The sequence below is a fragment of the Mobula birostris genome, chromosome 16, assembly GCF_030028105.1.
Source record: "Mobula birostris isolate sMobBir1 chromosome 16, sMobBir1.hap1, whole genome shotgun sequence".
Lineage (NCBI taxonomy): Eukaryota > Metazoa > Chordata > Chondrichthyes > Myliobatiformes > Myliobatidae > Mobula > Mobula birostris.
Genome location: NC_092385.1, coordinates 70650084 through 70794262, shown reverse-complemented (window position 1 = coordinate 70794262; position 144179 = coordinate 70650084). Strand labels below are relative to the sequence as shown.

General features: G+C 43.1%; 1 long non-coding RNA gene and 1 pseudogene across 2 annotated transcripts; one reads left to right on the top strand and one right to left on the bottom strand.

The window, feature by feature from the left end:
• Positions 1 to 32428: 32428 nt before the first annotated feature.
• On the bottom strand, positions 32429 to 119391 carry LOC140210883 (uncharacterized). Of its 2 annotated transcripts, XR_011889323.1 has the most exons (5): positions 119240 to 119391; positions 117820 to 117907; positions 90017 to 90164; positions 76537 to 76691; positions 32429 to 32938 (listed from the first exon to the last, which is right to left on the bottom strand). It is a non-coding gene; the product is annotated as an uncharacterized lncRNA (long non-coding RNA). The 2 variants fall into 2 exon arrangements; XR_011889322.1 differs by lacking the exons at positions 32429 to 32938; positions 76537 to 76691 and having other exon boundaries at positions 89689 to 90164.
• LOC140210882 (ubiquitin-conjugating enzyme E2 H pseudogene) lies at positions 52501 to 53096 on the top strand (annotated as a pseudogene).
• Positions 119392 to 144179: the final 24788 nt, after the last annotated feature.

The following is a 144179-nucleotide window of genomic DNA, read 5'->3' as shown; positions in this document are numbered from 1 at the left end:
AGCCTCGCCTCAAGTCTCTAGCCTCTAGCCTCAAGCTTGAAGACCCCAGCCTCCTGCCTCCTGCCAAACCTCGACTCTAGCCTCTAGCCTCTAGCCTCAAGCCTGAAGACTCCAGCCTCCAGCCTCCTGCCTCCTGCCAAGCCTCATCTCTAGCCTCTAGCCTCAAGCCTGAAGACTCCAGCCTCCTGCCTCCTGCCAAGCCTCGCCTCTAGCCTCAAGCCTGAAGACTCCAGCCTCATCCTGTCTGCCTGCCAAGCCTCGTTATTGCCTAGTTCTGGGGTCCGAGTCAGAGACAAGACCCAGGTACTGGGTCCTTGTCCAGTCTCTGGCTCGGAGTCCAAGCCCGGACTCCTAGCTCTCTTGTCCAGTCCTGTTCCGGATTCCCAGTTTTCGTGTCCATGTCCTTCCCTCACCCTGTATCCTAGTCCTGTCCCTAGTACTTCAGTGTCTGTGTCTTGCACTTGGATCCTTTCCTAGCCACCGCCCTATGACATTTTGCAAAGAAGAATGGGCAAAAATCCCCCAAACAAGAATAGAAAGACTCTTAGCTGGCTACAGAAGGTGTTTACAAGCTGTGATACTTGCCAAATGGGGTGTTACTAAGTACTGACCATGCAGGGTGCCCAATCTTTTGCTTGGGACCCCTTTCCTTTTTTTGTAATTTGAAACTGTAAAAGATGGAAATAAAAAAAGTGGGCGGACTTCCGGGTCATCAAGGGAATGGCGGTGTAAGGAAAAGGTCTCTCGACAAAAAAGAAGGTAAACTGCCCCATAATCGAATTTAGACAAATACTTAATATTGCATAACTATATTAATAAAAGGGGCAAGGATGATGACTAAGAACAAGATTAAAAAGTCCGCTCCGAAGGCTGATAAACATAAAGAGACGCAGCAAGGCGACGGGCCTAGCTCCCCCACGGCAAGCCAGGACGGAGATAATGAGGGGGAATCGGTGACTCTGTCCTTGATTCTCGGAGAGATTCGCGAGTTCTGACAAGATAACAGCAAACAGCTGGAAGATATTAAAGGAGAAATAGTAAAAACTAACTTGCGATAGATGAAGCCGAAGCGAGGATTGTTGGAATTGAAGAGAAGCTACAAAACACAAAGGAGGTGTTAACAGAAATGCTGAAGCTGCAAGACCAGCTCCAGTGGAAACTAATAGATCAAGAAGGCCACTCGAGAAGGGAAAATGTGAGGATTTACGGAGTTCACGAAGGAACTGAAGGTAAACCCGGATTGCTGATTCCCTTCGTGGAGAAGCTACTTAGAGAGAACCTTGATATACCAGCCGCAAAAGACCTACAGATAGAAAGAGCTCACCGCGCGTTGGCACCACAGCCCCCGGCAGGCGCCCAGCCCAGATCGATTCTGGTCAGATTTCTCAGTTACAGAACGAAGGAAGAGGTGCTTAAAAGGGCATGGCAAAAGAAAAGTTTCATGTGGAGCAACTGTAAAATCAGTTTAGACCACGATTACGCACCAGGGATTCTTGCCAGACGGAAGGAATATACGGAAACATGGAGAGTCCTGAAGGAAAACAACATCAGATTCCAGACCCTGTATCCAGCTCGGCTGAGAGTCTTTTATGACGAAGGGACAAAACCTTACGCTACGGTGGAGGAGGCAACATTGGACCTGGCGGACCGGGGACTACCTATTAAAGTTATCACCCAACCGGAGTCGTTACTGGAGAGGATTCGGCAGAAGTCGTGGCAGTTAGTGGGGCGAGGACGCTCCACACGAACCAGAGTGTCAAACTACAAGGAAAAGCTGCAAATATTCAGACGCGAATGTACAGAGAACACAGATTAATTAAGAGAAATGACTGAAAAGAGTAAATCGGACTTAAAGGTAAAATGAAAACTGGTAACTGAAGATAAACTAGACGGAATAACTTGAATGATAGCAATATGGTCGAGACATAAATAGGAGAAAATTCTCTATGATTATTCAAACTGCTGAGGGCCCTCTAACACAGGGTGAAGATAGAGGTTATCCCTCTGAACTGAGGCGGGTCGGTGCTCAGGCCTCACTGTGGGAAGTCGGGAAAAATTTTCAAATGTTGCACGTTCAAAAATGTCTAGGGTGTGGTTATATGTCTTGGTTTACTGTTGAGAAGGGATTGCTTACTGTTTGGTTAGAAAAGGAGAGTGTTTTTTTTTCTACTAGAGAAAAATGCAAACTGAATTGGTAAAAATAATTTCCTATAATGTTAATGGGGTTTTGAATCCAATTAAAAGAAATAAGATTATGTCTAAATTGAAAAAAGAGAGGGCACAAATAGCTTTCCTCCAGGAAACACATATGAGCCAATCTGAACATGGAAAATTAAAAAGAATGGGCTTTAAGCATGTATTTTATTCATCATATAAATTGAGTCACAAAAGAGGGGTAGCTACTTTAATATCAAGTACTCTTAATTATGAACATATTTCAGAGACTAGAGACAAAGAAGGACGGTTCGTAAAAATCACAGGAAGAATAGAAGGTACAGAAATACATTGCTGAATGTTTATGCTCCTCCAGGTTGTGAATGGTCATTTTATAGACACATTTTTGACCTAATGGTCAGTTCTCAAGGGGTAGTAATTTGTGGAGGGGATTTTAATATTAGATTAAATCCTATATTAGATTCTTCAAGAATAGTTACTCAGAATAAACCTCTGACTCGGAAAATGAATTCATTGATGGAGGAGTTGGGAATTATAGATGTCTGGAGGGAATTACACCCTACTAGTAAAGATTATACATATTACTCTTTCCCTCATTCAGCCTATTCAAGGATAGACTATTTCTTTATCTTTAATACAGATAGACTCAGGATAAAAAACTGTAATATTGCAACAATTGATCTGTCGGATCATAGCCCAGTCTCTATGTCTCTAATCCTGGAAAGGAAAATGAGGAAAACACTATGGAGGCTAAACTCACATATACTCAATAACCCGAAAGTAATGGAGAGATTAAGGGGAGAAATCAAAGAATATCTAGACCTTAATGACACAGGAGAAACATCACCAGTGATCTTATGGGATACATTGAAAGCTGTACTGAGAGGGAAAATTATTTCCATTACCACTCACATGAAAAAAATCAATGCACAAAAATTAGCAGACCTTCAAGGAAAATTAAAACAACTTCAAGTTGTAGATAGCAACAAAAGTAATTCAAATCGAAAACAGGAAATTAGGAAATTGCAAAGTGAAATTGACGATATTTATACGTTGGAAACTCAAAGAAATTTTCTTTACCTGAGACAAAGGAATTATGAAGTAGGAGGTAAGTCAGCTAGATTATTAGCATATAAATTACGAAAACAACAAGCAGACAATACAATTCATAAAATAAAGAATCCAAAGACAAAGCTTGTGGAGAGTACAATAGGGAAAATTCAAGAGAGTTTTGAAACATGTTATCGAGAGCTGTACTCCCAACCCCGGGACCCCAATGAGCCCTATATAGACAGTGTATTGAATTTTTTAGATCTACCTAAACTTACAGATTTACAAAATGAAAGTTTATTAGAACCAGTAACTGTCAAAGAACTGAACGTGGCCATCTCTAGGTTAAAGGCTGGAAAGTCCCCGGGTTCTGATGGGTTTACCTCAGAGTGGTACAAGTCCCTGAAGACACAGTTAGCCCCATTACTACTTAACACCTTTAATTGGATCTTGCAGAGAGGAGAAACTCCACCTTCCTGGAGAGAAGCGATTATTTCAGTTATTCCTAAAGAGGGTAAAGATAAACTAGAATGTGGCAATTATCGGCCAATTAGTGTTCTTAATTTAGATTACAAACTATTTACATCTGTATTAGCGAGCAGATTGGAAAAGCTTTTACCTGGCCTAATCCATTTAGACCAGACTGGATTTATTCAACAAAGACAAACACAGGACAACATAAGGAGAACTCTGCACATATTAGAACAGGTTAATAAGAACGAGACAGAGACAATGGTAGTAGGATTGGACGCTGAGAAAGCTTTTGATTCGGTTAGTTGGGCATTCCTATACAGAGTGTTAGGAAGATTCGGCTTTCAAGAAAAGTTTATTAAAGTAATTCAGACTCTATATGACAGCCCTACAGCCCGAATTAAGATAAATGGGGACCTCTCTGACTCCTTCATCTTAGAGAGAGGCACTAGACAGGGATGCCCAATTTCTCCTCTCCTTTTTGCGCTATATATTGAACCGCTTGCCCAACTAATAAGACAGAGCGAAATCGTAAAAGGTATCAAGGTGGCAGGGATTGAACAGAAAGTGGCGTTATTCGCAGATGATGTTTTGGTCTATCTGAGTGAACCAGAAAAATCATTTATAGGATTGATTACACTGTTGGATGACTTTGGGAAAGTATCAGGTTATAAAATAAATGTAAAGAAAACGCAGGTTATGTCCCTAAATTGTACACCATCCAAAAAATTGCAGGATACATATGATCTTAAGTGGGAAGCTAAATCATTAAAATATTTAGGAATAACCCTGCCGAAGGATCTTTCAACACTGTCACAGGTAAATTATGGGCCATTAATCTCAGAGATAAAAGCAGATATGCATAGATGGAATCTTATCCCCTTTTTAAGTTTAAATTCAAGGATAAGTACTATAAAAATGAATATTCTTCCTCAGTTATTGTATCTTTTCCGTACTTTACCGGTGGAGGTGGATGATAATCAATTCAGGGAATGGGACAAATGGATTTCCCGCTTCATTTGGCAAGGAAAGAAACCTAGAATTCGATATAACACCTTACAGTTAGGGAAGGAAGGAGGAGGTATGGTTCTTCCGTGCCTGAGAAATTATTTTTATGCCTCACAGATAACCCCTCTGTTATATTGGTGTAATAGGGAATATAAGGCTAGATGGAAGGAAATAGAATTTGGATTAGTTGACAGTTTTCCTCTTCAGGTCTCAATAGCTGACAAAGGATTGCTGGCCCAGTTGGAAAAATTTTAAAACGCTTGGATAAATCTTACATTGAAAGTATGGCAGAAGGTGGTTAATTCATGTGGAATTAATAACATGTTAAAACTCTTTAGATGGTGTGCATATGATACCGAAATCCTTCCCAACAGAGGAGATAAAAGATTTGAGCTATGGATAAAGAAAGGTCTTACAACCTACCTCTCATTTATAGATAAAAGAGTATTACAAAGTTTCCAAATCCTGCAGGACAAACATGGCCTAGAACATAATGACTTTTTTAGGTACCTTCAAGTACGAAACTATGTTAACCAGAGTTGTAGATATACAGACCTATCAACAGTAGAATTAGAATTTTTCAAGATTCTGAATTCGGCTTGCAGTTCAATACCTAGTAAATCAGTTTCTCGATTATATAATGCACTCTCCCATGCTAAAAATGTAAATACACTGTATATTAAAGAGAAGTGGGAGAAAGAAGCGGGGTTGGTACTTTCAGAGGAGGCTTGGGAGAAAATCTGCAGCTTTCAATGGTCTTCGACTAATTCTTTGACTTGGAGAGAACATTGTTGGAAAAACATTATAAGATACTTCAAGACCCCATATCAGGAAAAATATAAAGATACAAATGTGATGTGTTGGAGAAGGTGCGGCTCCAAGGAGGCAAATCATTTTCATATTTTTTGGGATTGCCCTAAATTAAGTCTATTTTGGGAAGGTATTCATAGAACATTAGTTAAGGTACTTAGGTCCCAGATACCTCTGAACTTTGAGACGCTCTATTTGGGGCATGTATTGTTTCTTGAACAGAAGGAAGATATAAAGTTGCTGCAGGCCCTCTTAGCGGCAAGTAAGAAATCAATCACTAGAAAATGGCTAAATCCAATACCACCTACATTAGAAGATTGGTACGAAATTATCTTGGAAATATTTAAAATGGAAAAGTTGACTTACTCCCTGAGAACTCAAAAAGAAAAATTTTATCAAATCTGGAATAAATGGATTGAATATATAACCCCAATGCGAGCAGACTTTAGATGACTCTCCTAATGATTTATACTGCTCTTCTCATCAACACAGTAATATTGCTAACGTAAGCACCCCTAGTCTAAATGTTTGTTTTCCTTTGGAAAATAGAGAATTTACACAAGGAAAGGGAAAGATTTGGGAAAGGGATAAAAAAATGAAAAAATTAAGTAAATAAGTACATAGGGATTGGATAATTATGTCTGCGGGCAGGAGCAAGCATGAACAAATTAGGATATAAACACCTACAATGGTTGATACATAGGCTTATATACAACATTTTGGACCAATGGAAATGGTCCAGAAGGGTTATATGGAAACTATTATTACTATTTTTCTTAACAACTAATTCCATTACTTAGCCTAATAGGTTAGATTTACCACAGTACATAATTATCTATTTAAATGTTTATTTTCCTTTTATATCATCTCAATGTGTACTTAAGAATGTATAAATAATTGTAGTTTTATACATGTAAAAAAATGGAAAAGGTTATATGTGTGAGAAAAGTACATGATATTTGTGAATTCCTTATCCAAATAAAAATAAAATTTTAAAAAAAAAGAAATAAAAAAAGTAATATTGCTTAAAATATTAAAGAAATGTGTCATCTTTAACTTTGCCTTTTGGAAATCAGGTCATCTTTTACTCGCTTAGCTATTCACAATAACAGAATTTTTGACTGGGGTGCCCAAACTTTTACATGCCACTGTAAATCCTATTTGTGACAGATGTCACTCTGAGGTGGCTTCTCTGTCTCATATGTTCTGGTCCTGCCCTCTCTTGGAAAAATTTTGGAAAGATATTTTTGATATTATTTCAACAGTTTTGCATTTTGATTTACAACCCTATCCTATTACGGCAATTTTTGGTTTGCCAATGACGGAACATAGATTTTTATCTTCTTCAGCCTGTCGGATGATTGCATTTGTTACATTAATGGCCAGAAGATCCATTTTATTGAATTGGAAAGAGACCAACCCCCTACTATATTTCAATGGTTTTCCCAAACTATATCATGTTTAAATTTAGCAAAAATCAGAAGTGTCATTTTTGATCCTTCAGTTAAATATGAGGAGACTTGGAAGCCATTTATTCAACATTTTCATATGATATAGTTTGACCTTTTCCGAATCCTTTTTATTAACTTAGAATATATGAATAGAGGAGCGGAAGTTGACGACATTAATGAATGCATTCGATCTAATATATCAGTTCAGCCTTGTTTTGTTTCTGTTTGCTTTTTTTTGGGTTCAGTCATTAGTTTTATTTTCTTTTGTTTTTTTTGTGCTTTTTTGGGGGAGTTTCTTTGTAATATCCTTTTCTTTTTATTTTTTATTCTATGATTAACCATATCAAGAGTTTGGAAATCTATTACACTTACACTCTCTGTAGTCTTTTTTGTATATGTTTAATAACAGTAAGGTAATTCCATTCTCTTTATATCGCTATTGTTATTATGTTTATGTACATGAAAATTAATAAAAAGATTAAAAAAGAAAGAAAGAGAATATTCTGCAACCCCTCCAATACATTATGGGTCCTATCACCAGTGAGGCAAGACACTATCCTGGTGTCTCTTTTGCAGCCACAGAATCTCCTTTCTGTCCCCCTAACTATTGAATCCCTATAACTACCACACCGCCCGTTTTTACCCTTTCCTGCTGAGCCTCCGAGCCACTAGCCTGGCTGCTGCTGATACGCCCTGGTGTGTCATTTCCAACTCACCCCCTCCACCCCAGCAATATCCAAAGATAGTTATTGCTGAGGGGAATAGCCACAGGAAAACCTTGCACTGACTGCTTAATATCCTAACCTCTCCTAGAGGTCACCCATCTACTGTCCAAAGCCTGTACTCTGGTGTGTTTACCTCTTCAAAAGGCTCATCTATAATTTCTTAAGCTCACAGATGATCGTGAGTCCATCCAGCCCCAGCTCCAAATCCATGACCTGGTCAGTCAGAAGCTGAAGTGGGTGAACATCCTGCAGGTATAGTCATCAGGGAAAACGTTGTATCCTGAATTCACACATCTGACAGGAGGAGCAGTCCATCCTGACCTCTCTGTACTAGAGAACAAAACTTTAGAAAATTAAAGTTTACCTCTTCTTATCTGTGACTTCACCTGTTGTCGCCGAAGCCTACTAAGCCAAATTCTTCCCACTTTAACATTGGTACAGTTCAACACTGGACACTCTGCTTGACCCTACCTTTCTTTTATTTGCTGCTGAGTTTAAACCTCTGACTCCGAACTTACCAAGACCAACCAGAAGCTGCTGCCTTTATATTCCCACTCCGATCTTTGGTAAATCTGCGGAATTTGTTGCCACGAGCGGCTGTGGAGGCCAAGTCATTGGGTGCATTTAAGGCAGAGATAGATAGGTTCCTGATTAGCCAGAGCATCAAAGATCAGCCATGTTTGAATGGCAGAGCAGACTCCATGGGCTGTATTGCCTACTTCTGCTCCTATACCTTATGGTCTTAGGTCTTCGGTCACTCACCGTAACTACACAGCCGAAAAAGACAGACCTTACCAAAGCTGCTCCTTTTTTTACTCTCTCTCCTAACCTTCAGTAGGGCTCTGAAACTGACACTTACTGTGCCTCAGCTGCTGAAAAATAAGCCTGAGATTTACTTTCTTGTAGGCATTCACAATAAATGCAAAGAAACACAATAATATCAATGTAAAACTGCATACAAAGATGGATCCCACCCCCCACCCCCATTATCCAAGCCATGCTATCTTCTCACTACTCCCATCAGGAAGTACAGGAGCCTTGGGTCCCACACCATCAGCTTATTACACTTCAAACATCAAGCTTCTGAACCATCTAAGTGACTTTAACTGAAGAATTATTGTTGGTGCCAGACAGGGTGGCTTCAGTATCTCAGAAACTGCTGATCTCCAGGAATTTTCATGCACAACACTCTTGAGAGTTTACAGAGAACGGTGTGAAAAAGAAAAAAAAAATCATCTGGTGAATACCACTTCCGTGGTCGAAAATATCTTGATAATGAGAGAGGTCAGAGGAGAATAGCCAGACTGGTTCAAATTGACAAAAAGGCAACAGTAACTCAAATAATTATGCATTACAATAATGGTGTGCAGAAGAGCATCTCTGAATGCACAACATGTCAAACGTTGAAGTGGATGAGCTAAAGCACTCAGTGAATATTTTATTAAGTACAGGAGGTTGCTAATAAAATGGGCACTGAGTGTGTGTCCAATCCTTTTGTCATTTCTAACATTGTGTATTGGAAACATACCTTCATACGTTAGTGTGTGTATCGATATAATTTCAGATTTAGTAGAAAACAATTACATTTATGGGATACATTGATGTGTTACCTGCTTAAAGCAACAGTGGACAACCTGATGACCCATGCCTGTGATGTGGCTCCAGTGCAACACGACATTGACTGGGACCTGCATGGGGTCACAACCTCATTGGATGGCTGCCCTTTATCATGAAAACAATGGGCCAGATCCTGGTATTCAACCTGGAATCCACACCCGGAATCTGGTCCAAAATATCTGTGGATAAGGGCTGAGTGGCAGTGAGGAAGCTCCACTCCCTGAAGGGCTCCTAAATCTTTTGACAGCTGTCAAAGCTCTGCCTGCCCACCCTGCACCACTTCTTGTTGAAGATCAAGTGTAATTTTACATTTAAAGCCTATGCACAGAGAAATAAATGATTTAAAAAGACACTGACTTAAAAATAAAATTAACAAGGAAAACATTGAGTTAACCCTTGTTTTTCGGAAGTGTTCTTTTTCCTCCTATGGAGGTGAATAAGCAATCAGGCCTATTCTCCTCTGTAGATGCTGCATAACTTGCTGAGTTCCTTCAGCATTTTGTGTGTCTTGCTCTCTTTAATCAGCTATTTTCTTGCATCTGCAGAATCTCGTGTGGTCATTCCTTTCCTGCAAGTCCACAGAGCTATGATAATTATTGAAATGAATAAGGTCTCAGATCCTCAATCACCATCACTGAAGCAGTTAATCTTTTCATTTTCTCATTGCAAGGGAATATCAGTGTTCCTACAGATGCGCTGAAGTCCCTAACCACCAGCACAATCCAGTCCAGTACATTCAATTTTGCAGAGTGCTCTGTGTTTTAATTATCCAAACTGTATCACTGTTTGGTATGGAAGCTGCACTGCGACAGACAGCAAGGCACTACATCTAAAAGTCAAAACTGCCCAACACATCTTCTAGCCTGCCCACCATCAGGAACATATATACGGAAGGGTGCTGGGAAAAGGCCAGTAAGATCATGAAGGATCCCACATACCCTGCACATGGACTGTTTGTCCCATTCTCATTTGGGAGGAGACTATGTAGCATCCACGTCGGGACCACCGGACTGAAAACGGTTACTTTCCCCAAGCAGTAAGGCTGATCAACACCTCCGCCACTAACTCAGCACTACTTCATTATTTCCCCATCGGTCACCTTATGAACAACCTGGCTGGAGTCATTTTATGGACATACAATCGATCTATGTATATAAGCTATCTTATGTATTTATATTTATTGTGTTTATTCTGTTCTTTATCTTTCGTTTTTTTTCATGCTGCATTGCAGCTCCAGTAACAATTATGTTGCTCTCCTTACACTTGTGTACTGGAAATGACATTAAACAAACTTGATCTTTATCTTAGGGCTTCTGTCCTCATTGTCCATTCACCAGCTGACCCTGTGATAACTGATTAAAGAGAGCAAAACACACAAAATGTTTTTCTTCTTCTATTCCCTCTTCAAATTCCCTCTTCACTCTAGCCTCTTACCCCTTCCCCATAACTGCCTATCATCTCCCCCAGTGACTCGCTTCCTTCCCTTTCTCCTATGGTCCATTCACTTTTCCTATCAGCTTCCTTCTTCTCCAACCTTTTACCTTACCCACCCTCCTGGCTTCATCTCTCACCTTCTAGCTCATCCTCCTTCTCCTCCCCCACTTTCTTATCCTGGCTTTTCCCCCTTCCTTTCCAGCCCTGATGAGGGGTCTCAGCCTGAAACATGAACTGTTCATTCGCTTTCATAGATGCTGTATGACCTGCTGAGTTCCTCCAGTACCTTGTGTGTGTTGCTCTGAATTTCCAGCATCTGCAGAATCTCTTATGTTTAAGGTAAAAGAGAGAACTACTGAGGTTTTTCAATTAACCTAGAAAATGTTCACTGATGAGCTTCTGTTCACTGATCCAAATGCTGACCTTCTTTTGTCAAATCTCACCCCTAGGATCAGAGTTTAAGACTCTGATGTTAAACACCCATTGCTCCTTCATCATTTCTCGTTACTTGCCCTTATCAAGGTCTGAGTGTTTAATCAATATATCATCACCAATGACAGAAATTAGTCCAAATCTAACTGCTGCTTGTTTCCACATCATGGAGTTTTATGTCACTGCATCAGGCTCATTGGCACATCATCTGTAATCTCAGTCATTCCACTACACTGTAAATACTTCAAACCATATTTTATAATACTGTATAAATTGTAAATATGTACAGATATACATGCCAACACACTGTTCTGAAACATTGGTTCTTTACTCCTCTCCAGAGGTGCTACCTGATCTGCATTCCTCCAGCATTTTGTGTGACAGACTGGATTTCCAGCATCTGCAGAATGTCTTGTGTATATGACATGCTGGTATTTTTATATTTATGCACATTTTATTCCATATCCATACCATAATCTCTCACTTTGTTTTTATATGATACTTTATTCTTTGTGACTGTTGAATGTTGTTTTCTGTTGCTTGTTGTGCCAATGCATCACAGCAAATTCCTAATACATGAAAATGTGTACGGTGAATAAAGTTGATAAAGTTGAAAGTTAAAATGCATACATCAAACACCCACATACACTATCCCATTTCATTCTAAACATGAGAGACTCTGCAGATGCTGAAAATCCAAAGCAACACACAAAATGCTGGAAGAACTCAACAGGTCAGGCAGCATCTATGGAAAGGAATAAACAGTCCGCATTTCAAACCACGACCCTTCATCAGGACTTTTATTCTCCTTATATTCCCTTCTGTAATCTGCAACTCTCCCACAGTTTCCCCAGATTCTCTTCCTTCCCCCGGGTTTTACAATGCACCTACACTAAACTTCAAGTTCAAAGTACATTTATTATCAAAGTATGTACACTATCTACATCTTCTTGCAGGCAGCCACAAAACAAAGAATCACAATAGAACCAACTAAAAAAAACCCGCACAATACAGACCGTCAAACACCCAATGAGCGAACAAAGGAACAAGTTGTGCAAACAATAAACAGTAAACAAATAACACAGAGAACGCAAACCACAGAATCCCCCAACATGAGTCCAAAGCCACGCAGCCGGTCTGGGAGCTCGATGGTCGCAGACTGCAGCCGCAGAGCCAGTTCAGTGCTGAGGAGAGTAAAACCTCACAGAGTAGTAAACATCGGTTTGTTTTTCACTCTTGGTCCTGGGTCCTGTCACTTCAAACTAGCCTGAAGTTTTAATCAGGCCCAAGTTCATTCCAGCAATGGCCACTGCAGCCGTTTTTTCATTCTCCTAAATCCAGTTTTACTGAATCCTTCAGGATCCTGCATAAATTCCAGGTCGTTCAGCCGATTCAATAGCACAACTTTTAAAGGGAAATTACAGGCTGTGGATTTTGGTGATCATAATAGAATAGTTAGTAGTTTTGTGTGCTGCTAGCAAAATGCCACCGTGTCTCACCAGCACCATCCTGGACACTAGCGGCCATTTCCATTAGGTGTGGGAGGAAAGCAGAGGACCTAGAGGAAACCATGTGGTAACAATGAGATTATCCAAATTCTACACTGATGGAATTAAACATGAGTTACTAAACCTGTGAAATAGCATCTCCTCCAGCTGTACCATTATGCTGCCTGTGGAAGTATGCTGTGCCTTCGTTTCTACATTGCAAGAATGGCTAATGCTCATGAAACCAAAGCCCAGGTTTCAAAATTATAGCCGTGAGCGGGAAGATGCTGGCTTCCTGCAGGCACACGCACAATATGCATGTTATTGCACTGTATGCACCGGCCTATGGTCAGGCCACACTTAGATCCCCTCCAGTTCGCCTACCGGCCCCGACTAGGAATTGAGAATGCCATCGTCTACCTGCTGAACCGTGTCTACGCCCACCTGGACAAGCACTGTGAGGGTCATGTTTTTTGACTTCCCCAGTGCGTTCAACACCGTCCGTCCTGCTCTGCTGGGGGAGAAGCTGACAGCGATGCAGGTGGATGCTTCCCTGGTGTCATGGATTCTTGATTACTTGACTGGCAGACCACAGTACGTGTGCTTGCAACACTGTGTGTCCGACAGAGTGATCAGCAGCACTGGGGCTCCACAGGGGACTGTCTTGTCTCCCTTTCTCTTCACCATTTACACCTTGGACTTCAACTATTGCACAGAGTCTTGTCATCTCCAGAAGTTTTCTGATGACTCTGCCATAGTTGGATGCATCAGCTGGTAGGAAACTTTGTCAGATGGTGTGAGCAGAATTATTTTCAGCTTAATGTGAAAAAGACTAAGGAGCTGGTGGTAGACGTGAGGAGAGCTAAGGTACCGGTGACCCCTGTTTCCATCCAGGGGGTCAGTGTGGACATGGTGGAGGATTACAAATACCTGGGGATACGAATTGACAATAAACTAGACTGGACAAAGAACACTGAGGCTGTCTACAAGAAGGGTCGAAGCCATCTCTATTTCCTTAGGAGACTGAGGTCCTTTAACATCTGCCGGACGATGCTGAGGATGTTCTACGAGTCTGTGGTGTCCAGTGCTATGATGTTTGCTGTTGTGTGCTGGCGCAGCAGGCTGAGGGTAACAGACACCAGCAGAATCAACAAACTCATCTGTAAGGCCTGTGATGTTGTGGGGATGGAACTGGACTCTCTCACGGTGGTGTCTGAAAAGAGGATGCTGTCCAAGTTGCATGCCATCTTGGTCAATGCCTCCCATCCACTACATAATGTACTGGGTGGGCACAGGAGTGCATTCAGCCAGAGACTCATTCCACCGAGATGCAGCACTGAGCGTCATAGGAAGTCATTCCTGCCTGTGGCCATCAAACCTTACAGCTCCTCCCTTGGAGTGTCAGACACCCTGAGCCAATAGGCTGGTCCTGGACTTATTTCATAATTTACATATTACTATTTAACTATTATGGTTCTATTACTATTTATTATTTATGGTGCAACTGTAACAAAAACCAATTTCCCGCAGGATCAATAAAGTATGACTGTGAATATGACTATAACTATTACTCCATGGAGTGGCACTGCAGAAGCCTCTCAAGTGTCAGTGGGTATCCTCCGGGTGCTCTCATTTCTTCCCACATTCCAAGTGCCTACAGATTAGGTTAGCAAGTTATGGGCATGTTATGTTGGTGCCAGAAGCACATTGGATGCCCCCAGCATATCTCGTACTGTGTTGATCATTGACACATTTCACTGCATGCTTTGATATGCATGCAGCAAAAGAAAAATTAATCTAATCTTTAACACAAGAGATTCCGCAGATGGTGCAAATCCAGATCAATACATACAAAATGCTGGAAGAACTCAGCAGGTCAGGCAGCATCTAACCTTTATCTTTAATTTGGGAAAGATCTAGTGACCCAACAGGCTTTTTTCCCTTTCTGACTCCAGATTAAAACTTTTGCAACTGACTCTAAGGCACAGCATGCATGTAACTGGGGTCTGATTCTGATGTGATTGTCATTTCTCATTGCTGTTCGCACCAGCAGTAACGATGTCATCCTTTTGTTGGTATTGAATAGTGCTTGTTGTCTGTGCCTGAGCTCATAACCAGGACAGGAAATTAAAGTGAGGAGTGCCATATTTTGAGCTGAGCTGAGCTGCCTGAGGCAAGTGCAATATATATATAAGACATTTATAGATGGAGCACCAAGAGATTTAACAAGCAATGTTGTTTGCTCCTGAAAGAAAATCCTTTGTATGTTTTTAGTGCTAGGTTTCATCTCTGTGTTTTAATTTCATTTCAAAGTTAAGAAGAGAATGAGTGTCTTCATCCGTGGGCCTATCTCCAGAAACTTGGCTTTCAGCCCGAATTGCTCTCTGGAGGCTCTGGGCCATTGGTCTTAACTGAAGGAAAAATAAGTATTTGCTTTTACATGCTCCTTTCACAGCTTTGGAATTTCCCAAAGGTACTTTACAGCCAATTAAGTACTTATAAAGTGCAGCAACTGTTAGAAAGTCAGAAAGGATACCGCCCAGTACATCACTTGTAAAGCAGTTCCCAAAACTGAGCACATCCACACAAAGTGTTGTTGCAGGAAAGCAGGACGTACTCTCTTTCCACTGCTGCCATCAGGAAGAAGGTACAGGAGCATTAGGTACCACATCACCAGGTCCAGGAACAGTTATTAACCTGCAACCATCAGGCTCCTAAACTCTGAACAGATTCCACAACCTATGGATTCACTCTTGAGGCTCTACAACTCATGTTCTCAGTATTATTTATTCATATCATTTTATTTGGACATTTTGTCTTCTTTTGCACATTGGTGGTTTGTCAGACTTTGAGGTAGTTTTTCATTGATTCTATTGCATTTGTTTGTTTTCCTGTGAATGCCAGCAAGAAAATAATTCTCAAGTATATGGTGACATATGAATAATTAGATACTAAATTTATTGTGAATTATGAACTTTGAACTTTGAAAATAGTGTAATTCGATCCTTTACATCCAGCTGGAAGAATATGCTGCACCTCCTTTGGATGTCTCATTGGAAAGATGACATTGCTAACAGTGTGGCACTCCTTCAGCACCTGCTGCAGGGGTAGCCTCAATTTTGTGCTGAAGTCTCTGGACTGGGTCGTTGCATTTGCAAATCTCTCACTCAGGGCCACAGAACATTCTTGTTTATGGTTTGAGGAGGCACAAACATTGGACCAATCTCAGCAGGCATTGTATAAATAAAGTTCAAAGTTCAAAGGAAACTTTATCATCAAAACACATACCTGTATATGACACCCTGAGATTCGTTTTCCTGTGGGCATACTCAGCAGTTCTATAGAATAGTAAAAATAGCAGGATAAATGAAAGATCAACCAGAGCACAAAAGACAACAAAATGTGCAAATGCAAATATAACTAAATAACAATAAATAGTGAGAAAATGAAATAACAAGATAACTAGTCCTTAAAGTGAGATCATTAGTTGTGGGAAGATCTCAATGGATGGGCAAGTGAGTGTAGTTGACACCTTTGTTCAACAGCCTGATGGTTGAAGGATAGTAACTGTTGTTGAACCTTGTGGTTTGAGTCCTGAGGCTCTTGTACCTTCTGCCTGATGACAGCAGTGAGAAAAGAGCATGGTCTGAGTGGTGAGGATCTCTGATGATGGATCCTGATTTCCTACGATAGTGTTTCATCTAGGTGTGACTTCAGTAGTACGAAGGGCTTTACCCGTGATGTACTGGGCTGAATCCACCACCGTTTGTAGGATTTTCCGTTCAAAGGAATGTTTCCATTCCAGGCTATGATACAAACAGTCAATACACTGTCCACTACACATCTATAGAAGTTAGTCGAAGTTTTAGATGTCATGTCGAACCTCTGTAGACTCCTAAGGAGGTAGAGGCACTGCCATGTTTTTTTTTGCAATTGCACATATGTGCTGGGTCCAGGACAGATCCTTTGAAATAGTAACACATAGGAATTTAAAGTTGCTAACTCTTGCCACCTTTGATCCTTGAATGACGACTAGGTCATAGACCTCTGGTTTTCCTTGCCTGAAGTCTACAATCGGTTCCTTGGTCTTGCTGACATTGAGTGAGAGGTTGTTGTTATGACACCACTCAGCCAGATTTTCAGTCTCCCTCCTGTGTGCTGATTCATTACCACCTTTGATATGGCCCACAACAGTGGTGTCATCAACAAATCTAAATATGGTATTGGATCTGCAATTAGCAACACAGTCATAGGTGTAAAGTGACTAGAGCAGGGGGCTAAGCACACAGCCCTGTGGGGCACCGGTGCTGATGTAGATGTTATTGCCAGCTGAACTCACTGGCATGTGCAAGTGAGGAAATCCAGGGTCCATTTTCACAGGGATGAATTGAGACCAAGGTCTTAATCTATTGATTAGCTTTGAGGGGATAATGGTATTGAATGCTGAGCTGTAATCAATAAAGAGCATCCTGATGTATGCATCTTTGCTGTCCAGATCTTCCAGGGTCGAGTGAAGAGCCAATGAGTTGGTATCTGCTGTGGATCTGTTCACAAGACAAGACAAAGGAGCAGAAGTAGGCCATTTAGCCCATCGAGTCTGCTCCGCAGCTCCCCCATGAGCTAAACTATTTCCAATTTCTGGCTTTTTCTCCATATCCCTTGATACCCTGACTAATTAGATACCTGTCAATCTCCTCCTTAAACACCCTCAATGATCAGGCCTCCACAGCCGTATGTGGTAACGAATTCCACAAATCCACAACCCTCTGGCTAAAGAAATTTCTCCTCATCTCTGTTTTAACTGGGTAGCCTCTAATTCTAAGACTATGGCCTCTTGTCCTGGACTCACACACCAAGGGAAACAACCTTTCCACATCTACTCTGTCCAACCCTTTCAACATTCGAAATGTTTCTATGAGATCCCCTCTCATTCTTCTATACTCTAATGAATACAATCCAAGAGCCAACAAAGGCTTCTCATATGTTAGCCCCTGCATTCCAGGAATCACCCTCGTAAATCTTCGCTGAACTCTCTCCAACATCAGTACATCCTTTCTAAGTCAGGAGGCCCAAAACTGCACACAGTATTCCAAATGAGGTCTCACTAATGCCCCATAGAGCCTCATCAACACCTCCTTACTCTTATACACTATTCCTCTTGAAATGAATGCCAACATAGCATTCGCTTTCCTTACTGCCGATCCAACTTAGTGGTTAACCTTTAGGGTATCCTGCACGAGGACTCCCAAGTCCCTTTGCACTTCTGTTGTTCTGGTAGCCAAATTAACCATAAGACCATAAAATATCAGAGCAATATTAGGCCATTTGGCCCATTGAGTCTGCTCCACCATTTCATCATGGCTGATCCAATTTTCCTCTCAGTCCCAATTTCCTACCTTCTTTCCATATCCCTTCTTGCCCTGACCAATCAAGAACTGGAGTGGATCCAAGCTGCCTCTCAGACAGGAGCTGATATTTTCATCAACAACCTCTCAAAATTCTTCATCCCTGTGGACAAAAGTGCCACTGGGTGATAGTAACTGAGGCAGGTCGCCTTGCTCTTCTTGGGCACCAGTATGATTGAAGCCTGCTTGAAGCAGGTGGGTGCCACGCATTGCCAAAGCAAAAGTCTAAAGATACCAATGAACACACCAGCCAGTTGGACAGCGCAGGTCTTTAGTAATATGGTCAGGTACCCCTACCAGTCCGGATGCTTTCCTTGTATTCACCCTCCTGAAGACAGTCAGATTCAGATACTGAAATCACAGCATCATCGGGAGATGTGAGGTTTTGTGTTGGTTCCTCAATGTTCTGATGGTCAAAGTGAGCATAGAAGGCATTGAGTTCATCTGGAAGTGAAGTTCTGCTGCTTCCATGATGCTTGATTTAACTCTGTAGGAGCTGATAGAACTCAAGCCCTGCCATAGCTGTCAAGCATCCCCAATTGATTCAAGTTTGGTCCGAATCTTGACCTCGCCTGTGAGGTGGCTTTCCAGAGATCATACCTCTAGAAGTTTTCTTAGTCTCCAGACTTGAATGCCACTGATCTGCCCCTCAGCAGATTTCAGATCTCTTGGCTTCTGTTTGGGGAAGACTCTGAATGGCTTATCTACAGCTCTTTTAATAAAGTCTGTTACAACACAGCCCAATACACTGACTCAAAGCAATCCATAATCATTCCTCTGTGACCACCTCTTAGTTGTCTTAATCTCTGGAGCCTTGTGTTTTAGGCTATATGCCTATATGCAGGTAGGAGGAGAACAGCCAAGTGATCTGATTTACCAAATTGAATGGTAGGCATATCTTACGTTAGTGTAGCAGTGGTCTAGTATGTTGGGGCCCCCGGTGCTACAGGTTATATGCTGGTGATAATTGGGCAGGGTTTTCTTCAAACAAGGCTCTGACCATAATATGAAACGCATCAGGTTGGGCTGTTTCTTATCTGCGGACAACATCATGCAGCGCTTGCTTATAGTCAGCCACTGGTGGTATATAAGCTGCCGTCAGAATCATAGATGATAACTCCTGAGGCAAATAGAATGGTCAGGTCAGGGGAACACAACTTTGACAGAACTGCCATGTTGGAGAACCAGCGAGAATTGACTAGAAAACAAATGCCTCCTTTCTTTGCCTTATCCAAGTCCACAGTTCGGTCCATTCTGTATATCGTAAATCCTTCTGGTCTGACAGCTGCATTTGACATGTCCACAGATCGCCAAGGTTTGATGCAGCAAACAATCAAGATGTTTCTCATCTGCCTCAATACCACAGTCTTGCCCTCAGATCCTCAGTTTTGTTCTCTAGTGACTGCACATTAGCTAAAAAGATGCTGGGTGGAGGAGGCCTCCTTCCAATATCTTTCAAGACATGGACAAGTCCAAAACATATGAATTAATGAAGCTTCTCCATTATTGCATCTGTCGCAGTAGGGAGATATATCCGAATAAAAATGAGATAGCTTATCTTTAGTTATATGGACTCTATATACCACCTTAAATTGTATGAAGGAATGGCGAGCACATAGCAATGACGTATTAACCAGTTTAAAAATTTCATTCCAAGTTTCCTCAGATACAGATGTCTGTAAATCTTGGTCCCAGAGATTCTTAATTTTGTCTAAAGGAACATTCCTCATCTCCAGTAACATACCATAAATATTAAATATTGAACCATTATAAAAAGGTGTCAAATTAAAAATTACATCTAGTAAGTTCTTATCTGAACTTATAGGAAATGTGCATAACTGAGATCTTAGAAAGTTTCTGATTTGTAGATATCTAAAAAAGTGAGTTTTAGGTAGGCTACGTTTAGCTGACAATTGTTCAATTGAAAAAAGATTTCCTCCAACAAACAGATCCCAAAAACATTTAATACCCAACCTGTCCCATTCTTTAAAGACTACATCAGTCATGGAGGGTTTAAAAAAAAATTAGAATAAATGGGACTAGAAAGAGAAAATCTCAATAAACCAAAATGTTTTCTAAATATGTTCCTCAGAGTATGTTTAACTATTAAATTATCAGTTAGTTTACCTACAAATAAAGGAAGTGAGGATCCAAGAAGAGAAATAATAGAAAATTTATTAACAGAATTAGCTTCTAAAAACACCCATACTGGACAGTCTACACGATTAATATAATATAGCCAAAATGTAAGATACCGTATATTAACTGACCAGTAATAAAACCTAAAATTAGGTAAGGCTAAACCTCCAGACTTTTTAGGTTTTTGAAGATGAACTTTATTTAAACGAGGACGTTTATTTTTCCATATATAGGAGGATAAAATAGATTCAAGAGAGTCAAAAAAGAATTTAGGAATAAAAACGGGTAAAGCCTGAAAAAGATGTATAAATCTAGGTAGAATATTCATTTTAACAGAATTAATTTGTCCAATCAATGGTACTGAAAGAGGTGACCAATTTAATAATATCTTTTTTACATGGTTCAATAAAGTAAGAAAGTTTTCTTTAAACAGGTGTTTGTAATTCTTAGTAATTGTTACACCCAAATAAGTGAATTGATTCCTTACAATTTAGAAGGAAGATTAGTATTAATTGATACCAAATTATTAAAAGGAAATAATTCACTCTTATGTAGGTTCAGTTTATATCCTGAAAACTGGCTAAAATGGGAGAGTAAAGAAAGTACACAAGGTAAATGAGGTCTCAACATTAGAGATAAAAAGCAATACATCATCAGCGTAAAGCGAGATTTTGTGGGTGATACCTCTCCTTAAAATAACACAGATATCATTAGATTCTCAAGAAGCAATGGCAAGGGGTTCTAAAGCTAAATCAAAAAGCAAAGAACTCAATGGACAGCCTTGTCTAGTTCTGCGGTGAAGTTTAAATGGTTTGGAATTTTGAAAATTCGTAAGGTATATGGAAGAATTTAAGGTGGGGGCTTATATGGGAGGCAGGGTTTGAGGGTCGGCACAACATTGTGGGCCGAAGGGCCTGTACTGTGCTGTACTATTCTACGTCTATGTCTATGTCTATGTCTATGTCTAACCCAAGCAGAAGGAGATAAATAAAGTAATTTAATCCATTGAATAAAATCTGGTCCAAAATTAAACTTTTAAATTTTTCTAATGTTTTAAGTAAATAATTCCATTCAACCTGATCAGCATCTAAGGATATCACACGTTCTGATATCTCCTGAGAAGGAGAGTAAGTAACATTTAATACATGGCGTATATTAAAATGGGAACGTCAGTTTTTAATAAATCCAGTCTGATCATCAGAAATAATAGAAGGTAAAATATTTTCAATCCTACGAGCCAGAACTTTAGAAAGAATTTTAGTATCAACATTGAGTAATGAAATTGGCCTATACGAAGAGCATTCAGTTGGATTCCTGTTCTCTTTTAGGATAAGCCAGATAGAAGCTTCATAAAAAGACTGAGGCAATTTGAAAGAATCAAAAAATATTAAGTGTAGCTGCGGTATAATTAATGAAGAAAAAGCCTCATAAAATTCTACAGAAAATCCATCTGGACCCAGAGCCTTCCCCGAGTGTAATGAACGTATAGCCTCGGCTATTTCCTCATAAGAAATGGGTTGATCCATCTGTTTGCAATTATCTGCAGAAAGTGCAGGGATATTTAATTGATCTAGAAAATTATTCATTACAGTATTATCTTTAGGGGAATCACAACTATAAAGTTTAGAATAGAATTCTCTAAAGGTATCATTTATTTCAGAGTAATCAGTTGTCCCACCACCATTAGTTTTGTGAATTTCTTTAATTTGTCGTTTAACTACAGAAGTTTTTAATTGGTTGGCCAATACTTTGCCTGATTTATCTCCATAAATGTAACATTGAGTTTTATCTTTAAGAAGTTGAGTTTCAATTGGATATGTTAACAGAAGATCATATTTAGTTTTAACTTCAACACATCCTTTATACAAAACAGGAACTAGAGCTATTGCATATTTTTTATCTAATTGTAATTGATTGGCTAATTCAATTCTTTCTTTATTAGCTTTATTCTTAACACTCGCAGTATAAGAAATAATTTGTCCTTTAATATAGGCCTTGAAAGTATCCCATACAATAAGATTAGAAGTCTCTTCCTTTTTATTCTCTTCAAAAAACAAAATAATCTGCTTCTCTAGAAATTTTTAAAATTCCTTATCAAATAACAAAGTTGTATTAAAATGCCAAAATCTGTTGGTTTGAGGAAGACCAGGGAGTTTTAAAGATAGAAATATAGGAGCATGATCTGAAACAGCAATCTCTTTATATTCACAGGAATGAACTGATGAAATCATTTGACTATCGATAAAAAAGAATCAATTCTGGAATATGTGTGATGAACATGGGAAAAAATGAATACTCCCTATCTAAAGGATGTAAAAAATGCCAAACATCAACTATACCACACTTCAATAAAAAGGATTTAATAAATAAAGCTGATTTATTGAGAGAAACTAGTTTGGAAGATGGTCAGTCTAAAATTGAGTCTAGCCAACAGTTAAAATCTCCTCCTATCACCAAAGAATAAAGATTCAGATCTGGAAAAAATGAAAAAAACGTTCAAAGAATCCTGGGTCATCTACATTTGCGGCATATACATTGGCAAATACTGTTAATTTATTATCTAGTTTTCCTGAACCTATAACAAAATGTCCATTAGTATCAGACACTAATTTATGTTGGACAAAGGAAAGTGTATTATCTATAAGAATCGAAACTCCTCTAGATTTGGCCTGAAAAGAAGAGTGAAAACAAAGTCCATTCCAACAGCTAAAAAAACATAGATTATCACATTTGTGTATGTAAGTTTCTTGTAAAAAAGTAATAGGGACTTTAAATTTCTTAATATAAGCAAAAATCTTATTACATTTAACAGGGTGATTTAACCCTTTCACGTTAAAACTAAGTAAATAATAGTTTGGTCCATTTTTAATATTATTTAAAGGAAGGGTTAAAATGTAAGTTAAAAGCCAAGCCATAAACTTTGAGAAATGGTAACCAAGCAACAAGATGGCTAAAAATTCAAAAACAGATTCTGGAAAAAAAAACCATAACCCCGTCCACCTCCCAAAAAAAGAAAACCGACCAATAGAAGGTCGGCATCTACAAACTACGGACAACCCCCCCAAAAAACCTGATGATCTCTCCAATTAGTTTCAAGGTTATTTATATTCCAACCTAGACTAAACAATACCCAAACAAGAGATTCAATTCTCGTATATCAAAAATACAGTATTAAAAAATACGAAAGGAAATTAGCTACAAAGGTTTACCAAAAGTAAAAGCTACAATTATTCATACAGGTAGACATTGAACAGGCTAAGCAATTAGCCTTCAAATTTAAAAAAAAAATCTTTGTGCTTCAGCATTCAAACGAAACTATTCAAAGGATCCATCTTTAATGAGATTCTCAGTCAAACTGGGTAGCCAAGGGACTGGTTAAAACCCTTGTTAAAAAAATTCCAACAGAGCTTGTTTAAACTTAGCACAATCCTGCATAACCTCAAGAGAATATTCTTTGGGAATCCTAATATTTCACCTATAACCAATCATGCCCCTTCGACGGGATTTGTGAATTAAAGGTTTCTCATTTAATCTTGTTTCTTCATGTAAGGAAAAACTAAACAGTTAGCCTTCGGATTTAACTTTCAGATTTTAAAAACTTTTGTGCTTCAACAGTCGAGCGGAACCATTTGAAAGAACTGTTTTTAAGTGTGATTCTGAGTTGGGCTGGGTAGCGAAGGGAAGGCTTGAAACCCATATTAAAGAGCTTGGACATAACTTCTTTGAATTTAACATGCTCTGGCATAACCTCAGGCGAATAATCTTCAACAATTCTAATCTTGCGACCATTATAGTCAATCATGCCTCTTCGACGAGATTCGCGAATTAAGAGTTCCTTTGTTTTAAATTCCTGAAAACAGATTATTACCGATCTTGGTCTCTGAGCGTTAGGAGGTCTAAACGGAGGAGATCTGTGAACTCGATTGATCATAGGCACAGACATCAAAATCTCCAGAAATAATTCTTGCAAAAAGTTGGCAAAAAACTCCATAGGATGGTTACCTTTGATTAATTCTTTGAGACCCAGAACCAATAGGTTGTTCCTTCTACTTCTATATTCTAGGTCGATAATCATCTGTCTTAACTTTTCGTTGACTTCGATTGCTTTTCACAAAGCTTCTGCAATTCATCCACTTCTGTTTCCAGAGCCAACAAATTTTCCTCATTATTTTTAAAACGTTTATCGTGTTCATTGAGTTTGTTGGATAGAGTCCAATTTACCATCTATTTGCTTAAATTCAGAGCTGAGTTGTTGAAACTTCTCAGAGGCTTCTCGTGTATGACTTTGCAGCAATTCCATAATAGAATCCAAAGAGGCAGGAAACTCATCCTTTTTAGTACCTCTGGGCACTCCTTCCAGCCATAATGAAAGAATATCACACTAAAAAAAGTTTCAAGACAGGTTGGAAATAGTAAGATAATTAGAGTTGGAGCAACGGCAGATTGCTGTTACTCCATCAGCCACCACCAGGAAATTTCAAAGGAGGCCTCAACACTCTGCATTTCAGTCTGGCTTGGACCCCCCCCCCCCCCCCCCCCACCTCCTGTGTCACTTTTGGACATGATGATGAGCCTTAAAGTCACCGTGTCTGACTGGTCTGGGTTCTTCAGTCAATCGTGGGATCTGAAGATTATTAAAGAGATTTCAAAGTCCGTTGTTGAGAGGAAATTTACAGGCTGAAGACAGCAGTGAAAGTAATTCAAAAGAACTATATTTAAGGAGAATTTTGGAACAATTTTCTGCAGCCCACAGAAAGTCATTGATGATCACTGGTACCATCTTATCATTACACTTGCACTCACAAGAGAAACAGTTTTCCATTGTCATAGAAACGTACAGCACAGAAACAGGCCCTTCAGCTCACCTAGTCCCTGCCAAACCTTTTACACTCCCTACTCTGATCGACCTGCACTGGGACCACAGCTCTCCATATCCCTACCATCCACGTACCTATCCAAACCTCTCTTAAACATTGAAATCGAGCTTGCAAGCACCACTTGTGCTGGCAGCTCATTCCACACTCTCATGACTCTCTGAGTGAACAAGTTTCCCCTAATCTTCCCCTTAAACTTTTCACATTTCACTCTTAACTGATGACCTCTAGTTGTAAACCTCAGTGGAAAAAGCCTGCTGTACCTCTATCTATACCCCATGTAATTCTGTATACCTCTATCAAAGCTCCCCTCAATCTTCGATGTTCCAAGGAATAAACTCCTAATGTATTCAATCTTTCCTTATAACTCAAGTCTTCCAGACCCATCAAAATCCTTGTAAATTTTCTTGGTACTTTTTCAACCTTATTTATATCTTTTCTGTAGGTAGGTGACCAAAACTGCACACAATACTCTATATGAGGCCTCAGCAATCTCTTATACAACTTCAATATAACACCCATCTCCTGTACTCAATACTTTGATTTATAAAGGTCAATGTGCCAAAAACTTTCTTTACGATTCTATATACCTGTGACCTCACTTTAAATGAATTATGAACCTGTATTTCCATGTCCTTTTGTTCCACCACACTCCTTAGTGCCTTACCATTCACTGTGTAAGACCTATAGCATGTTTATTTCGGCTTTTTTCTTAAAGCTGTGCTGTGTGTCTCCCAGCTACCTCTGAATTCTCCACGAATCAGTATCTGTCCGTGGCCTGGGGGTTGGGGTGGTGGGACACTGGGGTGTCATCTTGTCATCTGTTTCCATTAGAGCAGGCAGGTCATCTTCTATCTCTGCCCACCTCGATGTTGAAGGTCGAGGTTCGTCGTCTGCTTTGGCTGATGTGGAAGACTTGCTTGACTGCTGAGCCTCGCGCATTTTTCTATCACACAGTTCTTTGTAAGGACTCAAACCATCTTGCAAATATCCCCTAAACCTACGTACCCTTTCAAAATTAAGGTCGTACTTTATCATTACTCATTCGGTTTCGATTGTTATCCTTTCCTCTTCCAATTGCATCAGCTCTTCATCTATCAGATCTTGGTCATGGGATGCCAAAACCTATTCATCATCATCTTCGTCAGCTTCCACAAGCCAAACTCATGGTGTCCTTACTTTGTTCACCACAATCGAAACGCTTAATTATGCCTAGTTTTACTCTAAGTGTAACACCCTTACGAGCTCTTTCAGGCTTTTCCGATACCATAGAACGCATCTTGCAAACGGCTGCTCACAGGCACGTGTTTAAGCAATGCCGTTCCGAATCCGGGGGAGAGCGGCTGCTCGGGGTGCGTGCTGCTTTTTTCTCGTAACAGTGAAAACACCTTCTGAAAGCGAAAATAGGGTACTAATGTAGGTCCTTCGTAACAGTGACATTTCGTAAAGCAAACGTTCAAAAAGCAGGGGACACCTGTATATGAAAGTGCTGCTGCAGATGATAGCCTGACACCTGATCCTAGGTTAGGGGACAATGTTTAACTCACTACTCCACTCTTTGGTCTTGCTAGAAAATAATCTCTCTTCCTCCCCTTCTCATTCACCATTACAATGCAGGTGAGTCTGAAACTCCCCACACACAGGGACTGCAAGTGGAAACTTGCTTGCTTTTAATCACTGCCTTATGGTTTTAGTTTGCAGAGAGTTATATTTAATGAAGTGTGTGCACGCGCACACACACACACACACGGATATTTCAGTTCTTCACAGATATTTCAGGAGCCGAAGGCACACATTCATTGTTTCAGAAACAGTTCCTTCCCCCCAGCACAGATTTCTGAATGGACAATGAACTCATGAACATTACCTCATTAATTTTTCTCTCTTTTTGCAGTACCTATTTAACGTTTTATATGTACTCTACTTATATATACTTATTGTAATTTATAGTTTTTTAATTATTGTGTATTGCACTGTACTGCTGCCACAAAACAACAAATTTCATGGCATATGCCAGTGATATTAAATCTGATTCTGATTGGGATTCTATGGCTTCTGGGAGATCACATTTGTACACTGCATTGGAACGTTATGGTATTGGGGTATGGAGAGGGAAAGGGGAAAAAAGTGAGAGAGGTGCGGGAAATCTTGTGAAATACTGTTGAAACCTATTGCCAGGCTGGATGAGATAAGTGATACCCCTGGACTGAAATAAAGAAAACTCCTGGTTTTCATATGTCGACGATTGACACCTTGTTGAGCTCCATTGAATCAGTGACCTAACTTGTAATTCCTGTCAACCTGCCAGATTGTTGTGCCTGGGGGTGGCAGGGAGTGTTGTTACCTTTTTAACTTCCATATTCAGCTCTCATTAGATTTATACAGATAAACTGAGAGCATGCTTATGCCTGCAATTTGCAAATCATTGGCTGGGGCTTTGAAAGAAGGAGGCAACTTCCTGGAATGAAGTGAGCAGGATGGGTTGGGGCTCAGGCGAGTAGGAACAGAAAAGAAAAGATAAAGATTTGCTTTATTTGTCAAATGTACAATGAAACATACAGTGAAGTGAGTTATTTGCACCATCATTTACAATGATCTGGGGACAGCCTGCAGGTGTCTGGAACCAAAATACTGCAGCATGCTCACAATTCATTAACCCAAACTTGTATATCTTTAGAATGTGAGAGGAAACTGGAGCACCTGAGGAAAGCCATGAGATCACGGGGAGAACTTTGTGTTAAAAAAGATCCTCCGAAAATCAGATTAAATCTTCCTCCTCTACTTAAAACCTTAATTTCCTCAGACACAGGGAGAGGGACTGAGTGTATCACTGGGAGAAAAACTGAGTGCAAAAACTGGGAGAGAGATGAATGCAAACACTGGGAGAAGGAAAGAGTGGATCACTGTAGGAATGACAGAGTGCAAACACTGAGAGAAGGACTGAGTGAATCACTGGGAGAAGGACTGAGTGAATCACTGGGAGAAGGACAGAGTGTATCACTGGGAGAAGGACTGAGTGAATCACTGGGAGAAGGACAGAGTGCATCACTGGAAGAAGGACAGAGTGCAGTCACAGGGAGAAGGAAGGAGTGGATCACTGTAGGAATGACAGAGCGCAAACACTGAGAGAAGGACTGAGTGAATCACTGGGAGAAGGACAGAGTGCATCACTGGGATAAGGACTGAGTGAATCATTGGGAGAAGGACAGAGTGCAATCACTGTGAGAAGGACTGAGTGAATCACTGGGAGAAGGACAGAGTGCAATCACTGGGAGAAGGACAGAGTACATCACTGGGAGGACAGAGTACATCAGTGGGAGAAGGACTGAGTGCACTCAGTCTCTCTCCTAGTGTTTGCCCTCAGTCCTTCTCCCAGTGTTTGCTCTCAGTCCTTCTCCCAGTGTTTACACTAAACTTTCTAGTGCAATAGGCAGGGAAGAAAGGAGAGGATATAAATATCAAATGTTTCTTATTGGAATATCAATATATAATGTTAATTTGATATTTGTATATATAAATATTTGATACTTATATATATATTAATATTTCTTATTTATTAGAGATAATGCAATAGGCAGGGAGAAAAGGAGAGAGCATATAAATATTAAATATTTCTTATTTGCTTGGCAACATGAAACAAAAATCAACCATTAGAAATGGATTAGCAGCCAGCTTGTGGCCAATACATCATATTCTGCTGTACATAACTTGTCTAACTGAATAGTTATTCCTAAATGAATTGCCAAATATTTGCACATGTTGTGCAGCCAGAACCTGGAGAGGTTAAATGAAACCTATGCACTCAGATTGGATACTTTAGAATTAGTTCTCATCCATGTGGGGCTTCCAACAACAACACAAGACCTGTCAAATGCAATATTCCCTGACAAAACTTGCACTACAGGAGTAAGAATGTGGTGTTAGTCTATGAAAACGAGCTCTGCCATTTAAAAGTAAAGTTCTCTGAGTTTAGCAAAGTTTTAGAATCAGAGTAATAGAGCCCTACAGCACTGTAACAGCCTCTGCTGAACTATTATTCTGCCTGGAATAATTTTTATGATAATAAAAACTGTTGATAATTGCTGAAAGTGATACACATTAAATAAACTGAAAAAGGTTAAAGCAAATACTAACATCTACTGTTGGACTCCTGCCAAGGTTAATCTCAGCCTGCAGAATGTGTCCATTGGTTCTCAGGATCCTGTCCTAAAGATCTTAGTCGGGAGTAGAAGGGGGGAGGAGGTGAGGGTGGCAGAGTGATGGGGAAGTAGCTTAAAACCCGATCACTTCTTATAGTTCCCTTGCTGGATAAGAATGTGTGAATATTGGTGTAAGGATTCTCACTCCTACCTGGGTGAGTCCTTCAGTGTGATAATGTCCAACATTACTGTGCTCAGTTCTAGATGCCTCATTACAGGAAGGAGAAAGTTTACCAGGATGCAACCTGGATTAAACAGTGTGTCTTGCAAGGATAGGATCAGCGAGCTAGGGCTTTTCTCTTTGGAGTAAAGGAAGATAAGAGGCAACAACAGAGATGATAAGAGGTATGGATGGAATGGACCACCAGCAAAGGAAGCTTTACTTTAAAGTGATTGGAGGGATGCTTTTATCGCTTATTGTGTTCAGGTTTGTTGTGTTCTGTGTTGATCTACCAAGCATTGTGGGATTGCTGCTTTGGCACTGGAATGCGTTGGTTGTGAATATTGTGCTATGCGTTTGGGAGCAGATCCAAGAGCAGGACACAGACACGTAAGTAACATTAACAGAGTGTGTTTATTAATAGTTGCCAGGAAAGCTGGGGAGCAGGGACAGAATGCTTACGCGGACGAGAATGCGGGACAACAAACAGGAGGAGCTCGGACACAGAGCCTGGACTTGAACTCAGACTTGGACCCGGAGCCTGGACTTGGACTCGGACTTGGACACAGAGCCTGGACTTGGACTCGAACTTAGACCAGGAGCCTGGACTTGAACTTGGACTCAGACACGGGGAGACAGAATATCCAACTCGGAGTAATGGCAAACGACTGGACCTACCCAGCTGGAAACAAGGCGACCAAACCAAACAACGGCAGATAATCCATATCTTGACACGGAGTAGCTCATGAAGCGGCAAATGGCCGGCAATCCCTTAGCTGGACACGAAGAGACAGAATTCCCAATTTGGAGTAGCGGAAAGCGACCGAACCTACTCAGCTGGAAACGAGACGACTAACCCAACCAATGACTGACAATACAAATCTTGACATGGAGTAGCTCATGAAGCGGCAAACAGTCGGCAATCACTTAGCTGGACACGAAGAGACAGAATTCCCAACTTGGAGTAGCGGCAAATGGCCGGACCTACTCAGCTGGAAATGAGATGACAAAAACCAAACAATGAAAGTCCCTTTGTATCTTGGCTCGGAGTGGCAGCAATCAGCCAGCAAATCTCAGCCCGACATGAAAACAACAGAATTCGCATCTTGACTTGGAGTAGCAGCAAAACGGCCGGCAACTCAGCTGGACACAAAAGCGACTGAATTCACTAAGCAGCCACAGACACCGAAGCAACTTAGAGTCCACGATTCTCGGCTGCCCCGGGACGAGCATAGCTGCACTGGCTACGGTGACCAACCAGCAGCGAGTAGATGTAAGCTGCAGTTTTCATGCTGCTAGTTCGAATGAGGATCAGGTGCCCTAATCAAGCAGCCCAGTGGAACACAGGGAAAAGGAAATTAACTGAAATGAGGAGTCAACAGACCGGACCGTGACGGTGAATGCAAATGAGAAATATGAATCTGAATCTCACTCTGATGGTGAGTAGATTCAGAGGATTACAGGTTTAAGTTACATCTCCTAAACATGAGCGTGAAAGTTGACACTGGGAGTCTTGAGCTGATGCAGCACTCTCAGAAGGGATACGTGCTTTGAATAATTAAAGTTCTCAGGTGGGAGTGACAAATAATCCATGGCACTGTTTTGAAGAACATAGGTTATTTCTATTGATGTGGCCAATATTTTTCAGACCGTTGCTGGAATTTTTGGCATTACTGCAAAGACCAGAACCTTTAATTGGCCTGAGCAGAGGAACTTGCTAAACCATTTAGAGAATGTCAATGAATCAACTAGAAGTGGGTCTAGAGTGTCAACAACAGACACAATCTCAATGGCCCTTCACAGGGCCTTTGCTGATGATACAACCATTGTTGGTAGAATTTCAGATGGTGACAACAGGGCATACAGGAGTGAGATATGCCAACTAGTGGAGTGGTGCTGCAGCAACAACCTGGCACTCAACGTCAGTAAGATGAAAGAGTTGATTGTGGATTTCAGGAAGGGTAAGACGAAGGAACACATACCAATCCTCATAGAGGGATCAGAAGTGGAGAGAGTGAGCAGTTTCAAGTTCCTGGGTGTCAAGATCTCTGAGGATCCCAAAATATCGATGCAGTTATAAAGAAGGCAAGACAGCAGCTGCACTTCATTAGAAGTTTGAAGAGATTTGGTATGTCGACAGATACACTCAAAAACTTCTATAGATGTACCATGAGAGCATTCTGACAGGCTGCATCACTGTCTGGTATGGCGGTGGGGCAGGATGGCTCATGCAAAGGACTGAAAGAAGCTTCAGAGGGCTGTAAATTTAGTCAGCTCTATCTTGGGTGCTAGCCTACAAAGTACCCTGGATATCTTCAAGAAGTGGATTCTCAGAAAGGCAGCGTCCATTATTAAAGACCTCCAGCACCCAGGGCATGCCCTTTTCTCACTGTTACCATCAGGTAGGAGGTACAGAAGCCTGAAGACACACACTCAGCGATTCAGGGACAGCTTCTTCCCCTCTGCCATCTGATTCCTAAATGGACATTGATCCTGTGAACACTACTTCCCTTTGTATATATATTATTTCTGTTTTTGCGTGATTTTTAATCTATTCATTATACGTATACTGTAATTGATTTACTTTTTTATTTATTATTATTAATTTTTTTCTTCTTCTATTTTATGTATTGCATTGAACTGCTGCTGCTAAGTTAACAAATTTCACAACACATGCCAGTGATAATAAACCCGATTCTGATTCTGATTCTGCATGTTTCAATAGTTCAACCACATGTGACAAATAAAGCTAATATTTCCTTCTTTCTTTATCTGCTCACAATCACAGCTCTGCTTGTAGGATTTGGAGCAATATTTCTTATATTAGTATTGAGGCTACGTCATCAGTGGTAAATCTCTTTGTGAATTTCTGAAGGAATGATTCGTACTGGCTTTAGTTTATTATAGTCTCATGTACCAAAATACAGTGAAAAGATTTGTTTTCCATGCCATACACACAGTTCGTGCCATGCATAATTACAGTGAGGTAGTTAAAAAGAAAGCAGAATACAGATTATTATTTAGCGATACAGTGCAGAATAGGCCATGCCGCCAGCAACCCTAGATTTAACCCAAGCCTGATCATGGGACAATTTATAATGACCAATTAACCTACTAATCTTTGATCTGAGGGAGGAAACCAGGGCATCCAGAGGAGACCCACTCAATCTACAGGGAGGAGGTACAGACTCCTTACAGGTGACATTGAATCAGGACGCCCCGACCTGCAATAGCGTCATGCTAACTGCTGTGCCGCTGTTTAGTGTTCGATATAGTATTGCAGTTACAAAGAAAGTACATCATGCATAGGAACTGCAGTGAGGTAGTTTGGGAGATCAGGACTTCAAGAGTTCATCTTTTAGCATATAAGAGATCAGTTCAAAAGTCTGATTACAGTGGAACAGAAGCCGCTCTTGAATCTGGTACGATGTGTTCTCCATCTTCTGTATCTTCTGCCCAACAGAGGAGGGAGAAGAGCGAATGGCCAGCATGGGGGAGTCCCTGTAGGAAGAGATGAAAATCACACTATAAACTGGCTTTTTATTACGATGCTCCCTGAATAAATGTGCAGGTGATTTCTACAGTCTACCGACACATGAACTGCGGTTGTGAGTTGTATTGATAAATTGCTATCCCAAGAACTACAAATGTACTGACTTTATGTAAATGCTATCGAATGTTATTGCCAGTTTAAATTCACATTTGGGATGTCAATGACACTGGCGGTATTTAAAGGCCCCTAGAGGAATTAGAATCATAAACAGGAAGAGCAGCCATTCAATCCATGGAATTCATCATACCTTTTTGTAAAGCAATTGCAGGGTTGTATATGGTGACATATACCGAATGTACTTTGATAATAAATTTACTTTGAACTTTGAAGTTTGCTTTACGTCCTAATTTTAAAAGTTTTTGCTGGAAGCTAGAGAGGAAATTCAAAAGTGGCTTGAAAAGAAAATTCCCATCAGTTAACAGAGAGCAACTAAACACCAACCAAATGAAGATGGAGGTCCCAGCCAGCTCATTGTATCGATTCCCAAGATTTATCCCCTCGTTAAGGATTGCCAACATTGTTGGAGTGCAGTCGAACTCGTGTGTCACTCCACTGGGGAACAGTTACTTTAATGACTATCAGAGTCAGATTACCACTGCTATAATTATCGGCTGCAATTCCAAGACTACTCTACTGGAACTCTCACCACTGTTCGGAGAATATCCCTCTGCTGACTGCAGTGACAAATGTACACAGTCCTTGATGTATAATGTTCATGTGAACTGCTGACCTTAAGACAATTAAGTAGGAAAGAAATAGCACAATTTAATAGAAAGTAATATTGCTTAGCTCTCTGAAGACTAGAGCAATGTGGTATTAGAAGTTGCTTGTGTAACTCATGCTTCGGCTAGCGGCTTAACTTAGTGGGTGATAGCCCCAGGTTCAGCCAAACTTAAGAAATCTCATTTGGGTGGATGCTGCACGATGTGTCCCCTGTTGCAAATCAGTACCCCAAAATAACAAACTGTACACAATATGTGATTAAATGATTAAGCTTTATAATTTGACTATATGGTTAAAGAAAACGAAAAAAGCAAAAAGGGCCCGTTCTTAAAAAACAGTTTATTGCGCAAAGTTAGAGCTCACTGATAAACCGCTCGTCCAACATCAACCTCCTCTGATCATCGCTGCCCTTTGGACCCTCGCTCCATGTCTACTCCATCCGGTGGTCTGCTAAATCTCTCCATTCACATCTTCTCTCTGCATCTCTCCTCATCTCTCCCCAGCAAAAGACTGCAAAAAGACTCCTTCCAGATCTACAAGACAGAGCAACAATCTCCTGATTGGCTAACATGCATACAATAATCCTGTTATCTCCAGCCATAACCCAAACATTGCTGCTACAGAGAAACCATTACCTCAGCAGTGAACATTGCAGAGAAGCCATTTCGCTAGCCTTAGCGGTGAAACGTTACAGTGTGTTACACTTTCCCCCCACCAAACTTAGTCGTCTCCTCATGACGTTGAGATAATTCGCCAAACCTTCCTGCAAACCACAAAACTAAATCCAGGTGCAAAAGGCAGTGGCATAGCTCCCCAAAACAGTAGAGATCACGCCCTGTTCCCCAGGCGCTAAATAGGCCAACCTATCCGGTGGTCTCCTAATTCTCTGAGGCCTCCGTACCTCCTCACCTAACTCTTCAGGTTCAGACACTACTAGGGATACTTCGGGTCTACCTGGCGAGTCCTCCCTCAATCTATCACTCATGCCCCCCTGCAACTCAGAGCCCTCTGTCCTGTGTCCAGGCCCCGCTTCCTCTCCTTAAAGGTCCTGCTGTAACCCAGGCTGCCCACAGATAGCCCCCAGCCCCACTTCACCTGACCTAGCAAGAGAAGATCCAGCTGTCTCTTCCTCAATCAATAGGGGAGTTAGCGAAAGGCAGCATGTACCACACATCCAGATCATTATCCTTCGAATCAGTATCCCTCTCAGGGGTGGGCCCGGGCCCAGCCTCTCCCACTGTGGGCCTGCAGTCACCCCGCGTTTTCGCAGAGTCCTCTTACTAGGTGTAGGCTCCAAGTCAGGCTCTGGGTCTACCTGCACCTCTTGTCCCAGGGGCAGCAGGTGGTTCTGATGGAGAATCTTGACAGGCCCATTCCCATCCTCTGGTATCACCCGGAAAACTGGTAGGTTTGGCATCTGACTCTCCACCACATAGGGCATAGCTGCCCAGCAGTCAGCCAACTTATTCTTCCAGGTAGCCCCATATTCCTTATGAAGACTTGGTTTCCCGGCAGGAGTTGGGAGAACCTCACCATCTGATCATATCTCCTCTTATTTCCTTGATTCTGCTGGGCAGCCACGATCCCAGCCAATTCATAAGCCCTTTTCAGCTCTGTCCTATATCAGACACATACTTCAGATAAGGCTTCAGTGGTAAGTCCCCCTTGTCAGTCCCAAAACAAAGATCAATGGGCAACCTCACTTCGTGCCCAAACATCAGATAATATAGCAAGTACCCAGTAGCTTCATTTCGTGTACAATTATAACTGTGAACCAGAGGCCCAATACTCCACCTGCTCTTCTTGCTGATCTCCAGGGTCCCCAGCATGTCTAGCAAGGTCCGATTAAACCTCTCGGGCTGGGGATCACCCTGCGGGTGATAGGGCGTGGTCCTCGACTTCTCAAATCCAAGCATGCCCAGTAACTCATGGATGAGTCTGCTCTCGAAATCCCATCCTTGGTCACTATGTATCCGCCTGGGAAGGCCATAATAAACAAAATACTTCTCCCATAACACTTTTGCCACCATAGTCACCATCTGGTCCTTGGTAGGAAATGCCTGAGCATATCTGGTGTAGTGGTCCGTGATGACCAAGACATTGGCCGTGTTGCTGGCATCAGGTTCTATTGACAGGAAATCCATACACACCAGTTCCAGGGGCCCTGCACTCTGCAAGTGGGACAAAGGAGCTGCCCGCGTAGGCGGTGTCTTCCGCCGTATGCAGCGAATGCACAACTTGCAGTATTCTTCGACCTCCGACTTCATTCGGGGCCAGTAAAACCAGTCTCTGAACAATCCATAGGTCTTGTCCGCCCCCAAACGTCCAGGATCATCATGAAGTGACTTCAACGCAATTCTCCGATACTTCTTGGGCAGAACCAGCTGGCAACGCCAAGGTCGGTCCGGGGGTGATGTGACCCGGTATAAGCTCTGGTTCTTCAACTCCATCCAAGGCCATTCTTTCAGTAATGGAGGCACCGAAGCGTGTTTTGACCGTGGACCAAATAGTACCAATGCCCGGATCATCTCGCTGAGCAGCTGCCACTTCCCCAGAACTCAATTCTGGCAGCTGATTTGTCTTCAGAGCAGTCAGGTTACAGTAAACTTGGGGTATGGCGTCATCAGAAGTCCCCAGTTGATCCACTGCTCGATCCGGCCTCTCCTTTTCCTCTGCCTTCATGGCGATGGCAAACTGACACATGGCCCTTACCCCCGGGGCAGGAACGCTCTCCCCCTCCTCATCCCTGTCCAGTCCCTCTTGCACCCATCGGGACAAAGTATCTGCATCAATGTTCTGGCTTCCCGGCTGGTACTTCAGGCTGAAATCATAGGCAGACAATGCTGTCAACCACCAATGCACTGTGGCATCCAGTTTCACCGAGGTCAGGATATAAGTTAGGGGGTTGTTGTTCGTCCTCACCTCAAACGTGGCCCCATAGAGGTAGTCACTCAGCTTATCCACTACCGCCCATTTCAACGCCAGGAATTCTAACTTGTGCGTGGGATAGTTTGTCTTGAATGGCGACAGGCTTCTGCTGACAAATGCCACGGTCCTCAACCTGGAGCCCTGATCCTGATTCAGGATGCCCCCTAAGCCCTCTCAGCTGGCATCCGTGTACAGTACATACGGCGATCGGGGGTCTGCAAAAGCCAGCACCGGCGCCTGGGTCAGCAGCTCTTCAGCGACTGAAAGGCCTCTTCACACTTCGCATCCCACCTCAGTCCAAAGGGCTCCGACAGGCTAAGATACTCTCCACCCTCCTGTCCTTTTATCCCCCTCCCTTTCTTCCCCAAAGGAGGGTAACCACACAGAAGTTGATTCAATGGGTGACTTACTTTGACGTAGCTCTTCACAAATCTCCGATAATAACCACAGAACCCAAGGAAAGAGCACAGAGTGCTCACAGTCTGGGGCCTTGGCCACATGGTTACGGCCTCAATCTTAGCTGGGTCTATATCTACTCCATTCCATGAGATTATGTGTCCGACATAGCTAACAGAAGTTTTGCAGAACTGGCACTTGTCCAGGGAAAGTTTTAACCCTTCAGCTTTCAGTCGGCCGAGCACCTTCAGTAGCCTCACTTCATGTTCCTCCAAGCTGGATTCAAATACTATGAGGTAGTCTAAATACACCAACGCCTCAAGCAAGTTCATATCCCCCACCATTTCGTCATGACCTGCTGGAAGGCTGCAGGAGCTCCCAAGATGCCCTGGGGAACCCTTTCAAACTTGAAAAATCCCAGGGGACATATAAATGCCGTCCTCGCTTTGTCGGCCTCACTCCTAGGGATCTGGTAATATCCATTCCTCAAATCCAGCACACTGAACAACTTCGCACCACTCAGACAGGCCAGCGTGTCTTCGACCTCGGGACCGTATACTGGCCAGTTCAGAGTCCTATAGTCCACACACATGCGTACCTTCCTGTTCTTCTTCCGGGTCACCAGGACTGGGGACACACAGGGGCTTCAGGACTCAGTGATGATCCCAGCTTCCTTCAACTTACACAAATGCTGCCGCACGTCTTCCACGAGTGCAGGGGCCAGTCACCACGACCTCTCTCTAAATGGGGTGTCCTCAGTCACCCAGATAGTGTGACGAGTGCTCTTGGAACAACCCACATCAAACTCGCCAATGGAAAAGACACCTTCCAGCTTCAACATCTTCTCTACCAGCCTCCTTTTCCAACTTGGCGGCACCAGGGAGTCCCCAAAGTTGAATGACTCAGATGTCATTTTCCCCCTTTTGCCAATAGTTTCTCCCCGGCTTGTCTCACAGGGACACTAGACATTCCCGTCACTGGGAACAGGTGAACCAGGGGCATCCCCCGCTTGAAGGCGACGTCTCTCTTCGTAGTGTTCCTGATAATCACAGCCATCCTGCTCGCCTGTACAACCAAGGGCTTCTGTAGTTCGGGCCTCACCAGTAGCCTCCAGCAGGAAATCCCATCCCCGCCTCGTGGTCTTCCGGTGTGTCCACTAAGAGGACCTCTCCCTCAAGCACTCCGGGAAACTTAGGGGTCCCCATCACTCCGCCACTTCCCTGGGCTGTATCACCATTGGCTTCAACTGGGTGAACCACACAGTCCCTCGTTTAAGTTTGGTATCCGGCCCAATGCTGCCACGTGCTTCCTCAAAAGCAGCTCAAAACAGCAGGTTCACTTTCTGTTCCCAGAAAGCTCTCACCAGCTTTTTCCTTGCAGCCTCCTCACAAGAGGGGTGTTGGCCCCCACCGGAATTGAAACGCCACCCATCTCAACAGGGTCCGGACAAACCAGCACCACTGTATCAAGGACCTCAGACACTCCCACATCGGCCTCCAAGAACTCCAACTTCACTGACAAATAATTGTCATATGGATAATCACCGGCACTGAGACCCCAGATCTCCAGTGCCTTGAATGGGGTCAATGGTAAATGCTTCAGATACCGGTTGTAAAACGAATGGTACAACAATGTGACCTGTAACCCAGTGTCAAGTACGGCTTTAGCATATAAATACCCTCTATCCATAGTGACACACTGGAGCATGATCCCACTAAGCCTTCAGGAATTGGGTCTTTCACTTTTAGGGGTTCCTTGGTACATTGCTGGGAACATGTTCCCCCAGAGACACCAGGTCATTCCCTCACTGGGTCTCCTCTAGGTTTTCCCGACGACTCTCCCTGCTTAGGTACCCGGGGGCTCACTCTCCTTCTGGCATGACACCTGCTGCCAGCAGCCCTCCACATTGTTTGTCCCCTTGGGGGATCTGACCCCCTCCATCAGCTCCATCATATGGGGGGGGGGGTCACACCTGCTGATAACAGCCGACATATCTCTGTTCTCAACTCTGCCACAATCTCCTCTACTGCTCCCCAGGGTAGGCTATCTGTGGTCACTTCACTGCAGGGGACTACTACTGAGGCTCTTCCCGTACTTCTCTGATCAGCTCGACAAAAGATGGAGGGGGGCACGTCTTACGAGACTGTCAGAGACCCCCAAGCAATCAGGTCATTGGACTAGGCGCCCCTGGCTATCTGGTCCATTCTTAACTGATCCACCTCAGCCGCCTGAATGACTCCTCTGTGCTGCAAGCAATTTAGCTGCCTCTCCAGCCAAAAACTAAAAGCAGAAAGCTTCTTCCCCTTCTCCTGACACATGTTCTGAAACCCCACCATGAGCTCCATTGGGCTTCCTGTCAGGCCAAAAGCATTGTCCAGTGCTTGCACATAATTGACAGATGTCGCTACTGGATATTTCAACCTGACAGCCCTCATAACATCAGCCCATTCAAACTTTCAACCAATCTCTGTTGCTTTTCATCATCAGAGCACTGCCACTCATCTAACAACTGAGAGGTCTGCTCCGCCCAATCTCATACTCCTCCTCCCCTTTGGGGTGGGCGTTACTCCAGAGAATAGGCGGAGCCTGCCATAGTTGGGACTTTGAATCTGATTTTTCCATTTATTCACCAGAGAAGTAAGGACGAATACTAACTCAGAATTCTCACTCTTCACCGGGAGACGTGGACTAATTAGACATTCCAAATCCGACCACTCTTTCCCCTCACTCCTCAGAAACGAGAGAAGCCTGTCTTTGAAATCTCCGCCCTCACCACCCCCCGCAGCTACTGCTAGCTCAGCGCTGGTCTGCATTAAAACGAGAGTTGTGTCAGCCATTTTATCAAATCTCTGCCCACAATCACAACTTTAACAGTACTTAACAGGCAAATTAACAATTCATCCGGAGTACAAATATCTGCCCCACTGGTTCATTGTTCAGGGTAATCACACAGCATCCAATAAAATCAATCCTAGACGAGCCTCCACAATTGTAACTCTCGCTTCGGCTAACGGCTTAACTTAGGGGGTGATAGCCCCCAGCCCAGCCAAACTTAAGAAATTTTGTTTGGGTAGATGCTGCACGATGTGTCCCCAGTTACAAATCAGTACCCCGAAATAACAAACCGTACACAATATGTGATTAGACGATTAAGCTTTATAATTCTTACTTTGACTATATGGTTAGTAAAGAAAATGAAAAAAAGAAAAAAGGGCCCATTTTTATGAAACAGTTTATTGCGCAAAGTTAGAGCTCACTGATAAGCCGATCATCCACCATCAACCTCCTCTGATTGTCGCTGCCTTTCGGACACCCGCTCCAAGACCACTCCATCCAGTGGTCTACCAACTCTCTCCATTCATGTCTTCTCTCCTCATCTCTCCCCAGCAAAATGCCGCGAAAAGTCTGCTTCCAGATCCACAAGACAAAGCAACAATCTTCTGATTGGCTAACATGCATAACCATAGTCCTGTTATCTCTAGCCATAACCCAAACATTGCTGCTACAGAGAAATCACTACTTCAGCAGTGAACATTACAGAGAAGCCATTACATTAGCAGTGAATCCTTACAGGGCACTACACTTGTGAAGAATATGTTTTTGGCCCTTTATCTAAGAAAAGATGAGCTAGCATTGGAGAGGATTCAGAGGAGGTTCAAGAGAATGATTCCAGGAATAAAAAGTTTAACATATGAGGGATGACTTTGGGCCTGTATTTACTAAAATAAAGTTTATGTGAAGGGTTTAGGATCAAAGGGCACAGCTTCAGAATAGAAGGATGTCCATTTGGAACAGAAATGAGGAGGAATTTCTTTAGCCAGGAGGTGGTAAATCTGTGGAATTCATTGTCATTTACGGCTGTGGAGGCCAAGTCATTGAGTATATTTAAAGCAGAGGTTGATAGGTTCTTGATTAGTCAGGGTGTCAAAGGTTACAGAGAGAAAGCAGGAGAATGGGATTGAGGGGGATAATAAATCAGCCATGATGGATTGGAAGAACTGACTTGATGGGCCAAGTGGCCTAATGTTTCTGGTCTTATGAATGGAACCTGCTTTCTTTAAGTGCATCACGTGGAGAGTTCCACATCCACTCGCACCATATCCTGGGGAGAGCAGTCTCCAGCAGTAACTTTTAAATGACCCATCCAAAGGTTGCTAAAATATAAAATCAGGACCCAAGCTCTTTGAATTATAGGATTGCAAAAAGAAGCCATTTGGTCTATCGTACCTAAGACAGTAAGAATTATCCAATTAGTCCATAAGACCATAAGGCATAGAAGCAGAATTAGGCCACTCGACCCATCAAGTCTGCTCCACAATTTGATTATGGCTGATTTATTATCTGTCTTAACACCTTTCTCCTGCCTTCTCCCCGTAATCTTTGACACCATTACTAATCAAGAACCTATCAACATCTGTTTTAAATATACCCAATGAAATACAATGGAATCAATGAAAAATTACACACAAAGACAGACAGGCAAGCAATGTGCAAAAGGAACCAAGCTATGCAAATACAAAAGAAAACAAGTAATATAATAGTAATAAGTAATAAATAAATAGATAGATAGCACTGAGAACATGAGTTGTAGAGACATTGAAAGTGTATCTATAGGGTTGTGTTTAGTGATCAATTCAGTGGTGAAATGTGAGTTGAGTGAAGTTATCCATGCTAGTTCAAGAGCCTGATGGTTGGGGGGTAATAACTGTTCCTGAACCTGGTGGTGTGGGTCCTGAGGCTCCTGTATCTCCTTCTTGATGGCAACAGTAAGAAGAGAGCATGGCCTGGACGGTGAGGGTTCTTAGTAACGGATGCTGATTTCTTACGACAGTGCTCTGAATAGATGTGCTCAGTTTTGGGAAGGGCTTTACCCGTGATGGACTGGGCCATATCCACAACTTTTCATAGGTTTTTCTATTCAACAACATTGGTATTTCCATACTAGGTTGTGATGCAACCAGTCAATATACTCTCCACCAACATTTATTGAAGTTTGTCACTCTTTCAGATGACAAACGTCATTGGATAGGATTGGTGGTGGGGGCACCACTCCATTCTGGATCCTTTGGACCCTATCTATTGCTGTCATCACTTCCAGAAGTACTTCTACTTTCCTTTTACCTACTCCCAATTGTCTACTGAAAAAGTCAAACAAAGAACATGAATATTGATGGTTCTGTCTACAGTGTAAGTGAAGCACAACCGCCCTCCCTCCCCCACCTCCACTGCATCACTCGCGATACTGTGAAAATGATGGATGTCCCCTCTGAGACAGATAGTTTTTGCTGGTTTCTCCATTACCAATGGAGCCATTTGTAAAGATCGACTTGAGAATTGGGGGCAGTCTAGGCCAACATTCATTTTTCTTTTTGTAGGTCCCCAGTGCTTCGATATTGACTGAAATTCCAGCATCTTATGTGAAATCCCATTGTCATTAAGTGCTGCGTGATGGACAGATGGCGCTTTACAGTTTGGTCAGATGTTCATGGGTTCTGGGCCCATTCTATGATGTGAAGTCACAAAAGCAATTTAAATGGATGTTCCCTTTTCAAATGATTCTCTAAATATTGTACCATATTTTGTTATGACATAGAATCATAGGATTGTACAAGCTGAAGGGAGCAATGGCTTGGTCACAACCACAAAAGCCTTCAGTGGTCTGACAAAGGTGAATAAAATGCTTTTGTGGTAGGCAGCAAATAGCCACTTTTGGATTGGAGTGCAAAAAAGTTGTTTTTCTATTTTCCTATTTTTGCTTGTATTTGTATATAATCACCTACACTATGTGTGTGTAATTGTTCAGTGAATACTTCAGTAATTGCAGTATAGCTGATTCTGTAATTTTCTAAAAGTTTCTCTTCAGTAGGCGTCATGTCATTGAATTTGGCTTTTTCATCAGTTATCACTGAATGTCTTGTTTTTATCTAGTCAGAACAAGTTTTAATGTAATACCACCACAACTTCTTTGTTGTTTGTATTTTGCTTTGCTCATTCTTATAATGGCCATGAGCAATAAGTTTTATGCCTCATTCTTGATTTCTGAAGATCCTTTGGATTGCAAAATCACCAGGATCCAACTCCACCAACCCACCGCCCAATCCCTCCCCCACCCCCACAAAATGACGAGCATATACCAGGAAGTTTTCTTCTGATCGTAGGACCTGTTGGACATTGGTAATGTGGAATGCTGGTTCGTTGGCTTACTGGCGGGACCAACGGTGGGGACGCTGTATTGCCTCAGCTGTAGTACAGTCTGGGGCTCATGCCATAGTAACTATAGAATTCCGTGGACTTTCAGCCCCACTAACCTCTAACCATGTCCATGATGGACTAGTGTAGGTGGGAGCAGTTAACAGAGGAAAAGGAGAAAGGGTGTAGTTCAGGGGTTGGGCGGTCTGAGGATCAAAACGACTGAGGTGAGTGTGTTTGAAAGAAAAGCAAAGCAGGAGTGGAATTGGGAGCTTGAGTGATGGTCAACTGGAACTCATGGTTACTCTCGAAGAAAGTCGGCTAAACAAACCTGTTGTTTAACTGTGACATAATAAACTAGGAAATATTAGAGGCCAACACACACCTGATGAATGGACTCAGCCCAGAACATTCTTTTCTATAGATGCTGCCTCACTTGCTGTGTTCCTGAAGCAGTTTGTGTTGTTGCTCTGGATTTCCAGCTTTTGCAGTATCTCTTGTGTTAATATTAAAGGCACGTGCTTTCTCGTTGTGCAGAGGCACTTCACAAAAATTCATTAATTTCTATTGAGACCTCTTGGGAAAGGAGAGAAGTGGGTATGCTAATCTGGACCACACAAGCAGTGCCTAGACCTCCACAGTTCTTTCCTCACGTGCCTGAAAGGCTCTCTCAACCCCAATCCTGCTTCCTGACCCATTCTTTCTTCTTTGGTAATACTTCCTACTGTGCTTTTATTTTTATATACTTCTTTTTAAAAAACTTTTTATCCTTTGTATTTGTTGAATATTGTTTTTTGTTGCATGTTGTGCCCTGACTAATACACCCTACAAAATTCCTAATACATGTAAATGTATATTTGCATACACTTACACCATGGTGCAATGGCAGTGTAGCAGTTAGCGTGACACTATTTCAGCTCAGGGTGTCAGAGTTCAGAGTTCAATTCTGACACCATCTGTAAGGAGACTGTACATCCTCCCTGTGGACCGTGTGAGTTTTCTCCCACTGTCCAAAAATATTCCAGTTAGGTTAATTGGCCACTGTAAATTGTCTTATGATTAGGCTAGGGTTAAATCAGGGGTTGGTGCGTGGTGTGGGCCAAAGGGCCTATTTTGCACTGTATCTCAATAAAGAAATAAATGACAAATAAAATTGATTCTTGAGGTTCTCTATCAGGATGCTCTCTAGTAGCTAGTACCTTGCTCCATCAGGATAATGAATTGGGACCAGCAAGATATAACCATCAAATCAAGATACTGTAAATCTTTCCTTCCCCTCCTAAATGGCTGCTCCCACACCCCTATTAATTTGATCCCTATGTCTTAAGATTGATGCCAGTATTGGAGGACCATATAGAATTTATTTCTGCCATAACTGTGCAGCGTTAAATCTTTCCACACTCAGTAAATCTGCAAAATAAATATAGTACTAAGAGGTTAAACTCGTCACTGAAACATCCCACAGAATCATTCATCATTTCTGTAGGACAAGGTTATGGCACCTGGTGGAAACGCTATTAAATGATATTTTCTCTACAAGCTATTTCACTTCACATCAATCAAAGATCAATTGCCTCCACTTGGGAATGCCAGTTACTTCAAGCAGAAGCCCAGCAGCAGATACACTGAGTTCCAGTCCAGAAAGTTGGAATTTATTCTCTCCTCATTCATCCCTCTTCCATATTTACCAAAATAATCCAGAGAAAGCTGTTCAATGATTTAAATGACACCGCGCACAGTTGGTAGAACGGCTAACTAACAGCGCCAGAGACCTGGGTTCAATCCTAACCTTAGGTATTGTCTGTGTGGAGTACATGTGTTTGTCCTGTGACCATGTGTGTTCCCTCCAGGTGCTCCCATCTTCCACACATCCAAAGTTTAGGTCAGTAGATAAATTGACCACTGAAAATTGTCTCTAGTAAGTGGCAGAATCTAGATGGAGTTCATAAAATGCAGAGAGAGTGGGACAAATGCAGTCGACTAGTGTAAATGTGCAGTAGATTGTCAGCACAGACTCTATTGGCAGAACAGCATGTTTCTATGCTCTATCTCTCTATAACTTTATCCAGACAGTGGGCTTGGGTTAGAAAGTTATTTCTTAGTGGGTAGAGCAATGAAATGCTGAACAATCTCCTTCTGTTTCTGAAGTTTAACAAATCTATTCTTTAATTCGCTGAAGATAAATCATACTTTGTTTGTTGATTATTGACATTGGGACTAACATCAGGGAAAGTTACTGGGAGGGAATTCTAAGGCACAGGTTCTACAGTATCAGCATTTGGAAAGACAAGAACTGATCAGGGATAATCAGCATGCATTTGTGCATAGGAAATCATGTCTCACAAATTCATTAAGATTTTTGACAAGGTAACCAAAAGGATTGACAAGGAGAGGGTGGTAAATGTTATTTACATGGACTTTAACGAGTCCTTTGACAAGTGTCCCATATTGTAGACCAGTCCAAGTCTTTAGATCACATGGGATCCCAAGTGAGATAGCTATAGGATTCAAAATTGCCAAGGTGGAAGGAATCAGAGGCTGGGAGTGGAGGGTTGTAAATTGGAAAATCTTGAATTTATAACCTAGTGGGAGCAAAGGATGTTGAGAGCATGCAAGGGTGGCGAGGGTGAAGTGCCACAGGAGGGGTTTGGGACATGTGGCAGAGAAGGAAAGTCAAGGGCAAGAGGTGGCGTGGGTGAAGACACACCCAGCCCAAAGACACCAGGCAAGATTATTTGATGCCTTCTATTCTACCTCTCTGCGAGAGATTTCTGCGATCATTTTGGTAGTGATGTACATTCCACATCAGGCCAATGTCAAACAGGCATTCCCCTCTGTTACAAAAAGGCAACAATTGACTATATCTCAGCATTTAACACTATCATTCCCACAATCCTGGTTGACAAGTTACATAACTTGGGTCTCTGTACCTCCCTCTGTAATTGGATCCTCGACTTCCTAACCGGAGACTACAATTTGTGCAGATTGGTAATAATATCTTCTCTTCGCTGGTGATCAACACTGACGCACCTCAGGGATATGTGCTTAGCCCACTTCTCTACTTTCTCTATACCCATGCCTGTGCAGCTAGGTATAGCTCAAATTCCATCCATGAATTTGCTGATGATACAACAATTATTGGTAGAATCTCAGATAGAGATGAGAGGGCATACAGGAGCAAGATATACCAGCTAGTTGAGTGGTGCTACTGTAACAACCGTGCACTCAATGTCAGTAAGACAAAAGAGCTGATTGTGGACTTCAAGAAGAGTAAGAAGAGGGAACACAAACCAATTCTCATAGAGGGATCAGAAGTGGAGAGAATGAGCAATTTCAAGTCCTGAGTGTCAAGATCTCTGGGGACCTAATCTGGTCACAACATATCGATGCAGCTGTAAAGAAGACAGGGCCATGCCTATACCCCCTAAGGAGTTTGAAGAGATTTGGTTTTGTGAACTAAAACACACAAAAATTTCTGTAGATGTACCGTAGAGAGCATTCTGACGAGCTGCATCACTGTCTGGTATGGAGCAGGCTACTGCACGGGATCGAAAGAAGCTACAGAAAGCCATAAAATTAGTCACCTCCATCTTGACTACTTCCCCCCGTAGTACCCAAGACATCTTCAAGAAACGGTGCCTCAGAAGGGCAGCGTCCTCTGTTAAGGACCCCCATTATGCAGGGCATGCCCTATTCTCACTGTTACCATCAGGAAGGAGGTACAGAAGCCTGAAGATTTGGTGATTCAGTGATTTAGTAACAGCTTCTTCCCTTCTGCCATCTGATTCCTAAATGGACATTGAACCCACGAACATTGCCTCACTTTATATATATTTTTTTCTATTTTTGTACTATTTTAATCTATTCTATATGTATATACTGTAACTGACTTTCTTATTTGTTTCTTTTCTCTTTCCATACTATATTGTACTGCATTGTACTGCTGCTGCTAAATTAACAAATTTCACAACACATGCCGATGATAATAAACCTGATTCTGATTCTGATTTTGATTCTTGATTCCAAACAATTGGTCTATTGATCATTACAGAATGTCTCCCTGGTGCTTCCTGCTCCCTCGCCTCTCCCTTCCCCTTTTCCCCACCATGATTCCCTTCTCCCTGTCCCCTCTCACTCTCAGTCCACAATATCAGTATCAGGTTTATATCAGCCCCATATCAGAATCAGCTTTATCATCACTCACATATGTCATGAAATTTGTTTTTTTTTTTGCATAAAACTATTACAGTTCTGTGCAAAACTCTTAGGCACCCTAGCTACATATATGTTCCTAAGACTTTTGCATAGTACTGTCAGTGGTATGATTAGTAAATCTGTGGGTGTCACCAAAAGCTGATTGTGTCATAGACAGTGAAGAGGGTAATCGAGCGTTATAACTGTATCTAGATCCAACAGGGAAGTGGGCAAAAGAATGCAGATGGAATTTAACCCTGACAAGTAGAAGTCATGCATTTTGGAAAGTTAAACAGGACAGGGCATAAACAGTGAATCATAGAGTATTGTAGAACAGAGAGACCTAGGGGTACAAGTTCACCGACAGCAGCTACACAAATAGTGTAGTGAAGAAGAAATATAGCATGCTTCCCTTCATTAGACAAGGCACTGAGTACAAGAGTTCAGACATAATTCAGCATTGATGAAACTGCACGTGAACGATTGAGTGGAGTTATGGTCGCCTTTCTATAGGACGGAGGTGATAAATCTGGAGATGACACAAAAATGCACGAGGATATTGTTGGAACTAGAGGGCTTAAGCTGTAATGAGAGACTGTATAGGCTCTTTCCCCTGGAGTGGGATGTTAAACGGTGACCTGACTGAGATGAGCATAGATAAAATGGATGGTCACAGTCTTTCCTTCAGGGTAGGGAGTCTAAAACTAGAGAGCATGGGTTTAATGTGATTAACGAAATATCGAAAAGGGAGTTGAGGGGCAACTTCTTCAGTACAGAGTTTGGTGGGTCTGTAGAGCAAGTAGTCGAGCCCTGTTCAGCAGTTGAACGGGGCACAACCGTGCAAGCACGTGAAAGTCGGACAGTGAGGTAGCAGAGGAGTTTAAAAGCAAGCAGATTAACGGAGCGGGCGATGAAGTAATGGGAGACAGAATAGGAAGACTTTGGCGAGCAGAGTCTGAAGGACGAGCTTCACTCCAGGTAAGGTAAGGCTGGATAAGTTCCTTTAATTAATTTAATTACCTTAGGAGTAGGTAATGGAGGCAGCAGTTAGGGCAGTTGAGTGCTCCGTTCGCAGTATGTGGGAAGTCAGGGCGAGCACAATCGTCCCTGATGACTACACCTGTAAGAGGTGCATCTGGCAGCTCCTGACAAACCGAGTTAGGGAACTGGAGCTGTAGCTGGATGAACTTTGGATCATTCGGGAGGCAGGGGCAGAAGAAAACGGGAGCTACAGGGAGATAGTCACCTCTAAGAGTCAGGAGACAGGTAGATGGGTGACTGTCAGGAGAGGGACGGGGAATAGACAGAATTAGCAGAGCACCCATGTGGTGGTTCCCACTAATAATAAGTATATCACATTGGATACCGTTGATGGGGATGACCTACCAGGGACAAGTTGCAGTAGTTGTTTCTCTGGCACCGAGATGGGGCCCTCAGCTCAGAAGGGAAGGAGGGAAAAGAGGAGAGCAGTAGTGATAGGGGATTCAATAGTTAGGGGGACAGATAAGAGGTTCGGTGGAAGAGATCAAGAATCCCGGATGGTCGGTTGCCTCCTTGGTGCCAAGGTCCGCGATATCTCGGATCGAGTTCTCAGTATTCTCAAGAGGGAGGGTGAGCAGCCGGATGTGGTGGTCCATGTTGGGACCAATGACATGGGTAGGAAGAGTGAGGAGGTCCTGAAAGGTGAGTTTAGGGAGTTTGGCACCAAGTTAAAGGACAGGACCTTCAGGATTGCAATCTCAAGATTACTACCGGTGCCACGTGCAGGCGGGCTTAGAAATAGTAAGATAGCGCAGATCAACATGTGGCTGAAGACATTCTGCAGGAGGGAGGGCTTGAGATTTATAGATTATTGGGCAGTTTTCCAGGGAAGGTGGGACCTGTTCCGGCAGGGCGGTTTACATCTGAACTGGAGGGGGACAAATATTCTTGCAGGTAGGTTTGCTAGAGAGGCTCCAGTGGATTTAAATTAGATACAAGGGGGGAGGGGAACCAAAGTGTAGGAACAGATGTAGGGGAGAAGGAAGAAAAAGAAAATAGTAAAGTTGTTTACACTGTAAGTGATAAACAGAGAGTAAGAGGTGGAAAATTTCTTAAGTGCACTTATTTTAATGCTGGAAGCATTATAAGAAAGGTGGATGAGCTTAAAGCATGGATTGATACCTGGAAGTATGATGTGGTAGCTATTAGTAAAACATGGCTGCAGGAGGGGTGTGATGGGCAACTAAATATTCCTGGATTTCATTACTTCAGGTGTGATAGAATTGGAGGGACAAGAGGGGGAGGTGTTGCATTGCTTGTCAGAGAAAATATTACAGTGGTGCTCTGGCAGGATAGATTAGAGGGCTCATCTAGGGAGACTATTTGGGTGGAATTGAGGAATGGGAAAGGTGTAGTAACACTTATAGGGGTGTATTATAGACCACCTAATGAGAAGCGAGAATTGGAGGAGAAAATTTGTAAGGAGATAGCAGATATTTGTAGTAAGCCCAAGGTTGTGATTGTGGGAGATTTTAATTTTCCACACATAGACTGGGAAGCCCATACTGTAAAAGGGCTGGATGGTTTGGAGTTAGTAAAATGTGTGCAGGATAGTTTTTTGCAGCAATACGTAGAGGTACCAACTAGAGAAGGGGCAGTGTTGGATCTCCTGTTAGGGAATGAGATAGGTCAGGTGACGGAGGTATGTGTTGGGGAGCACTTCGGGTCCAGTGATCACAATGCCACTAGTTTCAATATAATTATGGAGAAGGATAGGATCTGGACCCAGGGTTGAGATTTTTGATTGGAGAAAGTCTAACCTTGAGGAGATGTGAAAGGATTTAGAAGGAGTGGATTGGGACAATTTGTTTTAGGGGAAGAATTTAATAGAGAAATGGAGGTCATTTAAAGGTGAAATTTTGAGAGTACAGAATCTTTATGTTCCTGTTAGGTTGAAAGGAAAGGTCAAAAGTTTGAGAGAGCCATGGTTTTCAAGGGATATTGGAAACTTTCTTCGGAAAAACAGAGATATCTACAATAAATATAGGCAGCATGGAGTAAATGAGGTGCTCGAGGAATATAAAGAATATAAAAAGAATCTTAAGAAAGAAATTAGAAAAGCTAAAAGAAGATATGAGGTTGCTTTGGCAAGTAAGGTGAAAATAAATCCAAAGGGTTTCGACGGTTATATTAATAGCAAAAGGATAGTGAGGGATAAAATTGGTCCCTTAGAGAATCAGTGTGGACAGCTATGTGTGGAACCAAAAGAGATGGGGGAGATTTTGAACAATTTCTTTTCTTCGGTATTCACTAAGGAGAAGGATACTGAATTGTGTAAGGTAAGGGAAACAGGTAGGGAAGTTATGGAAACTATGATGATTAAAGAAGAGGAGGTACTGGCGCTTTTAAGGAATATAAAAGTGGATAAGTCTCCGGGTCCTGACAGGATATTCCCTAGGACTTTGAGGGAAGTTACTGTAGAAATAGCAGGGGCTCTGACAGAAATATTTCAAATGTCATTAGAAAAGGGGATGGTGCCAGAGGATTGGCATATTGCTGATGTTGTTCCGTTGTTTAAAAAGGGTTCTAAGACTAAACCTAGCAATTATCGGCCTGTGAGTTTGACGTCAGTGGTGGGTAAATTGATGGAAAGTATTCTTAGAGATGGTATAGATAATTATCTGGATAGACAGGGTCTGACTAGAAACAGTCAACATGAATTTATGCGTGGAAGATCATGTTTGACAAATCTTATTGAATTTTTTTGAAGAGGTTACTAGGAAAGTTGACAAGGGTAAAGCAGCAGATGTTGTCTATATGGACTTCAGTAAGGCCTTTGAAAAGGTTCCACACGGAAGGTTAGTTAGGAAGGTTCAATCGTTAGGTATTAATATTGAAGTAGTAAAATGGATTCAGCAGTGGTTGGATGGGAGACGCCAGAGAGTTGTGGTGGATAAACTGTTTGTCAGATTGGAGGATGGTAACTAGTGGTGTGCCTCAGGGATCTGTACTGGGTCCAATGTAGTTTGTCATATACATTAATGATCTGGATGATGGGGTGGTAAATTGGATTAGTAAGTATGCAGATGATACTAAGATAGGTGGTGTTGTGGATAATGAAGTAGGTTTTCTTTTTTTTAAGGACACTTGTTATTTATTGCTATTTATTTATTTTGCAGTTTGTTTACAGATCCTGTTCTATGAATTTGCCAAGTATGTCCGCAGAAAAAGAATTTCAGGGTTGTATGTGGTGACACACATGTACTTTGATAAATTTTATTTTTACCCCAGTTCCTTTTTGAAATACCTTCTTACAGTTCTCCCTGTTGTCAATTTTCTATCCCAGCATCATTCTTCCCACTTCTAAAATCTTTATGCAACTCTCAACGTGCAGAGATCCTGGTGGTTGCCTTTTACCTTCACTGGAACACATTTGCCCCGAGTATTTACTGTTGGATGACTCCCAAATACGTCTTTACATTGTACTGCTCTTCATCACCTCGTGTCTCCACCTATTGACTGTAAGATTTACTTCCACCAGGTCCCGGTCTGTGATATTCAGGTTATGTTATCCCCGGTTCAAGACCACAATTTCAATTACCACCTTCTTCCCCCTCCCCCATACCTTAACCCTCTCAGTTAAGCTCACCATTCTCCAGAAATGCTCTCCCATGGACACTATCCATTCACCTGCAGAAGGAGGTGGAAATTCTTTCCTATCCAGAACATTCAGCCTCAGACACACCTTAGTACCTCCAGCAGCCGAAACACGGGCCGCTCCCACAGATGTGATCATCCAGACGACACAGAGTTCCCACGTGACACACTCTTAGATAGGGACATGGAAGTAGGTTTTCAAAGGAAGAGTGAGGAGGTCCTGAAAGGTGAGTTTAGGGAGTTTGGCACCAAGTTAAAGGACAGGACCTCCAGGATTGCAATCTCAAGATTGCTACCAGTGCCACGTGCAGGCGTGGAAAAATGTTTTTTTCTTTGCACCCCATCGAAAGGAATTTTGTGCTTCAATTACACCTGAAAGAGTTTGGTTGTTTTCTGTGTGCTGTGTTCTCAGGGGTTTGGAGGAAGACAGGCCCAGGGAAGGATTTAAAAGCCAACTCACCTGCCATCACCTCCTCAACAGCACGGACATGTCATCCCCAAGTCCGGGGAAAAGACGAATGGACACCGATGTGGTCAAACTTATTGAAAGCAAGCATGAAGTTACCATACTCAGTGGGCTGAATGAATTTGTAGTCAAGTTTAATGGACCACAAGGAACTCCCTATGAAGGTGGTGTATGGAAAGTTAGAGTAGACCTACCAGACAAATATTCTTTCAAATCTCCTTCTAAGGTTCGTGAATAAAATTTTCCATCCAAACATCGATGAAGCATCAGGAACCGTACGCCTAGATGTAATTAACCAGACATGGACAGCCCTTTATGATCTCACCAATATATTTGAGTCATTCCTCCCCCAGCTTCTGGCCTACTCAAATCCAATTGACCCTCTAAAGGGTGATGCTGCAGCTATGTACCTCCATCGACCAGAAGAGTAGAAACAGAAAATAAAAGAGTACATCCAGAAATACACAACAGAGGAGGCACTAAAGGAACAAGAGGAAGGAGCTGGTGTAAATTCATCAGAGAATTCCATGTCTGACTTCTCTGAAGATGAAGCCCAGGATATGGAATTGTAGTAGTGTCACCAACCTCTTTCAAAGAGACAGGTATTTAAAATTATGAGGGGGATAGATAGAGTTGACGTAGATGGCTTTTTCCATTAAGAATAGGGGAAATTCAAACAAGAGGACATGAGTTGAGAGTTGGGGGACAAAAGTTTATGGGTAATATGAGGGGGAAATTCTTTACTCAGAGAGCTTCCAGCAGAAGTGGTTGAGGCAAGTTTGATATTGTCATTTAAAGTAAAATTGGATAGCTATATGGACAGGAAAGGAATGGAGGGTTATGGGCTGAGTGCAGGTTGGTGGGACTAGGTGAGAGTAAGCGTTTGGCATGGACTAGAGGGGTCGAGATGGCCTGTTTCAGTGCTGTAATTGTTATAGGGTTATATTGTTATAAACGACGTAGGTACAAAAATGATACTTAACAGACATTTGGATAAGTGCATGGATTGGAAAGATATAGGAGAATACAGATCAAATGCAGGCTGGTGGGATGAGCTTAGGTGAGCACCTTGCAGGGCATGGATGTGTTGGACCAGGTTCTTTCCAAGCTTTATTGTTCTGTGAGGAATCAACCACTTGGTGGTCTGAAGTTACAAGAGAGCCAGAATGAATAAGGTTGCAGATTTCCTATTAACATTAGGGACGCTTAAGAAACTCTTAGATAGGGACATGGAAGGATAATGGAGCAAAGGGTTAGATTGATCTTAGAGTAGATTAAAAAATCAGTACAACATTGTAGGACAAAGGACCTGTACTATAAGTTAGTGTTTTATGTTCTATGCTCTAAGTTCAGCAGAAATGGATTCCCTATTCCGTGTAACTCTTGACCTCAATTTTATGGTGACCTGAACATTGCTGACAATATTTTATTAATCTTTGTGTCACTCTGATGTTACAGCTCCCAGAGACAATAATTTACCATTACATCCTTCATTCCACCTGACCTGAAGGGATGGGCTGACCTAAATGAGTTTGCACCACTGCAATTTCACTGACAGACACGGCTCCAGATGAGCTCACATATGTTTATCTGAAGTATATTTATTCAGAAGTCTGGCACTCTGCCTCGGGTTAGAGTGATTCATTACTATTTACATGTTGTGCAAGACCTGCCATTCCTGTTAACATCCTGGATGTATTTTATTAGGTAAAAAGGGAATATTGATATATAACTAAGCCCCCCACGCCTGCCCCTTGCTATTCAGCAAAACTTGTCCTATTTGTTCTAGATATAGGATTACCAGAAGACCCTTGTGATCTCGTTACTTTGTGTGTGTGTGTGGCTGTTAGTAAAGCAGACCTGTTGTTTATCCTGCACCATTTGAACTTCATGCTAGCAAGGTTTATAACTACACTCAGCTCTGTCCTAAGGGTAATTCCTAATGCCTGCAATTCCATGATATCTGCTTACACCAGTCCATTCTCCCACACCCCATCACCACTCAATACACAACACTTTGACAATACACTTCGAACAATTGAAGATGCAAGAGTTTTTACTGAAAAGAGACTGATGCACCCGATATGACCTCAGTAATTCATGACTCCAAACTCTGGGACACAGAGTACTCCTCCATGTCCACACTCTCCCAATCAGTTGGGACACCTTGTAGACTCAAGCCCCAGCTGACAGAAAATCTGAGCTGGTAAATTAGGGCAGTGCTGAGGAGGTGATAAAAAATCAGGGCTGCTGCTTTTCAAATGGGGCACTTAAAATGCAGCCCTGCCTTCATCATTAGGGATCATCATCTTTGATCTTCTAACACTCAACCCTTAAATAGAGCTTTACAATTACACAGGCCCTTCAAATCAACATATCCATGCCAATCAAACTGTCTACTTGAACTAACATTTGCCAACATTTGACGCATATCCCTGTAATCTTTACAAATTGCTGGAGAAACTCAGCAGGTCAAGCAGTGGCTATGGAAGGGAATAAACAATCAACTTTTCAGGCCAAGACCCAAGACTTCCCACCAACCCCAGATTTCTAAGGATCCACCATCACCTCTTCATTTCTCAGAACCTCTATCTTCCTCTTATCTTACATTTTCTAAACACCCCAACCCTTCCCCCCTCCTCTGACATCTCTAACTGCTTTCCCCACTGATCCCAAAAAAGAGGTCTTGGCCCAAAACATCAACTGTTTATTTCTTTCCATAGGTGCTGCCTGCACAGTCAATTTCGTCCAACATCAGCAGAACATCTTCTGTCCCTAAACCTTTCCCATCTATGTACCTGTCCAAATATCTTGGTACTGTCATAATTGTACCCATCTCTAACACCTCCTCTGGCAATTCATTCCATTTAACAACCAACTTCTGTGTGAAAAATGATCCCTTTAGACCACCTTACCTGGTGGAAATCAGCATTACCAACAGCTCATCAGATTTTTGTCACACTTAAGATACTGGGGGAACTCATCAGGTTAGGCAGCATTTGTGGAGTGAAATAAACAGCCAATGTTTCCCCGCCGAGTCCCTCCATCAAGACTGGAAAGAGGGGAAAATCACCAGAATAAGAAGATGGGGAGGTGGGGGTAGGAAGGATTACAAGCTAGAAGGTGATAGGTGAAGCCAGGTAAGGGGAAAGTTATGTGGGTGGAGGGGGGGTTGAAATGAGAAGCTGGGGGGTGATGGGTGGAAAAGGTAAAGAGCTGAAGAAGAAGGAATCTGATAGGAGAGGTTTTTGGACCATGGGAGAAAGGGAAGGAGGAGGGGCACCAGAGGGAGGTGATACGCAGGTGAGGAGAAGATAAGCAGTGAAAAGGGAGGCAGAATGGGAAATGGAAAAAGAGAAAAGAGGAGGGGGAGAAATTACTGGAAGTTCAAGAAACCAATTTTCATGCCACCAGGTTGGAGGCTACCCAGATGGATTATGTGTTGCTCCTCCACCTTGAGAGCAGCTTCATCTTAGCAATAGAAGAGCCCCTGGAATGACATGTTGGAATAGAAATGGAGACAGGAATTAAAATGGTAGGCCAATGGGAAACGCAAACACGAGGAAATCTGCAGATGCTGGAAATTCAAGTAACACACACAAAAAATGCTTTTGAATGCAGCAGGCCAGGCAGCATCTATAGGAAGAGATACAGTCCTGACGAAGGGTCTCAGCCCAAAACGTCGACTATACCACTTCCTACAGATGCTGGTCTGCTACGTTCACTAGCATTTTTTGTGTGTGAAGCCAATGAGAAATCCTGCTTGTTGAGAACAGAGCAAAAGTTCTCGAGAAAGCGGCCTCCCAATCTATAGTGGACCTCACCAATATAGAGGAAGTTGCACTGGGAGCACCGGATACGATAGATGACCCTGTTGGACCACAGGTGAAGTGTTGCTTCACCTGGAAAGTCCATTTGGGCCCTGAATGGAGGTGAGGGAAGAGGTGAATGATCACAAAATACTCTGCAGATGCTGGGGTCAAAGCAACACGCACAACATGCTGGAGGAACTCAGCAGATCGGGCAGCATCTATAGAAACAAACAGTCAATGTTTCAGGCCCGAACCCTTCGTCAGGACTGAAGAGGGAAGGGGCTGAGGCCCTATAAAGGAGGTGGGGGGAGGGTGGGAAGGAGAAAGCTGGTAGGTTCCAGGTGAAAAACCAGTAAGGGAAAAGATCAAAGGGTGGGGAAGGGGAAGCAGGGAGGGGATAGGCAGGAAAGGTGAAGAAGGAATAGGGGAAAGCACAATGGGTAGTAGGAGGAGGCAGAACCAAGAGGGAGGTGATAGGCAGCTGGAGGAGGCACAGAGTGAAACTGGGGTAGGGGAAGAGAGGGGGAGGGAATTACCGGAAGTTGAAGATGTCAATGTTTATACCAAGGGGCTAGAGACTACCCAGACTGGCAGAGGTCCAACCCTAACCCTGGCTGGAAGCCAACCCTAGCTCCGCCTCTTCTGCATCATTGCCACATCAGCAATTACACATTAACTCAGGTGGTGGTGGGGAAAGGGAGTTAGGACTCTCTATTGGCTAGACCAAAGTCCGTATACAATAATGTGACAAGATGACCACAGCCATTTTACAACTGACACCAGTAAGTAAGACGTGCTTCACTGCGCTCTTAATTTAACTAAAGCTAACTCTTCTACTCTTTTTCCCACAGCATGTGAGGACTCTGTAATAGTATCATCCCTATCACCAACTCCTGGATGAAATTCGCAGCCATTATGAGGTGTTGCTCCTCCAACCTGAGTTTAGCCTCATCATGGCAGTAGAGGAGGCCATGTATGGACATATCCAAACGGGAATGTGAAGCAGAGTTGAAGTGGGTGGCTACCGGGAGATCCTGTCTGTTGTGGCAGACAGAGTGGAGGTGCTCGACGAAGCAGTCCCCCAATCTGCGTCGGGTTTCACCAATGTAGAGTAGGCCACACCAGGAGCACCGGATGCAATAGATGACCCCAACAGACTCACAAGTGAAGTGTTGCCTCACCTGGAAAAACTGTTTGGGGCCCTGAATAGTGGTGAGAGAGGTAGTGTAGGGACAGGTGTAACACGTATGCTTGCAGGGATAAGTGCCAGCTGGGAGATCCAAGGGGAGGGACGTGTGGACCAGGGAGTCGCAGAGGGAATGATCCCTGTGGAAGGCGGAGAGGGGTGGAGAGGGAAAGATGTGCTTAGTGGTGGGGTCTTGTTGAAGGTGGCAGAAGTTGCGGAGGATAATGTGCTGGGTCCAGAGGCTGGTGGGATGGTAGGTGAGGACAAGGGGAACTCTGTCCCTGTTGTGGTGATGGGAGGATGGGGTGAGGGCCAAGGTGCAGGAAATGGAGGAGATGCGGGTGAGGGTGAGGTGAATGAGCAGATGTAGCCTGACATCAGTGGTTGTGAAGTTATTGGAATCGATTGTTAGGGATGAGGTTATGGACTCGAGGCTGATTAGCAAGATAAGAGCCCATGGAATTACTGGGGAGTTACTAGCATGGGTGGATCATTGGCTGATCAGCAGAAAACAGAGAGTGGGAATAAAGGGATCTTATGCTGGCTGGCTGCCAGTTACCAGTAGATTTCCACAAGGGGGCGGTGTTTGGACTGTTGCTTTTTATGATGTATGTCAATAATTTGGACTATGGGTTAATGGATTTGTGGCTAAATTTTCCAATGTACAAAGATAGGTGGAGGAGTGGGTAGTATTGAGGAAACAGAGAGCCTGCAGAGAGACTTAGACAGTTTTGTGGAATGGGCAAAGAAGTGGCAAATGAAATACAATTTTGGAAAGTGTATGATCATGCACTTTGGTAGAAGAAATAAATGGACAGACCATTATTTAGATGGGGAGAGAAATGCAGAGATGCAAAGGGACTTGAGAGTCCTTGTGCAGGATACCCTAAAGGTTAACCTCCAGGTTGAGTCGGTGGTGAAGAAGGCAAATGTATGTTTTCATTCCTTTCTAGAGGTATAAAATATAAGAGCAGGAATATGATGTTGAGGCTCTATAAGGCATTCATGAGACCATACCTGGAGTATTGTGTGCAGTTTTGGGCTCCTTATTTTAGAAACAATATACTGACGTTGGAGAGGGTTCAGAGAAAATTCACGAGAATGATTCCAGGAACAAAAGGGTTACAAGACAGCGGCTATACTTTATTAGGAGTTTGAAGTGATTTGGCATGTCAACAAATACACTCAAAAACTTTTATAGGTGTACCATAGAGAGCATTCTGACAGGCTGCATCACAGTCTGGAATAGAGGGGCTACTGCACAGGACAGAAAGAAGCTGCAGAAGGTTGTAAATGTAGTCAGCTCCATCTTGGGTACTAGCCTACAAAGTATCCAGGACATCTTTAGGGAGCGGTGTCTCAGAAAGGCAGTGTCGATTGTTAAGAACCTCCAGCACCCAGGGCATGCCCTTGTGCTTTCCAACAATGAAGTTCTTTTGAAGCTCAGTTATTGTTGCAATATTGCACAGAAGACAATCTGCACACAGCAAGTTCCAGTAAACGGCAAAGCAAAGCAAAACTACCACAACTACCTTTCTAACACAAGTAGTTAAAAGGTATTTGCCAAAAACTCACCTACTACTCTTCCAAACAGTTTTGAGGTGTTTCACTATCACTTGAAAGTTTAAAGTCCTATCTGAAAACTCTGACTATGCAACATTCCGACAGTAATTCACAGAATTCTCCGGGGTCATTTTGGTAGCAGTATGCATCCCATCTCAGCCCAATCTCAATCAGACTTTAGATGATCTGAACAATGGGATCAACATGCACGAAGCAGCGTACCCTAAAGCCTTCACCGTCATTTTGGGAGACTTTAACCGGACCAGTCCAAAAAAAATCACTAAGTAATTACCATCAACGGATCACTTGCAATACCAGAGGAACCAACACACTGGACCATTGCTACGCACCATCAAGAGTGCCTACTATGCTATCTCACGCCCTCACTTCGGGAAGTCTGATCACCTGGCTGTACTTCTACTCCCTGAGTAAAGGCAGAGACTGAAGACTGCAGCACCGGTAGTGAGGACCAAGAAGGTATGGACAAGGGAAGCACAGGGGTGTCTACAGGACTGCTTTGAATCGGTGGACTGGACTGTGTTCAGGGATTCACCTTCGAACCTGGATGAGTTGTTACTGACTTCATTAAAACCTGTGTGGATGAGTGTGTGCCTACAAAGACTTACTGTACATTCCCAAACCTAAAGCCGCGGATGAACCAGGAGGAGCATCATTTGCTGAAGGCTAGATCTGTGGCATTCAAGTCTGGCGAACCAGGCCCGTACCAGAAAATCAGGTGTGAATACGGAGGGTGAAGAGGCAATTTCGAACGAGGTTGGAGGTGCCATAGGATGCACGACAACTCTGGCAGGGTCTGCAAGACATTACTTCCTACAAGGCGAAACCCAATAGCATGAATGGCAGTGATGCTTCACTACCAGATGAACTCAACGCCTTCTATGCACGCTTTGAAAGGGAGAACATAACTACAGCTGGGAGGATCCCTGCCGCACTGGATGACCCACTGCTTTCTCACTGTTACCATCAGGTAGGAGATGCAGAAGCCTGAAGGCACACACTCAGCGATTCAGGAACAACCTCTTCCACTCTGCCATCCGATTCCCTGAATGGACTTTGAAGCTTTGGACACTGCCTCACTTTTTTAGTATACAGTATTTCGGTTTTTGCACATTTTTAATAATCTATTCAATATATGTAATTTATTTGTTTATTTATTATTATGTTTTATTCTTTTTTCCTCTCTCTCCCTCTCTGCTAGATTACGTATTGCATTGAACTACTGCTGCTAAGTTAACAAATTTCACGTCACGTGCCAGAGATAATAAACCCAATTCTGATTCTGTATAAGGAACATCTGGCAGCTCTTGGGCTGTATTTCTTGGAGTTCAGGAAAATGAGGGGGGATCTCATAGAAACATTCCGAATGTTAAAAGGCCTGAACAGATTAGATATGGCAAAGTTATTTCCCATGGTAGGGGAGTCTAGGACAAGAGGGCACGACTTCAGGATTAAAGGACATCCATTTAGAACAGAGATGCAGAGAAATTACTTTGGTCAGAGGGTGGTAAACCTGTGGAATTTGTTGCCACGAGCAGCTGTGGAGGCCGAGTCATTGGTGCATTTAAGGCAGAGATAGATAGGTTTTTAATTAGCCAGGGCAGCAAAGGGTATGGGGAGAAGGCAGGGGAGTGGGGATGACTGGATGAATTGGATCAGCCCATGATTGAATGGCGGAGGAGACTCGATGGGCCAAATAGCCTACTTCTGCTCCTATATCGTATCTTATCTTATGGTCTTCCACTTGCAGGGATAAGTGCATGGAGGGAGATCAGTGAGGAGGGATGAATGGACAAGGGAATCATGGAGAGAGTGATCCTTGTGGAAAGCAGAGAGCTGGGGGGGAGGGGTATGAGGAGGTAAGAATGTTGAGTTGCAAGGAGTCCTGGAAAACAAGTCTGCAGGTCATAGAATGAAGTTATCCATGCTGGTTCAGGATCCTGATACTTGTAGGGTAATAGCTGTTCCTGAACCTGGTGGTGGTGTGGGACCTGAGGTATCTGTACCCCCTTCCCAATGGTAGTAGTGAAAAGAGGGCATGGCCTAGATGATGGGGAACTATGATACTGGATGCTGCTTTCCTGTGACAAGGTTCCGCTACAGTAAGTACTTCAGAAGTGATTCATTGACTGCCCAACACACAAGGATGTCAAGAGTATTGTACAAATACCATTCCTTCCTTCTCTGACTTTCTCAGCTTCTTCATTCTGTTGCCAATATTGGAGTCTTATCATAAGACATAACATAAACCACTAGGCCCATCGAGTCTGCTCCACCATTTCATCATGGTTACTTGGACTGTGAGAGGAAACCAGAGCACGTCAGGAAAACCCATGCATTCCACAGGGAGAACATAGAAGCTCCTTACAGAATAGTGCCAGAATTGAACTCTGAACACCTGAATGTCCCAAGCTGTAATGGCATAGCGCATTACTCTGTCATTAAAGAAATTCCTCCTCATATCTGTTCTAAAGGGATGTCCCTCTATTCTGAGGCTGTGCCCTCTGGTTCTAGATTCACCCACTACAGGAAACATCCACTCTGTCCACATCTTTCAACGTTTGATAAGTTTCAATGAGATCCCCCTTCATTCTTCTAAAATCCAGTGATTATAGGCTCAGAATTATCAAATACTCCTCACATGTTAATCCTTTCATTTCCGAAATCATTCTGCTGAAGCTCCTCGGGACCCTCTCCAGTGTCCACACATCTTTTCTTGTAGCAAGTCCTCACAGAGGGCTCACAGAAAACTTGCTTCAAGAAAAGTTGTTTGAAACCACAAAATTGTTTGAAAGCATAAAATGTGGCATAACTTACACATTTCAAAACGCAAATTGACCTAAACCCTCTCCGTGAGTCATTGCTTTAGCTGTGGATTATCCCGCCAGCATTCATTCTTGCTCACTTGCCTCTGCTATGCAAGGAGAGTTCAAAGGCAAGTAGTCAGCTTTGTTCTCATTGGTGCAGGGAAGAGTCACTGAGGTAGGAGGCTGGTTGTGATCGTACGAGTGGTGGAGAAGGAACAAGTGAATAAAAGGCCTTCTTCCGTTTAAGGTGATGCCAGAAATCTCAAGTCAGACAACATAAACTAGTGGATCAGAACTGGAACACAGAATGTAGATCAGAGAGGCCCTTTTACCCATAATTTGTACTGTCTTTTTAAACCTACTTTAAGATCAACCCAACCTTCCCCTCCTGCATTGAACATACAACATAGAAAACTTACAGCACAATACAAGTGCCGAACATGTTCGGTACATAATACGTGCTGTGCCGAACATGTACTTACTTTAAAATTTACCTAGGATTAGCATAGCCCTCTATTTTTCTAAGCTCCTTGTATCTATCCAGCAGCCTCTTAAAAGACCCTATCCTATCCGCCTCCATCATAGTCACCGGCAGCCTATTCCACGCACTCAGCACTCTCTGTGTAAAAAGTTACCCCTGACATCCCCTCTGTACCTACTTCCAAACACCTTAATACTGTGCCCTCTCACGTTAGACATTTCAGCCCTGGGAAAAAGCCTGTGACTATCCACATGATCAATGCCTCTCATCATCTTATACACCTCTATCCTCCGTCGCTTCAAGAAGAAAAGGCCAAGATCACTCAACCTATTCTCATAAGGAATACTCCCCATTTCAGCCAACATCCTTGTAAGCCACCTCTTCACCATTTCTATAGTTTCCACATCTTTCCTGTAGTGAGGTGACCAGAACTGAGCACAGTACTCCAAGTGGGGTCTGACCAGGGTCCTATACAGCTGTAACATACCCCTCAGCTCTTGAACTCAATCCCACAGCTGATGAAGGCCAATACACCATATGCCTTCTTATCCACACAGTCAACCTGCACAGCAGCTTTGAGTGTTCTATGAACACAGAACTCAAGATGCTATTATATTTAACCTACCAAAATGAACCACCTCATACTTATCTGGGTTGAACTCCACTTGCCACTTCTCAGCCCAGTTTTCCATCCTATCGATGCCCGTTGTAACCTTTGACAGCCCTCCAGGCTATCCACAACACCCCCAACCTTTGTGTCATTAGCAAATTTACTAACCCATCCCTCCACTTCCTCATCCAGGTCATTTATACAAATCACAAAGAGAAGAGGGCCCAGAACTGGTCACCATCCTCCATGCAGAATATGACTCATCTACAACCATTCTTTGCCTTCTGTGGGCAAGCCAATTCCAGATCCACAAAGCAATGTCTCCTTGGATCCCATGCCTCCTTACGTTCTCAATAAGTTTTGCATGCGGTATCTTGTCAAACGCCTTGCTGAAATCCATATACACTATATCTACTGCTCTACCTTCATCACTGTGTGTAGTCACATCCTCAGAAAATTCAATCAGGCTCGTAAGGCACGACTGCCTTTGACAAAGCCATTCTAGCTATTCCTAATCGTATTATGCCTCTCCAAATGTTCATAAATCCTGCCTCTCAGGATCTTCTCCATCAACTTGCCAACCACTGAAGTAAGACTCACAGGTCTATAATTTCTTGAGCTATCTCTACTCCCTTTCTTGAATAAGGGAACAACATCCGCAACCCTCCAATCCTCCGGAACCTCTCCCGTCCCCATTGATGATGTACAGATCATCGCCAGAGGCTCAGCAATCTCCTCACTCGCCTCCCACAGTAGCCAGTGGTACATCTCATCCGGTCCCAGCGACTTATCCAACTTGACGCTTTCCAAAAGCTCCAGCGCATCCTCTTTCTTAATGTCTATATGCTCAATCTTTTCAGTCTGCTGAAAGTCATCCCTACAATCGCCGAGGTCCTTTGCCATAGTGAATACTGAAGCAAATTATTTATTAAGTACCTCTGCTATCTCCTCCGGTTCCTGTTAGAGGAGGAGATAGCAGAAGTACTTAATGAATACTCAGCTGAGAAGTCACAGATGGAGTTCAACACAGATATTGTAAGTGTGAGGTGGTTCATTTTGGTAGGTCAAATATGTTGGTAGAATATAGAACTAATGGTAAGACTCTTGGCAGTGTAGAGGATCAGAGGGATCTTGTTCATGTCACATCAGAGGGTCTGAGTCCGTAGGACACTCAAAGCTGCTGTACAGATTGACTGTGTGGTTAAGAAGTCATACGGTGCATTGGCCTTCATCAACTGTAGGATCAAGTTTAAGAGCTGAGAGGTAATGTTGCAGCTATATAGGACCCTGGTCAAATCCCACTTGAAGTGCTGTGCTCAGTTCTGGTCACCTCACTACAGGCCGGATGTGAAAACTATAGAAAGGGTGCAGAGGAGATTTACAAGGATGTTGCCTAGACTGAGGAGCATGCCTTATGAGAATAGGTTGAGTGAACTCGGCCTTTTCTCCTTGGAGCGACAGAGGATGAGAGGTGACCTGACAGAGATGTATAAGATGATGAGAGGCATTGATTGTGTGGATAGTCAGAGGCCTTTTCCCACAGCTGAAATGGCTAACACGAGACATTTTTAAGATGCTTGGAAGCAGGTACAGAGGAGATGTCTGGGGTAAGTTTTTTATGCAGAGAGTGGTGAGTACGTGGAATGGGCTGCCAGCGATGATGGCAGAGACAGATACAATAGAGTCTTTTAAGAGACTCCTCGATAGGTATGTGGAGCTTAGAAAAATAAAGGGCTATGGGCAACCCTAGGTCATTTCTAAAGTAAGTACATGTTCAGTGCAGCATTGTGGGCTGAAGGGCTGTATAGGTTTTCTATGTTTCTTTGCTTCTATCTGTCCCTCGAGGCGCTGGTGTGACTACTTGCCTGTAGCTCCTCTCTATCACCTCCTCACTTTCCCTGACCAGACAAAGGTTGTCAGGCTGCATCTCCAGTTCCCTAACTTGGTCCCTAAGGAACTGCAGTTCAACACACTTGGCGCAGATGTGGCAGAGAGGGAGGCTAGGAGTATAGAACACCAGCCTCACAGACATACTTCCTATTCCCATTCTTCACAAGTAAGTTACCACGCCTCGACCCGTTATCGCCGAAGCTCCATTGAGCCAAAGACCTCCTGTTTTGTTTCTCTCTACTCCAATGCCCGCCCTATAAAGCTGTCTTTTTTTTAATATTCTTCCTGCCGGTCTACCTCGCTGATGTCCATGCGCCTGAGCAGTCATTCCTTGATCTATTTTTCTATCGTCCATATGGCTATCCAAGAGTCTCTTAAAGGTCCTTAATGTACCTGCCTCTACCATCACATCTGGCAACGTGTTTCATGCACCTACCACTCACTGGTAAAAGAAAACCCTACCTCTGACCTCTCCTCTATATTTTTTTCCAATCATCTTAAAATTATATCCTCTCGTATTAGCCATTGCCACTTGGTAAAATACACTGGTGGTCCACTCTATGCATGACTCCTAGTGTCTTATACATCTCTAACAAGTCATCTCTCATCCTCCGTCATTCCCAAGCGAGAAGTCCTAGTTCACACAACTTTTCCTCATACAAAAATGCTCAATGATCCAGGCAGCATCCTGGTAAATTTCCTCTCCATCTCCTCGAAAGCTTCCACATCCTTCTTATAATGAGGTGACTAGAAATGAACACAACATTCCAAATGAAGTCTAACCAGGGTTTTACAGAGCTGCATCATTACCTTGAACTCATTTTCCCAATTAATGAAGCTCAACACACTGTATGACTTCTTAGCTACACTATCAACTTGCATGTTAACTTTTGAGAGGTCTATGGCCTTGGACCCAAGACAATCCAAGGATTCACTAACCTAAAGGATATTAGGTAATATTGTGTTTTTATAATAAATTAGTAGGGTTAGGGTCACCATAAGCAAGAACAGATTTTCACTAATTGGATTTAAATTCTGCAGCATTGCGGACATCTTCCAACATAATATGTAACCAGGTGACCACAGAATATGTTTTTTTTATTGTTAAAGTGCACTTGTATATTCACCTTGGTAATGCTAAAACAGCTGCCTGTGCCTTTAAGAGAAAACAGTGATGCCATTTTGCATGGGTGGAGTGGAATGAAGAGTTGCCGTGTTCTAGAAAGGACGACGCTCGAATGCTTTTCCCAGGTTTGGTGAGGAAAGGTGAATAACGCTTGATAATATCCATGTAAATTCATTTATACTTGTTTGTAAATCTAGAATATCAGTAATTTGACATGTTTTACATGTGGATGTTAGATTTTCACAAGTAAATTGATTAGCACTGGATAGTGTGATTGCAAAGTTCCTTAATTGGCCTACTAGGTTAGTTTTTTCAGTAATTCAATTACAAGGCAATATATTGTAAAAGTTTATTTGTCTTTCTTTCTTTATTGTCTCATGACTAAATGTGAATGTAACAGAGTAATGTGAATGTGTTAATCTCTGTTCACGTAGCGTGAGCAAGGAGAATTCGTTTCAAGGTCTAGCCTATGTGTGTTTGGAAGTTAGGCACGTGTTCCAAATGTAACTATATCTCTTAGCTGAGATGAGATGTATTTATTCATATTTTTGATGTTGTGTATAAATTATAGGGTTGGCGGGATTCTAACGTTGTTTGTGTTTTTTTTAGATTTGCCACTATCATATTGGTTTTGTATATTTTGTTTTAGCTATTTTCATACTGCATACTTAACAAGGGTTTGGTCTGAAGTTAAACTAGGATTGTAATAGTGGGAACAGATTTTTTATTTTGTCATTTTTATTTTGATACCCTCTTTCTGCAATAAAACATCTAAAACAGATAAAGGAATTTAAGACCAGAAAAAGTATTTGTTGTCCTGCATGTGTATTTTTCCCTAGGCTACAAAATATATCTCCTTATCTTTAGTCTGGGTTCTTAGAGCAACAATACAATAAAGGGTCTGAAGGATCATTGGGAACCCGAAACACCCCAACCACAATCTATTCCAGCTGCTACCATCCAGGGAATGGTATCGGAGCATAAAAGCCAGGACCAACAGGCTCTGGGACAGTTCCTTCCACCAGGCTATCAGACTGATTAACTCACGCTGATTTGAGCATATTTCTATGTTACATTGACTGTTCTACTTATTATAAATTACTATGATTACATATGGCACATTTAGACAGATGTAACAAAGATTTTTACTCATATATGAGAAACATGTAAGAAATAAAGTCAATTTAATACTGTACTATTGTATCAACTGCCAATAACATTCAAAGTCATATGTAAAGAAAAGTCAGTCAAATTTATTATCAAAGTATGTACATATGTGTCACCATATTCTACCTTGAGATTTGTGTTCTTGCAGGTATTTTCAGGAAAATAAAGAAATACAACAGAATTTTATGAAAAACTATACATACAAACAACCAATGCTCAAACCAAGACAAATTGTACAAATACAACTGGGAACGTGAGTTGTAAGAAGTCATTGAAAGTGAGTCTGTAGGTTGAGATGTGATGAGGGGAGTCGTCCATGCTGGCTCAAAAGCCTGATGGTTGAAGGATAATTGTTCTGACCTAACTCTTGACTTTGGTCCTGAGTGGTGTCGGACCTAAGGCTCCTGTACCCTCTTCCCCAATGGCAACAGCGAGAAGAGAGCATGGCCTGGATGACAATGACTCAGAAAGGTGGCATCCATCATTAAGGAACCCCATCACCCTCTTCTCATTGCTACCATCAAGGAGGAAATATTGGAGTCTGAAGACACACGCTCAGAGTTTTTAGGAACAGCTTCTTCCCCTCTCCAATCTGAATGGATCATGAACCCAGGAATACTAACTCAGTATTTTCCCTCTCTTTTTACGCTACATATTTATATAATCTATATACACTATTTATTGTAATTTACAGGTTTTATTATCATGTATTGCAATATACTGCTGCCACAAAACAAATTTCATGACATTGCCAGTGATAATAAACCTGATTTCTGAAACTGAATCTGGAGGATGCCTTTGATGATGGATGCAGCTTTCCTGGGGCAGTGCTCCACATAAATGTGTTCACTGCGGAGGAGAGCTACACTGTTAGAGGGAGAGTGGAACGATAAAGACACTCTTCTACAATACTTCTCATCCACTTTCCAACATCTAACTACACTTTACAAAAAGGATACACAACAGAGGAAAGGGGCCTTTGTTAACCCTCCTACCTCCTATTTTATGCTTAATGTGGGTGAATTAGTTGTGTCGGTCTCTGGGGTTCCTTTGGATTCTTCAGCTGCGTGGAGAGGGGGAGCCTGCTGCATGGGCGACAAATTGCTCTCCATATCGTATCGCCCTGGCTGTGTACCGACTTCGACAGCTAGGACACAACATCCTTGGTCGACCTTGACCAACGAAGGGTCTCTCTGTATGAATTAAACAAAATATTCTCCTTGGCTCCTGTTCAAAGGGCCTGTGAAACGATATAACATTTGATACAGAATGAAAGTTAACAAAGCAAAGTTGTATTGCATAGGGATGGAAGGGAATACAAAGTAAATTCTCATTACTTGCTGTGCTGAAAAATATCACCTTCAAGGATGGAGCAGTTAATCCAAACTGCATTTAGCCTGAGGTTGCATTCCTCCATAATCACATCCCCAAGGATATGAATCCTGCTTTCAGAGTCAGAATTGTGCTAATAACTAAAAGATCGAGTTCCAAACCAAGTGCAAATTCTGATACACTGCCGTGCTTCTCCTGGGGCTCTGCAGAAATCGGCAGTGTGCTCCATTGCCTTGCTCCAAAGCAATTACTAACGAGAAGGTGAAAGAAAGACCAAATGGATTACACCCCAGTGAAGAGATTGTGGAGGCATTATTAATGATCTTTCAAGAATTACTAAATTCTGGAACAGTTCCTAAGGACTGGAAATTTGCAAATGTCATTCCACTCTTCAAGAAGAGAGGGAGGCAGAAGAAAGGAAATGATAGGCCAATTAGCCAGACCTCAATGGTTGGGAAGATATTGGAGTCCTCTATTAATGATGGGTTACTTGGAGGTGTGTGATAAAATAGGCCAAAGTCAGTATGGTTTCCTTAAACGGAAATCTTGCCTGACAAACCTGTTGGAATTCTTGAGGAAATAACAGGTAGGATAGACAAAGGAAAGTCAGTAGATGGTATTTACTTTGATTTTCAGATGGCCGCACATGAGGCAGCCGCAAAGTGCTGCACATGAGGCAGCTTAACAATACAAGAGCCCATGATATTACAGGAAAGATACTAACATGATTGGCTGAGAGGATAGGAGGCACAAAATGAGAATAAGGTGGGTTTTTTTCTGGTTGGCTCCTGGTGACTAGTGGTGTTTTGCAGTGGTTGGAATTGGAACCGCTTTGTTTTACATTATATTTCAATAATTTGGATGACAGAATTAATGGCTTTGTGACCAAGTTTACAGACAATACAAAGACAGGTGGGCGGGCAGGCAGTGTTGAGGGTGCTGTGAGTCTGCAGAAGGACTTTGGTAGATTGAGAGAAGTGGCAGATGGAATGTAGTTTAGGGAAGTGAATGGTCATGCACTTTGGTAGAAAGAATAAAGGCGTGGTCTATTTTCTGAATGGGAAGCAAATTAAATTATCTGGGGTGCAAAGGAACTTGGGAGTCCTCATGCAGGATTCCCTAAAGGTTAACTTGTAGGTTGAGTCGGTGGTAAGGAAGGCAAATGTTAGCAGTCATTTTGAGAGGACTGAAATATAAGAGCAAGTATGTGATGCTAAAGCTTTATAAGGCATTGGTCAGACTGCACTTGAAAGCAGTTTTAGGCCCATTATTTAAGAAAAGATCTGCTGGCATTGAAAAAGGTCCAAAGATGGTTTACATAAATGATTCCATGAATAAAAGGGTTAACATATAAGAAACATTTTTTGGCTCAGGGCCTGTATTCACTGGAGTTCAGAAGAATGGGGGGGAATTTCACTGAAGCCTATTAAACATTGAAAGGCCTACATAGAATGAATGTGGAGAGGATGTTCTCTATAGTGAGGGTGTCTGGGACGAGAGGGCATAGCCTCAGCATAGAGGGATGCTAATTTAGAAAAGAGATGAGAAGGAATTTCTTTAGCCAGAGGGTGGTGAATCTGTGTAATTCATTATCACGGACAGTTGTGGAGGCCAAGTGATTGAGTATATGTAAAGCAGAGGTTGATAGGTTCTTGGTTAGTCAGGGACTCAAAGGTTATGGGAGAAGATAGGAGAGTGAGGTTGAGAGGGATAATAAGTCAGCCATGACAGACCGTACTCAATGGCTAAGTGGTGTAATTCTGTTTGAGTACAAAGTTCAGTACAAATAAGGTTCACCAGATTGATTCCTGGGATGGCAGGACTTTCATATGATGAAAGATTGGATCGGCTAGGCTTATACTTGTTGGAATTTAGAAGACTGAGGGGGGATCTTATTGAAATGTACAAAATCCTAAAGGGATTGGACAGGCTAGATGCAGGAAGATTGTTCCTGATGTTGGGGAAGTCCAGAATGAGAGGTCACAGTTTGAGGATAAAGGGGAAGCCTTTTAGGACTGAGATTAGGAAAAATTCTTCACACAGAGAGTGGTGAATCTGTGGAATTCTCTGCCACAGGAAACAGTTGAGGCCAATTCATTGGCTATATTTAAGAGGGAGTTAGATATGGCCCTTGTGGCTAAAGGGATTGGGGGTATGGAGAGAAGGCAGGTACAGGGTTCTGAGTTGGATGATCAGCCATGATCATACTGAATGGCGGTGCAGGCTCGAAGGGCCGAATGGCCTACTCCTTCACCTATTTTCTATGTTTCTATGGTCTATCATTTAGACAGGGTCAGAATCAGCAGGATCTCTTGGTCCGATGTGGATGTGCTGAGCATGTCAGGGAAGGGGAACAAGGTAAGTGAAGGGTGCTGCACCAGTACGAGTCTGGATTTATATGGTGACTGTAGAACATCCCATATGTTCGTGACGCAGGGCTTTGACCTAATACGCCAACGACCTCTTTCCTCCCGCAGATACTGCTCCATCTGGTAAGTTCCTCCCGCAGATTGTGTGTTGCTCCAGACTCCAGCATCTCAAAGCTCCTGTGTCTCCATTCAGATAAAAGTCTCCAAGCCAGAGAAGGTGATACTTAGGTGGGTGAGAGGGAACTAGTGTAAAGTGTAGCTTGCTGAGTGTGGAAGAGAGGTTTCAGGAAAGCTACCAACGATGGGAGAATGCCCAAGAAGCCAGAGATGAGTGAGCCTAGAGATCTCTGAGTTTCTTTGGGGGTTAGTTGGTAACTGGTAGTTAATTCATTATTATCACACTTCCAGTGAAAGACTTGTTTTGCATGGAATCCAGACACATCATTTCACCACACCTGTGTATCAATGGTGTACAAGGGAAAAGCAGCAACAAAATGCAGAGTAGAGTGTTACAGTTTCATGAGAAAGTGCCGTGCAGGCAGTCAATAAGGTGCAAGACCACAACCAGGTAGATTGTGATATCAAGCGTCTATCTTATACTGCAAGGGCCATTCAGTTGTCTTATAAATACTGCAAAGAAACTGTCCTTGAGTCTCTTTACATCAACAGTGCTGTGGTTAAAGCATTCGTCTAGTGATTTGAAGGTCGCTAGTTTGAGCCTTGGCTGAGGCAGCATGTTGTGTCCTTGAGCAAGGCACTTAACCACGCATTGCTCTGCGACGACACCAGTCCCAAGCTGTATGGGTCCTAGTGCCCTTGCCTTGGACAACATCGGTGGCGTGGAGAGGGGAGACTTGCAGCACGGGCAACTGCTGGTCTTCCATACAACCTTGCCCTGGCCTGTGCCCTGGAAACTTTCCAAGGTGCAACTCCATGGTCTCACGAGACTAACGGATGCCTATATAGTCTTACAGCACCAGTGACCTGGATTCAGTTCCAGCTGCTGCCTGTAAGGAGTTTGTACGTTCTCCCCATGACAGCATGGTTTTCGTCCGGGGCCCGTTTCTTCCTACATCCCACAGACTTATCAGTTACTAGGTTAATTAGTGGCATAGATGTACTGGAGCAGTGCAGGCTGATTGGGCCAGAAGGGTGTAATGGAGCAGTGTAGGCTGATTGGGCCAGAAGGGTGTAATGGTGTGGTGCAGACTGGTTGGGCTGGAAGGGTGTAATGGGGCAGTGCAGGCTGGTTGTGCCGGAAGGCTGTAATGGGGCAGTGCGGGCTGGTTGGGCCAGAGGGGTGTAATGGTGTGGTGCAGACTGGTTGGGCTGGCAGGGTGTAATGGGGCAGTGCAGGCTGGTTGTGCCGGAAGGCTGTAATGGGGCAGTGTGGGCTGGTTGGGCCAGAGGGGTGTAATGGGGCAGTACGGGCTGGTTAATCTGATAGCGTGCTGTATCTCTAAACAAAAATAAAAATAAACTGTTCTCAGGAAAGTGATACTGAGGCAGAAAGTCAGCCATGATCTTATTGAATGACAAAGGAGGCACAGGAATCAGAAAGCACACTCCTGCCTCCATTTCTTATAATACATGTCTACCATTCTAACCATGTAAAGATGTAATGAGATGCATAAAGAACTGAAAAGTAAAATTGGCTCCCAGGCCTAACATTCAAGGTATCATAACACAGCGATTATTTTGATTAACTTGTAATCAGATTGTTTGGTTATTGGCTCTAGTTCAAGTTCAGTTTATTGTCATTCAACTGTCATACCGCCAAAGAAAACAACATTCCTGCAGACCAAGGTGCACAACACAGTACATATAGCTCACTCACATAACACATAAGGTAATATTACGACAAATAAATTAACAACTATTAAGGTGCATATACAATACAAGTGAAAAAGTAAACAGTATAACACTACTGGCACTTCATGTGGTGGCAGAGAGTTCTTGATGTTTATACCGATGAACTTGAAAATAAGAACATAAACTAATAAGGTAACAGAATGACAGTGTGAAAACATGAATTCAGCCTCCTTACCCACTTTGACCTCCATAAGTGTCCAGACCACCCAATATTGTTGACTCTTATCTCTCTCCTCATTGCAGGGTCGATTATGGATGGACGATAAATGCTGGCATTTCCAATCTACACTCTCCATTTAAATGCAGAATAAAATCTATAAAATTTAAAGTAGGAAACACCTAGCAGGTCAGGCAGCATCTGTGGAAAGAGAAATCTATTAATATTTCAGGTTTGGGAACCTTCGCCAGATCTTTTGTCTGACAAAAGATCTTGGACCTGAGATGCTAAATGTTTCGTTTTCACAGCCTATGGAGTCACTTTCAAGGACTTTTCATCTCATGTTTTCAATATTCATTGCTGATTTATTTATTATTGTTTTGTTTGTTTTTTTCTTCAATTGACACGGTTTGTTGCCTTTGGTATATTGGTTATTTGCCTTTGTTGTATGCAGTTTTTCATTGATTCTATTGTATTTCTTTGTATTTGCTGTGAATGCCCACAAGAAAATAAATCTCAGGGTAGCATATGGTGACATATTTGTACTTTGGTAATAAATTTACTTTGAACTTTGCTAGCGGCCTTTTCTCTTCTTATTTCAAATTTCCAACATCTGCAGTTTTATGATTTTCCAAAAGCATTGTTACTCTCTGTTACTAGTCTGGTAACATCACAACTGTTCTACAATGTTTACAAAAACAAAGCAAGTAGTTTGGCCCAAAACACACACAGAATATAAGCAGCAAAAAAAAAGAAAAAATTCCACTGCTTAACAAAGAACATTTTTCAATGGTTGTGGTAATCCAAATAAGGTAATAGAGGCACTTGAATTACTCAAATTAAAATTAGAAATGTGAGGGAGATTATGATTGGGATGGGCTTCATTAACAAAATGATTTTTCATCAATTTGATTTCCTTTTATGTCTGTCCTCACTGGATTTGGCTTTCTCAGGAATCTATTATGAAGCAGAATGAGGGGAAATTTATTCTCTGCTAATTACACAGAACACTGACAGCAAAATATGCATGTTGACAACACTCTGCCTCTCCAATTGCAGGAGTAGAGCTGTTTGATAAAGCACTTCAGGGATTTTAGGTCAGTTCTGAGGCAATATACTAGAAGGGAAAGTCTGTACTCAATAAGAATAGCTTACCAGGTAGGATATTGAGTGAGAGAATAAACAGACCTACACCAACCGGTGACATATTGAGCTGACATGAAAACCTTACAGAAATACTGTCGTTTTTATTTCATTAACGTGTAGACAAAGGATTTAATGTCAGATGAGTTATCCTGCCACAATATTTATATAAGTTCTTAATCTATCACCTTTCAGCAGAAACCAGCATTAAACTAAAATGAATTGTTAGGTCTGGAGTAGAAACTGTTTCCATTACCTGGACCAAATCTGTCAGTTCTGAGGCACTTTTCCAACAGGGGCTGAAATGGAGTTCCGCTCTACCAGAAAGAGTCATAAAGAGCTCTTGCTTTGGCAAAGCTGGATGAAGTAAGATTACAAAAGTAACTGAATACCATTTTAATTTATTAATTTCCCTTCCTTTGCTCCACGGCCCCTTACAGGGGTCTCTTTCTGCAAAGTCCTTTCTAAGCTGTGAGACGTCTGAATACCCTCCCACCATCCAGTGAATATTATTTATAAAAGTGCCAGTAGCAATATACTTCATATATTTAACTACGTGTTGTAAATGTACTTTATGTGAACTTGTGTATCTGCAGAATTTTTTATCTGCTAATTTTATTGTGTTAATATGTGATATATGTACTGTGTTTTTCACCTTGGTCCCTGAAGAACATTGTTTCATTTAGCTGTATACATGTGGATGATTGAATGACAATGAACTTGAACACTTTATTGCACTGGAATGCTCAGACAGTTTCTCAAACTATACCCATATGAGGGGAGTTGATGTAATGGGGGAGAGGCCAAACAAGATTAGTATAAGCAGTGATTGATGGTTATTACAGTCTTGTAAGGCTTATTTTCCTTCTGTTTTACTCTTTGATTCTCTGTCACCCAGCCTGCTGTCTTTATTTGAGGTTTATAGCATTGGATTATCCAAGTTCCAAGAGGCCAAGTGACCATTCTTAGCTCGTGGTTCTCCCTTTTCCTTAACACAAGAGATTCTGCAGATACTGGAAACGCAGAGTGACACACACAAAATCCTGGAGGAAGTCAGCAAGTCAGGCAGCAGCTACAGAGAGGAATAAACAGTCAACATCTTGGGCTCAGATGCTTCATTGGGACTGAAAAGGAATGAGGAAAAAGTCAGAATGAATGATGGGGGAGGAGGGGCAGGAATACAAGCTAGAAGCTGACAGGCAGCAGAGGGGAAAAGGTGATGAAGTAAGAAGCTGAGAGGAGACGGGTGGAAAAGGTAAAGGGCTGAAGAAGAAGGAATCTGATAGGAAAGAAGTATGGATCATGGGAGAAAGGGAAGGAGGAGGGTTACCAGGGGTTGTGATAGGCAGGTGAGGAGAAGAGAAGAGGTAAGAGGGGAGCCAGAGTGGGAAGACAAGAGGGATGGAGGAGGGTTGTCCTGGTACATGTGTCGCTCTCTTTTCTTTGACCTTGTTACATCCTCCCCCTCTCTACTACATTTGAAACAAAGACCAAAAGAGTACATTGTGGGAGATGTCACAACTCCCCCGAAATATCGAATGAAATCTCATTTGAATTCACATGCAATTAGTTTTTATCACTAAAGCAGACAAGCCAATTGATTGCACTTAATTGCCTTCCATGCAGAAGACATTTGGAGGATGATAAGATAATTCTGATAACGGAAGGGCTTGCACGAAACATGCTAAGGAGATTTCTTGCATTTCTCGTTACTTAAGGGGAGGCCAGAGACGTTGTTCATTAACATTTGCATTTATCACCACTGTCATCTCTGCAAACCTCCCCCACTACTTCCCCTGCAATATTAAGAGTCAGTGCCACTACACTGAATGTATTTCAAAGGCTTCAGGGATCAGATTAATGTGCAGCTTCTTTACACTGCATGCATCAGTCGCCACTGAACATCACGCATATTAGTGATACCTCAGTATTGTGATCTTCTGATACCTCTTCTGTGAAAAATCTCAATCCTAAATTTAGGTTCTTGTTCAAACCACTTTCCCTTATTAGTGTTGTCTTGCCTTAACCAGAATCAGCCTTGGCTGAGTCCAGGCACTCACTCTTACTGGGTCCAGACACGCGCCAGAGAACTGAAGGGAAACCTATGTCTTTGGGCACAATGTTGAGTTGAAGTTCAGTCTGCTCTTTCAGTAAATGGTAAGTGATTTTGTGGTAAAACTTTGAAAAAGGGCAGGAAATTCTTCACTGTTTACAACACAACATTGATATCAAATTCTACAACTTCTGGTAACTTTCTTTACCTGCTGGTATCAAAACTAGACTTTACACAGTAAGTCACCCATCTGTGAGATTGGCTCAGTTTTCCTCTTTCCATTAGCACGGTCTGACTTATTGCGCATATTCAGCAGCATCGAAGTTTACTCTTTAACTACCACCATTAACCACTGCAGATCTCCACAGCAACCCTGGGCTCACCGTATTTATCCTTCCCCTTCATGGCAACTCAAAAATAACTTACTTTTCTCTCTTTCCTGGTCCTGATGGAAGGTCTTGGATCTGAAATGTTAACTGCTTCTATTTTCACAGGTGCTGCTTGATCAGCGAAGGGTTTCCAGCATCTCCTGTTTTTTTTTTGTTTCATTGCAGGAACTCCATCTGTCATCACATCACAGTCTGTGGAGTCGAAGCATACAAATATTCCAGAAACAGTACACAATTCCCACCCAAGTAAATATTTTAGTGAGCCAAAATAATTTGTAATCATATAGTGCTGATGGTTCCTCAAGGTTGTCATAGCCGAGAGGGGTGTGGTGGTTGTGATAAGCTCCTACTACCTATTAAATGCTCTCAATGGTGTGTGTCTCAAGTAGCCTCTGACAACCAAGCCATGCTCCTGGCTTTCACATTTGGTTTAGCTACTAAGCCTTGTGAAACCATTTCTACTGACTGGAGAAGCTGCAAAGGTGGGTTACTGGTGCCTTAGAACCAGTCAATCCAGGGAGATGGGGCTTGTCAGCCAGGGTTGACAACTCATGATGGAGAAGGGAAACTCTGATCTCAAACCTCTGCTGCCTTGCAGCTATACCCATTCATGGGGAAGGCTTCATAATTAAACCCCAAGGAAAAGTCCAGAGCTGGAGTCCGAGGCAGTCCTACATTTAGTTCAACACTGACTGGCAATTCCTGCGAAACGATCGTTGCCAAACTATATCGGTCTCTGCCATTCCTTTGGATTCATCCGATGCATGGAGAGGGGGACAGTTTGCTCTCTGTATCATACTACCATGGCTTGTATTCTGGTTTGTGTATCACGTGGTCAGCTGAGACGCAATATCCATTGCCAACCTGACCACGATGAGACTCATCGTGTCATTCACATGATTGAATCAATTGCTCATCAAGTGTGACTATTGTCCCGCAAGCAAGTAGTTACCATGCAACAATAAAAAGAGTTTAAAGCAAATTCAGATTTATTTATCACATGTACTTCGAAACATACAGTGAAATGTGTCGTTTCCGTTAACAACCAGCACACCCAAGGATATACTGGGAACAAACCGCCAGTGTTTCTACGCATCCTGGTGCCAACAAAGCATGACCATAATAGTCCAGAGAACAGCACAGGCAACAATAACAACAGCAGAACAAACTCCTTTCTCAGCCTTCCTGCCACAACATCAGAAGCAATTAAAATCTTTGAGATAGTCACTTAAAAAGGCAAAGCATAGAAACATACCATAAGACCAAAATACACAGGAGCAGAATTAACATTTTAATTCCACATCCCATTCCCATTCTGACATGTCTATCCACGGCCTCCTCTATTGTAAAGATGAAGCCACACTCAGGTTGGAGGAATAACACCTTATATTCCGTCTGGGTAGCCTCCAACCTGATGGCATGAACATCGACTTCTCTAACTTCCGCTAATGCCCCACCTCCCCCTCGTACCCCATCTGTTACTTATTTTTATACACACATTTTTTCTCTCACTCTCCTTTTTCTCCCTCTGTCCCTCTGAATATACCCCTTGCCCATCCTCTGGGTCCCCCCCCCCTTGTCTTTCTCCCCGGACCTCCTGTCCCATGATCCTCTCGTATCCCTTTTGCCTATCACCTGTCCAGCTCTTGGCTCCATCCCTCCCCCTCCTGTCTTCTCCTATCATTTCGGATCTCCCCCTCCCCCTCCAACTTTCAAATCCCTTACTCACTCTTCCTTCAGTTAGTCCTGACGAAGGGTCTCAGCCTGAAACGTCGACTGCACCTCTTCCTACAGATGCTGCCTGGCCTGCTGCATTCACCAGCAACTTTGATGTGTGCTGCTTGGATTTCCAGCATCTGCAGAATTCCTGTTGTTTGCAGGAACAGAATTAGGTCATTTGGCCCATCAATTCTGTTCTGAAATTCCATCATGACTAATTTATTATCCTTCTCAAATCTATCCTTCTCCCCGCAACTATTAACAGCCACAGTCCAGAGATATGTGGTAAAATCAAGGAAACTGTAGAGGTTACCTCATTAGATAGATTTAAGATGCATTTAGATGGATTTTTACACAGCAGGGCAATTAAGGGTTATGGAGAAATAGCAGGTAGGTGGAGCTAAGTCCACAACCAGGTCAGCCATCATCTTATTGAATAGCGGGTCAGTCTTGATCAGTCAAATGGTTGACTCCTAGTTCTTACGTTCTTATGTTCTGAACCTTCAGAAGAATCTGGTACCATTTGTGTCATGAATTTGATTTAAATCAAAGTGAAAAAGGATTTACATGTATATGTTTTCGAAACATTTCATATCTTCTAACTACTACATACTTACTGTTCATTACGTCACTGGCATTTAGGGCAGCAATGAAGGTCCTCCATCTCTGGCAGCATCTGAGCTTCCTTTATCATGGCAGTAGCTTTCTCAGTTCTCACTGCTGTCAGCCATGCAAGTCCCAGGTGGAGACTCAGGAATACTGCCACACTCAGATGTAGAAGGATTCTTCATTGCTGTTTCTGCAACAATTTTGTTTTATCTATCAGAGTTGTTAACCCTGAGCTGAACTCCAGAACCTGTAGAACACTCTTAGTCTGTCCTCTACTCTGACCTGTTTGGCATGGGTGACCCCACCAAGAGCCCAAGCATAAAGCCCTGACTCCAGCCTACATAACCCTCCGGGTCAATGATGCACACAAGCCTCCACACCATGACAAGCTTGTGGTCCTCTAAGTCATTAATAAATTGCTCTTCAACAGCAGCAACTGAGGTGAACTAACAAGATGCAAAGACTACAATAATTGGTTCTGGAGGGGATATCATCGGGCAAAATTCTGAATACTGTTATGTGCTCTTCAAACCTGGTAGAATATCATAATTAAGCTCTGGATAAATCAGGGGTTACTGGCAATGCAGCTCAAAAGGCCAGAAAGGCCTATACTGCGCTGTATCACTGAATAAAAATAAAGAAAGAAAAGAACAGTACAAGAGAGGAACAGGCCTTTGGTCCATGATGTCTGTGCCAAGCACAATGCTGAATTAAACTAAATCATTTTTGACCTGTACATAATCTATACCCCTCCATATTTAGGTGTATCTAACAGCATCTTAAATGTCACTATCATATCAGCTTCCATCACAACCTCTGGCAGCCTGTTCCAATCACCTATCTCTCTGTGTAAAAAAATTGCACCACACATCTCCTTTAAATTTCCCCTCTTCAGCTTAAATGCATATCCTCTAGTATTCAAAGGATTCTAATGTCAGGCCTGCACAAGTAGACACCTCCCAGTCTCCACCCAGATAACAGGAGTCACCTGCCACTCATTTCCTACTTGTCACCTGCAGCCTATTTAAACCCAGCTCTCATACACAGCCCTTGTTCCCTCATATGAACCAGCCAGCTGCAATTAGTTACTCCTAGCCTTTAGTTACCTTGTTGGCTTGTCATATTAAGTATGTATTCCCTCTTCTTTTATGACACATCATGGCTTGTTATTGTTTCCCATTAAATTGCCTGCATTGTTCTGCTTTTTGGGTCCAACCTCCTCTACAGGTCCTGATACCTAAGGGGGACTTTTGTCACTGATTAAGTTGTGAGTAACTCAAATACACTGCCTGAAAGAGCAGAGGAAACAGAGTTCTTGACAGCACTTGAATCTCAGGCATAGAAGGCTAAAGCCAAAGTGCTGGAAAATGGGACTAATAGAGATGAGAGCCCACTGGTCAGTATGGATGTGATGGAGCAAATGGCCTGTATCTATGCAGTATGATGCAATGATGCTATTTTGCCCACTAACATACCAGTTGGGATCATCTGATTCAGAGGTTACTGACAGAAGGCCAAAATTTGAGGGAGAAATAGCCCCTTCAGCACTGCAGCACCCATTCGGTGCTGCTCTGAAAGCCAGCCACAACACTAAAATACTGTAGATGCTGAAAACTAGATGTTTTGCGGTAAATCATACACACTGAATGGAGGAGGGGGTAGGAGAACTTCCTCGTGTGTTGGTCTCTTTTCCTTGTCCTTGTTAAGGAAGCCTACATCCTCCCCCTCTGCGCTACACTTGAACCCAAGACTAAATGAGCTCATTGCTAGAGCATCACAGATCCTCGAAACTATCAAATAAAATCTTCTTTCATTCGCATGCAACTAGTTTTTATCACTAAACCTTTATGATAACAATCTACCTTGACTATACCTCTTCCCACCCTGTTAATTGTAAAAATGCCATCCTCTTCTCTTAATTCCTCCATCTCCACCACATATGCTCTCAGGATAAGGCATTTCATTCCAGACCGAGGGAGATGTCCTCCTCCTTCAAAGAAAGGGGTTCCCCTTTCCTCCACCATCAATGTTGCCCTCAACCACATCTCCTCCATTTCACGCTCGTCTGCTCTCACCTCATCCTCCCAGCACCCTACCAGGGATAGAGTCCACCCCTCCTGTCTCCGTATCCAGCACGTAAATCTCCGCATCTTCCACCATCTCCAATGGGATCCCACCATCAAGCACAACTTTCCCTCCCCCCCCCCACTTTCTGCTTTCCATAAGGATCACTCCCTACTTGACTCCCTTGCCCATTTATCCCTCCCCACTGATCTCCCTCCTGGCACTCATCCTTGCAAGTGGAACAAGTGCTACACCTGTCCCTACACCTCCTCCCTCACTACTGGTCAGGGCTCCAACAGTCCTCCAGGTGGGGCAAAAATTCACCTGTGAGTCTGTTGGGGTCATGTCCTGTGACTGGTGCTCGCCTCGCCGAGCACCTATGCTCCATCCACCAGAAAAAGCGGGATGTCCATGTGGCGACCCATTTTATTTGCACTTCCCATTCCCATTCTGAAATATCTATCCATGGCCTCCTCTACTACCACGATGAGACTATACTCAGGTTGAAGGAACAACACTTCATATTCCGTTTTGGATAACCTCCAACCTGATAGCATGAACTTCTAGTAATGCCTACCCCTCACCATTCCCCATTCCCATTTCCCTCTCTCACCTTATCTCCTTGCTCGCCCGTCTCTGGTGCGCCTCCCCACTTTTCTTTCTTCCAGGGCCTTCTGTCCTCCACAATTAGATTCCCCCTTCTCCAGCCCTGTGTATCTTCCCCCAGTTGTGGAGAAATTACTTTAGTCAGAGGGTGGGAAATCTGTGGAATTTGTTGCTACAAGTGGCTGTGGAGGCCAACTTGTTGGGTGCATTTAAAGCAGAGATAGATAGGATCTTGATTAGCCAGGGCATCAAAGGTTATGGGGAGAAGGCAGGGGAGTGGGGATGACTGGAAGAATTGGATCAGCCCATGATTGAAGGCGGAGCAGACTCGATGGGCCAAATGGCCTACTTCTGCTCCTGTATCTTATGGTCTTATCAACTTCCCAGCTCTTTACTTCACCACTCCCACTCCCAGTTTCACCTATCACCTTGTGTTTCCCCCCACCTTTTAACTCTACTCCTCATCTATTTTCCTCCAGTCCTGCAGAAGGGTCTCGGCCCAAAACGCCGACTATACTCTTTTCCATAGATGCTGCCTGGCCTGCTGAGTTCCTCCAGAATTTTCTGCGCGTTGCTTAGAATTCCAGCATCTGCAGATTTCCTCTTGCTTGAGTAGGGCATGTGATTACTGAATTAATTAGGTTAGCACAACCTTTTGGGCTGAAGGGCCTGTTCCTGTGCTGTATGGTTGTATGATCACACACAAAATCAACACACTCTGTGAGTCCTTTTCATTCTACCCCACTCAGATACACAATCAGCCCCGCCCTGCACTGAATGAAAAACTCAGCATATCCAATACTTCTCCTGAGAATCCCCCTCCCTTGGAATAAACAATAATCCAAGCCTGATGCTGCTGACCCACTGTGAATTGATTTCCCTCTCCTGCATGTCTTCATGAGCGTCACCTCCTTTCCTAAACTGACCTAAAGCTGGTAAGACAGGATCAATTCTAGATCCCTTACGATAAAACATAGGAGCAGAATTAGGCCATTCAGCCCATTGAACCTGCTCTGCTATTCCATCATGACATTTATTTTCCCTCTCAACCCCATTCTCCCCATAACCTTTGACACTATCGCTAATCAAGGACCTATCAACCTTCACCTTAAATATACTCAGTGACTTGGCCTCTACAGCTATCAGTGACAATGAATTCCACAGATTCACCACCTTCTGGCTGAAGAAAAGACAACAGTTTTACGCTTTTCAGAATTCCAAATGAGTGTCAAATGGCACTCACATCGAGTCAGAGCAGCCAATAATTACTGCCTGCCACAGACTAAACACTTAAGCAAACTAGTTTCCTTATTGTGTTTGACATCGTGTGTGAGAGAGGAGTGTTCGTGTTAAATGACTGGAATTCAGCGTTTGTCAACTGACTTGCTGATCCCCTCTGACTAAATGGTGATTAAATAACCCCTGCAACTTCATTGTGCAATTGAAAGAATTAATCATTAAAGGAACAAAGAAGTGCTCGATACCTTAACAGTAAATGTGTGTACATGACGGCTGGTTATGAATAGCCCATTATGCTGGTTGGTTCTGGGAAAGGCAGTGTCTTCAGCTGGCTGCTTCACACAAACTGCTCTTCCCCACCCTAGGTTCTGGTCAGGCAATTCCTTCCCAGATCACCGGCCTCGAAAGTGCTTGGTGCATGGAAAATGATAAAGGGAGGGGCTGCTTGTTAGCAAAGGATAAAATGCTTCTGTGCTTATGAACAGATAAATTCATAAGAAAATCCATCATCCCTTATCTACTTCAGTTTATCTGAAACTCCAAATCCATATCACTGTAATTTGCTTCTGAATCCAACTGCCCTCTGAAATAGCCCAGAAGCCATTTCATTAGGAATGCAGACCTTGTAAGTAATGGCCATATCTAGTCAAAGAGTTAAAGAGAAATGATGGTGCAACATGGTTCATTCAGTCTAAACCCACCCACTGACTGATACCTTTAATTCTGTCCATCAGCTGTGTTACTAATTGCCAATTAGATTAGATTAGATTAGATTCAACCTTATTGTCATTGTGCCAAGTACAGATACAAAGCCAATGAAATGCAGCTAGCATCTGACCAGAAATGCAAAGAATAGTGTTATTTACAAAATAACTGTGAATAAAAAGTGCTACAGCACACAAATATGAAAGTACTGAGACAGTACAATATGGGTGTAATACTGCTTAGCGCTGTGATGTGAGGTTCAGCAGGGTCACAGTCTCAGGGAAGAAGCTCTTCCTGTGCCTGCTGGTGCAGGAGTGGAGGCTCCTGTAGCACCTACTGGATGGGAGGAGAGTAAAAAGTCCATGGTTAGGGTGAGATACACCCTTGATAATGCTTTTCACCCTGCCCAGGCAGCATTTATGGTAGATGTTCTCAATGGTGGGCAATTGGGTGCCGATAATCTGCTGGGCAGTTTTCACCACATGCTGGAGTGCTTTGCAGTCCGATACGGGCCAATTGCCATACCACAGTGAGATGCAGTTGGTGAGTATGCTCTCAATGGTACAGCAGTAAAAGTCCATCAGTATCCTGGGACAGAGGTGAGCTTTCTTGATGCTCCGCAGGACATAAGAAGGGTCTTGTCTAAAAACATTGACTGCACCCTTTTCCATAGATGCTGCCTGGCCTGCTGAGTTCCTCCAGCATGTTGTATGAGCTGTGTTTCCATCACCTTAGCCTCAATAGTTTAATCGAATAAGTCCTCGAGCTGAGGCTTCATCAGGCATTGGCAGACATCCCACCTCTCCTGAAAGTTCTGGGAGTCTCCCGCATATTAATAGTGGCTCCCTGATGCCCACAAATTATATACAATATCCCGGAAATCAATTTTTTTGAGAGCGAAAGAGCTCAAGAACAAGAGAGAGAAAGCAAGAGAGAGTGAGAGAGAGAGCAAGAGAGGAAGTGAGAGAGCGCGCAAGCGAGAGAGCAACCACGAGAGAGAGAGAGAGAGAGAGAGAGAGAGAGAGAGAGAGAGAGAGCGAGAGTGAGAGAGCGACCATGAGAGAGGGAGAGACCAAGAGCGTGCCAAGGCAGAGTGTTCCAAAAAAAGAAAATATAAAATGTATGTCACCCCAGACTACACTAAAGTGTACCCCTGCCTAATAGGGGTCAAAATAATGACAGTGTTGCTCGCTGCACTGTTTGCAACAGTGACTTTTCTATTGCCCATGGTGGGTTAAGACTGTAAAAGACATGTTGAGGTGAGTTTAACAGGTGTCATAGCTAACGTTATTTAAACTAGCTGGCTAGCTGCTCAGGAGCTACTCTATTGCAGACATCCCAGCTCTCCCGGAAGTTCCGGGAGCCTCCTGCAAATTGATGGTGCTACCTCCCTGAAATGAGTTTTTGCAGGGTGGGATGTCTGCATTGGTCAGACTGCATTTAGAATATTGTGAGTTTTTCTTCGGCCCCTTATCTAAAAAAGAGTACTGCGGGCATTGGAGAGGGTCCAAACAAGGTTCACAGGAATGATAAACAAGAGAAAGTCTGCACTTGCTAGAAATCCGAGCAACTCATACAAAATGCTGGAGCAACTCAACAGACCAGGCAGCATCTATGGAAAAGAGTACAGTCGAAATCTGGGTGCGAGGCCCATGAGAATGATTCCAGGAATGTAAGGGTTAATGTATGAGGATCTTTGATGACTCTGGGCCTGTACTCGTTGGAATTCAAAATACACGCTCAGGTTACAAACAAAACAGCCGTTGAATGAACATGCACAGATACCATCTAAAACATTCAGAAGGTCAGGTACTATCTACAGAAAGAGATCGGTGAAAGAAGTTAAGTTGGGGCAGCATAGTAGCATAATGGTTAGCATAACACTGTTACAGTAAAGCAACCTGGGTTCAATTCCACCGCTGTCTGTGAAGAGAAGAGTTTGTATGTTCTCCCCATTGGTAGAATTAGGCAGCGTGAGTTCATTGAGCTGGAAGACCCAATTCGTCACAGCCACAGAATCTGGGGCCCTTGCAGGCGGGCAGGGGAACAGGGTCGGCAATCACGCTCGTGAGAGTGCACATTCCAGCTATTTATTGTTTATTTGTGGTTGTATTTAACTCCCTTCCTTTTGTTTTAGTCTTGTCGAGGCTTGATCAAAGCATAAGGACGGCAATGCTCCCTGTTCCTGCTCCAGGAAAGGAAATTACAATTTAGACTGACGCTGCAACTTAACGGTATTTATTTAGTATTAAGTTACTGATTCTGAGCTGCAGTGACAGCAATAGATTTTAGTTTGAGAGTTTTAGTTAGTGGCCCTGTCATCCTGGTGTCTATTATTTTCCTTTTGCTTTGTACAGATCTTATGAACTGTTCATTCCACTTCGGTATCTCGCCCTCTGCACTTGGGCCATCACCGAACACAGTGTCAGCCAGCCACAACCTTGGACACAGTGAAGAGTGAACAGCCGGCCTCAGCCCTGAATTTCATTGGTCAGGTAGGAGATAAGTTAAAGTCAGTGTCGACTAGGTTGACAGAAGTGACAACTACTCGCACAGCGGCAAACCCAGTGCAAACTGACGCTCCGTTGTGTGGAGGAGAAGTTAAAGGCTTTGAAGGCTGAGTTGGCAGAAGTGGCCTGCACAGTGCGACAATTACTTTCAGACTGGAAAGCCCAGTCTAAGCAGGAAGAGCAGTTGTCAACACTCACAGTGACAGTTCAGCAACTCACCACAGTCAGCCAGAATCAGGTGGCAGCTATTACTGGTCTTGCTCTGCAGTTCAGCAGTCTTCAGCAAGGAGAGACCCACTCCGAGCATCAGAACCTCCCGCATCCTCCTCTATAACAGTTTCATCAGCCTCATCTAGTAATGCCCCGATTCCCTTGGCAGCTTCACAACCAGAACTGAGTACTCTGACACCAGACAGATACTCCAGTGACCCCGACAACTTCATTAACCAGCGTGAGCTGACTTCCCAAGCCCAGCCAGGTCATTTCGGTGTTGATGTGTGTAAACTGGCTCATATGGTGAATCTCTTAGACAGACCCCCACCCAGCCTGTTCGACGCTCTACGAGCACAAGGCATTCCAGCAATTTGGAGTTGAATTCAAGAGAGGGTTAAGTCTTCCAAGATGGGGTCAGGAGGCTGCTCACCAATGACTGGACCTGAGGCAAGGGAAAGGGACAGTGAGAGACTGCGCAGCCAAGTTCTGCAAGCCTGCGGTTGAGACTAGGTGGAAGTGCTTTCCGTCATGGGCTGAGTGCAGGTCTCCAGCAAGAGGTCGCAATACCTGATGAACAGAACCCCTTGGATGACCTGGCAAACCTGGCCATTGGAATTGCCATCCGGGCAACTGAATGTCTATGTAATGTCAGGTATGCTTTCAAGGAAGGAACACCTCCACTGGCCACTATAAGTATGGTGTGATGCCTTTTGGCCTGGCCAACCCCCTGCTGTTTTTCAGGCCCAGGTCAACGCCGAGCTCCAGGACGTGTTGAATCAGTTTGTTTGTGTGTATTTGAACAGCATTCTTCTCTATTTCTGCTCTCACCAGGAACACATCTAGAATACCCGGAGAGTTCTCAGATAGCTCCTCAAAAATAATCTTTACACCAACCCAGAGAAGTGTGAGTTCCACAAAGAGCAGGTGTCATTCTTGGGCTACATCCTCACCCGTTCCAGTCTTCTAATGGACCTGTATAAAGTTCAGGCAGTCACAGAGTGGCCCAAACCAATTACAGTCAAGCAGGTGAAGCGCTTCGTGGGATTTGCAAACTTTTATCGCTGTTTCATCAGAAACTTCGGTTCTGTCAGGACCCCCATAACTGCACTCGCCAAGAAGATCTCTGCAGGATTCCTATGGACAAGTGAAGCAGACCAAGTATTCTCAGAACTAAAGCGATGCTTCACCACTGCCCCGGTGCTGCAAACACCCAGACCCATCCCAGCCATTCATCAGCGAGGTTAATGCATCTGATGTCAGCATTGGAGGTGTACTCTCCCAGCACTCTTCTACAGATAGCCAGCCACACCACTGTGCTTTTTTTCCATCACCTGACTGCTACAAAGTGAAACTATGATGTCAGGAGCAGAGAACTTCTGACCATCAATGAGAATCTGGAAGCCTAGTGACATTGACTGGAGGGGACGGAGCTCCCTGTTCTAGTATGGACAGATCACAAGAGCCTCTCCTACATTCATGATGCTGAGAGACTCAACTCCCGTCAAGCCTATTGGGCTCTCTTCAGCCAGTTTAAATTCACCCTCAGCTACCATCATGGCAGCAAGGATACCAAGGCTGATGCTCTCTCCTGCCAGTTTAACATCTCTGAGAACAACGCCAATCCAGAGTCCATCCTTCCCTAGCCCAGCCAGGTCGGTAGCTGTTCCGGTTACTTGGGGAATAGAGATGGAGGCGAGGGCTGTCTGACAGTCAGGTCCAGGCTCAGGTGGGGAACATCCCAACTGGTTTTTGTCCCTGTTAATGTGCAACCCAGAGTGTTGGAGTGGGGTCACTGGTTGGCCATCCAAGTATTCAACAGACCCTGGAATTCATAAAGAGGCTATTGTGGCTGCTGTCCATGTCCCAAGATGTGCATGATTTCATCTGCCTGTCCTACATGCCCAGAACAAGACATCACGTCAGTGCCATGTTGGTCTACTCTTTCCACTGCCTGTGTTTCACTGACCCCTGGTCCCACCCCTCGGCGGATTTCATCACTGGCCTGCCTCCGACGGATGGGAACATTGCCAATTTGGTAGTTGTGGACCAGTTCTCTAAAGCAGCCCACTTCGTTGCTCTTCTCAAACTCCCATCAGCTTGTGAGACTGCCACCTTCATGGTTCAGACATGTTCAGGCTGGATGGTGTCCCTCAGGACATAGTCTGATTGAGGACCACAGCTTATATCCTATTTTTGGAGGGTTTTCTGTTCTCTTGCAGGAGCCACAGCCAGTCTTTCATCTGGTTTTCATCCCCAATCTAATGAGAAAGTGAATCAGGATCTGGAGACAACCCTAAGCTGGCTTGTCTCTCCCAACCCCACAACCTGGAGTTCCCAAATGGTCTGGGCAAAGATTGCCCATAATAACTTCCAACTGTTCTCCACTGTCATGTCCCCTTTGAATGCCAGAAGCGATTCCATCCACCACTCTTCCCTGACCAAGAAGTTGACATGGGAGTTCCTGCTGCTGAACAGTTGGTCCAACACTACAAGCACATGTGGAGATGGGCCAGAGCTTCTCCGCTGTGCACGCAGAAACAATTCGCCTGGCAAGCTGTTCAACATGAGACCACTCAATCCAGGGGAGAAAGTCTGGTTGCCATCAGAGATCTTCCTTTGAGAGTAGAGAGCTGGAAATTGGCCCTGTGCTACGTGAGACCATTTATAGTGGGGAAAGCTATCAGCAGACCCGTCTATAGAATGTGCCTACTGTCATCTATGAAAATTCACCCAGCTTAAGCTGCTGATTTTCTAACCACCACCCCACCTTGCTCCAGTCACCCACCCATCCCTGTCCTCCTCACTTGCTGAATGGGTCCTTGGTCTACTTTGTGCAGCACCTCCTGGCACCTTGCCAAGTGTGGGGCAGCATCCAGTACCTTGTGGATTGGGAGGGGTATGGCTCAGAGGAACATTCATAACATCCCGGACAAGTGTCTCAGGTTGAATGTTGACAGATGCTGCTCGACCCACTGAGTTTCCTCCAGCAGATGCTACCCTCTGTTTTCTCCATTCCTCTCTGCAACTTATAAAAACACTCCAGCTTGGATCGGGGGGAGGGGGGATGTGGGCAGGGCAGGGATTGGTTTGAGGGGCTTGTTCTAATGCCCCAGTGCACCCTTGGGTGAGTTGATTGTTAAAGCAAATGATCAAATTCATGAATGTTTCAATGTATATGAGTCAAGATTCAAGAACTAAAGCAATATCTCTTGTTTCCTTCCCCACAGATGCTGCCCGACCTGTTGAGTATTGTGGAGGATATTGTTTTGGTGGGTTCAGTAAATTAAGCAGTACAGTAACAAAAAAACAATTGCCAGTCAGTTCTGTTGAAGGCTCTTAGCCTGTCAGGTTTGTTGTCCTCCATAGATTCTGCCTGATTTGCTGTGTTCCACCAGGATTTTCTGTGTGTTGCTCCATATTTCTAGCATCTTTATATAAGATGCTGGTGAGGCCTGACTTAGATAGATAGATAGATATACTTTATTAATCCCAAGGGAAATTTGGTTTTGTTACAGCCGCACCAACCAAGAGTAGAGTGTAAATATAGCAATACAAAAAACCCCAACAATCCAACAACAAAATGCAAACTATGCCAGATGGAGAATAAGTCCAGGACCAGTCTGTTGGCTCAGGGTGTCTGACCCTCCACGGGAGGAGCTGCACGTTCGATGGCCACCAGCAGGAACGACCTCCCGTGCCGCCAAGTGTTGTATCACGGTGGAATGTGGCCAAAGTCCAACAGTAAAAAATTCAATATCCAGTCTGCAAACACGTTCCTTGATCGTAATATACCCCGGATTACACCATCCGTTGTTAGCCGGATCAGTAAGCACCCCAATCCTTCACGCTTACCGCTCTCGGTGCACTTCCAGTCAGCCGGAACGGTATTACCCACCGAACTCCTCTTCTCCAAAAGTCTCTGTTGTCTCGACCCGGTCCTCTTTCCTCAGCTTTGTGATCCCCCTCTGTGACTTAGAGTGTTGTGTGCAGTCCTGATCACCTACCAACAGGAGAGATGTCAATTAAGATTGAAAGAGTGCGTCGAAAATCTAGAAGGATGTTGCCAACACTTGAGGACCTGAGTGATTGGAAAGGTTGAACAGGCTCGGACTTTATCCCCTAGAGCGTAGGAAAATGAGGGGAGATTTGATAGAGGTGTACAGAATTATGAGGGGTATAGATAGGGTAAATACAAACAGACCTTTTCCATTGAGATTGGGTGAGACAAGAACTGGAGGTCATAGGTTAAGAGTGAAAGTTTATGGCTCAGAGGGTGGTAAGAGTGTGGAATGAGCTGTCAGCAGAAATGGTGGATGCTGGTCTGATTTCAACATTTAAGAGAAATTGGATAGGTTCATGGATGGGAGGGCTATGATCTGGGTGCAGGTCAATGCAGTAGGCAGAAGAATAGTTCAGCATGGACTAGATTGGCTGAAGGGTCTGTTTTTTTTGTTGTAATGCTCTATGACTCTATGAGTCTATCTGTAGTTAGAAGTGTCGTACCTAGGCAAATGTTACCTGACTCATGAACCTCCAACATGCAGAGTGCTACACTCAATATTGCATGTAGGTGGGTTTAGGGTAGTGAATGGAAACCTTGCCTACCCCAGTGAAAGGAGCAGATAATCTGCTGGGCGTATCCTTGTCAACTCTTTCCTTCAGACTTCAACTACCTTAAGGTGATCCTTCCCATGTGTCCAACAATCTCCTTGACCCCCTCCCATTATGCAAGAGGTACTGTAGCATTAGGATAAGAAGTTTGGATTGGAAACTGCTTCTTCTCCCCAGGCCATGAGACAGCTGATCTCCCTGCTACCACCTAGGTCTCGTCATGTGTGAGGTGCCAGTCGTGTTGTACCATTTACTTTTTAACTTGAATCGTACATGCACAATATTATTCGTAAAGTTATCTGTGGTACTATTATTTTGTGGTGTATGTGTGTGTGAGTTATATGTACTGTGTCGTGCACCGTGGTTAGGAGGAAAGTTGTTTTGTTTGGTTGTACACGTGTGTACAGTTGAATGACAATAAACTTGAACTTGAACTGCTAACACAACACCACACTGACTGTACTCTCTGGTTTCAAGTCCTGGGGAAAAAGATATAAAGGCAATCTTGACTACCTGAATATGGAAGGTAAGGGGGCGTGGTTTGCAGTAAATTGGATTAAAGTTTGCCTCACTGTACTGATATGAATACAAGGGGCTCTGTCAGAGAGGATAACTAGAAACTACTTCCCTTAGCAGGGAGGTCTGTAACCAAAGGGAAAATGAGGATGGTGAGGATGGGGTGGAAAATGCAGAGGCAAACCAGGGGAGAACGTAGACAGTGAACGGTAAGTCAGTAAGGAGTTCGGTTCAACAGAGGATCTGGGAATACCTTGAGAGTGACATCTGAGGGAGACAGGACTTTAAGAAAGCTTTTGGCACTTTGGCCTTCATAAATCTACTTTGATTTAGGTACAGGAAACAACAGGAATTCTGCAGATGCTGGAAATTCAAGCAACACACATCAAAGTTGCTGGTGAACGCAGCAGGCCAGGCAGCATCTCTAGGAAGAGGTACAGTCGACGTTTCAGACCGAGACCAGTCCTGATGAAGGGTCTCGGCCCGAAACGTCAACTGTACCTCTTCCTAGAGATGCTGCCTGGCCTGCTGCGTTCACCAGCGACCAAGTACAGGAGTTGGGGTGTTATGTTGAAGTTGTATAAGATGTTAATGAGGCCTAATTTGGAGTATTCTGTCCAGTCCTGGTCATCCTGGGGACCTGAATTACAGTTTATTATAGTTTAGAACTCTATTCACTAAGTGTAGCAGAATGAGGAGAGATTTGATTGAGATATATAAAATTAGAGGGATATAGATAGGGTAAATGCAAACAGGCTTTTTCCACTAAGATTGGCTGAGGCTAGAACTAGATGTCATGGGTTAAGGTTGAAAGGCAAAATATTTAAGGGAAACATGAGGGGAAGCTTCTTCACTCAGAAGCTAGGTAGTGGGAGTGTGGAATGAATGGCTGATGTGGGAATACTTTTGACATTTAAGGGAAATTTGGATAGGTACATGGATGGGAGGGGTATGCAGGGCTATGGTCTGGGTTTAAGTCGATGGGTCTAAATAGAATAATAGTTTGGCATGGATTAGATGGGTTGAAGGGCCTTTTTCTGTGTTGTAGTGTTCTGTGACTCAATACAGTACAGAATCAGGCATTGCCATCAGCAGCAAGGGCCCACTTACATCATTCCTATTTTATTCTTGCATATCAATCAAATCTCCCCGATTCCACCACTCAACTACACATTAGAGGCAATGTACAGTGTCCAGTTAACCTTCCAGCTCACATGTCTTTGGGACTGAACTGGAGCACAGGGTGGGGGTGTAATAAGTTGGTGGCTGGGAACGAACCCAAGTGCAGGACACAGACACTGAAGTACGAGGGACAGGACTAGGATACAGGGTGAGGGCAAGGACATGGACAAGAAAAACCGGGAACCCAGAACAGGACTGGACAAGAGAGCTAGGGGCCAGGGCTTGGACTCCGAGCCAGAGACTGGACATGGACCCAGAACCTGGGCTTTGCCTCTGGCTCGGACCCCAGAACTAGGCAAGGACATGACTTGGCTGGCAGGCAGGACGAGGCTAGAGACTTGAGGCCAGGCTGGAGACCAGAAACTTGAGCGAGGCGGGAGACCAGAGACTTGAGACTAGAGGCTTGAGGCTTGGGGTCTTGAAGTTTGGCTTGGGGCGAAGCTTGGCTAGAGACTTGAGGCGAGGCTTGGCTAGAGGCTTGGGGTCTTGAAGCTCCTCCTGGGCAGGGCGCAGATCACCTGGGCAAGGCGCGGATCTCCACCCGACAGAGGCAAGGGACAGGAAGGGAGCTAGGTACAGGGCGGCTCCAAGACAAGACTTCAGGTGAGACGAGGTGAGAGTTACCAGCAAGACAAGGCAAGGCTCCAGGCAATGCAAGGCAAGACAAGAACTTCAGGCGAGGCGAGAGTTACCAGCAAGACAAGGCTAGGCTCCAGGCAAGGAAACAGAAGGCAAGGGAAAGGATACAAGGAGTAAGGACAAGAACAATCCAGCAGCCATGCCCTGGTCTCTGGAGATATTTATACAGCCAGCCCCAACGAGAATCAGCTGCCTCAATTAGTGCTCAACAGGAACAGAAACAGGGTAGACAGGAAAACCTGGAGCAAGGGTCGATGGACTGGACCATGAACCGGAATGCGGACTTCACAGACCGGACCATGACAAGAGGGTGTGGGGGGGAGCCCAGTGATTACCTGGGGAACGTGCAAACTCCACACCCACAGCACTTGGGGACAGGATTGAACCCAGGTCAAAGGAGCTACTAACTGCACCACGTACTGCCCCAGGATGTGCAGCGTGGTACTTTTGTTAGCCAGTATAGATTGCCCCTTGTGTGTAAGCTAGGTGGTAGAGGCTGGGAATGCAAGGAAAATAGATAACATTGCTCCTTTATTTAAGAAGAGCAGCAGGGATAAGCCTGATGACTACAGCCTGGTGGGACCCTAATGTCAGTCACAGGGAAATTATTAGAGAAAATTCTATTAGTTTATTTTAGGATTTTATTCCTTGGAATGTAGAAGACTAAGGGGAAATTTGACAGAGGTATACAAAACTATGAAGAGTATAAAGAGAGTAAATGCAAGCAGGCTTTTTCCACTGAGGTTGGGTGAGATTAGAACTAGAGGACATGGGTAAGGGTGAAAGGTGATCACCAGGGGGAACATCTTCACTCGGAGGATGTTGAGAGTGTTGTACAAGCTGTCAGCAGAAGCAATGGATAGAGGACCATTTCAAAGTTCAAAGTAAATTTATTAACAAAGTCTGAATACCACATTCAACTTTGAGATTCATCTTCTTGCAGGCACCCACAAAACAAAGAAATGCAATGGAATCCACAAAAAAGCGCACACAACAAAGACCAACACACACCTAATGTACAAAAGAGGACAAATTGTGCATATAATAAAAAATAAACAAATTTTGAAATGTTCTTTGTTGGAGAGAAGTTTGATGGGAGGTGTATGAAGGTTTATGATCTGTGTGCAGGTCAATTGGACTAGGCAGAAGAATAGTTCAGCACAAACAAGATGGGCCAAAGGGTCTGTTTCTGTGCTCTGGTGTTTTGCAACTAGTTATGCCACTGTGCTGGAGCAAGAGCTAGAAGGGGCAATAGTCCTTTACCAAGTTAAAATGCATTAGATACAAATTTGAAAAGAATTAAGAGCTGGAAAGTAGAATAGGTTGGGTAAGTCTTTACAGCTCTATACATTCCTACAACTCTACAATTCTAATAATATAAAGCACCATTGTTGCTGATTCTCATGAGAATAGGGCAGTATGGACACCATACATCACCTATTAAATCAATTATGATTGCTCCTGTAGTAATAGTGAGGGATTTGCAATTGAGGTTGTTATGCTTAGAGCCACGAAGATTAAGTGGTTTTGTTTTGCTGAAATTATGAGGTACTTTGAAAGGTTGCTGTTTCCATTGGAAGACAGATTTCAAAACTAGCACAAGAATCAAGAGGGATATGTGAGCATTTGTAAAACAAAAATGCACATGGCTGATTGTTTTGATTTGATACATTTCCTGTAAGAATAATGGAGAGGGATTCAATCATGAACCTCAAAGTGAATTGCAGAGGTATTTGTAGGGGGGAAGTTTGGCAGCTTTAATTGAATCTTTCTAACATGTAACATTAACTCCATTTCTCTCACACCGGTCTGCTGCACCATTCTTGGGCTTTTTGTTTCTGTTTGAGATTTGTAACATCTGTAACATTCTTGTAATGCAAGGGTATGACACTATTTGTCCTGACAAAGATGGAGGACCTCGTGGCACAATTCTGTAACAGCTGGAAGATCTCAGGAGGTCATACAGATTCCGTGGAGGGAAACGGACAATTGGCGTTTTAGGTTGAGACTCTCTATCTCGGCTAAAGGACAGAGGGGAGGCAAGAGCTGGCAATAGACAGATGGAGGAAAGGAAGAGTGGAAATAGTGACAGAGACTAGGAGTTGATAGGTAGTAGTGACAAAGGGCTGCTGGTCATAGAATCTGATAGGAAAGGAAGATTGTGATGGTCAATAAATATAGTCAAAGAGTCAAAAGAGAGATAAAGCAGGAAAACAGGCCTTTTGGCTCTTTGATCCGCACAATCAACCTCCCATTTTACACTAACCCAGCTTCTCCCAGATTCTACCAAACACAATAGGACTTGTTGCAAACAGTGTTATTTTATGTATTTCATGGTGCTGATTTGTTTGGTAACATTTATTAGATTGCACAAATTAAGCCTGAGAAGTTAGACCCAATGGTATAGCAAACCTTCCACAATGGCTAAATTAGTGTTTCCAGAACAAAATCAAGTTGAAGTTTAATCATCATTCAACCATCCATGAATACACATGAATACAGCCAAATGAAACAGCGTTTCTCCAGGTCCAAACTGCAAAACACACAACCAGCAGTCATATCAGAATCAGAATCAGGTTTATTATCACTGGCATCTGTCGCAAAATTTGTTAACTTAGCAGCAGCAGTATAGAACTTAACTAATATAGAAGAAGAAAAAGAAAAAAATAATAATAGTAACAAATAAATTACAGTATACATATATTGAATAGATCAAAAATCATACAAAAACAGAAATAAAGTGAAGTAGTGTTCATGGGCTCAACGTCCATTTAAGAATCAGATTGCAGAGGGGATCACTGAGTGTGTGCCTTCAGGCTTCTGTACCTCCTACCTGATGATAACAGTGAGAAAAGGGCATGCCCTGGGTGCTGGAGGTCCTTAATAATGGACGCTGCATTTCTGAGACACTGCTCCTTGAAGATGTCCTAAGTACTTTGTAGGCTAGTACCCAAGATGATGGAGCTGACTAAATTTACCCCCACCCACCGCCCACACCAGACAGTGATGCAGCCTGTCAGAATGCTTTCCACAGTTCATCTATACAAGTTTTTGAGCATATTTGTTGACATACCAAATCTCTTCAAGCTCCTAATGAAGTATAGTCACTGTTTTGCCTCCTTTATAGCTGCATCGATATGTTGGGACCAGGTCAGGTCCACAGAGATCTTGACACCCAGGAACTTGAAACTGCTCACTCTCTCCACTTCTGATCCCTCTGTGAGGATTGGTATGTGTTCCTTCGACTTACCCTTCCTGAAATCCACAATCAGTTCTTTTGTCTTACTGATGTTGAGTGCCAGGTTGTTGCTGCGACACCACTCCACTAGTTGGTATATCTCGCTCCTGTACACCCACTTGTCTCCATCTAAGATTCTACCAACAATGGTTGTATCATCAGCAAATTTATAGATGGTATTTGAATTGGACTAAGCACACACCCCAGAGGTGCACCAATATTGATCGTCAGCGAGGAGGAGATATTATCACCAATCTGCATAGGTTGTAGTCTTCTGGTTAGGAAGTCAAAGCTCCAAATGCAGAGGGAGGTATAGAGGCCCAGGTTCTGTAACTTCTCAATCAGGATCATGGGAATGATGGTGTTGAATGCTGAGCTACAATCAATGAACCGCATCCTGACATCGGTGGTTGTATTGACCAGGTGATCTAAGGCCGTGTGAGAGCCATTCAGATTGCATCTGCAGTTGACCTTGTGTGGTGATAGGAAAATTGCAATGGGTCCATTTCCTTGCTGAGGCAGGAGTTCAGTCTAGTCATGACCAACCTCTCAAAGCATTTCATCACTGTAGATGTGAGTGCTACTGGGTGATAGTCATGAAGGCAGCTCACATTATTCTTCTTAGGCACTGGTATAATTGTTGCATTTTTGAAGCAAGTGGGAACTTCAGGCCATAGCAGTGAGAGGTTGAAAATGTCCTTGAATACTCCCGCCAGTTGGTTGGCACAGGTTTTCAGAGCCATATCAGGGACCTTCCACCTTGTGAGGGTTCACCATCTTTAAAAACAACCTAACATTGACCTGTGAAACAGAGGTCACTGGGTCACCAGGTGCAGCAAGATCTTCACAGCTGTAGTTATATTCTGCCTTTCAAAGCAGGCATAGAAGACGTTGAGTTCATCTGGTGGTGAAGCATCGCTGCCATTCATGCGATTGGGTTTCGCTTCGTAGGAAGTAATGTCTTGCAGACCCTGCCAAAGTTGTCGTACAACTGATGTTGCCTCCAACCTTGTTTGAAATCGTCTCTTCACCCTTGAAATAGCCCTCCACAAACAGAACTGGGTCACCAGACTTAAACGCCACAGATCTAGCCTTCAGCAGACAACATACCTCCTGGTTTAGCCACAGCTTTTGGTTTGGGAATGTATAGTAAGTCTTTGTAGGCACACACTAATCCACACAGGTTTTAATGAAGTCGGTAACAACTGCAGCATACTCATCCAGATTCAAAGATGAATCCCTGAATACAGTCCAGTCTACTGATTAAAAACCGTCCTGTAGGCTCTCCTGTACTTCCCATCTCCATACCTTCTTGGTCCTCACTACTGATGCTGCAGTCTTCAGTCTCTGCCTGTACTCAGGGAGTAGATGTACAGCCAGGTGATCAGATTTCTCGAAGCGAGGGCAGGCCTGGAATAGCATGGTAGGCATTCTTAATGGTAGTGTAACAATGGCCCAGTGTGTTGTTTCCTCTGGTATTACAAGTGATCTGTTGATGGTAATTGCTTAGTGATTTTTTTCAGACTGGCCTGGTTAAAATCCCCCAAAAGATGGTGAAGGTCTTAGGGTGGATTGTTTCGTGCAAGTTGATCCCATTGCTCAGATCATCTAAAGCCTGATTGATGTTGCCCTGAGGTGGAATGTATACCGCTACCAAAATGATCCCAGAAATCTTGCTGGGCAGGTAAAATGGATGGCACTTAGCTGCTAGTTAAGCAGTATACAGCACAAGGCACATATAGCAATGTAAGATAGCAAGCACATACAAGTTATCTGTCAGATGCAGTCACACAAAAAATAATAATCCAAGCCCCTGAGCCCATGAATGTAGTCGAACACAATATGGCTTGCTTCTGCTGAGTGAGCACTGGGGGCAGCATGGACACCGTGTCACACCACCTCCGGCACTCTGGTGGAGCATACCAACCCTGTTGCCTCCCGCCCTCCTGTGCAGCTGTACACAGGCAACACCACAGCTTGCAGCCTGGCTCTCGCTACAACTGAGGCCATCTAGTTACCCCCCGCCATCCTCCAATAAACCAGTGAATCAAACTTGCAACATTCCACAGTAACAATGTCCAACAGGGTCCTGTGATCACAAAAAAAGTGACTAAGGCTATCACTCTCTGTTAGACTGCACACTGCTTTTGTGCAACAACTCCTCTGACACTGGCAGTGACACAATCGGCACCAAGTCCAGCCTCTCCAGTTTCTCTGCCAATGAGCAACTCACAGATTTGGTAGACCTGCAGTCCTTAATAACTGGTCAAAGAACACTGAGGCTGTCTACAAGAAGGGTCAGAGCCGTCTCTATTTCCTGAGGAGACTGAGGTCCTTTAACATCTGCCGGACGATGCTAAGGATGTTCTACGAGTCTGTGGTGGCCAGTGCTATCATGTTTGCTGTTGTGTGCTGGGGCAGCAGGCTGAGGGTAGCAGACACCAACAGAATCAACAAACTCATTCGTAAGGCCAGTGATGTGGTGCGGATGGAACTGGACTCTCTCACGGTGGTGTCTGAAAAGAGGATGCTGTCTAAGTTGCATGCCATCTTGGTCAATGCCTCCCATCCACTACATAATGTACTGGGTGGGCACAGGAGTACATTCAACCAGAGACTCATTCCACCAAGATGCAGCACTGAGCGTCATAGGGAGTCATTCCTGCCTGTGGCCATCAAACTTTACAACTCCTCCCTTGGAGGGTCAGACACCCTGAGCCAATAGGCTGGTCCTGGACTTATTTCCTGGCATAATTTACATATTACTATTTAACTATTTATGGTTTTATTACTATTTAATTATTTGTGGTGCAACTGTAACGAAAACCAATTTACCCCGGAATCAATAAAGTATGACTATGACTATGACTAATTGCATACAATTGCCACTTTCTACAATATAGCTAGGCTGTAGTGCATCACCAGCACTTCAATACTCATATGGTCCAGACAAAAACATGTCTGCCTTCAGATATGAGAACAAATATGAGCTAATAAGCATGGTAACACATTCTAGCCATGACATCAGCAGGCAATAATCAACCTGATGTGATTTCATAATTCTTTGGTATTGGTAGGGTTAACAGAGACAGAGAATGCTTTGATAAGTTTATGTAAGGAACTACCATTTTTTTTATCAGTACAGCCATAGTCTTTTGTTAGTTCACTCTTGGAATTCTTGCAATGCAGGGAAGGGTTTCCCCTGGGTACTCTGGTTTCCCCCCACATTCCAGAGATGTATGTTCTGGGATCATTGGGATCTCTTCTGGGGGAGGTATGACCTGTCCAAAAGTGACAGGTTGCACCTGAACTAGAGGGGGGCCAATATTCTCATGGGCAGGTTTGTTAGAGCTGTTGGGGAGGGTTTAAACTAATTTGGCAAGTGGTTGGGAACCAGAATGAAGGGACTCAGGTTAGGACAGATGGTAAAAAAGCAAAGATAGCAGGCAGTCAGACTGTTGGGAAGGACAGGCAAATGATAGGACAAAAGTGCAGCCAGCAGGGTGAGTATCAGATCTTTAGGGATGCAGAATCAAAAAGGGTAGCAAATACAGTACTCAAAGTGTTATATCTCAATGCATTGAGTGTAAGAAATACAGAGGATGATCTTTTGCATTATTACAGACTGTTAGGTATGTTGTTGTGGCTGAATGTCCACGGTTGCTCATTGTATCGGACGGATAGGAAGATAGGCAGCAGGGGTGGTGTGATGTGGCTCTGCTGGTGAAGAATCGCATCAAATCAGTAGAAAGATGTGACATTGGATCAGAAGATGTTGAAGCCTTGTGGGTTGAGTTAGGAAACTGCAAGGGTAAAAGGACCCTGATGGCAGTTACATATAGACCTCCCAACAATTGGGATGTGGACCACAGATCACAGTGGGAAATAGAAAAGGCAATGTTATGATAGTCATGGGAGACTTTAATATACAGGTCAACTGGGAAAATTAGGTTGGTAATGGATCTAAGAGAGTAAGTTTGCTGAATGTCTATGAGATGGTTTTCAGAGCATTTTCACGCTGAGCCTATTAAAGGATCAGCTATATTATATTGGGTGTTATGTAATTAGGGAGCTTAAGGTAAAAGAACCCTTAGAAAGCAGTGATCACAATATGATTGGATTTAACTTGAAATTTGATAGGGAGAAAGTAAAGTCTGATGTAGCAGTATTTCAGTGGTAGGAGAGAGGAGTTGGCCAAAGTAAGTTGGACGGAGATGCTGGCAGGGATGACAGCAGAGCAGTAATGGTGTGAGTTTCTGGGAAAAATGTGGAAGGTATGGGATATAACGTAAAAACAAAAGAGAGAGCATACAACAAAGCAAAAATTAGCAGGAAGATAGAGGATTGGGAAGCTTGCAAAAACCTACAGAGAGCAACTAAAAGAATTATTATAAGGGAAAAGATGAAATATGAAAGCAAGCTAGCAAACAATATTAAAGTGGATAGTAAAAACTTTTTCAAGTATGTAACAAGATGTGAGTAGATATAGGACAGCTAGAAAATGAGGGCAGAGAAATCATAACGGGGAGCACAGAGATAGCAGATGAACTAAATGAGTATTTTGCATCAGCCTTCATTGTGGAAGGCACGAGCAGTGTGCCAGATGTTGAAGGGTGTGAGGGAATAGAAGTGGGTGCAGCTACTATTACAAGGGAGAAGGTGCTCAAAAATCAGAAAGACCTGAGGGTACATAAGTCACCCAGACCAGAGGAACTGCACCCTAGAGTTCTGAAAGAGGTAGCCGTAGAGATTATGGAGGCATTAGAAATGATCTTTCAAAAATCATTAGACTCTGGTGCCAGAGGACCGGAAAATGATAAATGCCACTCCACTCTATAAGAAAGGAGTAAGGCAGCAGAAAGGAAATTATAGACCAGTTAACCTGACTTCAGTGGGTGGAATATTTTGGAAGCAATTGTTAAGGATGAGGTTATGGAGTATTTGGTGACACAGGATAAGATAGGACAAAGTCAGCATGGTTTCCTTAAGGGAAAATCTTGCCTGACAAACCAGTTGGAATTCTTTGAGGAGATTACAAGTAGAATAGATAACAGTGGATGTGACCTTTCAGAAGGCCTTTGACAAGGTGCCACACATGAGGCTGCTTACCAAGTTAAGAGCCCATGGTATTACAGGAAAGTTACTGGCATGGTTAGACCATTGGCTGATTGGTAGGAGGCAGTGAGTGGGAATAAAAGGATCCTTTTGTGGTTGGCTGCCAGTGACTAGTGGTGTTCCCCAGGGGCTGGTGTTGGAACAGATTAAGAGAATGGGCAAGAAAGTGGCAAGTGTAATACAATGTTGGAAAACACATTGTCATGCACTTTAATAGAAGAAATAAATGTGTAGACTATTTTCTAAACGAGGAGAAAATCCAAAAATATGAGATGCAAAGAGACTTGGGAGTCTTTGTGCAGATTGCCCTAAAGGTTAACTTGCAGGTAGAGAAGCTGTCTGCCTATATCTTTTGGCTAGAGAGGCAGCTAAATTGCTTGCGGTGCAGAGGGGCCATTCAGACCGTTGAGGTGGAGCGTTAAGGATGGACCAAATAGTGAAAGGTGTCCAGTCCAGAACCTGATCACCTGGGGTCTCTAACTGTCTTGTAAGACATGCCCTCCTCCTTCATTTGTTGAGCTGATCAGGGAGTTAGGAGAGGAGGAGACTGCATTGGAGGTACGGTAGGCCTTTGTCAGCAGGGTACAGTTTTCAGTAGTGGTCCCCTGTGGTGAGGAGATCACCAGATAGGCTGGCCTATGTAGCACTTGGGAAAGAGAAAGTGGCCCCTACCACTTTGGGGAGCTATGTCACTGCCTTTTACACCTGGGTTGGACTTTGTGCTTTGCATGATGGTTGGAAAATTATCTCAAAGTCATGAGGACATGACTAAAGTTAGTGGGGGGAGAGTGCAACGCCCTGGGAAGGGTTTCACTGCTAATGTAATGGTCTTTCTGTAGAAGCACTGCTAATGTAATGGTTTTTCTGCAGCAGCAACGTTTGGGTTACGGCTAAAGATAACGGGGGCTTTGGAATGTGTGCCATCCAGTGAAGGGAGTGTTTTTTCTTGTTGTGTACCTGAGATCGAGGTGATCTGGGTCTTTTGTTCAGTGGAAGATGAACAGATGAGATGCCAGAAAGGAGAGGTCATAGACACCAGAAAGGAGTGGACTTGGAGTGGAGCAGGGAGTTGATGAAATCCAGGGAAATCGATGGAGGACCGGCAGAAGGGAAACTGTGAGCTCCAACTTGTGCACGTTAGACTGTTTCATTAAAATGGGCCCTTTTCTTTTTGTTTTACTTTACTAACCCTTTAGTCAAATTAAGAATTATAAAGCCAAATCGCTCAATTGCACATGGAGTACTGTCTGTTATTTCGTAGTACTGATTTGTAACAGGGTGACACATCATGCAGCATCCACACAAACAGGAGGTTTTGCACCTCAATCTCATACATTTGGTGGGGCCACAGATTGTCTTCACTAGAATTAAGCAGCTGACAGAACTGGAGAGTTACATAACACTGGACAACAAAGATTTTGCTTCCTGAATACCTTTAGGTGTATCTCATGAATTTTGGGCTACTGATCATGAAAATCAACATGAAATTTCCCTATCACACATCATTTTTTAATAATCTTATGTTTTCAAGGTTTTCATGGTTTTCAGGGGATATTGGAAACTTGGTTCGGAAAAAGAGAGATATCTACAAATAAATATAGGCAGCATGGAGTAAATGAGGTGCTTGAGGAATATAAAGAATGAAAACAGAATCTTAAGAAAGAAATTAGAAAAGCTAAAAGAAGATATGAGGCTGCTTTGGCAAGTAAGGTGAAAATAAATCCCAAGGGTTTCTACCGTTATATTCATAGCAAAAGGATAGTGAGGGATAAAATTGGTCCCTTAGAGAATCAGAGTGGACGGCTATGTGCAGAGCCAAAAGAGATGGGGGAAATTCTGAACAATTTCTTCGGTATTCACTAAGGAGAAGAATATTGAATTGTGTAAGATAAGGGAAACAGGTAGGGAAGTCATGGAAACTATGATGATTAAAGAGGAGGAAGTACTGAAACTTTTAAGGAATATAAAAGTGGATAAGTCTCCAGGTCCGGACAAGATATTCCCTAGGACCTTCAGGGAAGTTAGTGCGGAAATAGCAGGGGCTCTGACAGAAATATTTCAAATGTCATTAGAAACGGGGATGGTGCCGGAGGATTGGCGTATTGCTCATGTTGTTCCATTGTTTAAAAAGGGTTCTAAGAGTAAACCTAGCAACTATCGGCCTGTGAGTTTGACGTCAGTGGTGGATAAATTGATGAAAAGTATTCTTAGAGATGGTATATATAATTTTCTAGATAGACAAGGTCTAATTAGGAGCAGTCAACATGGATCTGTGCATGGAAGGTCATGTTTGACAAACCTTACTGAATTTTTTGAAGAGGTTACTAGGAAAGTTGACAAGGGTAAAGCGGTGGATGTTGTCTATATGGATTTCAGTAAGGCCTTTGACAAGGTCCCACACGGAAGGTTGGTTAGGAAGGTTCAATCATTAGGTATTAATATTGAAGTAGTAAAATGGATTCAGTGGTGGCTGGATGGGAGATGCCAGAGAGTAGTGGTGGATAACTGTTTGTCAGATTGGAGGCCGGTGACGAGTTGTGTGCCTCAGGGATCTGTACTGGGTCCAATGTTATTTGTCATATACACTAATGATCTGGATGATGGGGTGGTAAATTGGATGAGTAAGTATGCAGATGATACTAAGATAGGTGGAGTTGTGGATAATGAAGTGGGTTTTCAAAGCTTGCAGAGCGATTTAGGCCAGTTAGAAGAGTGGTCTAAAAGATGGCAGATGGAGTTTGATGCTGATAAATGTGAGGTGCTACATTTTGGTAGGACTAATCAAAATAGGACATACATGGTAAATGGTAGGGCATTGAAGGATGCAGTAGAACAGAGGAATCTAGGAATAATGGTGCATAGTTCCCTGAAGGTGGAATCTCGTGTGGATAGGGTGGTGAAGAAAACTTTTGGTATGCTGGCCTTTATAAATCAGAGCATTGAGTATAGGAGTTGGGATGTAATGTTGAAATTGTACAAGGCATTAGTGAGGCCAAATTTGGAGTATTGTGTACAGTTTTGGTCACCAAATTATAGGAAAGATGTCAACAAAATAGAGAGAGTACAGAGAAGATTTACTAGAATGTTACCTGGGTTTCGGCACCTAAGTTACAGAGAAAGGTTGAACAAGTTGGGTCTTTATTCTTTGGAACGTAGAAGGTTGAGGGGGGACTTGATAGAGGTATTTAAAATTATGAGGAGGATAGATAGAGTTGACGTGGATAGGCTTTTTCCATTGAGAGTGGGGGAGATTCAAACAAGAGGACATGAGTTGAGAGTTAAAGGGCAAAAGTTTAGGGGTAACATGAGGGGGCACTTCTTTACTCAGAGAGTGGTGGCTGTGTGGAACGAGCTTCCAGCAGAACTGGTTGGGGCAGGTTCAATGTTGTCGTTTAAAGTTAAATTGGACAGCTATATGGACAGGAAAAGAATGGAGGGTTATAGGCTGAGTGCAGATCGGTGGGATTAGGTGAGAGTAAGAGTTCAGCACGGACTAGAAGGGCCAAGATGGCCTATTTCCTTGTTGTAATTGTTATATGGTTATATGGTTATTATTTCAATTCATAATTCAAGTCAAATAAAATGTTGTACAATGTAAGCTGGAAAGTTTCCTATCTGTTGCAAGGATGTGGCTGGGGACGAACCCAAGTGCAGGACATAGATGCTGTGGCAGAGTCATCATGAGTAGCCCCTCCACGAACGGGGAACCGATATCCAGGAGATGATGCAAAGCTTAGAACTAACAGTTCTCAGGAATAGGAAACAAGGTTTACTCTCACAAGAGTCGACCAACGAACTGGCGGCTTCTTGCTGTGGTCACAGGGTTTTTATCCTGCCGTTTAATGGGAAGCAGGTGCGTGTAGTTAGTGGTACTTGGGAATGATTGGAATCTAAATGAGGTGATCAAGGCCCAAATCTTGAGGCAAATGGCAAGGTGGGGGATTGCCAGAAGGGACCATGACACTATCTTGTCCAGACATGCTTGGCCATGCTTAGGCAGTGCAGATGCTGCATGGCAGGACAGGTTTTAGTAATAATTATTGGGTTCGGGACTGAAAGGATGGAATTTGCTATCATCAGGCACAAAAATTTCTATGAAGGATTTTGATATTTGAGACAGATGCTTCCCAGAATAACTGATACCAAGATTAAGGAAAGCATTTTTGTTGGTCCACAAATAACAGGTCATCAGTGACAGGCAATTTGAAGAATTTCTAGTGGGACCGGAGAAAATCACATGGAAGGCATTCAAAGAAGTTGTTGAAATTTTTCTCAGCATCTGCAGAGCACCAAACTACATGCAGCTGATTGAAAGCATGCTTCAAGCATATAAAACCATGAAATGCAACATGTCACTAAAGATTCATTTCCTGCATTCCCATTTAGACTTCCTCCCAGCAAATCTTGGTGCTGTTAGTGACGAGCATGGTGAAAGGTTTCACCAGGACATTGCAGTCATGGAGAAAAGATACCAGGACAACTGGAATCCATCAATGCTGGTGAATTATTGTTGGACACTTAAGCGAGAAGCCTCAGACACTGAGTACAAATGAAAATCATTAACAAAATATTTTAACTTAGTTGAACTATTGCAAAGCATCAGCACCATTATGCAATTAAACACATTCTATTCAATAAAAGTTAATTTGTTGTTTCTCCAAATTCCTATGTGATACAAGTAGTCTGAAATTATATTTGTGTTCATCTTCAAGCAGTCTATCATAAACCAAAAAAAAACTGAGGAAGCAACACTTCTGAAAAAATTTGTTGTCCCGTGTAATAAGACCATGAGACATAGGAAAGATGCATAAACCTTAACAAAACACATTGCTTTGATTAGGGGTCTGACAGAGGCCAAACAAGGAAAGGAAGGCAGATGTCTTTCTTTGATAGACATTACTGAGCCAAATGGCATCTTTAAGGCAATCCAGTAATTCTGTGGTTGCCATTACAGTAAAGTCCATACTTATTTAACTTAGTTAAATTGTACATATCCTACCAACCAAAGTTGGATTGGAACAACGACACTGTTCCAATCCAAAGATTCTGGATGACTTGCAGAAGAAAACATGCTAAAGGAGCAGTATGGTAACATAGGAATAGCATGAAGCTATTACAGCGCCAGCATCCTGGGTTCAATCCCCGCTGCTGTCTGTGAGCAGTCTGCATTTTTCCTGTGACCCGGGTGCTCTCGTTTCCTTCCACATTCCAAAGACGTACCAGTTAGTAAGATATTTGGTCTCATGCGTGTAATTAGGCCGTGTGAGCTCATTGGGCCAGAAGGGCTAGTTACTGTGCTTTAGTTCTAAATAAATAATAAAATAATAATAAGTTCTGTATGTCCACAAAATATCATCCTTATTAAAAGAAAAACTATTAGAACCTGACAGTATTTTTACCAGATCTCAACGTGAGTTCTAATGCAGAGATGTGAACAAAAATTCAAACACCTTTCTAAAAATTAATGACACTGTATGAATTCTGGGTTATTAATATCACCACTCACTATTCATATATTATACTTCTACGTGCCTATAAAATAAAAACTCGAATTGCATTACAAGGATGTGATCACCATGGCAACATCTTGTGCAAGGCACATCAACAAATTGACTCACTGAGATTGTGATGATAACAACTCAGCAATGATAGAAAAGGGAGATTTACTCTGTCTGATTTGTAACTAACACAAAGCACAATCTTTTATCAGGATATGTTTGTAGTGCACAGAAGACTTCTACCCCATTTGTCCAGAGAAATAATGTATGTTTTTTTTCTACCATTACAAAACTAAGTCTTGAGATGCAAAGCCCACAGTAGTGTAGCGGTTAGTGTACACTATTACAGACTGGGTGGCAGATTTCGGAGTTCGATTCTGATGTCATCTATAAGGAGTCTATATGTCCTCCCCATGGAATGTGTAGGTATTCTCCAGGTGCTCCAGTTTTCTCAGACATACGAGTTACTAGGTTAATTGGTCATTGCACATTATCCCATGATTGGGCAAGGATTAAATTGGGGTTGCTGGGACAGTGCAGCTCAAAAGGCCAGAAGGTCCTATCCTGTACTGCATTTCTAAATAACTAACTAAATTTTAAATATCTACTCTTCTTCCATGATGAGGCCACTCTCAGGGTGGAGGAGCAACGCCTCATATTCCGTCTGGCTAGCTTCTGACCTGATGGCATGAACATTGATTTTCCCCTCCCACTTCCCTCTTCTGGACTTTACCTCTTCTCCTCACCTGTATATCACCTCTCCTGGTAAATCAACAGCTACCCACCTTCAGCAGCCCCCAATATCACTAGCAGAAACGGCAGGAAATGGGTCAGTTGTGACTTACTTGGTTGTATTAGCAGTCTTTCAGAGGACTATGGTTCAAGTTGCACTCCAGAAACTTGAACAAAATATCTCAATACCAGATCAGCACACATAAAATGCTGGAGGAACTCAGTAGGGCAGACAGTTGTTGTTTTAGGCTGAGACCCTTCTTCGGGACAGGCAAGGAAAGTGGAAGATACCAGAATAAAAAGATGAGGAGAGGGGAAGGAGGATAGCAAGAAGGTGATAGGTGAAGCCAGGTAAGTGGAAAAGATGAAGGGCTGAAGAAGGAATCTGACAGGAGAGGAGAGTGGACCATGGGTGAAAGGAAAGAAGAGGGGCACTAGGGGAGGTTGGGGGTTTTGGGGATAGTGTAGAGGGCTGTCAGAGCTTACAGCGGGACATTGATAGGATGCAAAACTGGGCTGAGAAGTGGCAGATGGCGTTCAACCCAGATAAATGTGAGGTGGTTCATTTTGTTAGGTCAAATATGATGGCAGAATATAGTATTAATCTTAAGAATCTTGGCAGTGTGAGGATCAGAGGGATCTTGGGGTCCAAGTCCATAGGACACTTAAAGATGCTGCGCAGGTTGGGTCTGTGCTTAAGAAGGCATATGGTGTATTGGCCTTCATCAATCGTGGGATTGAGTTTAAGAACCGGAAGGTAACATCAGACATCCCACCTCTCCCGGAAGTTCCGGGAGTCTCCCGCATATTAATAGTGGCTCCCTGATGCCCACAAATTATATACAATATACTGGAAATCAATTTTTTTGAGAGCGAGAGAGAGAAAGCAAGAGAGAGCGAGAGAGAGAAAGTGAGAGAGCACACGTGTGAGAGAGCGACCACGAGAGAGAGAGAGAGTGAGAGTGAGAGAGAGAGAGCGAGAGAGCAACCACGAGAGAGAGGGAGCAGGTGAGAGAGAGAGCGAGCGCGAGAGCGACCACGGGAGAGAGAGAGAGAGAGAGCGAGAGCGCACCAAGGCAGAGTGTACCAAAAAAAGAAAATATAAAATGTACGTCACCCCAGACTACCCTAAAGTGTACCCCTGCCTAATAGGGGTCAAAAATAATGACAGTGTTGCTCACTGCACTGTTTGCAACAGTGACTTTTCTATTGCCCATGGTGGGTTAAGACTGTAAAAGACATGCTGAGGTGAGTTTAACAGGTGTCATTCGTTCATTAGCATAGCTAACGTTATTTAAACTAGCTGGCTGGCTGCTAAGGAGCTACACTATTGATGTCCTACATGATGAGGCCAAACTCCCTGTCGACGAGCTTAAAGTTGTAATAAAATTTAAAAAACAACTCCATGATAATATATAAGTACATACTGTATTTTAATGTCACATTTTCTGCATATACCCAGTTTACAGATTACAGATTGGTTTACAGATTAGACAAAATCACTAAACAAAGTATCACATAAGACTATAATAAGGATACACCTTATGCTTTTATTTCTTTTAGGGACCGCAACATATTAGGGAGGCTAATCGCAGGGAAGGCTGCTCAAGTATTTCACAAACAATAGGAATTCTGCAGATGCTGGAAATTCAAGCAACACACATCAAAGTTGCTGGTGAACGCAGCTGGCCAGGCAGCATCTGTAGGAAGGGGTGCAGTCGACGTTTCAATCCTGACGTAGGGTCTCAGCCTGAAACGTCGACTGCACCTCTTCCTACAGATGCTGCCTGGCCAGCTGCGTTCACCAGCAACTTTGATGTGTGTTGGTCAAGTATTTCACAGTTCTTTTCAGCAAAGCCACATCACAGTACAAGGAAAGTTTGCCAAAGAGATAGAAAAGCTATTTGCATTAGCATTGAGATTGCCAACAGAATACTCAACAAGGAATATATATATATATATAAACTCACCTCAGCATGTCTTTTACAGTCTTAATATATATATGTGTGTGTGTGCATGTGTGTGTGTGTGTGTGTGTGTGTGTGTGTGTGTGTGTGTGTGTGTGTGTGTGTGTGTGTGTGTGTGAAATAAATTGTTGTGTTCTTTCATAATTAAATGTCCCGTATACATGCGCCCTTGGAGGTCAGCCAGGGCAGGGTGATATGGGGTTGCGGGGGGCGGGGGGTGCTACCTCCTTGAAATGATGGTGCTATCTCCCTGAAATGAGTTTTTGCAGGGTGGGATTTCTGTAATATTACAGCTATTTGGGCCCTGGTCGGACCCCACTTGGAGTACTGTGCTCAGTTCTGGTCGCCTCACTACGTGGATGTGGAAAACGTAGAAAGGGTGCAGAGGAGATTAACAAGGATGTTGCCTGGATTGGGGAGAATGACTTATGAGAATAAGTTGAGTGAACTCGGCCTTTTCTCCTTGGAGCGACTGAGGGTGAGAGGTGACCTGATAGAGGTGTATAAGATGATGAGAGGCATTGATCATATGGATAGTCAGAAGCTTTTTGCTAGGGCTGAAATGACTAGCACAGGAGGACACAGTTTTAAAGTGCTTGGGAGTAGGTTCAGAGGAGATGTTGGGGTAAGTTTTTTCACTCAGAGAGTGGTGAGTGCATGGAATGGGCTGCTGGCAACAGTGGTGGAGGCGGATACGATAGGGTCTTTTAAGAGACTCCTGGATAGGTACATAGAGCTCAGAAAAATAGAGGGCTATGGGTAACCCTAGGTAATATCCCAGGTAAGGACATGTTCAGCACAGCTTTGTGGGCCGAGGGGCCTGTATTGTGCTGTAGGTTTTCTATGTAATAAACTGGTCACTGAGTGAAGGTTACATGGTTTCTAGGTGCCACTCCAAGCTGCTCCAACACATTCCTAGCAATGTAGCAGAAACTCTGGCCATTACAAGTCAATTTGTCTAATCAGATAGCAGGGGAGAAGATTGATTGCAGCAGCTCTGTCACGTGGACCCATCCTACAAATATCTTACTGTATGCTGATCCCAGCTATGGTACAAATATCCTACTGTATGCTGATCCCACTGACGTCTATTCCCTGAATGTAAACAGAACATCACTAAATGTAAAGGGATTCAACAATAATCAGTCCTCCCCGCAGATATATTCAGACCATCTTCCAAATGAGTCAAGAAAATCAGTTAGTTACAGCAGGGTATCAAAGCTGTGAATCACAGAAAGGAATTTTTTTCCTTTAAATATTTGGGTAATTAACAAGAAAATAACTCAAAGGAGAGACCCACTGCACTGCACTCTCTCTCTCTCACTCTCTCTCTCTGAAAGGCCCCCTCAGAACTGATCCTTCATGAGCAACTTTTGTTGAGGCATCTGTACAAATAATTGGGCCCCAAGCGCAGTCACAAGTGATCCCTTCAAAAGCTACGTCTCCTGATATGTTCTGAAGTGAAAGCAGGCACGCCAAGTTGTTTGGACCAGTGAACACTAGGCTGTACTCTCCTATTCAAAGAGTATACAATTTAAAAGAAGCACATACACACATATGAAAAATGACTCAGAATAATATCCCTTTTCACCTCAAGAAATTAAATTCAAGAATTAAAAATCAAGCATAGAGACAAACACAGGTTATAACAATAATAAACAGTCTAGCTTGGTGAGATCAGGTGGAAAGAGTGGGCCTTAAACAAAACACATTTTTCAGCGTCACTGGCAGATTTTAATTTCTTTCCTGATGAAGGGTATTGGCCTGAAACATCGACTCTTCATTCATTTCCATTGATGCTGCCTGACCTGCTCAGTTCCTCCAGCATTTTGTGTATGTTGCTCTGGATTTCCAGCATCTGCAGAATATCCTGTGTTTATTAATTTCTGTGTTTTAAAAAAAATCAGAGGAGCTCCCTGTGAATGCATTAATGAAATGCCTGGTCCAGCCAGAATCCTGTAACTAATCCATTCATAATCAGTTTTGAATCTCACATTCTCAAAACAGGTTCTGAAAGGACACTCTGGTGCCATTATCCACTGAAGGAATTTGCCTAAGAAAGATGTTAGAAGGGATGTATTTTTGCCAAGAGCCTCCCCTTTGCTTCAGAGGGAAAATATAATAGGCGTATTATCAGCCCCTTACTTTTAAAAGGCATTGACTATTTGGAGCTATTCACTGTGATATCACCAAATGACATCTTTATATGAAATTTAATCCTCTATTTTAACAAGGGGCGTTGATCCATTGGGGTTAGGCCTTTACAAAGGCAGTTGAGAAAGAATTTCGTATGACAGATTAACACATTTGTTATTATTATCACACAGTCTTGAAACACCCTCTGGTTTAAAACTCAGGTATTGTTTTTCTTTGCTCTGTGACATACCTCCCAAAACTAAACATCCTCATCCCTGAAACCTTGCTCGGATTGGCCAACGAACCAACTGTTTGGCAATTGTGCGTGGATACAGGGAAGACTGATTAGGTCAGTGGGTGGGCGGGGGGGGGCAGCTGCTGAGTGAAAACAGGATGAGAGCGCTTACTTGTTAAGTATGGGTGGGCAGCTGGGCACTGCAAACAATTCCAGCTCTCAGTGTGCCATCCTGCCAGTGTGTTCAATGTCAAGTTAAACACACTTGACCCGCTCCACATCAACCCCTCAGTTGTAAACACCCATCTGATGGATGTAGATGCAGTTGGAAGTGAATGCTTCAAAAAACAAGTCTCCTGATAGGTTCTAAAATCAAAGCAGATATGTCAAATTTTTTGGACCTGTAAACATTGGGCTATAAGTTATAAACACAAGAGATTCTGCAGATGCTGGAAATCCAGAGCAACACACAAAATGCTGGAAGAACTCAGCAAGTCAAGCAGCAGCAATGGGGGTGGGGGTGGGAGGGGTGGAAATAAACAGTCACTGCTTTTGGGTCAAGGCCCTGATGAAGGGTGTTAGGCCAAAAATGTCGACTGTTTATTTCCCTCCATAGATGATGAGCTCCTCCTGTATTTTGTGTATGTAACCTTGGATGTGTTTTCCTATTCAAACAGTGCTAGTGGTAACACGGTGAGGTAGATATTAAAAAAATTCATACTCGCCCATGGACCCTGTCTATACTTCTCACTGTCTCTATAAAGCAGCCAAAATAATCAAAGACTCCACCCACTCTGGACTAACCTCCAAAATACAAAAAATTCTTTAGAAACTGAAAATCAAAAGCAACTCACAAAATATTGGAAGTCCCAATGAAGGCCCAAAACATTGACTGTTTAATCTCTTCCACAGATACTGACTGACCTGTTGGACATACTCTCTTCACCCCTCTCCCATCAGGCAGAATATCAGGGAAAGTGAGGAGGTGATAGAGAGGAGCTACAGCCAAGTAGTCACACCAGGGCCTGAGGAGACAGACAAGTGGGTAACAGTCAGGAGAGAGAAGGGCAGGAGTCAGAGATTGGAGAGTACCCCTGTGGCTGTACTCCTTAACAATAAGTACTCCTGTTTGAGTACTGTTGGGGGGGATGGCCTATCTGGGGAAGCAACAGTGGCCATGCCTCTGGCACAGAGTCCAGCCCTGTGGCTCAGAAGGGTAGCGAAAGGAAGAAGGCAGCAGTAACAGGGGACTCTATAGTTAGTGGGGGGGGTCGGACAGGCAATTCTGTGGATGCAGGAAAGAAACACAGGTGGTAGTTTGCCTCTCAGGTGCCAGGGTCCAGGATGTTTCTGATCGCGTCCACAATATCCTGAAGTGGGAAGATGAACAGCCAGAGGTCATGATACATATTGGTACCAATGACATAGATAGGAAAAGGGAGGAGGTCCTGAAAACAGACTATAGGGAGTTAGGAAGGAAGTTGAGAAGCAGGACCTAAAGGTAGTAATCTTGGGATTACTGTCTCTGACACACAACAGTGAGTATAGGAATAGAGTGAGGTGGAGGATGCATGCATGGCTGAGGGATTGGAGCAAGGAGCAGGGATTCAGATCTCTGGATCATTGGGACCTCTTTTGGGGCAGATGTGACCTGTACAAAAAGGATAGGTTGCACTCGAATCCATGGAGGACCAATATCTTGGCCGGGACGTTTGCTAAGGGTATTGAGGGAGAGTTTAAACTAGAATTTCTAGGTGGGGGGGGGGGAACTGAACTAAAGAGATGGAGGACGGGGTTATTGGCTCACAAATAGAGAAAGCTTGGAGACACTGCGAGAGAGAGGATAGGCAGGTGATAGAGAAGGGATGCGCTCTGACCGATGGTTTGACATGCGTCTATTTTAATGCAAGAAGCATCATGAACAAAGCAGATGAGCTTAGAGCGTGGATCAGTACTTGGAGCTATGATGTTGTGGTCATTGCACAAACTTGGATGATTCAGGGGCAGGAACGGTTACTTAGAGTGCCAGGCTTTAGATTTTTCAGAAAGGACAGGGAGGGAGGCAAAAGAGGTGGGGGTGTGGCATTGCTGATCACAGATAGTGTCACGGCTGCAGAAAAGGAGGAAGTCATGGAGGGTTTGTATATTGACTCTCTGTGGGTGGAAGTTAGAAACAGGAAGGGATCAATAACTCTACTGGGTGTTTTTTATAGACCACCCAATAGTAACAGGGGCGTCGAGGAACAGATAGGAAGACAGATTCTGGAAAGGTGTAATAATAACAGGGTTGTCGTGGTGGGAGATTTTATTTTTCTGAATATTGATTGGTATCTCCCTAGAGCAAAGAGTTTTAGATGGAGTGGAGTTTGTTAGGTGTGTTCAGGTAGGTTTCATAGAACATAGAACATAGAATAGTACAGCACATTACAGGCCCTTCAGCCCACAATGTTGTACTGACCCTCAAACCCTGCCTCCCATATAACCCCCCCACCTTAAGTTCCTCCATATACCTGTCTAGTAGTCTCTTAAACTTCACGAGTGTATCTGCCTCAGGCACTGACTCAGGCAGTGCATTCCATGCACCAACCACTCTCTGAGTAAAAAACCTTCCTCTAATATCCCCCTTGAACTTCCCACCCCTTACCTTAAAGCCATGTCCTCTTGTATTGAGCAGTGGTGCCCTGGGGAACCCTGGTTTCCTGATACAATATGTAGATAAGCCTACAAGAGGAGAGGCTGTACTTGATCTGGTATTGGGAAATGAACCTGGTCAGGTGTCAGATCTCTCAGCGAGAGAGCATATTGGAGATACTGATCACAATTCTATCACCTTTACCATAGCATTGGAGAGGGATAGGAACAGGCAAGTTAGGAAAGTGTTTAATTGGATTAAGGGGAAATATGAAGCTATCAGGCAGGAACTTGGAAGCAAAAATTGGGAACAGATGTTCTCAGGGAAATGTACAGCTGAAAAGTTGCAAATATTCAGATGGAGTTCTGCATAGGTACGTTCCAATGAGACAGGGAAAGGTAGGGTACAGGAACCGGCTGTTGAAAATCCAGTCAAGAAGAAAGGAAAAGCTTATAAAAGGTTCAAAAAACTAGGTAATGATAGAGATCTAGAAGATTATAAGGCTAGCAGGAAAAAGCTTAAGAATGAAATTAGGAGAGACAGAAGTGGCCATGAGAAGGCCTTGGCAAGTAGGATTAAGGAAAACCCCAATGCATTCTACAAGTATATGAAGAGCAAGAGGATAGGAGAGACTAGGACCAATCAAGTGTAACAGTGGAAAAGTATGTATGGAATCAGAGGAGGTAGCAGAGGCAGTTAATGAATACTTTGCTTCAGTATTCATGACGGAAAACGATCTTGGCGAATGAAGGGATGACTACAGCTGATTGAAAAGCTTGAGCATATAGACATTAAGAAAGAAGAAGTGTGGGAGCTTTTGGAAAGCATCAAGTTGGATAGGTCTCTGGGACTGGATGAGTTGTAACCCAGGCTACTGTGGGAGGCAAGGGAGAAGATTGCTGAGCCTCTGGCAATGATCTTTGCATCATCAATAGGACGGGAGATGTTCTGGAGCATTGGAGGATTGCAGATGTTGTTCCTTTTCTTCAAGAAAGAGAGTAGAGAAGACCCAGGAAATTATAGACCTGTGAGTCTTACTTCAGTGGTTGGTAAGTTGTTGAAAAACATCCTGAGAGGCAGGATTTATGAACATTTGGAGAGGCATAATATGATTAGGAATAATCAGCATGGCTTTGTCAAAGGCAGGTCATGCCTTACAAGCCTGATTGAATTTTTTGAGGATGTGACTAAACACATTGTTGGAGGGAGAGCAGTAGATGTAATGTATATGGATTTCAGCAAGGCATTTGATAAGGTACCCCATGCAAGGCTTATTGAGAAAGATAAGGAAGTATGGGATCCAAGGGGACCTTACTTTGTGGACCCAGAACTGGCTTACTCAGAGAAAGTAAAGAGTGGTTGTAGACGGGTCATATTCTACATGGAGGCTGGTGACCAGTAGTGTGCCTCAGGGATCTGTTCTGGGAACACCACTCTTCGTGATTTTTATAAATGACCTGGATGAGGAAGTGGAGGGATGGGTTAGTAAGTATGCTGATGACACAAACGTTGGGGGTGTTATGGATAGTGTGGAGGGCCATCAGAGTTTACAGCGATAGGATGCAAAACTGGGCTGAGAAGTGGCAAATGGAGTTCAACCCAGATAAGTGTGAGGTGGTTCAATTTGGTAGGTCAAATATGATAGCAGAATATAGTATTAATGGTAAGATTCTTGGCAGTGTGGGTGATCCGAGGAATCTTGAAGTCCGAGTCCATAGGACACTCAAAGCTGCTGCACAGGTTGACTCTGTGGTTAAGAAGGTATACGGTCCATTGGCCCTCATCAACTGTGGGATTGAGTTTAAGAGCCACGAAGTAATGTTACAGCTTTACAGGACCCTGGTCAGACCCCACTTGGAGTACTGTGCTCAGTTCTGGTTACCTCACTACGGGAAGGATGTGCAAACTATAGAAGGGGTGCAGAGGAGATTTACAAGAATGCTGCCTGGATTGGGGAACGTGCCTTATGAGAATAGTTTAAGTGAACTTGGCCTTTTCTCTTTGGAGCAGCGGAGGATGAGAGTTGACCTGATAGAGGTGTATAAGATGATGAGAGGCATTGATGATGTGGATAGTCAGAGGCTTTTTCCAGGGCTGAAATGGCTAACACGAGAGGGCACAGTTTTAAGGTGCTTGGAAGTGGGTACAGAGGAGATGTCAGGGGTAAGTCTTTTACGCAGAGAGTGGTGAGTGCGTGGAATGGGCTGCCAGCAACGATGGTGAAGGTGGATACGATAGGGTCTTTTAAGAGACTTTTGGAAAGGGAAATGAAGCTTAGAAAAATAGGGGGCTATGGGTAACCCTGGGTAATTTCTAAAGTAAGTACATGTTTGGCACAGCATTGTGGGCTGAAGGGCCTGTATTTTGTTGCAGGTTTTCTGTTTCCATGTTTCTAATATACAAAAGCCTGAAACCATGTACTATCAGCTTCTGCCCCACAGTGGTAAGACTATGGAATGGTTTCCTTGTACATCAGATAGGCTCTTGACCTCACAATCTACCTCTTTATGATCTTGCGCCTTATTGTACTTTATTCTGCTTTGTTATTGGTTTAACTTGTTCTACCTCAGTGCTCTGTGTAGTAATTTGATCTATATGAAGAGCATGCAAGACAAACTTTGCACTGTATTTCCATACTAGTGACAATAATAAACCAATTCCGATTCCTACTGCTCAGCTGCATGTAACATGTGCAGCTGGTCATTTTTTTCCGAAGGAAGTGTTTTTTTCTTACTAATTCCCCCAAAAATGACCTTCAAATAAAAAAGTTGCCAGTGTCTAACTTAACTCTGCCTCATCCATGTTCAGGACACAAGTACATCTCAGGCATCGAGGTGAAGACACAAGATTGGGTGTATTTAAGGCAGAGATTGATAGGTATCTGAGTAGCCAGGGCATCAAAGGTTATGGTGAGAAGGTGGGGGAGCGGGACTAAATGGGAGAATGGATCAGCTCATGATAAGATGGCGGAGCAGACTCGATGGTCCCAATGGCCGAATTCTGCTCCGTTGTCTTATGGATTTGTCTTATGGTCTAAGATTTTATCCCTCCAAAACATTAATTCCCTGCTCCAGAAACAATTATTATATCATCCTCTGAGATTCGGTTGTACAAAAGAAGTCAAAGTAAAAAATTGTTGTGTCAGATTACTTACCCTAATGTTGACAGCTAATGTGAAACCACGGCATCTTCATACCTCTTGTGTCTGAATGGCAAGACTTGTCTTTCATTGAGTTTTATTTCTGAGAGAGTACATCAAGTAGTGAATATTGCCTCCAATACCATCATCTTGTCAGTAAACTTCTTAATAATGAACACACTACAGTCACTCATTCACCTTTATTTATTCTGCTTATCATATCCTCAAATAAATTTGTCAAACATGATTTTCCTATTTGTCCAAATATTCTGACATTTCTTGTTTTATTATCAGTTCCAACCCCCCTCTCCATTTGATGGATAATTGGGTCCAAAGAGGAGCTAGAATTGATTCCTAAAAGACAAATTGCCTGATAAAGTTCTACAGTCCATGTAGACATGCCAAATTATTCAGACCAGTATTCAGACCAGTGAACACCAGGCTGTATTCTCCTAGTCAAGTAGGCATGCCAAGTTATTCAGACCAGTGAACACCAGGCTGTATTCTCCTAGTCAAGTAGGCATGCCAAGTTATTCAGACCAGTGAACACTGGGTTGTACTTTCCTACTCAAGTAGTATTATTGGCAACTTGGTGAGATAGACGGTAAAGAAATACTTACTCACCATGGACTCTACACTTCTTGCTACCTCAGTAAATCAGCCAGCATAATTAAAGACACCGCTCTCACTTGACATTCTCTCTTCTCCCCTCGCCCACTGGGCAGAAGGTACAAAAACCTGAAAGCATGTATCATGAGTCTGAAGGGCAACTTCTACCCTGCAGTTATAAGACTATTAAATGGGTCCCTTCTACTCTGCTGTAATGTTATTGGTCCAAAATATGATATACCACACCTTGGACTTCACAGAGTACATAGCCTTGCACCTTATTATTTACCTGCACTGCACTTTGTAGCAGGTATAATTTATTCTACATTGTTAGTTTTCTTTCAATCTTGTTTTACTCCAATACACTGTGTAATAAATTGATCTGTATGATTGTATCTCACTGTATCTCAGTACATGTGACAACAATAAACCAGTTCTAATAGCAGAGTGAGGCAGAAGACAATGTGGGTAAGACCCTTCATGATTATTTTGCAGCTCTTTCACAAAGGGTGGTGCTGCGGTTACTTTAAAGCAAACTAAAACCGCTCAGAGACTAAGCATGGGGCGGGGGGGGGGGGTTGAAACTGTACGACGCACTCCAAAAATCTTGTAACGTTAAAAAAAACAATGAAACTAAAACTAACAATATAATAAAATAAGCAGTCTAAATGTATTCAAACATAGTTAAGTGTTAGCAGTCTTAGCATGTTTAAAAGTTAGCAGTTAGAAGTAACTAAACAAAGCGGTCAACAGAAAAACCTTTTTCCCCCAACCTACCCCCTGCTCTATCCAGACTTAAAACTGACTAAAGACAAAATGTAAGTACCTGTGTTTAACGATACTCTTCATTTCTGCCGCACTTCAGCCCACATGACAAATGACCCTTAATAATTATGCAACACAAAATACAATAAAGACAGACAGAAAATAGACATATTGCTCCTACAGAGGAGATTACGGCGATGTTGTGTTTAAGCAGGAAGAGTGCAGTGTATTGGACGGGATATACCCAGCAGGAAAGAAAATATCAAGTCATTTAGCATCTCTGAAAGAAAATAATCCCCAGGTCTAATGAAACATGTCACAGGCTTTTCAAGAGAGGAAATTGCCAAGACACTGATCAAAATGATTCCATCCTCCATGTCTACAGGAATAGTGCCAGAAGATCAAGGGAACTGCTAATGTGTCGTTGTGCAAAGGGGGAGGAAGGGATAAACTGAATAATTACAGGCAGTTTACCATCTGTGATAAGCAAATTACTGGAACCAATTCCGGAGGACAGTCTAAACCTTCATTTAGAAAGGAATAGATTATCCAAGGACAAACAACAAAGGGGAAGCCCAGGACAGGCTAACTTGATAGACGTTTTAAGGAGTTAAAAATATACTGACGTTTTAAGTATAGTGTGCCTGATGTGGTCTACATGCATTTTAGCAAGGGCCTTTGACAAGGCCCCAAGTGACAAGCTGACCAATAAAAAAGCTTGGGATTTAAGGAAAAATTGGATCTAAAAATATAGTGACAGGCATCAAAGTAGGGAGGTCATGCTAGAACTCTATCCAAAGCTAATTTAAGCCATAGCTTTAGGTTATTATAGTTCTAGTCACTACAATACAAGAAAGATTGTGATGGTGAACGCTCAGTAAAACACACTCTCTACACACACGCGCACACACACACACACACACAGCAACATTGCCTTGTCATTCTGCTGTCGTTGCACTGAGCGTTCACACTTTAATATCTTCCCCAGTATATTCTCATAATGGATTGTCATTATGGTGCCTTTCCTGTCATACACAGAGAAATATTCCATTTCTTTAATAATAGGGGATGTGTATATATTGGTTGTATACTGTACTTAAGGTAGATACATCTGTTCATTTTGTAATGTGATTGTAACTACATAGTGGGGTGCATCATATTCTGATTCATATGTAGTATAAAGTTAATTTTGTGAGTAATTAAGGATGGTATGTCCTAGTGCCGAGTAAATGGGGTTTATCGTTCTCCGTGGCAGAGCGAGTCGCCAGGGGTTCTCACTGGACATAATAACTGTGTTTTCTGCCAGATACCTTTTTGTAAATATTGGCAGTTTTCTTTTCCCTATTTTTGCTCATTTGATTTTTTAAATGTAAATTTAAAATGTAAAGTTTGATTTTTTAACACACCAAATGAACACCCTTGCATAGGAGTGCTAAACAAATCTAAGCATTCGTTTCTTTGACCAAAACCCACGTACGTAACATATGGTAGCAGTGGTGAGATGGGCAGTCACAAAGGATGTTTAACACAAAGAAGACCACAGTCCCAAGTCAGGAACCTCCCTGAGGTGAAGAATGAATTGGAAACGGTGGAGACCTGAGAGGAGGAAGAATTCAACCCCGAGCCAAATTCTCCAAGCCTTCACTGGAAAAGCTGTTCAGAGACATTTTGTTTGCCCAGCGGAGGAGAGTTAATGCTTTTAGGAAGGAACTCCAAAGCTTGCAGAAGGGTTATAACCCAAGATACGGGTTATCAACAAGTTGATGATATTGCAAGCTATCTCCTCAGGTTTGAGAGGATGGCCTGGATCTGGCAATAGCCAGGGGAGGAGTGGGCCTGCCAACTCGTACCACTACTGACGGGTAAAGCTCTCAAAGCCTGCACAGCAATGGATGAAGAGAGGTCCAACAACTATCCTGGCTAAATTTGATACCTGGGCCGAAACCTATCGCCGAAGTGTTTGTTCCAGTACTCAACCGCCAGGGGAGTTAACCACTGAGATGCATCATCAACAGAAGAGTCTCTACCAGTGATGGATTCGACCAGAGCAGAAGTCCAAGGAAGAGATTGGTGAGGCCATTGTTTTAGAGCTGCCACTGTGGGTACTATTTCCAGACACCAGAACATAGGGTCAAGAGCATAAGCCGGCATATGCACTCAATGTGACCCAACTTGCTCTGCAATAGCTCGATGCCCACGGAGTGGCGGGGGGGTGGGGGGTGACATCACAGTTGTCATTCCAAAGCAACAAAGACTCTAACACACCAAAGATCTCTCAGGGTAACTCTGAGAAATTAGGGAATGGGAGAAATAAGGGCAAAGAACCTTTGGTAGGTTATTCTAAAACTTTTATTTGCTACCATTGTCAACAGTCAGGTTATAAGTTCTCTTTGTGTCCTCTCAAGAAGCCCAAATTGTCAATTGTCAATTGGTACAAAATGTGCTATGTACCAAGAGAGGGAGAATGTGATGATGATGATGATAATGACTGTAATGATCGTGAGTATGGTAACGGAAATCAAGCAGAATGTGAGGAGAAAGAGCCCATGTTTATATTAGTCAGAGTTTATGGAAAACCTGTTAAATTTCTTTTCGATTCTGGTAGCTCACTGTCATTTGTTAAGAAAAGTCATGCTCCTGCCTTTGGTGTTGACTTCGGGCACCAACCACCATCCAATATGGCGAGTGGAAGTCTAAGCTGTTGCTGCATGAATGAAGTCACCTGAGAAAAGGACTGGTGGTTATGAAGCAGCTTCTTTATTCAACAAAATGAGATACAGCAGGTGTCTGGTGGAGAACCCTTTGGTGGAAAGAGGTCTGCCTGGCCCAGCACGACACAACATTTTATGTGCTAAAGATCAAAGAAGAATTCAGGACAATTCAAACAAATTCATACTTACAATGCTTCCTTTGAACTACAACCCCTTTCACATCTCCCTCTTCACACCCATACTACAGATACCCAAATATGCACAAATAATTAATTTAAATCAGCATTGTCTACCCATTGTTCAGATTCTTATTTTAGATTTAATCTTCAGTGCATATTCAAATCTGAAGGTTGGTCACTGAAGGCAAATTTTATTTTATGTTCTAACCTCAAAAACACCCTAACATGGATCATTGGCAGAACTCACTATTGAGCTAGATAAACATAAGGCTTAATGAAAGTGGGGGTGCTAGAGAAATTACCAGTTGACATGATTCTGGAGAGAGATTTGCCTGTGTTACATGATTACTGAGGATGGGAAATAGCCAATCAAATCCATCAGTTAATCTAGGAATGGATAGTGTTGTTTCTTATTTTGTCATGACTCATTCTAAAACCAATGCAATAACCAGGTTAAGATCTCTGCCTGACTTGAATGCTAGTCTGTGCAAGGGAGGAACCAAAAGGCCTAGAAAGTTGTGCCAGCTGTGTGAAATATGCTGGCTCTGCTGACTCTGTTGATATTTCCACTGATGAAGCACCCGTTGATGATGACTCTGAATGGGTCATGGAGGCTTGAAGGGGCCTGGGAAGGTTGACCTCTCCCATCTTGATGGCTACCAACCAGTGGCGCAGCAGAAGGTGTTTGCTGACCTTCCACAGCTGGTCCAGCAGAGACCAGGGCTGACAAAGGTCTTAAAATATTCCATCAGTGTTCAGTACACCAACACTGTTACAGAGCACCAGAGTGAATTGTGGGGGCCTGAACGATGAGATTCAGTCCATGCTGAAGCTGGGAGTCATTGAACCTTCATGTAGTGAGTGGAGCAGTCCTATTGTTATCACCCCCAAGAAGAATGGTACTCTAAAGATATGCATTGATTTCCAGATGTTGAATGCTATTTCTTTATTTGATGCTTATCATATGTCCTGCTTTGATGAACTACTAGAAAGGATTGAATGGGCAAATTACATTACTACTCTGGACCTTAGTAAAGCCTACTAGCAGGTTCCCCTGGATGACCAACCAAAACCCCTCACTGCCTTCCACGTACCCCTTGGTCCATTCACTTCACAGTGATTCCCTTTGGTCTTTGTGATGCACCAGTAACCTCCCAGCAGCCGATGGACTGAGTGCTCCAAGGTTACGAGAACACCTTTGCAGCCTACCTAGATGGTGTGGTTGCCTACAGCCAGATGTGGTCGGAGCATTTGAACCCTCTGTGCAGGGTTCTGGGGGATATTTATGGTGCCGGTCTCATCTTTAATCTATAAAATGTGAATGGGCAAAAAGGGAAATCAGATACCTTGGCTACCAGCTGGGACATGGAGAGGTTCGAGCACAGGTGGAAGCGAACTGCAACAATTCTTGACCTCATACCAAGAAGTTAGATTTTTAACACATTGAATAAACACACCTGTATGAAAGTACTAGGCAAATCCAGCCATTCATTTCTTCAGTCAAAAGCCATGTACTTGACAACATTGACATCCCTAACTTCCGTTAATGCCCCTCCGCCTCTTCGTACCCCATCCCTTATTTATTTGTTTGTTTGTTTATTTATTCCTTTTTTCTCCTTCTTTTTTTTCTCCCTCTGTCCCTCTCACTTTAACTCCTTACCTGCTCTCCATCCTCTGAGCTCCACTCCCCCTTTCTTTCTCCCTAGGCTTAGTCCTGACGAAGGGTCTCGGCCCAAAACGTCGACTGTACCTCTTCCTATAGATGCTGCCTGGCCTGCTGCATTCACCAGCATTTTTTGTGTGTGTTGCTTGAATTTCCAGCATCTGCAGATGTCCTCGTGTTTGTGTACTTAACAAAGATTTTGTTTATTTTATTTAGCGACACGACCCTTCTGACCCAACGTTGCTCAGCAAACCACTTATTTAACCCTAGCCTACTCACAGGACAATTAACTATGACAAATAGCCTACCTAATTAGGATGTCTTTCAACTGTGGGAAGAAACTGAAGCACCCAGAGGAAACCCACAAGGTCATGGGGAGAATGTTCAAACTCTTTACACTTGTCGCCAGACTTGAAATCTGAACACTTGAGTGCCCCGAGATGCAATAGCGTTGTACTAATTGCTAACTGATGTGATGTTCTGGTGAAAGGTAGAAAAGATTTAAGAGATGTTGCCAACACTCAAAAGGCTTAAGCATGGGAAAGGACTGAGTTTCTCTCACATCAGTAGCAGGAAAGTTTGGGGAAAAAACCTCTGAGATACAGGTTTAATCATTGCTTAGAAAGGTAGGGACTGATCAGAGATAGCCAGCAAAGTTTTGTCTAACCGATCTGATTAAAATTTTTGATGAGGTATCGAAGTGTATTTATGAGGGCAGTGCAGGTGGCATGTTTCACATGGACCAAAAAGACCCCTGACAAGGTTGCACACAGGTCAGCTGGTTCAAAATGTCAGGGTACATGAATCCAGAGCAAATTGGATCCAAAACTGGCTTGGCGATAGGAGCCAGAAGGTGATGGTACAAGGCTGTTCATGTGATTGGGTGCCTGTGAAGTGCTGCTTCACTAGGTTTGGTGCTGTAACCATTGCTGTTTATCATAAACATGATTGATTTGGTTGCAGATGTAGGAGGCACGAAGAACAAAACTGCAGATGACATGAAGTTGGTGGAGTTGTTGACAGTATGGAGGATAGTCCTGGGATACAAGGGCGATATCAATGTGCAAAAGCCTGGAAGCACATACATTACCTCCAAGCTCAGGAATGCTACTATCACACTGCTGTTATCTGACTCTTGCTTGAGTAGACCTCTTGCAAATAAGATGAACTCTTGAACTCACAACATACCTCATTAATGTCTTGCACCTTCTTGCTTACCTGCACTGCACTTTCTTAGTTAGATTACAGTGTGGAATAGGCCCTTCTGGACCCTTGGAGCCACACCACCCAACAACACCCCCCATTTAACACTAGCGTAATCACAGAACAATTTACAAGGACCAATTAACCTACTAACCAGTATGAGAACTGTGGGAAGGAACTGAGAGGGCCCAGAGAAAACCTACACATTTCATGGGGAGGACGCACAGATTCCTTACAGATGACGACAGAATTGAACTCCAAATTCCGACACTGTGAGCGTCACGTTAACCACTATGCTACCATAGTACCTTTTCTCTGCAGCTTTAACACTTTGCTCTGCATTGTTAGTGACTAATAAGTACCCTGCCACCACTGAGGTTTCATCACTAGGATAGCAAGCTGCTTACTGTTTACCTGTACCATGAACTGCATGCATTTTCAATTATATTTTATTCATTAATTTATGGGAATATATTAGTTATGTGTTGTGTGTGGCACATGATTTATGGGGTCCCCATGGGCCAGAGGAACATTGTTTCAATTGATTGTATGAATGTACAATCAGATCATAATAAACAAACTTAATTGTTGTTTTACATTGTTCTGGCTCTATGCACTGTATGATCTGATCTGTATGAATTGTATACAAGACAAGCTTTTCATGGCACACGTGATAATTGTAAACTAATACCAATATGTGCTAAGAAATGGTTGTTGTCACCCAGTGGAAAACTCATATTTTCTCCCAATTCCCCGTTCCCTTACGGACCAGCTCTGTTTTTTCCAGCCCAACAACCATCCAGCTGCCTTCTGTGCCATTCTGAAAGTAACCTGGCTTGCAATTCTCTTAAATGAAATGGATAAAGAATTATTGCACAGTTAGTAGAGAAAAAATAATGGAGTTTTGTTAAACTGGTCAGGGAATGCATTCTATAGATCAATAACATGAATGATCATCAATCACTGTTGCAACAGAGCAGCAGGAGAAGCGCAGGAACTTAATGTGTATCTACTGAGAGCACAGATTCATCGTGCACACTGCTACTGCAACCACTTTGCAACCTCAGAAACGGTTTCAATAAATAGCAATAGCCTTCCACCAAGAACATCTCCATCATAATTAAATGAGGAGGCAGGGCAGCTCGAAAGAGATTTGTCAAGCTGGGTATTATTTCCCAGCAATGACCCTGTAAGTGATAACCTTTTAGGTGCAGGAAGAAAAAGCTGTTTTCTCAATAGAGTCTTAAAATTACCATGAACTATTCTCTGAGATGCTCCGTGCAGTGGCAAGTTGAACTTTGATTTAGTGGGTGGGAAGGAGGAAGGAATGCTGCAGATTATGTGCTCATCGACTCTTTGCTGGAAAATTGAACAGTGCACAATCTCAAGGCATCAGGCCCAACTCAGCCAGTCTTTAAAGTTATTCTGAGTGTGAAGGAGCTCAGGTAATTCATGGCTGGGTCCTGTGGGAAGTGTGGGTTTCTTCCCACAGTCCAAAGACATACCGGTTAGTAGGTTGATTGGTCATTGTATATTCTTCTGTGACTAGGCTTAGGGTTAAATCGGTGGGTTGCTGGGCAGTGTGGCTTGAAGGGCTGGAAAGGCCTATTCCATTCTGTATCTCTAAATAAAATAGAATTAAAGTTGTAACTTAGATATAAATATTGGAGGTTGTTTAGTAAGCTTGTGAATCACATAAAATTTGTTGACATTGTAGATGGCAAGGAAGACTTTTGAGATCAGATAGAAAGATGAACCAAACATTGGCAGATGAAATTTAATCCTGACACGTGTGAGGTGCTGTAGTTTACAAAGTAGAACAGGGTAGGACATACACATTAAACTAAGAAATGTTGAAGGACAGAGGGAATGTGGAATTCAAGTGCATTGTTCCCTGAAAGTTGCAAATACACACACTGGTTGGTGAAAAGGGCATATGACCAACTAAATCACTGTCTGGTATGCAGGGGCTACTGCACAAGACTGAAAGAAGCTACAGAGGGTGGTATATTTAGTCGGCTCCATCTTGGGTAATAGCTTACAAGTACCCAGGACATCTTCAAGGAGCAGTGTTTCAGAAAGTCAGCGTCCATTATTAAGGACCCCCAGCACCTAGAGTATGCCTTTTTCTCACTGTTGCCATCAGGCAGGAGGTACAGAAGCCTGAGTGCACACACTCAGCGATTCAGGAACAGCTTCTTCCCCTCTGCCATCCAATTCCTAAACACTACCTCACTTTTTTAATATATATATTATATCTGTTTTTGCACAATTTTTAGTCTATTCAATATACGTATACTGTTATTTATTTATTTTTTCTTCTATATTATGTATTGCATTGAACTGCGCTGCTGTTAACAAATTTCATGACACATGCCGGTGATAATAAACCTGATTCTGATTCTGATGGAGAGGTTTTCAAAGTTTTGGAAATAGAATATAAAAGTCGGAGCAATATGTTGCAACCTTTAGAAAACATTCGGAGTACTGTGTGCAGACTGTCACCACACCAAAAGTAGTAAATGGCGTACTGGAGAGAAATTGAACAGATCATTGCCTGGATTAGTAATGGGCAGTGTTTCAATAGGCTGGTAAACACGAGAAAATCTGCAGATGCTGGAAATCCAGAGCAACACACATAAAATGTGGAGGAACAAAGCAGGTCAGGCAGCATCTATGGAAATGAGTTAACAGTCAACGTTTGAGGCCAAGACCCTTCATCAGGACACATGCTGGATTCACTGTTTCTGGAGCAAAGGAGCTGGGGGGTGACGTAATGAATGTTTAGAGATTATTTATTTTTATTTATTTAGAGTTACAGCACAAAACAGGCTCTTCCAACCCAACGAGCTGTGCCACCCGGTGACCCACCTAATCACAGGACAATTCCTCATGACCAGTTAACCCACTAACTAGTATGCCCTTGGACTGTGGGAGGAAACCAGAGCACCCAGAGGAAACCTATACAGTCACAGGAAGAATGTACAGACAGGGCAAGGATTGAATTCTGAACACCAACGCCCTGAGCTGTAATAGCGTTGCGCTAACCACTACAGTGTTGTACTGCCTCAGATGATGAGAGGTATAGATAGTCAACATTGTTTTTCTTAGGCAGGGGTATCATAATGAACAGTGCACAGGTTTAAGACCCTGCAGAGGATAGTGAAAAACACTGAGAGGATCACCAGGTCTCCCTCCCTCTGTTTGTGACATATATGGGAACATTGTATACCAAGGGCCCAAAGCATAGAAACATAGAAACATAGAAAACTACAGCACAATACAGGGCCATCGGCCCACAAAGTTGTACCGAACATGGCCCTACCTTAGAAATTACTAGGCTTACGCATAGTCCTCATTTTTCTAAGCTCCATGTACCTATTCAAAAGTCTCTTAAAAGGCCCTATCGTATCCGCCTCCACCACTGTTGCTGGCAGCCCATTCCATGCACTCACCACTCTCTGTGTAAAAAAATTACTCCAGACGTCTCCTCTGTACCTCCTCCCCAGCACCTTAAACCTGTGTCCTCTTGTGGCAACCATTTCAGCCCTGGGAAAAAGCCTCTGACTATCCACACGATCGATGCCTCTCATCATCTTATGCACCTCTATCAGGTCACCTCTCATCCTCTGTCACTCCAAGGAGAAAAGGACAAGTTCACTCAACCTATTCTCATAAGGCATGCTCCCCAATCCAGGCAACATCCCTGTAAATCTCCTCTGCACCCTTTCTATAGTTTCCACATCCTTCCTGTAGTGAGGCGACCAGAACTGAGCACAGTACTCCCAAGTGGGGTCTGACCAGGGCCATATAAACCTGCAACATTACCTCTCGGCTCCTAAATCCAATTCCATGATTGATAATGCACCGTATGCCTTCTTAACCACAGAGTCAACCTGCGCAGCTGCTTTGAGTGTCCTATGGACAGCAGGCGGCACAGCACAGCAGCAGCGGCCTTTTGGATCTGGTGCTACTTTAATTTGTTTTTTTAATTTAATTTTAAGGCACAATTAGGATTTAAGGCAATGGATAACAGAGCAACTATCTACCATCGCCAGATACTGCTGCAATACAGAGACCGTCCAAAAACAAACCTTCATGAAGATCTGCTGGTTCAATTCCGTGACCTCGGCTTGCTGAGGGAATCGGGCCTACAGTCCTCGGACTCGCCTGATGCCAGTGGCCAGGGGTGGGGATGTCGTAAGCGGTGTGCGAGGAAGCGGAAGCGAGGCGTGCGGGCAGGAGTCCGTGCCAGGAAAAGAGCAAGCCCTAGCCGGCCGGCTCTCCCGTCCATTCTGATCTCCAATGGACATTAAATTGGACTACATCCGACTCCAACAAAATACTCAGTGGGAGTACAGCTGTTTATTTATCTAACAGTTTTTCCTTCAAGCCATCGGACTACCAACCTACTGCCCTCCGCTGTGCCTTTTGTCTTGTTTATCATTTATTGTAATGCCTGCACTGTTCTGTGTACTTTATGCAGTCCTGGGTAGGTCTGTAGTCTAGTGTAGTTTTTGTGTTGTTTTACATGGTTCAGTGTAGTTTTTGTATTGTTCATGTAGCACCATGGTCCTGAAAAACATCTCGTTTTTACTGTGTACTGTACCAGCAGTTATGGTCGAAATGACAATAAAAAGTGACTTGACTTGACTTGACTTGACTCGGACTCCAAGATCCCTCTGATCCTCCACACTGCACTATATTCTGCCATCATATTTGACCTATCAAAGTGAACCACTTCACACTTGTCTGAGTTGAACTCCATCTGCCGCTTCTCAGCCCAGTTTTGCATCCTATCAATGTCCTGCTGTAACCTCTGACAGCCCTCCACACTATCCACAACACCTCCAACTTTTGTGTCATCAGCAAACTTACTAATCCATCCCTCCACTACCTCATCCAGGTCATTTATAAAAATCACGAAGAGTAAAGGTCCCAAAACAGATCCCTGAGGCACACCACTAGTCACCAACCTCCATGCAGAATATGACCCATCTACAACTACTCTTTGCCTTCTATGGGCAAGCCAGTTCTGGATCCACAAAGCAATGTCCCTTTGGATCCCATGCCTCCTTACGTTCTCAATAAGCCTTGTATCGGGTACCTTATCAAACGCCTTGCTGAAATCCATGTACACTTCATCTACTGCTCTTCCTTCATCAATGTGTTTAGTCACATCCTCAAAAAATTCAATCAGGCTCGTAAGGCATGATCTGCCCTTGACAAAGCCATACTGACTATTCCTAATCATATTATACCTCTCCAAATGTTCATAAATCCTGCCTCTTAGGATCTTCTCCAACAACTTACCAACCACTGAAGACTCACTGGTCTATAATTTCCTGGGCTATCTCTACTCCCTTTCTCAAATAAAGGAACAACATCCGCAACCCTCCAATCCTCTGGAACCTCTCCTGTCCCCATTGATGATGCAAAGATCATCGCCAGAGGCTCAGCAATCTCCTCCCTCACCTCCCACAGTAGCCTGGGGTCCATTTCATCCGGTCCCGGTGACTTATCCAACTTGATGCTTTCCAAAAGTTCTAGCACATCCTCTTTCTTAATATCTACGTGCTGAAGCTTTTCAGTCCACTGCAAGTCAATGCTACAATCACCAAGATCCTTTTCCGTAGTGAATACTGAAGTAAAGTATTCATTAAGTACCTCTGCTATTTCCTCTGGTTCCATATACACTTTCCCACTGTCACACTTGATAGGTCCTATTCTTTCATGTCTTATCCTCTTGCTCTTCACATACTTGTAGAATGCCTTGGGGTTTTCCTTAATCCTGCCCGCCAAGGCCTTCTCATGGCCCCTTCTGGCTCTCCTAATTTCCTTCTTAAACTCCTTCCTGTTAGCCTTATAATCTTCTGGATCTCTAACATTACCTAGCTCTCTGAACCTTTTGTAAGCTTTTCTTTTCTTCTTGACTAGATTTATTACAGCATTTGTACACCATGGTTCCTGCACCCTACCATAACTTCCCTGTCTCATTGGAACGTACCCATGCAGAACTCCACACAAATATCCCCTGAACATTTGCCACATTTCTTCCATTCTTTTCCCTGAGAACATTTGTTCCCAATTTAAGCTTCCAATTTCCTGCCTGATAGCCTCATAATTCCCCTTACTCCAATTAAACGCTTTTCTAACTTGTCTGTTCCTATCTCTCTCCAATGCTATTGTAAAGGAGATAGAATTATGATCACTATCTCCAAAATGCTCTCCCACTGAGAGATCTGACACCTGACCAGGATCATTTCCCAATACCAGCTCAAGTACAGTCTCTCCTCTTGTAGGCTTACCTACATATTGTGTCAAGAAACCTTTCTGAATACACCTAACAAACTCTACCCAATCTAAACCCCTTGCTCCAGGGAAATGCCAATCGATATTTAGGAAAATAAAATCTCCCATCACGACAACTCTATTATTATTGCACCTTTCCAGGATCTGTTTCCCTATCTGCTCCTCCATATCCCTGTTACTATTGGGCAGCCTATAAAAAACACCCAGTAAAGTTATTGACCTCTTCCTGTTCCTAACCTCCACCCACAGAGACTCCGTAGATAATCCCTCCATGACGTCCACCTTTTCTGCAGCCGTGACACTATCTCTGATCAACAGTGCCACGTCCCCACCTCTCTTGCCTCTCTCCCTGTCCTTTCTGAAACATCTAAAACCCGGCACTTGAAGTAACCATTCCTGTCCCTGAGCCATCCAACTCTCTGTAATGGCCACCACATCATAGATCCAAGTACTGATCCACGCTCTAAGCTCATCCGCTTTGTTCACAATACTCCCTTGCATTAAAATAGACAGATCTCAAACCATCGGTCTGAGCGCATCCCTTCTCTATCACCTACCTATCCTCCCTCACACACTGTCTCCAAGCTTTCTCTATTTGTGAGCCAACCGCCTCTTCCCCAGACTCTTGAGTTCGGTTCCCACCGCCTAACAATTCTAGTTTAAGCTCTCCCCAGTAGCCTTAGCAAGCCTCTCCGCCAGGATATTGGTCCCCCGGGATTCAAGTGCAACCCGTCCTTTTTGTACAGGTCACACCTGTCCCAAAAGAGGTCCCAATGATCCAGAAATCTGAATCCCTGCCCCCTACTCCAATCCCTCAGCCACACATTTATCCTCCACCTCATTCTATTCCTATACTCACTGATGCGTGGCATAGGCAGTAATCCCGGGATTACTACCTTTGTGGTCCTGCTTCTCAACTTCCTTCCTAACTCCCTGTAGTGTGTTTTCAGGACCTCCTCACTTTTCCTACCTATGTCATTTGTACCAATATGTACCACAACCTCTGGCTGTTCTCCTTCCGACTGCAGGATATCTTGGACAAAATCTGAAACATCCCGGACCCTGGCACCTGGGAGGCAAACTACCATCTGAGTTTCTTTCCTGCGTCCACAGAATTGCCTGTCTGACCCCCTAACTATAGGGTCCCCTATCACTACTGCCTTCCTCTTCCTTTCCCTACCCTTCTGAGCCACAGGGCCGGACTCTGTGCCAGAGGCACGGCCACTATTGCTTCACCCAGGTAGGCTGTTCACCCCCCACAACAGTACTCAAACAGAAGTACTTATTCTCAAGGGGTACAGCCACAGGGGTACTTTCTAGTACCTGACTCATGCCCTTCCCTCTCCTGACTGTTACCCACTTGTCTGTCTCCCATGGCCCCAGTGTGACCACCTGCCTATAACTCCTTTCTATCACCTCCTCACTCTCCTTGACCAGACAAAGGTCATCAAGCTGCATCTCCAGTTCCCTAACGCAGTCCCTTAGGAGCTGCAGCTTGACACACCAGGTGCAGATATGGCCGTCCAGGAGGCTGGGAGTCTCCAGGACCTCCCACATCTGACACCGAGCACGGAAAACCGGCCTCACACACACACTACTTCCTTTACGCAATTAACACAGGCAAACCTACCTCACCTTGTTACCGCCTAAGCCCATTGAGCCAAAGCCCTATCACTCCGCTGCCCGCTCCGAATGCTGCCCACTGGATATGGCAGTCTGCTTTTTAAACTCTTCCCGCTCTACTGGTTGGTGTCACATGCCTGCGCAGTCTTGCTTCTCTTTTACCCCGAGTAGTAAAATGCCTTTGCTCCAGGAATCCTTAGCCATTCCACTCGCAGCTTTCTTGCTCCAAAGCATTGTTGAGGACCCCTACCATCCCACAATCTCTTTGACACAGTATTCTCAGGAAGGAGGTACAGGAGAATCAGAACTAGGACTGCTAGACTGGGTAACAGTTTCTCCCCTCAGGCTGTGAGACTAATGAATATTTTGTCACCACTGAGGTCTCACCACTAGGAAAGCGAGCTGCTTGCTGTTCACCTGTGCTCCGCACCATGCATTTTGAATTATATTTTATTAACTTATTTGTGGTAATATTTTGTTTTGTGTGCTATTTGTGATATATGTTTTGTAGGTGCATTGTGGTCCGGAGGAACGTTGTTTCATTTTGTTGTATATGTGTACAATCAGATGACAGTAAACTTGAACTTGAAGGTGAGAGGTTGGAGCAGCCTTTCCAAACCTTTTTGCCCTAGAGGAACCCTTGAAATAATTTTCAGGTCTCAGGGAACCCCTGCGTAAAAATTATTATACCTAGAGCTCATGGTACATTAGCATTATCAGTAAGTAGAACCATAGAACCATAGAACACTACAGCACAGAAAACAGGCCATTCAGACCTTCCAGTCTGTGCCCAAACATTACTCCGCTAGTCCCACTGACTTGCACCCAGTCCATAACCCTCCAGACCTCTCCCATTCATGTAACTATCCAATTTATACTCTGTTGTAGATATAATAATCCAAAAATAATTGTCAATACTCTTTTGAGCAGAGAATGAAATTTTAGCCAACCTTTCTTGAAAAAAAACAGATAGTTAAGCTTAGCTTACCTTTCTTGAAATTAATCTCTTTCCCTTTCATAAATTTTAAAAAACTCATAAGGTAAACATAATGAATTCCTCAGTTCTGGGTTGAACTTGAGATAAGTACACTCAGATTTCACCTTCAACTGAAATGAGACGATTTCTATCCTTGCTCTTGATGCTTGTTAAACAGGAAAAAGTTTGCTCACATGTGTAAGAAGTTGAAAACAGCAGCAAAATGTTCATTGCTTTTCAATAATTGGCACAATACTCTTCTTTCATAGAAATCCAGAAATTGTCCAGGGGCAGGTCAGAAAATCTGATCTTGAGTGCATGATCAGAGTGCAACTCAGAAAGTTCTTTCTCTTATCTCAAAATCAAGTTCTCAGGCTGAACAGAAGAATCAGAGAAAGATCCCTAACCCTGTCATACACATATGTTGAAAGGAAGGAAAACATTTTGTTCTGCCGTTTATCCAGGTGGTTTTCAATACTTCATACTTTATACTTTATTGTCGCCAAACAATTGATACTAGAACGTACAATCATCACAGTGATATTTGATTCTGCACTTCCCGCTCCCTGGAGTACAAATCAATAGAAAATATTAAAAATTTAAATTATAAATCATAAATAGAAAATAAAAAATGGAAAGTAAGGTAGTGCAAAAAAACTGAGAGGCAGGTCCGGATATTTGGAGGGTACGGCCCAGATCCGGGTCAGGATCCGTTCAGCAGTCTGATCACAGTTGGAAAGAACCTGTTCCCAAATCTGGCCGTATGAGTCTTCAAGCTCCTGAGCCTTCTCCCGGAGGGAAGAGGGACGAAAAATGTGTTGGTTGGGTGGGTCGTGTCCTTGATTATCCTGGCAGCACTCTATTTCAAGATTTCCTTTTGCAACATAATTTTTCCAAAGGCTCAGTTTCCTTTTTAAATCCAAGGATCTTGTCAATTGGAGTCAAAACATTTTCTCCAGAGGAAAAGTGTCTGGTAAGTAGGTTGGTTTCTGCAGCCATTCTTCATCTTCAAAGCACTCAGCAAAACCTGGCCTACTAGGATACTAGAAACCTTGGATAGATATATGGACAGGAAAGGAATGGAGGGTTATGGGCTGAGTGCAGGTCGGTGGGACTAGGTGAGAGTAAGTGTTCGACACGGACTAGAAGGGCCAAGTTGGCCTGTTTCTGTGCTGTAATTATTATATGGTTATATGGTTACTATTTTTTTGAAAGCACTCCTGCAATTCACCTTTCAACTCAAACATCCAGTTGAGATCGCTTCCTCTTCTAGGCCACCAGATTTCTGTATGTAGCAGAAGACCGGTGTGCCTTTTGTCCAGGTTTTCACACAGTTTTCAAAACACTCTCTAGTGAACTGGTCTTAAAGCTACTAAATAACTTGCTTACTTGCTTCCTGAATCCTTTTACTGACTGTGACTTTACTTTCAAAAGCTTTAATCTGTTTTTTTTTTGAGATTCCAATAGTCATTTAAAATAATCAGCATTTTTACATGTCACATGGCTATGTTTTGTAGTTGAGTCTCTTTTCAATTTTGCTGGAGCTACTGGTACGTTTTTTATATATGAGTATTAGGTGTTAAAATGGTGGTTGTCCATTGTGTCCAACAATGACAGGAAATCTGTGTGGGAGGGTTTTTAAAGTGGAAATGCTGTTAAACTGGGGGAGTTGCACTCTCTCGACATCAAAAGTCCAAGCCTCCTTGGTTGCAGTGGATGACCATGACTTCTTCGGTGCCTTGTCATGCTCTTCGCTCTCCATGGAGCATTACTGTACTGCCTTCCTGGCCATTGGACCTCACCATTAATCTCATTTGCCCAGTCCACCAGAGCTGACCTCGCAGACTAGGATAGCCATGTCCCTAACGCACCAAGGTATGAGGCTGGCCAGCTACCCTACCCTGGTTTAGCCCCGTTTTCAAAGCAGTGTACTGGGGTGTGGCCACTATCACATGCAAACTGCTATTTGGAGTCACAGAGGAGAGCTGAGTGTCAGGTGGGGACCAAAGATGAGTTAGCTGCCCCAGACATGACAAGCCCCCTTCACCAGAGGTGTTACTTCACCCTGGACACCCCATACACCCCATGTGTTAAAGTAAGGAAGCATTAAATTCCCGAAGATTTATATGACCTCCTTGCCTGGAGAATCTGAAAAAGTCACAAACCTTATTAATAGTTTATTTGCACAGTCAGAGGTGGCTGTGCTGGGAGCTTCTTTGCAAACAACAGGTAGTTACCATCTTCTATTGTGAACAATCCATTCCTTTGTGCATTAGGATATGACTTAAATCTTTTCAATCACTCTCATTCACACTGAGCCTCTCTGTCTCAAAAACTTTACACTGTGCTGGGAGTTGTTATCGGAACTCTTGCAGGTTCAGGAATAAGTGTCTTTTAAATGTCAGTGCTTGACTCATTCAGCAGTTCAAACCAAACCAGGCTATTCTTACAAGTTCCTTTTATAGTGTTAGGTTAGACTTTGACCATTGACCTTCAGTATTTTACAAGTGGGGACCACTTTGGCAAAACTCCTTTGCTATGAGAATCACACAAATCAATACATTGCTTACTTCTCCTTAACGGTTTGCTTTCTCAGTCTCTCTGCCTCTTTCTACCCCTCTCTCCCCCACTCCCTCATTTTATTTCACACTCTATCTCTACCTGACTCTGCCCCTGACCCTCTTAATAAAATGCTCGCTCCATCCCTCACTTTTCCCTCCATATTCTCATCCTCTTTCCCTTCCCTTGCTTCCACATTTCTTGCCCTCCCTCTCCTTCTCTGCTTCCCTCTAATACAGTCCTCTTCCACTCAATCTGTATCCCAAAAATCGTATTTTCCCTCTGTTAATCCATTATCTCTCTTCCCTTCTCTCCCACTTTACCTATCGCTTTCTGCTATCTTTCCATTTGGCTATATCTTCTTGTCTCATTGTAACCAGATTCTAAAATTCCCTCTTACTTGGTGCCTTTCTCCATCGGCCTCTTTTCTGGTTCTCTGTTGTCCACTGTTTCTGATTTGCTGTTCCATTGTGAAGTTTCTTTGAGGTATCTCTTCCCTGAAAAAGTTTAAATCTTCTCTTCAACCATATGCTCACCCCAACTCACCTATCACCTTCTACCTCGTACTCCTTTCCCTCCCCCCACCTTCCTATTCAGGCTTCTTCACCCTTCCTTATTAGTAGATTGGGCCAGAAGATTAAGGCCCGAAACATCAACTGTTTCTTCCCCTTCTACAGATGCTACCTGACCTACTGAGTGCCTACAGTGTTCTAAGTGTGAGGTATTACACTTTGCGAGGTCAATTTCTGGTAGGACATATAATGTGAATCGAAGAGACCACAGGAGCATTGATATACAGGGAAATCTTGGGGTCGAAATGCATAGCTCCATGCAAGAAGTGATGCAGGTTGATGGGGCCTTGAAGGAGGCATATGGCCTGCTTGCTTTCATGTGGGGGGGGGGGGAATGTCGACTCAGACCATGAGAGGCCTGCGTCGGGCATTTTCATGCCTTACAAGGCGCAGATTGCTTTTATAGGCTGAGACGATAAAAATTGGAATGTCATGTCTGAGTTGTACAAAACATTGGTAAGGCCACACACAAGGTATTGTGTACAGGTCTGGTCACCACACTAGGAAAGATATGGTCCCAACAGAGAGAGTGCAGGAGAGACACAGCAGGATGTCGCCCTGGGATGGAGGGCTGTAGTTATAACGAGAGGTTTGACCGACTGGGGTTACTTTCACTGGAACACAAGAGGCTGAGGGGTGAGCGGTGCCCTCTAGAGGTTTATGGAATTATGAGGGGCATAGATAGGGTTCATCAGAATCTTTATCACCAGGGCAAGGGAGTCTTGGACTATAGATTTAATGTGAGTGGATTCAAAGAGGCAAGTTTTACACAAAGGAAGTAGTGGATGTATGGAAAAAGCTGTTAATGGAAGTGGTAGAGACTGATACAATTACAATATTTAAAAGGCATTTTGGAAGGATGTAGAGTGATATAGGCTTAATGCTAGCAAAACGGGATTAGATACATAGGCCTCACTGTTGGCATGGCGTGGGGTCTGTTTCTGTACTGTGCTCTACAATTCATTGGGAAAGAGAGACTGAGAAACATTCCCAATATACACAAAGAGAGAGAATAAGAGAATGACTGTGCAGCATTATTACAAATGTGGGCACAGAGAGGGAGGGAGCGAGAAAGACAGACAGATGGAGAGAGAGTGAGAGACACACAGAGACCAAGAGACAGAGTGAGAAAGACATATTGAGATAGAAAAAGAGAAACAAAAAGGGCAGGTAGAAAGCAAAAAGTAGATACAGCAAGAGGAAGTGATTCAGACACACGGGGAACAGGGACCAGATTAAAAGACTCAGAATTCTCTCCTTTCAGCACATTGGATGATTTTCTTTTAGCCATCAGTGATTCAATATCCCACAGTGATGCTCGAAGCAGACAATACAACATTTTAAAATGTGGCAGTCATGATCATCCCCAGCCAATTACTGACTTTATTTGGAATAATTGTTTGTTTCCTTAAGTAAAACTTGGTGGCCAGTAGAATTGTTGAAGGATTGAGCCATGTAGTGACAGATTGGAATGTGGAATTTCTCCTCAGAACTCCGCTCTTTTGATAACACCCAAAATGAATTCAAGACACTTTCCCAGCCGGAATTAATGACAGGCAGCCAGTGGATCAGACCATTGACCGTGTATTAATAAAGTGTTACCAGAAACCCACCCATTAGGAAGCAGTTAGTACAGGAGGGGGCTAATGAAGGAATTGTCAGGATATTTGTGCATAAAAGCTGTGAAACCCTTAGCTATACAGCATATTTTTGGCATCTAGATGTTCACAACAAAATTTGGACCCAGCCTTTTCTTATCGAGACAAGTAGAATAGCAGTGAGTGATAGGTTTTCTAATCATTAACACAACATCACACGTTTTTTTTACATAAACCATCCATCATTCAGGAAGACCTCATTAAAAATAAGGCAACTTAATTTCTTTGTATATTCCAGTCAAATATGGTATTACTTTTTGTCTTGTATCATCTGTTGTCAGCTCTGGGAGGGAAGAGAAAGATGTGAACTGCACTGATAATGAGACTGTCAGTAACGCAGTGAGAAAGAAAGGGCAGAGGGCAAGAAACATAATGTGCACAGCTGTACAAATGGTAAACACAGTCAGGACTGGAGAGAGGAAGAACAGGTCTGATGCCATTGCCATGTTTAAGAGGCATTTAGACTAACACTTACATAGGCAAGGTCCAAAAGGATAGGGTCCAAACGTAGGCAAATATGATTAGTGTGAATGGGAAGGAAGGTTAGCTGGATGTAGTGGGGTGAAAGGCCTGTTTCTGTACTGTCTGACTCTGTTACTATGACTCTCTACAATGTTATACAAAAAGATTGTGCTCTTCTGTCAGAGGACATAGCAAATTGCCTGAGGCTAGAAAGAGCAACAGACACTTCAAGCCACACACACACATACAATATGCTGGAAAAACCCAGGTCAGTCAGCATCTATGAATGGAAATGAACAGTTAAAATTTTGGACAAAGATGTTTCATCAAGACATTGGTACTTCATGTCTGCTACGCTCTTCTAAGGCGGTGCATTGCTTATCATAACATTGCAGTCCAAGGACCCCTCATGACATCAGCCAACCCCAGTCAACATGCAGAGGGGCTTTTCAAAGCTGCCCCTGTTGCAAGGCACTCATCATCACCCACCAGACTGGAGCTTGTCGGTGGAGAGGCTTTGGGGAGTTGGAAGGCAAGTCACTCACCACAGGATTCCTAGTCTCTGACTTGCTCTTGTAGCCACATCTCTGCTCCAGTTCAGTTTCTGAGTGGTTACCTCCAGCATATTGATAACTATCCTTAATGGTGCCTATCCTCTTGGGTTTGGTGAAGTCATTCTCATCCATGCTCCATAATTTTGCTTTACACCCAGATGCCTTTTGTGGTTGTGGAACTGAAGTTGGGGCAGCACATTTTCCTGTTAAACCGAATTAGGAGTATCCTGACTCGTTGCATCATGGCCTGGTATGGGAAAACCAATGCCCAGGAACAGAAGCCCTACAAAAAGTGATGGACACAGTACACTATTGAGCACATCTACAAGGAGCATTGTTGCAGGAAAGCAGCATCCATCATCAGGGACCCCCATCATCCAGGACATGCTCTCTTCTCACCGTTGCCATCAGGAAGGAGGTACAGGAACCTCAGGACCCACACCACCAGGTTCAGGAATAGTTATTACCCCTCAACCATCAGGCTCCTCAACCAGAGTGGATAACTTGACTCACCTCAGCACCGAACTGATTCTATAACCTATGGAATTACTTACAAGGACTCTAGAACTCATGGTCTCAGTATTATTTGTTATTAATAGGTTTTTTTTGTATTTGCAATTTGTTTTTTTTTTGCACATGGGTTGTTTGTCAGTTATTGTTTTGTGTAGTTTTTCATTGATTCTATTGTATTTCTTTGTTCTATTGTGAATGCCCACAGCAAAATGAATGTCAGGATTGTATCTGGTGACATGTGCATATTTTAATAATAGATTTACTTGCAACTTTTTAATAAATTTAATTTGAATTTGAAGAGCACCACAGCCTGAGTGTTGGACCTAAGACCATTGGGGATTGGTGTGGAGGGGGGGGGTGTTTCTTCTGTCCACATGGAATAATGTTTACTTCAGCCTATTGATGATAGCATGGAGCAGGATGAGACGGTATCACAGCGGTTAGCATAATGCTTTTAAAACACCAGTAATCAACCATCAGGCTTCACTGCCAGACACTAAAGAGTTTGTATGTTCTCCCCATGACCCAGATGGGTTTCCTCTGGGTGCTGCAGTTTCCTCCCACATTACAAGATGTATGGTTAGGTGTGTGCACGTGCCATGTCATTTTATTTATTTGTTGAGCTACAGAGTGGAATAGGCCCTTCTGGCCCAATGAGTCACACCCAACAACCCTGATTTAACTCTTGTCTAATCATATGTCACCTTACAGTGACCAATTAACCTACTAAGCAGTACATCTTTGGACTGTGAGGGAAAGTGAGAGCACCAGAGAAAACCCACAAATTTCATGGAGAGGACATCCTTACAGAGGACATCAGCATTGAATTCCAAACCCTGACATCCTGAGCTGCAATAGCGTCACACTAATAGCCAGGCTACATAGCAACATTTGGGAAGTCCCCTAGCACATCTTCAGACTGTGTTGGCTGTTGATGCAAATGATGCATTTTTTAGATTAGATTTTTTTATATGGATTGGATTCAACTTTATTGTCATTGTGCCGAGTACAGATACAAAGACAATGAAATGCAGTTAGCATCTAACCAGAAATGCAAAGAATAGTATTATTTACAAAATAACTGTGAATAAAAAGTAAGTGCTACAGCACACAAATATAAAAGTACTGAGACAGTACAATATGGATGCAATACTGCTTTGCGCTGTGATGTGAGGTTCAGCAGGGTCACAGCCTCAGGGAAGAAGCTCTTCCTGTGCCTGCTGGTGCGGGAGTGGAGGCTTCTGTAGTTCCTACCAGATGGGAGGAGAGTAAAAAGTCCATGGTTAAGGTGAGATGCATCCTTGATAATGCTTTTCGCCCTGCCCAGGCAGTGTTTATGGTAGATGTTCTCAATGGTGGGCAATTGTGTGCCCATAATCCACTAGGCAGTTTTCACCACACGCTGGAGTGCTTTGCAGTCCGATACGGGACAATTGCCATACCACACTGAGATGCAGTTGTTGAGTATGCTCTCAATGGTACAGCGGTAAAAGTCTGTCAGAACCCTGGGACAGAGGTGAGCTTTCTTCATGTTCCGGAGGAAATAAAGGTGCTGTTGCACCTTTTTGATCAGGATGGAGGAGTTCAGGGACCAGGTAAGATCCTCAGAAATGTGGACACCAAGGAATTTGAAGCTTGATACACACGCCACTACAGCTCTGTTGATGTAGATGGGGACGTGAGTGTGGCTCCTGGCATGCCTGAAGTCCACAATGACCTCCTTGGTCTTCTGGGTGTTAAGGGCTGGGTTGTTGTCGGCACACCACACGGCCAGGTGCTGGACCTCGTCCCTGTAGGCCGTCTGTAGGCCCTCTGATCAGGCCAACCAATTTGGTGTCGCCTGCAAACTTGATTATGGAGTTAGAACTATGTACAGGAACGCAATCATAGGTGAAAAGGGAGCACAGAAGAGGGCTCAACACACAGCCTTGAGGCACGCCAGTATTCAGGGTGAGAGTGGAGGAGGAGAGGTTGTCTAACTTAACTGATTGGGGTCTGTTAGTCAGAAAGTCCAAAGTCTAGTTGCAGAGGGATGAGCTGATACCAAGCTGGCAAAGTTTGGCGATCAGCTTGGAGGATCAGCTTGGATCACAGTATTGAATGCCAAACTAAGGTTAATGAACAGCATTCTGGCGTAAGAGTTGGGGCTGTCCAGGTGGGTCAGGGCAGAGTGAAGTGCCGTGGAGATGGCATTCTCACATAAACATCCTTCTTCTCCAGGTGTGCACGGACAGTGTGTAGAGCCGTGGCTATTGTGTCTCTGTCGATCAGTTGTGTCGGTGGGCAAATTGTAAGGGGTCCAGTGTGCATGCTGCAGATGTAGTCTTTGAACAGCCTCTCAAAGCATTTGCTTATTATTGAAGTGAGTGCGACTGGACACCAGTCGTTCAGACATGTTATCTTGGTCTTTTTAGGTACAGGAACAACGGTGGATGTTTTGAAGCAGGAGGCACTCTACACTGGAAGAGGGAGAGATTAATAACGTCTGTAAACACACCTGCCAGTTATGCCGGCCACACTCTGAGTACCCACCCTGGGATGCCGTCCGGTCCCGCAGCCTTGCGACTGTCCATTCGTGGGAAACATCTGCATATCTCAGCCTCAGAGATGACCAAGCTGCCGGTCACTTCAGCAACTCTCCTTGGGGGCTCAGTGTTGGCAGCATCGAACCAAGCGCAGAAGAGATTTAGCTCATCTGGGAGAGAGGCAGCGATGTTGGCAGCACCACTGCCCTTAGCTTTGAGGTCTGCAGTGGTGTGTAGACCTTGCCATAAGCTGTGTGTGTTGTTGGTGGAGAGTTATGTCTGGATCTTGTCCCATTGTAGAATTCTTCATTCGCAGTTTCTGTTCTAATTTAGGGGACCTGAACCATATGGAACGGAGACTGGTTTCAGAGTATTCTGAGGAAAAGCCCACTCAGACTGTGCACAGTGTAGTGGTTAGCTCAATGTTATTACAGCTCAGGGCAGGGTTCAGAGTTCAATCCTGGCCTCTTCTGTGCATCTTCCCCGTGGGTTTTCTCCGGGTGCTCTGGTTTCCTCCCACATTCCAAAAATGATAGGTCATTGTAAATTGTCCTGTGATTAGGTTAGGATTAAATCAGTGGGTTGTTGGGTGGTGTATTTTGAAGGGCTGAGGTGTCTGTTCAGTGCTGTATCTCAAAATTTAAAAAAAATTAAAATAAAATCTCAGTCCCCCAGAATCCATCAATAATTTTTTGTAAAGTTTTAACCATACAGCAGTCAGCCCACACAAAATAATCCATAGGACGCATTCATTGAGAAAAGAAAAGTTCAGCCTTTTCCAAACGGGTTAGGATCTGTGGTATACCAGCGATGGCATTCTACCACTCACTGTGCACTCTTCAAAAATAAAAAAAATCACACTGAATTAGCTTGCATAAGAATAATGACAACTAACCAGATTTAGTGATATATGTGTCTCTAAGGACCACAGCTACCAGTAGAAGCTTGTACTGAGAAAATATTGGAGCAGGCATGAGACCACCCTGCTTCCAATACCTCCCATATCTTCCAACCAACCATATTAGCAGCCACAAATTTACTCACATCCAATCTAGGCTCTCGATGTTGAGGCTTGCAAGCACATATTAAACCATTTATGCAACATGCTCAATTCCCCACACCCAGGACTCATTCAAAGCCAGCCAAGTGCAGAGTTCCAAGCACGTCACATTGGAATCATCTGGGAGGCAATGTGTAAATGAAGTGGTTCAGGCTGGATGGAAACATACAGCACTGAGGAGAGAGGATTTCAAAATTCAAAGTGAAGTTATTATCAAAGTACATACTGTATATCTCCACTTCCTGAGGAGACTAAGGCAAGTGAGGCATTCCCCTACCCCACACTAACCGATCTTTACATGAATACCATCAAGAGTGTCCTCACCAGCTGCCTCACCTTTTTGGTACAGGAATTGCAAAGCATCTGAACGCAGGTCTCTACAAAGGATCACACTGACTGCTGAGAGGATCAGGGAATCTCTTCCACCCCTC